At 37.1% G+C, this 123468-nt stretch overlaps 2 protein-coding genes across 5 annotated transcripts; one reads left to right on the forward strand and one right to left on the reverse strand.

Annotated features, from left to right (window-relative positions):
• The first annotated feature begins 44440 nt into the window (after positions 1 to 44440).
• Positions 44441 to 103795, forward strand: nedd9 (neural precursor cell expressed, developmentally down-regulated 9). 4 transcript variants are annotated; one of them, XM_015357720.2, is made up of 8 exons: positions 44441 to 44607; positions 62133 to 62237; positions 86203 to 86646; positions 96805 to 96903; positions 97510 to 97614; positions 98936 to 100084; positions 101031 to 101120; positions 101850 to 103795. In XM_015357720.2, exons 2-8 carry the CDS (start codon positions 62178 to 62180, stop codon positions 102357 to 102359), a joined length of 2457 nt encoding a protein of 818 aa, XP_015213206.2. In that variant the 5' UTR covers positions 44441 to 44607; positions 62133 to 62177; the 3' UTR covers positions 102360 to 103795. The 4 variants fall into 4 exon arrangements, with proteins under 4 accessions (XP_015213206.2, XP_006635919.3, XP_015213207.2 ...); XM_015357721.2 differs by lacking the exon at positions 44441 to 44607 and adding an exon at positions 60311 to 60392; XM_006635856.3 differs by lacking the exon at positions 62133 to 62237 and having other exon boundaries at positions 44442 to 44607.
• A 3629-nt stretch (positions 103796 to 107424) lies between these two features.
• smim13 (small integral membrane protein 13) lies at positions 107425 to 115715 on the reverse strand. The gene is made up of 2 exons (XM_006635855.3): positions 115267 to 115715; positions 107425 to 110959 (listed from the first exon to the last, which is right to left on the reverse strand). The coding sequence occupies exons 1-2, from the start codon at positions 115340 to 115342 to the stop codon at positions 110769 to 110771; spliced, it is 267 nt and encodes an 88-aa protein (XP_006635918.1). The 5' UTR covers positions 115343 to 115715; the 3' UTR covers positions 107425 to 110768.
• Positions 115716 to 123468: the final 7753 nt, after the last annotated feature.

The raw sequence follows: 123468 nt of genomic DNA on the forward strand, positions 1-123468 counted from the left end.
GAGATGTTTTAACCAAAAGGATTGTTTCTAAAGTTTTCAAGCTTTTGCAAGTCACTGTAGCATCTTGCTCCAATTTGCCTTTTACATACTCAGATCAGGTGTGGAAGTGATATTCAGCACGTTGACTCCTGGTAAGTGAAGGACTGCACTCTGGTGCTTAAATATTCTGTCTTTGCTTGTAGATGTTTTACTGTAAATGGCCCAGCGAAATACCTTTCTTTCTGAAGACTACGGTACTTATGGATGAATTTAAAGGTTGTTATACTGTATCTTATTTCCCTTTGCAGATTCATGGTAACATACTTGTCACTGACACCTTCCCTATCCCTTTTCAGACTCCCCTTTAAAAGACCTGGCCAATCAGGCACTAATTATTGAGAAGGCTGAACAGTTTGTTAAAACGGTTAATAGCATAAATACAGGGGAAAAAAAGTTCAAGTAAACTTGAGATACAGTACAAGTAAATTGCAGTTACGGGATTCTGGATCAGATCATGTTGTATATATACAGTAATTCCACTCAGAAGTCTAGAGTCAATAAAAAATCCAAACTTCTAAACACCAACCAATCAAAAGTTTACAATGAAATATTTGAGAGCAGCTTTCTACAATGCCAGTAAATTGGGAGACAGCTCTAAACAAACAAGAAGGATCCAGGGATTACTGATCTTGTCGTAATTTGCCATGGACACTGATGAATCAGCCTTCCAGGCCCTGGAGGCTTTGCCCCATTAAGAACAAAACTCCCTGAAAAGATTAATACATGTGGCAGGTCATAATTTAAAAAAAAATCCCTTTCTGTCATTCCGGTTCACCATGATAAAGTAATATGAATCAAAATTAGATTAACTCCGGTATTTTATTGTATATCTGTTCTTTTAGAAATGTTATACATTATAAAGTGTCTATATACAATATACATTATACTGTACTTTATATGACCTTTTGAAAAGAAGCGTATAACTGTACTCATTAGAAATTAAATTACTGATTGTGATAAACCTTTGTTTTGGATTTTTTCCCAATTACGCCTATGGTCAGAACTTCTGCATTACCCTAACATTGTAGATAATCTAAACCCTAAACCTTTTTTTCTGAGATGTTTAGTCCTTGTCCCTTGAATGTGAAAAACAATAAAGAATGTATTTTCCTAAATGTTCAAATGAAATACAGGTACATCCTGGATTCTGCTGTTGTCCTTATGGAGGTACTAGTGCATCAAAGACTGAGTTTTCATTCCACTCTGGTTCCTTTTCTGAACTTTGGTCTTCAGTGAATTTCTAGATTGCCAGGAACCCTTGACTTCACACCTCTTGTTTCTCTTCTTGGTACTTAACTTGTTATAACATTTTTTCAACTTTCAGTCAAGCCCTCACTGTGCTGATTCTGATATGTGCTCATCCAGTGGTCAAATATGTCCTTTGAAAATACAATAATCTGTACAATAGTTAAATTATACTGTAGGATTCTAAGCAATATTCTAAAAGGTCTTATAGTAAAGCAGTACTTTATAAGATCATACTGTATATTAAAGCTGTATTCTACAGAGTTTTGGAATCTTTGTAGAGTCATGCTAGAGACACAGAATCCAGTCAAATTAGAATAAAGAATGTAGCAACACTATTGTGTCATATGCAGTGTACTGTGCAGGACAAAATATTTGAAGGTTAGGGTTAGAGAGCTAAGCAATACAATTCTTGCAACTACGATTAACATAGATTATAAACACAAATCTAAAATATTTAACAACATGCTCAGAAGCAATTCTTACTGCTAAGACCCACCCTTCGCAATTGGTAGGAATACTACTACTAATAATTGTTACTATAAAAATCATAATCATAATTTATTATGATGATGTTATATTTGGCAAAAGTTCTTAATAGTTTTATTTTAAGAACTACTTTATCTTTCTACTTTTCAGATTGGAATTAGCCTCCACATATTCCTAGATTTAATTTGCTAATGACCTTTGAGAAATAATAGACTTTTCTGGGAGGAAATCACTGTAAGACTGTTGTGAAATGTGCCACATCACCAACAGGGGGCTCACATGGACTCGAAGTAGTTGGAGTTCACATTGCAGCACAAACAGCAGAAAAGTATATTTTAAGTGATTTAAATACTAAAAGAAACAAGATTATTTTTTAAAATTTAAAGGTTCGTTACAGGATATTTCAAGAAAAAAAAATACAGGTACAGGTATTGATGGTTAGTCGTCAATAACCTTATCTAAAGAACCTAGAGAATTTGTAAAAAAGAAGCTTGCATGACTTTTTGCTTGACAAAGTGTGTGCTATCAAGCTAGTGCAGAAATGGGAAAGGCTTCAGTGCACCACAATTGTATGTTAGGTTTCGGCTGACAGCTGTAAATCAAACAGGAAGTGAATGAAAATTATACTTATACTTGTATTTGGAGAGGTAAAAAAAAGAATGACAATGGTATTGAAAATAATTGTGGAAACACAAGGAAACTGGGTACTGTATATACAGTAATGTAAGTTGCACTTTATAAATGAATAGCCTTTGAATAATGAAGTATTACCTTAAAGGGTATAAGACTGACATGTTATAATGTTACAAGCTGTCATGAAACCCATCATAAAATGCCATATCACAGTAGAGTTAATACAAGTGTAGACAGTACTAATCATTATAGAATTTTCAATAAGAGGTGAATGAAATCATCTGTGATAAAAGCATAGAATTCAAATGTTTAACTACCGAGGGCTACCTGTTTCAACAGATTGAAGATTGCAGCCCCAGCTTCACTTTTGGCCCAGTACTAGATCACAGGACTTTGAGATGTTTGTAAAATTGGTACAGTTGGCATCAAAGAGAGTCAATAAAAAAACAAACTATTCAAAAGTGATGCTAAGGACCTTAGTGTAAATTCTCTGCTTAATAGATGACAATCCAGTAGAGGTCTTATAATTCAAGGTCAGTCTTGCTGCAACTATAGGAGTTATCACTTCTTCAAGATTTGCAAAATATATACTATTGTGCTAAAATGTTGGTTAATATATTAAATCAAGTTTCCCATAGTTCAATAGATTAATAACATTTTAATACTTAATATTACACAGATGACTATGATTGCTGTATAATTCTTCTAAGGTTGTCTGCAGTTAGGCTTCTAAGTGATCTCTTGTGTGGCAAACCCAGGCGATGGGGAAATACCACAGCACTATCAACAATAGTAGAACAATTACTTATTCGTCCAAAGTTTAGAAACAGATTTTCAAACATACTATATGGTGAGCCTGAAGCTTTAAAAGCAATTTGTCTCTTTTTCCACCTGGGGGTGCTACGTCATTATCTGCTGTAGACAACCCTCACAACAAGTGTAATCAAATAGCTGATGATATTATTTAATAGGCTGATCCTGAAAAATCAAACCATACCTTATCTAATGTACTGTAATTTCAGTTTTTAAGATGTTTTTTCTCCCCCATGGGGAGGAATAAAGTATTTTAAATTTGAATTTGAATTAGTTAAACTGTGCATAGTTTTGAATGCAAGCTGCTTTGGATAAATGCATCAGTTGAAAAAATAAGAAGAATCGGCCTATTTTCAATAACCACTTAGACCAGTACAGGGTCACCACTGAAAGCCAGAGTCTAGATCCGAGGCTGGACAGACTCTGGACAGGATGCCAGGCCATCACAGGATAGATACACAGGCGACAATTCAGAGGAAGCTGGAGCCCTGGAGTGCAGACTCTGCACAGAAGACATCCCAGTCTGGAATCAAACTCAGGACCCCAGTCAGCGTAGCAACACTGTTCTAGACAGCACTACTCAACTACTGAAACTACCACCTGTGCTGCTGCTACTGCTATTACTATTAATGCTTCTGCTGCTACTGCTATTAATAATACTTACTACTACTATTAATACTACTGCTACTGCTATTAATAACAATACTATTGCTACCACAACTACTTTTACTACTACCTGTGCTGCTACTGCTTCTATTACTTTTAATTCTACTACTATTAATACTGTTACTACTTATATTACTACTATTAATAATACTACTACTGTTGCTATTCCTACTACTGCCCCTGTTAGTATTACTGATGCTTCTACTTTTATTACTAATGCAAAACAAGTTTCAAAATAATAATTGTAGATGAACATAGAAGACAAATCACTAAGGAAACAGGGAGGTAATGATATTGTAGGATGAAGGGATGTTCTAAGATAGCTTTCTAGCTTTTAGACATCTTTTGTCTTTCAAATCTAAAAATAGACTCACAGAAAAGTAAGAGTGTGAAAGCATAAAAACGGATTTTACAGGAGCTGCAGAGAATCCAGTTCTCACTCTGTATCACTTTCAGGTTTTCATTAAGATGTGAGAAAGTCTCTCCCACCAGCTTTAAAATGTGATCTGGCCCTACTCTTCTTGTCATTGCATTTTGAAAACCTTTCTATGAGCCAGTCAAGCAGAGTATTTACCAAGGTCAGTTTGTGCAACTCATATCAAAGCTACTGAAATATAGCCAACAGCAGGAGTGTAAGTAATACAATTGTCAACAGAATCAGTATCCAGCAAAGTGAGAAGTTTTCATTGTAGCTTTGCCAGACAGTTGCTATTATAGGTGCCTCCTCTTAGAAACCCTCTTTCATTTTTAGCGCTGTGGTTTGCCTTTAGGGTCACCTGGAAAGATAAAAGCTTACTTTTTTCCCACAGCATCTGGGACCACAGAGGGCCTTTGATATACTTTAACAACACCCTGTAAACTAGATAATATAGACATCTCAGCTAAGGAAATTCATGGAACATACAGTATGCATCATATTGGCTGCCTGTTATAAAGCAGCTTTTTAACAGTTATAAAGAATATATCGTTATTAAACACAAAACTATGATCCACTTTTTAAAATACCTGTCTCTCTGGTTTTATAAATAATGGAAGCACTGATATCATGTTAATTCAACCATCAGCTTCAAACTGGAAACCCTACACAGTTTTGATACAACAGGTTCCACCATTAAGGGGTGAAATACAGAGGAGGTGATTTTGCAAGAAATAAATATGATGTTGCCATTAAACCAGCTCAAAGGAAATGCAGACTGGAAGTGAATACTGTATATATCTTAACTGCATTGTGTAATTTGCACACTGTCTAATGAATGTTTAAGGGCAAAGTCAATGAGAAATTTAATTATCAGGTACAGAACGTGTAAAGACAGGCAACATTCTTTTTATGTGAAGCTGTTTGGTAATAAAGCAGTAATGAAAACCATAATTACCACAGACATCATTCTGCAGCAAATAGTTCAACAGAAACCATATGCAGCATGCTGTGGAGTTTACAATGTTGAGTGTCATTGAAATCACTATGAAACTGCAGAAGCAGAAGTGAACTGAGAAAATAGTGATGTCGGGTTATAGCCAAAAAATAGATTGCTGCTATCAGAAGAATTTTTTTTATTGTGCTCTGATTGGGTTTAGAGCTTGTATATGTTTGAATGGATGCCTCACCGTAAAAAACTGTGAACTTTAATCAGCTTTAATCGAAAAATCAATAAATCATTTATTTCTGAGAGATACAGTAACAGTAAGGGTTAGGGATTAGGTTTAGTAGGAGTGGATACAATGCAACAAGGATTATCCCACATAATAAATTCACAGTTTAAACGTCCAAATTCCTATTTGTCTGGTAAACACAGTTTACAAAAAATAAAAAATACAAGGAGTCTAACTTCGGAGATACCCTCAGCTCCCTTAGTTATGTTCTTTTTCTTTTGCTGTCGTGACTAAGCCCTCTGATCCCTTAAACAAAAGACTCCAAAAGAGAGGAGGCCATTTAACCCATCTAGCCTATTTGGTAGTTACAGTAGTAACTAATTGGTCCAAGGATCTTATCCTGCTGTTTCCTGAAAATAGGCAGGGTCCTGGCTTTAACGGAATGGTTGGCAGCTCAACCATCAAATGTAGAAAGATTCTTGTGTTTTGAGAGATGATACCAATCGGCTGAGACATATATGCAGTTGTGATCATTCTATAGTGGAGGTATTTCATGAGAAAGTCCCACAGTCAAAGTGCAATACATCACTTCCACTGCTGCAAAGTGTTTTTTTTTCCAAGACATTTATTCTTGTCCATAATTTTCACCCAGTATCCATGTGCAGCCATGAGAATACAAAGATGACAAACTTAACTCTAACAGCAGAAACTAAGTACATTTCCTCACCATTTAACATAGTGTCCCCTCCCCCTCTCTGTTAAAACGGCACTCAAACAGCGGTTCTTGTCCTTCGCCATGGGCTCTGTTCGTCTGTGTATCGCGTGTCTTGTTTGTCTTCACTCAACCGGTTCCCAATCCCTGGGGTGTCTGGGTGGGGACTGGCCTTCTATGTGGGTCCCACACTCTCCCATTTCACTGGCTCATTTGATGTTGCAGAAGGTTATTTCAACAGACATGAGTAAAATGGAACCTGATCCCAATTTGTAAGTGATCTTCTCTGGTCGGAGAGAGGGATGGGCAGGCGAGGGGGGCGGGTCTGATGGTTAAATCCCATGGTTCATCGAAATCTGCCATTGAAGTCAGTTTTTGAACATAAAAAATAAGATCTTTGGTGTGTCACCATTCATTTCTGAGATGAAGTTAGCTGACAGGTCAAAAGGTGTTATTGATCAGCTTCATTTTTTAAAACTTTATTCAATAGTATAGTCATCCGGACTCACTAGCAACATAAACTCTTTAAATGAAATATACAGTATAAGTCATAGAATTTAGCCATAACCATTTAAATGATTAAGTTCATAAATGGTTACATATACAGTATAACTATTTACACATAATTTTACCTTGCATGTCATTAGTAAGATTCAGGGTCTGTACTACACAACCCATCATGTTGAAAATGAACTACAAATTATCAGTTCAATAAAGGAAGACATCAGAGGCGAATTATAGAATGTTGGTGCTATGTTAATAGATGCATTTGAGAGAGATTTAATGAAGATTACTTTATAATGAGGAGCTATTATTATAGATCTACTGTACATACTGTAGATCACCTCATCTCCGCTTTTCCGTAGCAGAACTAATCACTTTAACAGTTTGAGTACCTTAATAACCTTTGATGTTTTGCTTGCATTCCTCGTGAAATACAAGTGCACAGTTTAATAAATGCAAGAATAAGATTAATAAGATAAGCGTGTGACAGGGAGGAAACAAATATTCAGCATTGAATCTGACAGCTCTGTGGCTGCTTGCACTTTTTGTAGTAGATTGCAATTAAGGAGGAAATATTCTTGGGATCAAAATTCTAATAATTTATATTTTACTGATTTAATTTTTTTTTTATTAATTAAATATAGATTTTATGAGGCCGAAGTATCAGTTATTTAAAAAATCAGAATGTACATGACTTATTGGACTTCACCATTTTAGTCTCAGAATGAAATGACATTATTAGAAATGCTTGGTATGGCCCTGCACAATTGCAAAAAGACTCATTTTTAAAAATGTTATTTTTTCCTTAAAATATGTATCAATTTCAGTTGTTTTAATGAATCATATTTTTGGATAGATTTGTACTACAATATACTACAGAGTAATATTTCGAAATGATTACCATTTACCACTATGAACTCTGAAACAGTAATTTTTGCTTCTGCCTTACCCATAGTTTACAGAATAGCAGGTTGGTCTCCCCCCAGTTATGATTACAGCAGTTTATGAAGTGATTGGGTATTTTTTTACCACCCACTACCTGTAAGGCTGCGCTTGAGGATGACTCAAATGGTGCATCAGCCAAGTATTCTGTTACCTATTGTAATGAACCAGACACACGCTACTGTAATTTATTTTGTGAGGTTCAGCATTCTTTCCCATTAGCTCACTAAAAGTTTGATTTTCTTCAACTTTACAGTGCTTCGGAATCACGTGTTGAGTCATCTCTAATGTTTTGGTAGGGATATGTATAATCAGCAGTGTTTAATTGTGCTGTAATACAGTAATCCCCCAACTTCCTCTAAACTATAACTTGAATAAATGAAGCAACTGTTTAGACCTTTGAATCTTGAGCATCATTCATACTGTAACTCAAACAGCCAGAGAGGCTCCCAGTCTTCTTATAGACTGAACCAGGTTCACGATATACTGTATTATCTCTGGTCTATTTTTGAGCAGCCAACATACAGAATTTAAACATATATCACCACAGACCTTTAATGCTAGATGTGTCGTACCTTGTTATCATGTTTCAGCTGAGTTTACCCAATTGATTTAACTTCTCACTCACAGAAGGGGAATTTATGCTAATTTTGATTTTGTTACAGATAGATCAAACACCTTAAAATAAATTTCACCTTGAGTGCCCCTTAAGTTTAGGAGTGTAGATCAAAACAACTTAGCACATTGACGTCAATGCTTTAGTTGAGAAAAAACTACTTCATATTTATGTAAGGTTATGTGGGGTTGTTTCTACAATTTTTTTAACAGTTCTCAGCAATTATGAGTTAAAATCTGACTTTAGAGACAAAACTGTAGTTTCTGTTTTTGTGGTCTTGCATTAAATTTTAAGTATGTTAGTGGTGGATTGATACTGATTGATACTCATGTGGAGAGCATATACAAGAATACAGTATACAACATAAACACAGAAGGCAAGTGTTGCACTGTACTGGCATAGAGTACACTTTGATGTCTTCAGAGCGCTCCAAATAAAGATTTAGTTTGACACTCAAACACCAACAATCCTGAACTTTAATTTAAGGAGGAGAAAGAGCAAACATCTTCTCTGAAGCTATGTTTGATCACGTCAGGATTCGTATCAGATACTGTAATTAAAACAGCAAACAGGACTGTTGTTAGCAACAAACATGATAGGATCTTTTCAGTTTGTTTACTGGTACACTTTGTAAACCCCTGAGACTAGTAAGATGTTATGTTATCCATCCTTGTATGAAACCATATCTTCTTACTTTTTACAATACAGTACAAAAATGCAACACTTTAGGTTACTGTAGAGTACCACCATATAATATAAATTATACTCATAAAACAGTGTAAAATTCAATAAATCTCAAAGAGTAGAGATGTAAGACTAATAATAGTGTTGTTTTCTCATTGACCAGAAGAGGGACTCTTTATCTAGTTACAAAGAGAAGAAAATGTTTCAAACTCTCTGTCTAATCTCCAGTGTAAAGCACCAAGACAAGACCAAGCATAGCATTACTTACTGTATCTTATTATAACTATTGTAGTATGAAACTATAATGTAGGGCATTATATTGTTTTAATATGAATTCTCATTAATTGTTTAGAAATCCATGGCATTGTCTGTATCTATACAGTATACAGTACTGTATTTTTGTATATGCACTGACCTCCTTTCATAAAGTAATTTGTACATTGATTTATAATTTTGCATTATATACATTCAAAATGAAACTATGATATTAGCATAAGTTTTATCTAGATGAAATACATTGGTAACTTCTTTTTAGCTTTAGCATTGCTGAAGCCAATTTCACTGAATATTATCATATGAGTTTAAGTTTAGTGCTACTTCCCTAAGGCATTCATGGAGAAACTGTTAAGTTGGTTTATTTGTCTATGAGAAAGTCTGACCTCATTCATCTCTGGGAAGATGTTTACAAGGTGAACATGTCAAGCTGGCATGTTATCTTGGCTTTCAGGCTGTTTGGTTGTTGTTACCTTCCACACATACACTGTTAGCCAGTGACTCACCACCCTACTCTATCACCAAAGCTTATACTGCTCTTGTTTCACTGAGTCATAAAGCAATGAAAGACCTTTATTAGATTTGACAAGTCACCAAATATTTGAATCGAGCAAACATTGTATTTGAGGCTCAGTTATTTTTGTGGCAGCATTGCGTCAACTCTGTGTCATTTCAAATGGAGTGCTGTTACAGCAGGGTCTCACTGACCTTGTAACTTGTGATTAACCAGTGGTAAGTGTCAACAGGGAATGAAGTAGATTCCTCCTACCCACACACTTTCAAGCAAATCATCTTTTGACCTATCACAGGCCACCTGCAGTAAGCTCACTGTTGATTGCAAGAGACAATTGTCCATTAACAACAGCAGTGCTGTTGACCATATTTTCCATTGAGACTGTTTCTTCAACAGTCAATGTTCACAAACAAGCTTGAAAGACATACTGTACACGTAAGTGATCTACGGTCAGAAGTGACATTCGTGATGGTGGCATATACTGTACAAAGTCAATCAGCGACAGTGTTTGCACAACAGATCTTACAAGGATGTTTCGTCTGTTTTTCTGAGAAACATGATGAACGTGTTCTCAATAAGAAGAATTTGGGATTTCTAAGTCCTTCCTTTTCAATTCCACAGACTGGCTTTTTCTTCCAACTCCACCATTGAAGTCACAAAATTGAATAGTTCTGTACACCTTCAGGATTTCTCAAAAAATCTGATTGTGTTTTGGATATAAATTTTCCTTAGATTTGTTGTTTGAATCTATACTAGGGAAATATCCTGGTATCATATGGGCATATTGGTTCCCTGCTAATTTGAGATGAAGATAGTTTTAACAAGGAACTCCTAAAGGTGGTTAATAATTTCATTCTTGATGGCAAATGCAACTTGTGTGTTCTGATGTTCTTCTTATTTTTCCTTCTTTTCCATTTTCCTTGAGATGTCTATATCCAGCTTACAACGTCTGTGGCATTCTCAGGCCACAAAAGCAGTGCAGTATTCTGGCCAGTCATTGTCTGGAGAGGGTCCTGATCTGTAGAGTGGTTCCTAAGCAGAGCTTCTCAGTTGTAGTTATAGGCACCAAATGCATTTATGCCTCACTATTAGGTGGTCAGTAGAAGGTATCTGAGAATTTGCTGGGAATAGAAGATGTTTGTGTGTGACATCTTCTACTCTGCATGGTAGCTTCCACACCGCATGTGATCTAACCAAGATGACTGGAGACGTTTTAGTAGAAGAACTCTAATTTGTACTATAGCTACAGTATTAACTGTAACATTAGAAACAATAAAATGGTGGCTAGTGTACAGTACATTTTACTTATCCTGCCTCCTCTAGTCTCCATTAAATTAATCCAATGAAACAATAGAAAAGGGAGTGAGTGAAGGGTTTGATTCACACTTGTATTAATGATACAATCAGATTGTATTATATCTTTTAATTAGGGAACACTACACAGTTGAGAAAACATCCAGTTAAATCCTGTTTCCATTTGGAGATCTACCTAGAGGTCTTGCTTTTCCAGCAAAACAAAGCAGATACAGAAAGAAATGTGGATGATTTCCCTGTCAGGGAAAATTTAGGACTTTGGATCCTAATAATCTTTCCAGTCTCTCTGTTTTACAGGGTTTGTATATCTCAAGTGAACTTTGATTTTATCCACACACTGGATAGCCACACTTCATGTACAGTATGAGTGTGGACACAGGTGTAACATACTTGATTTTCAGCAGAGAATTGGACCTACAGAGGCACTTTAGTCTCATTTTAGTGTATCTTGCAAGACAGCTGTGAAGTGTGTAGGTTTTCAACCCAATTTTTTTCTGATCTCCTGTTTAGAGCCTTTGTCCTGTAAGGGAATATTGCACATCAAAGGCCCTGTGCTACAATGCCTTCTTTTTATTTTTTCATTGAAATGAAAATAGGTGAGTCAGAAACCTGCTTGTGTATAGCTATGGGAATGACATCCCATTCAGCTCCTGTAAAAACGTGATAAACTGAAGCACTGTTAGGTCTTTGTTCATTATTTGTCTCTTTCTCATCCAAGCCTAAGGGAATAAGGTTACTGGCTGAATAAAATATAAAAGGTTTTCAGAGACCAAAACCCCAAAATCTGGGTTCTATTCTCAGATACTTGCATACTGGGTTAAAAATAAGAAGGCAAATGTTTTTAAAAATGTTTTGAAAACAAAATCTCAATAACTTCCAGCTCATTTCCTTTAATCTTAATCAAAATGTTGTTTCTGGGGTGTGGCACAACATATCCCTTTTTCTTCTGACTTGTTAAAAATACTTGTTTCTTACCACATCTGCCTGTTTTGACAACCATTTTCTTTTCCAGATGTTATGTCTGGTCTTTTCTGGCACAGCTGTCAAAATTAGAATAGCAGTAGCCTAAGGGATTCAGTTTAGTTAGCAAATTTCTTTTTATCCTGGAGGACTGTGGGTCACTTGACAATTAATTGACTTATTTTGACACAAAATAAGAACTTCTTCAAAAATATTTCCTTACCTGCTATCATTACTACTATCAGCACTCCTTAAACTTGTAGCACAATTTGTGACTTATTTTGTCTGACTTTTTAAAATTACAGACAGAATGGAAAATATTAATACCACCCATTCCTGCTGTCTAATACACCAGCAGACAGATGCCATTTCGACGTTCAAAGATAATACACAATCTGTGCTGTGGAAACCATTACCTTTTGCCACTGAAACCTGAAATCCGTTTGTCCATTATCCGAAAGATGCTCTCTTCCGCTAAGGATCGCGACAACTCAGAACCCATCCCTGACATGTAACCATTTGGGTTTTGGAAAATCTTTTAAAGACTCAAATCACAAAGCACCTCACAAACTCAAATAATTCAGGGAGCTCTCAGGAAAAGTGTTCCATTGCTAAAAAAATAATTTTTAGAAAAAGATTTTTAAATGCTTTTTATACCCTTAGTGCCCTGATGAATTTTACTTATTATTATGAATTATATTAGATCTTTCTTTCTTTTAAATCATTTCTGATGTGTCTTGGTCATTGTGAGTGCCATATACTGCTTGCTTCAGAAAAAAAAATGTATAACCATAAGGCAATTTTCTTTAAACGTGTTGCTTAAAACAATTATTAAAAAAATATATTTTTCTTATAACAACATCCAGTTATATAAATTGGTAATAATTCATGAATAAATCCTTTTTCTTTTTCATCCATTCTTCACAGCAACAAAAGATCAGGAACATGTTTTCTGTAAATAAAAAGTCAGCCAGGACACATCAAACACAAACTTCATCCAACTTCAAACTTCAAAGAAAATGAGCCCTGTAATGAATCTAGAAGAGAGACCAAAAACCAAAAGTACTTTACAGTTCAATCAGAGGTTGCTTTATTATTGTTCTTCATAATTTGTTATTTTCTACATATGGAGTGACCACAAATACACTCAGAGGCTTTAACTTTCTGATTCCCTAAACCTTTTATAACACAGTCAGGCAGCTTTAAACAGGTGTCCTTGTGCTCCAGATTAAGAGCCTGGCACAGCCTTTGATCATGTGTACACATTTGGCAATGACTCCACATCCACACACCACAGCTGGAGCATGAAATGGAGCTTGGTGTTTTGTGACCTCGTGCCAAAAGCGGTAAACAGGAGCCCTCACTCCTAAGAGTCCCAGCACCTGCCTTGTATAACTCACTCCAGTCACGTCAAAGCCTTTGAAACAGGCCGTGCAGGGTTACTGTAACAGGGAGATGCATTGCAGTAATTCCAAGCGAACCTGCCCAGAGCAGAGGGACTGTAAGCAGTGCCATGTTGTTCAGGCTGCCTGACACACAGGGACTGGAATCGGCACACATGCAGGTGCACCTGGTTTGAATGGGACAGCCAGCCTCCAGCAACATCCAATCAAATACACACCAAAAGTCACCACCATGGACTGTGAGAATGTGTGCCTTGTATGTCTTTAGGTGCAATTTACAGAATCAGACATCTAGCCTGCTATTATTTAACTGTTCCTAATAATACAACACAGTGTGCACTATTCACCAGCCTTACAAAGCGGAACTTTCATCAAGGTGATCAAGTGGATGAAAGATCATTCTTGCCTGTACTGGATGTGTGGCAAGTAAGTGTAGTAATCAGTAACCAGTAACCCAGGAGAGTAGAGGAGAGAACATATCTGAAGGATTTCGACACTGAAATTTAAGTACATTTAAATTTAAGTACATGAAAATTCAATTACTTAGTAGCCAGGGCAGTTCTTGTACTTATATAAAGGAAAGGTTTTTAAGTTAGTTCAAATATGAGTGAACACAGAATGAAAAAAAAGGATACATTTTTCAACTTATCACAAAAGTGTTTTCGCATTCAGAGACCTAGTAAAAGACATACTTTTTGAGAATTATATCATTTAAGCAAATTCCTCAGATTTGGGAAGGCTTCTGGACTGACAATTTAGTTTAAGCTTACTTTAAAAACAGTAAATTAAAAATGTTTATCATTCTGATGGCTATATAGCTACACAGTGTACTGGGCTCCATTTTATTGATCATAACTACAAAGACTACCTTCAGTAATACAATATGAATCACTTTGCCCCCGATCAGTATTGGACTGACCCTTGTTCTGTTGTCACACTGGGACATTTACACAATGCTTGTTGAGCCAATAAATCCCAGAGAGAAAGATGTTTTTAGGAGAAAACCTTGTGAAGACTCATTGTTCCCAGGGTCTTCTAGTCCTGCATAATATGATTGGAGCTGAACATCTTCTTCTCTGATGTATTTTTCCCCACATGTGTGGAGTACATGGATCTGAACATTTTTTGCCACTCTCCACAGTCGAGTGCCACCCCCCTCTTTGAACCATGGGCTTCACCGTTCTGGATTACTGCATTGCCCCATTTCTAACTTTGCCTTTCCCCTTTCCCCACGCATATGTGTTTTCTAGGTGTTACTTAAATAATCCAAAAATAAACAAGCGAGAAGCCAATTTGACTTCTTTTCCAATCTTTTTAATCTTTTGCTTCTCTAAAAAGATAAAGGCAGAAAAACTATTTTCAATACACAACATGGAGATTTAATTTATTGAATGGAAAAAAAAAACATGGGGTAACTCATACCCACCTCCAATTCCCTACAGCTTGCAGAAAGGAAAGACTTCTTGTCGATGAGCTGCATTAGAGAACCTGCATCCAGTCCTACAAAGGATGAGATTGCAGCAGCTGCTGTGCCATACATACTGCGGCTTCTTCTATCAAGATTGGCTTGACTGCATTGGATGATCAGGGTCGTAAATTGAATACAAAAATGCAGATTGCAGTTAAAGCCCTTGTCTGCCAAGTGTACCAACAAGCTTCAGGAGACCAGTTTAAAATAATTCCTGCTATCTCTGGCCAATGTGTACTTACAATAATAACACAAAAACGCTTCAGTAAACTATAAAATCAATCATAAATGTTAAACATTGGTCTGTCAGTTGAACTGAACTATCATATTTCATCTAAGGTGTGCTAGTCATGCCTAGTAATGTCACAAAGTCCCATGTGCTACTTCTGCTGTGCAAGTCTTCATCACACTGTCATATACGGTATAATGGCACTGACTGTCATGACCCTTATCAAACATCCCTTACTGAGAGTTGTGAGCCTAATTGTGCAAGATAAAGGCTGTATGTATAACAACAAGGCCTGTGTTTTAATCTCATGCTATCCATCTTAAAAGAGATAATGGGCACTGCACTATTTTCATATAATAAATTAAACACCCTTTTTACAAAGAACTTTGGATCCTAATCTAATAATACAACCTCACCAAGTTCAACTTTAAGTAAAGTTACTACACAATGCAGTATATCAAAATCTGGTTTTCTTATAGATATTAACTACCTGTAGAGTATACAGTTTAGTCTTTTGCTCAAAAAAGGGCATATTTTCAGGCAGGGAGGTATTTTTTGCTTATACTACTGTTATTTAAGTTTACAAATCAATGCCATACCATTGATGTGTTTTAGTTAGAACTTATATTTTTTTCACTTTAGTTAAAGAAGTGCAAATAATTTCATGGTCTGCTGGCATGCTGATTTAGAGATTATGTTGAAAATCTCAAACTAATATATTTATGTTTTACAATTCAATTTACTAACACGTTGTAAAAAAGTTTTCAAATTGCATCATCACATTTTCATTTTGCTTTTCAATCACTTACAGGATCATCTATCCCTGTGAATGTTTGCACAGAGCAATTCACCTAACTGACAGCATAGACTTATTGGTCTACTATATTTACATCTGTGGGAGCAGATCATCAAGGCAGAGAAATGGTTATGATGTAAGGTACAGTACATACAGTAGCTACAAGAAAGACTGGTGTTGAACTCAAATAAAAGGTCAGAGTGTCATGAACTGCACCGTAAACTTGCTGTTCCTTATAGCTACGTTTGTGTCACTGACTTTTTTCATCATTCTGTTGCATCCTCTTTCACCACTGTTAAGTAATATCACGAAGTTCCTTGGTAATTTTCAAGAGCGTTTTTTAGCAACATGATATTAACCACCAAGCAAGCAAAACTAAAGGCAGCAGGACCATGACAATACAATTTTTAACAGTTTTAGCACTGTTAGGTATTTTGCAGTTTTGGCACTGCATGAATGTGTGTTCATGACAAGAGAACACTGAGACTATTTGAGTGAATTGAACACCTATTTCTGCTGTAAACCACAAAACACTATGAGAATGTATTTAATCCTCTACAAAACTTAGAATACAAATAACTAGAATTGATTCAAACATGCATAAAAACATTTGAGAACTTGAGAAGAACAAAGGACGTAAAATGGATCATTAAACTATATTGCCTCAAAGATGAGAACAATACTTTGATTAATATTTAAATTAATGAAAAAAGTGAGCTCTGGAAATAGCAAAATTAGATGTACTATACAAAATATCAGCTATATTTTTTACAAGGACGCAATTAATTACAATTTATGTGAAAGGGCTATAAACCAAGCTTTTTAATCATATATGCTTTTTGTTATATTAAATTTGGCTTGTTCAAATTTGGAAACTGATGTTCGTTTCACACTCAAAAACCATTTTTGTTTGCATAACGTACAAATGCACTGTGCTTATTCACTTGTGCATCATGACAGGCAACGAAACTCACTGCAAGAGGCTGTCTACACAATACAGTGTTATTAAACATATAGGGGAACACCAGCATGCTCCTATACATGTGCATATTTCCAGAAATACAGAAATAATCATACAGTAACAATCATTCTGGTATCAGAAAGTGTGGTTCAGGCAATATCCAGTAAGGTGCTCTCATAACAAGCTGAAATTTGAGCAAGAAAGTAGCAAGTGTCCGTCCATGATGAGAAAGCAACTCCTGGCAAGGGTCACAACTGCCCACAGCCTATCTGATAAAAGTAGAATAAAAGGCAGTACTGCAGCCACCATGTCTGGGACATCTGGTCCACCCTGGGGTATGTGTCTTATAAAGCAAGGAAACATCCGAAAATAGCCTTTTGCTGAACTTTACCACTCAGCCGAGTGTTTTTTTTGTCTTTTTTTCTAGGTCTTTGGTTTCCTACTGTAGGTCTATGGGGCCAAACCAATCTGTTAATTAAATTACAGTATGTCAGAGCATTTCAGCTTTTCTTTTGAATTTTCTCTTTTGTGCGCGCAAACCTTTCTTGACACATTCATGTGTGCATGGTAACCTTTACCGCATCATTTTAATTGCTACTTTACATTCAAGTCAGCTAGAAAAATTGAACATGTGATGATTTTTTTTTAAATTAAAAATGATTACTTTCTATCAGATATTCAAGATAGCAATGATTTATTTGGGAGATAATTGTGCAGAGCACTTTCACAAAAGATTACAATTAATCTAGATCACACTTAAAAAGAATCAACCTGACAACTGAAGTGTTATATTTTTCAATGTCACCAGACTCTGTGTAAACAACATACAATTCCTGTACAAATCTTTCATTTTAAACCTGAGATTAAGTAGCTAAAAGCTATTAATGAAAAATCTTGAACTTTCCCAAATTTAATACAGGAGCCATGATACCAATCGCTGAACTCCATGTAGTAGATAAACAAGGAAAGTCAATGACACATCACCCTGACAAAATCCAGAGAGTCCCAATGACTTCAACTCCAACAACTGTAGGCAGGTCTCCTCCGATTCCACTGACTAGACTGTAGCTCCCCACTCAGTAGTGCTGGAGACATGACAGGGGAAAGACCTAAATGGACTTGGCATGCACACAGCGATAACAATTAGCAATAATGAGGCCACAAATATTTCCCTTTGCAGTCTATTTACAAGGCAGCCGGGGGATTTGTCAGGAATGTTTGTTTCTTCCTGTTCTGCCACTGTGTACATGAATAACCCCTGGCAGATGCAGGCTCAGACTGTGCTTACAGCACTGCAAAAACTGTTTACAGGCAATCCCATAAATGTTTACAAGGCACTTTTTAGACATTGTTTATAGAACTGGAAGCTGTAGACTAATGAGCCTTACCTACAGTATGTTAAAAACACCAAAATTACCATATTTTAAGCAAAAGAATTGCTACTCAGTTTTTAAAATGTCACAGGTAGAGGATTCATTGGACATGAAAATGTCTCACTAATCCTCCTATTTTGCTGAAGAAAGCTCCATAGTCAAAATGTGTTTTTTCTTATGTACTGTACTTTTTTACTTATGAACCTCGGCTTGTTCCCCGACAGGATCCCTGCTCTGAACATTTCCCTGTGCCTGAAAGGCTCTGAGGAAAATCATCGCAAGATCACAAGAGAACAAGAATTTGGGGCTGTGCTTTTAGTAGAAACCAAACTATGGCCTCCAGCTCCCCATGGCACCACAAGCTTCCTTCTGAAGCTGAAGATGAGTTACATTATACCAGGCCCAGACTTCCGTTCAACCGGGCCAATCACCAGCCACAGATGGTCAGTCAGATGATCAGTGATAAAAACAGCCAGGACCTCAGCAGCCAAAGATGAACAGAAATATGATTTAAAATGAACAAGTAATAGATTTATTCCATGCTGAAAAGAGAAGAAAGGAAACACAGTGGTTCGGCTGTGGAGCCTTCTTTAGGTAAGAGAAAGATAGGGCAACCGGCAATGCCACCTGAAATAAGATTTCAGTTTTTCATATACTGTAACACATGTGGTTGGTTCATTTAGACTGACCTCAAATACTTTACAGAAGGAACTTGGTTTGTGTTAAGAGCACTGCAGCTGGCTTTTCTTAACTGTGCTTCTTAACTGGATCAATAACTGAAGCCAAATCCAAATCAGCCTTTTCTTAATTCCAAACAGTGCAAAGCACATTTTTGAGCAACTCTCTGCAAGTAACAAATCAGCTACCGAGTGAAATGTGCTTGTGTTGAATAAAGCTATTCACAAAAGAACTGCATGCCATTAATTGTCAAACAGTTCTAACTGTAAAGAAATTCAGTACTATGTACTATGTATTATGTGTAGATAATATGCGGATATTGTGATGACCCCATGGGGAGGGGCATTTTAGTGATTATTTTATAAGCAAGGGATTCAGGAACACAGACACAAATGTAGCTATAAGAAACAAAACAAGAGCTCTTTATTTACAGAGAAGGGAAACTCAGCCAATTCTCGTACACAACCAAAACAAAAGCCTAGCCTCTTCTTTGAGATCTAGCTAACTGAATTCTTCAGTCCCTCTTTAACATACTGGGCAGTAAAACAATCTCAAGAACTAATATCAGGCAGACATCACAGTTCCCCACAGGATCTTCAGTGCACCTGTATGGAGCTGTCATCTACTGCTTCTCTTCTCCTCTGTGTCCTCTCCTGGAAGCCTTAACCACCTGGTTTTTAAAGCATCACCGGACCAATTGTCTTGCAGTAAGTGGTCAGGTGACTGATGGTGGCAGGGCCCTCACGGCTTTCTGGCGAATGTAGTTCAGGCCAGACCTGCCACCTTGTCTGAACCTGCCATCCTCATAACAAAGAGCCATGTACACATTCGCAACAGTTAAAGTGGTTAGCCTAATTTGTTTGTTGTTGTTATTATTAGTTGGGATTACACAAACCATATTTCCAAATAAAAATTAAAAATGGCTCATATCACAAGGTAGCTCATGGACTCAAATCTTTTAATTTATCTTGAATCTTTTTTTAAACCAGATCAGACAACTGATAACAAATTCTCATTTACATTGCTTGCCTGGAGATACAGTCATATTGAAGGACATTTTTTTACAATTGGAATTGCACTGAATGACCTATTTTGTAGCTTATTTTTAAAAAGCTAGCTAAGGTGAAAACATCAGTTTTCAAGATTTTGTTTTACAAGTACTGAAGTTGGTCTGCAGTACTTTTTCATTCACACATTATTCAACTGTTTATTTTTCTTTAGGAAGACCACAATAGGTAGCTTAGTGTTCTGAGACAACCTGTCTTTAAAAAGCAATGACAACATAACCCACACTGGTGATGAGTTAATCACCCTTATGAATGACAGTGTCTCCCTTATTTTGGTAGACTTTTCAGGTGAGTGATTTTCTTTGCAAAAAGTAAATGTATGGAAATCTTAAGCATAATAGTGTGCTTCAAATCAGGTTACTAACTAGGCTTTGCTGGATTTACAGCTCAACACAGGTGATAATCTATTCATGGTATATATCAGCAGGTATATTTTTCTAAGCCTTCTTAAATCTTTTGAATTTCCTCATCAGACAAAGATTTAAACCATCTCATCTTTCTTTTGATTGGAAGCCAATCTGATCAAACCAGCTGTTAAGTATACACAACAACCAAATAATCATTTTTTTTTACATTTTTGCTTTGAAATTAAAACCAAATAATAACTGCCCTTTTTTCAAACTCTTTTTTGGAAAAAGTCCCAAGAAGACAGAGCACTAAATCCAAAACTCCAAACTGTATGCAAATTGTACTGTAATTTATGTTTGGCTCCTACAGTTAAAGCCTTCATCTTAGGTGGGATGATCTGAATTGTGCTCAGAATGTGACACAAAAACTTAATGTTTTAATTAGTAGTTTAAGTTGCATCTAGTAGTTTCATTGTTCAAGCTTGTCATCTTGTGCCATTAGCTCAAAATGTGTTCTATTTATGTAAGGTAGCTCTTAAAACATAAAACAATACAGGATCAAATATCAGGATGATAAACAGATACAATTAAAAATGCATTTGTATTGTCATACTGCATATTTTTTGGTACAATAACTAATAAAGTATAACTTTTTGCTATGCAAGGACTGTAGTTTGAACCTGCGAAAACTGATATTCCTGCAGGTGCATAGTGACCTTAAAATATCCAAGATCTCATGGACCTTTTATCTGTTGATTGACTTTTAATTACACAAGATCACATTACAAGATACTTAAAAAATATCATAAAACTCTGCAAGCAGGGTACTGTCCAAACACTGTGCCGTATTTTTAAGTCACTTGTGACTTTCCCTTACCACAAATACCTTGATATATAAATCCAAGAGTGTAAGTGTGAAATTAAACTCATGTATCATCTGTACTTGTTCTGCCTGTGGTGCACAAAGGGTTGGTTTTCAATGGGATGAAAAAATGTGCTGTGTGGTACAGTTATTGCAGCAGGTAATTAAACTTTATGAGTGGTTTGGATCAGTTTTCGAGACTATTTGTTTTTTCTGGCATCTTGCAAAATGGACAAAGTGGGTATTGAAATCCTCAAGCAAGTCAGGCCTTGATCAAAAGTATGACTTTTCCCTTCCTGGTTTCCATATGTCCATGTCAGGGATACAAAATGGAAAATTGCACTTATGCAGCTTTTGGAATACTAAGAATCGTCTCTGTTTTCTTTGGTGCAAGGGCCTAAGTCCTTCTCCACAGTCTCTGTCAAACTCAATAACTCTGTAATAGACTCTTTACATTAAAAAATGCCCATTTCACTTTCTCACAAAAAAAATCACAAAATATTTTTAAATGGATGGTAAGGATTAAAATTAATATTCACATCATTGGTTTACTAAAGCAAATAAATGATAAAAATATGATATAATATACAACATAATTATTAGATACGATTACATCATAAACGTATTATTGGCTCAGAATTAGAGTAGATTACAATCTGATGATTTGCAATTACCAATTAAATTTAAATATAGAAGTTAGATTTTACATGATCCAGCTGGCTGTAGAATAGACCTTGGAATTAATTAAGTTAAGATTTAAGACTCGTCATGAACCGCATACCTATGAGCAACTGTCATTGCCAACACCCACGCCCGAATTAATCAATTGTCATTCCTCACGCCCTTCCCTATTTATACCATCTAACTTCACTCAGTCTCCACTCACTGTTAAGAAGTTTTCTTTGGCTTTCTCTGGTGCGCGCTTCTACTCTCGACCTGACTTTTGGCTACCCGAAGGTGTAGCCTTCTTTTGTAGCCTTTTGTGGCCTTCTTTTGTAGCCTTCATGGTTCTTTTGTTTCAACTACAACTTTTGCCTTTTGCTTTTGGGATTTGGATGCCAATCGGTTGGAATCACCTTCAGTCTCAGCACCGCATAGGGTCTAACCTGGTGCTCCTAACGCCATCTATGACAAGACTGTATTATACAAGTACAGGCTTAATGTAGCTGAAGAGCCCTAATATAACTCAGGACATTTTTCATCCCCTCTACAATCTTACTCACAAACAATGTAAAATAACTCCCTTATCTTCAGTACACTGTTATACTGTATTATTTGTAGGTGATGTTGGTCTGTTTTGTTGTATTGTTGTGCTGTTGTGTTGAACCCTGCCGTAAAATAAATTTCCCCCAGGGGATAATAAAGCTTGAATTAAGTGTTGGCGTGTCTGACTCTGGCACCTAACTCAAGACAGCAGCAGACCTGGATCATGAGGCACAAGGGGTTTTACGCTGGCTGGTAGATAAAAAGTAACACAGGAAGTTTGAATCAGGCTGCAAGAAGCAACAAAACTGCTGCTCTTATCTCATGAAGTTTTACTTGCTGGGAGGCATTTTTTATATTTAGAACAGCAATGAGTGCAAGCACAGGCTGTGTTGCATCTTCTCTGGCCTTAGAGTTAGAGTCAGAACTGAAGGTCTGCTCCTCTGCCTTTGCAAAGATGCAGACTCTGAGGTAGCTGATTCAGGGACTGTCCTAATACTGAGGATAAGGCATACAGCCACATTCTAAAGCAGTTGATCTTCCTGACTTCAATATCAACAGAAAACAAAGTTTAGGAGCTCCCGGGTGGTCCAACCAATAAAGACACATTTTTGTCCTTATAGCGACAGGGGTAAGGCATGTTTCAGGTTGCCAGTAAGCTGGAGGTTTGTCAGTGTCATAGTGTGAAAAATGGCAGATGGCTTAATGATCCTTCTTTCAGAGAAGGGAAGGCCTTTAACAGCCAGTGCCTTAACAATTTCTTTATAATGGTTGTAAAATAAAGGAAACATTCTAAGGGTTCTAAAAAATAATCTGAGTTTTATCTGAGACCAGGGGGGATATGTGCATCTTCCAGTACAGTATATGCGCAGAACCAGCACATTCCAGATATGAGAATCTCTTATCATTATTGAGCAAATGTAAGCTTTCCTCATGACTGATCTACAGTACAGGACAAGAACCATCACTGATTCACAGATGTCACTGACAGGCTGGCCAGAAGGGGAAAATAGATATTCAGGGAAATGGTGACTAAAATGGCTGCAATAATGGCTAAGACAGTAATGGCATACATACTTCTGTTAAAAGGGCTGAGCACATCTGGCAATGCATTTTAAATATCTGGATAATTTTAATGGAACACTGTAAAAGAGTGCTCTAAATGGTGACAACAGGTCTATAGTCTGTTGCAGTCTGCTCAACATTGTCATTTGAGAAAAGAGACTAGCTCCGGACATAACGAGGAACATCTCATGGACAACACTGCACTTTAATTTACATCTGTTGATATTTTCTCTGATACAATCTTACCCGACAACTTAAAGATGTTGTTATCGGGCACTGATTACACTGAACATTCTCCTGTACTGTGTAGCTTAAATAATACATTAACAAATTAAATTAACAAAGGCATTTGGTTTACATGTTCGTTTTTATTAACATAAAACCCTTAGAAATAAATATTTCTTTCCTTGTTTGTTTACCATTTCCCTTTTTAGGTATTTAGTGCTTAAGGTGTTTGGTATTCTTTGTATTAGACAATACAAAGTATTGTCTTTTACTCCACGTTATATGTTTCTACCTAAATAATTCACATTTAAATGTTATTGTACCCAGATTTTGAAATCTCACTGTTTGGGGGGTTTCTGTGAGATTAGAACCCACAGAAATTATTGCACGACTTATTTAACTGTCTTCAAAAGCCTCATTTGCTGAAATAAACTGCCCTGATAGTGTTGCTTCATTTGGGAAAATCCATTCTTCTGCTCTATGTCATCTCCTGCTAAAGCCTGTGCTGACATACAACAGAAACCAACATCAGAAAAAACATTAAAAGTTCAAGGGTTCTTTAGTAGATACAGTAAGTGTTTTGGGTCTTGGTTTTAATTGGCAGTGCAAATAGAAGTCACTGCATTGAATCAGGTATCATTTTGGCAGGACAATCCTGACACTGAGTTGTTCTGGACTATCTCTTTGTCTTCTGTAGGAGCCGCTCTCTGAAAGCCGATATTAGGAGTCAGGTTACCTCTGTGGGACAGCGTTTGTCACGGGATGCAATGATCTCTGGCTTAAACTGCAATTCATGTATGGAAAACTAGTTATTAGGATAGGTGTTCATGTGAAGACTGCCTGAGGATGTAAAGCGATTCTTCTCAGGAAGAGTGATTTGATTTAAAAAAAGATAATTAAATTTATTCCAGAGCGTGTATGATGAAATTGACTTAGGAGAGAAAAATGCTTAAAAGAGTTCTATTCTGATATGCACATCTACATTAAGTAGATGCTTATTCATTTGCTGTTCTGATTCCCCTGGTGAATAACGTAAACAAATTTTATATATATGTCAGAGTTTTTTTACATCACATTAACATTTTCACTTTTATTAAAGAAAGGTTATTCAGCTTCACAAAACTAGGCAAGCTTCAGTCTTTTAGATAATCACTAGATTAATATCTTACTTTTACACAATAGACCACTACGCAATCTGTTTAAGTTGGTTGCTGAAGCGCTCTGGCACACTTTAACTCTGGAACAGTAGGTTCAGCTAGTTGGAACAGCAGGATTCGTCTTGTATAGTTAACCCAATGGGATTGAATGGGTTCGTAACCAGCTGGGATTGAATTGTATTGCTCTGCATTTTGATAGACGATGTGCTACAATGATTAATTCCAGAAAGCCATATAATTGCAGAAAGTCAAACAGAAAGGTTGCTGATAATGCCATCCACGGTCATATGGATGACAGGGGAAATCATGTCATATGCACTTGTAATTCTGTGATTTCTTTTTTTACTGTTTGTGCTTGATCTTCCATTCACTAGGCTAGCAACCAAATCATCTAATATTGTAATAGCTAAATGAAGATAAGTGTACAAGGAAGAAAATAAAGATCAGGGATGAGTTAATTATGCTCTAAAGACTATTGACCTCTAACTGGACCTTATACTTTACATTGCCCTGCATCTATACATCTCTGATGTATATAAATAATTTATATTACAATATAGTTAAACTACTTCAATTTGCATATGAAAAAATAGAGGAAGTGGAAAATAGAGAAAGTCTCTAAGAAGATGGCAAACGATATTCAACATTGTTAAGTGGAAACTATCCATTCCGGCAGTAGAAACATACACTATACATACTGCTAGGGCGATTCTGAAATACAGGAAGCAATGCCTGGAAAGGACTTGGGTGTTAATGTAGATTCTTATATGTTCTCATGAAGACAATGTGGGGAAATAGCAGATAGAAGAATGATTCATACTTACAAGGGGCTGTCATTTACAGACTGTTTAAACAATATTCAAACAATATCTCTTCTCGGTAGAACAAAGGAGATTGAGATGAGATTTCATACAGGTATAGACAATCCTAAGGAGTATACTGTAGATAGAATCAACCCATGGGACTACTTCAGATTACTTCATAGTAGCACTGCAAGTACAAAGAGTGACAATTAGAAATTAAAAGGGAATTAATTTTGAATGGGAAATAGGAAACACTTCTTTATTCAAAGAGCTATGAAGGGTGTGGAGCAGGTTTCCCAGCCAATTGGCTGAAGCCCAAACACTGTACTCCTCCAGGAAGTGGCAGGACTTAACTTTAGATCCTCTTAGCTACTAAACTGTGCGAGACTGCCTGGTTATCCTTAAAGATTCAAACAATCATTCCCATTCCGTCTTTTCTTTTATTTCCGTTTTCTTTTTCTTCTTCCTCTATTGTTTGTGGTTCTATAAAAGAATGGATAGCTGATGTTTTTAAAGTGAATATTTTTAAACAAAAGTTAAGGCTTAATGAAACGATTGCTTAAAACAAACACCTTAATGGGTAAAATAATGTATGTTGGGAGATACTGCTGTTACGCCAGGGCAAGCCGGAGCTCACAGCCCCCTTTGCCCATGGTAACCAGCTGTGTCTGCACACGAGAGGTCCTGTGAGAACGTGATCAGAGTGACTGTCCCTGCCACCTGCCCACACTTAATGGGTAATTACTGTACCTCATCAGCACTGAATACTTAAGCCTTGTCCTGTGCATAGTCAGATGCTCTGTCATTGAGCTTTCATCAATGTGTATGGAAGTGTACTTGCACAAACCAGTCTATCTGCTACTCATCCTGCACTACCTTTCAGAGCTGTCTGATTCTGAGTGTGACCCCCTGTGTTTCCTGTTTGTTACATGACCATGGATGGCATTATCAGCAACTTTTCTGTTTGGTCCAGCTTTGCAGCTTTCCTCTCTTCTACCAGTCAGTCCAGCTCATTCCCTGCTCTCTCCGTCTGTCTGTCTAATAGATTCTCACCTTGCCTGTGTGCTTGACTTCAACCGGATCTAGAGCTTGGATCTCTCAGCCTGTCTTACAGACACAGCATTCTCCAGGTCAGAGTCACATTGTAACAACTGCAAATTAAAATTAAAAACTAAATATTGAATAAAGAAGATGGCAAGATGGAAATTAAAGATCCCTGTCCTGGAGAAGAGATGTGGCAGATCAGGACCATGGCAGGAGGTCTGGGGAGAACTTCACTCAGAATCAGAAAAGTCTGATGTAGATGATGACAATGGTAACCGTGATCACGTTTTCATATACTGTATATGCCGAAAATTTAAAATTATTTAGCAGGCTACAGGGCATTTAAGCATAATTAATCAAGACAGCAAATATTGTTTCTTAATTTATGGTATAAAACATGACACCTTTCCAAATTAAGAACACTCTTTAAAATAATGGAACTGCCCTTTGCCTATACTGCCATGTGTTTAAAGGCCTTTAAATGGAGAACGTGAGCTGTAGAAACATCAGCACTGCAACTGAAATATAGAGATCATGCCTGGGAATGGTTCCTCCTTAATTGAGATTGTGAAGCCATTCTGAATTGTAGCAAGAGTGAGAGAAGCCTGTCAGGCATTGTCCTACTCGACAGGCAGTGACTAGGTAAATATGTAAAGACCCCTGTTAGGATGTTGCAAAAACAGCAGGTAGAAGTGAACATACAGTTTGGTGCTACACATGCTTGACTACCAAAGGCATGAAGCTAGGGTGAGCCTTTGCTGTCCACTGAATATGCAAGACAGCAATTTTCTTGCTGATCTACTGGTGGAGCTCCATCCTGTGGAGCTCTGGAGGAGACCAGTCTTCTTCAACGAAACCCAATTTCAGCCATTGAGGTCCAGCTGACAGGTCAGAGCTGATGAGAAAAGCAGACCATGAATTACAGCTATGCTATTTGCACCTCTAATATGGTGATGTCAGCTCTCATTCAGTGTAGAAGAGAAACTCATTTTCATTGATGGATATTTAAATGCTTTTGATCACATCACTATTCTACAGAACTGATTTCTACCATTCTTCCATTAAGGTGTTTTACAAGCCTCACACCAACACAGGAAGACTGTGCCACTCTCCACTCATTGAATGATAACAAAGTGGAAGAGGAAAAAGACATGAAACCTCAACCATTCGATTCAACAGAACCCCAATATGAATTTCATATGGGGGCTTCTAGGCAGGTAGATGAGGAAATACATCCACTGCTCAAAAATTCAAGCATTTGAACAATCTGCTCTCTATATGCTCTCTATATGTCTCTACCAGGATCAAGATGTTGTGATGGAAAAGATGTAAACCATCCCAAACTGCATCCAGACATTATTCAATCTAAATGGGAGTACAGAACTTCAAATATGTAGATTGTAAATCTAATGGTAATTTAATTCCAAAAGAAAATACATTCTACATGTGCTCATTTTAGTACTCTATGTTCTACATTCCACTCCAATTTGAGATAGGATCTAATAAACTCTTTAAAATAAAAGACTACAGTATACTACTGTATACTGTACAGTATATTCTTATATGCTGTATATAAAAATATTTGGGAATAACTTTCTTATATTTAAAATGCATTCAGACTCAGAACTCCACATTTTAAACCAGACTATTTTTCATTCTTTTATTTAGCATTACAGGTAATGTAGTACATCTTTCTTGTATGACTTCATCAGAATTGGTCAGCCTTTCTGAGAAATGAATTTGTGAGCTAGGTACTCTGTTTAAACTATTTGATATCTTCACCAGGCCTGTTACCTGATGCTGCCAGAATGCAGAGTGATTTCTTTCTCTCTAATGAGCTCACTGCAGAGGCATGTAGTTCGTATCCAGCAGTCAATAGGCCCCGTCGAGCCTAATCCCCAGAAGACATCCGGTGAATAATGTTTTGTCTTACATATCACTACCAAAGATAGTCCCTGTGTAGATTTAGAATTCCTGTCTGTTCTGACTGGTGAGTAAGCATGAGAAAAATTAAAACTGAATCTGGGCTAACCGCGTGTTTGAACCTTGAAAATCTGCAAAGACTTCAGAACAGATTTTATCACAAACCAGGCGAAGCAGAAGATCTGACCTAGAATGTCTTATCATTCGAAATGTGTTACTCAGCACTGTCTTGTCATATTAAAGTCTGCTAGTCTTTGCCAGTCAAAGAGCCACAATGTTACCAAAATGTAGACTTCCTAAGCTCTACCTGACATTTTGTGGATTTTTATACCATCTCCATTTCAATACTCCTTAAAAGGTTATTTTCTTTCATTATATGAGTGGAATACAAATATGGAAATACGTATTTGAAGTGTAATTCATGTACAGTATATAGATATTGTATGCATTGACACTGAGGGGCTCAGATGAGGAAAGCCACTCTACTGTACCTTGCAAAAATACCTACTATGTTTAGCAATCATGTAGATATATTACTTTCATTAGTCAATCCTTCTCACTCTAAACTTCAAGCTGCACACAAAAATAATCAAAAAGTCATACATAACATTACCACAACAAAACTAAAGCTAAAATATTCAGACCCTAGGAAACAGTATGCTTCTCCAGCCAGCAGCCAATCTGAGACAGTTGAGCCCTCTTAACACCAAGAATTACCAGTTAATCATCAAAGACATGCAGATAATTGGTATAGATAAAGAAGGAAAGTACCAGACACATTTAACAAATTGCCAAATTAGCTCAAACTTTTATATAAAATATAAAAGTTACTGCTACTCAAAACGAACAGTACCACATACACGAGAGCACCAGTAAAGACTGTTCCAAACATCCATTTTAAGGGCTGCTTGTCTGTGAGACGGTGCTGTTGTTGTGTTTGTGAGGACTTGGATTTCTGACATGACTGACAGAAACCAGAAACCACGGATAAACATTTCTCTGGCTGTACCAAACAATGTTTGCAAACAACCCCAGACTAAGCAAATCAAGTGGTAGGGCAAAAAGAAGCAACACCCCACACATATTATCGTGTGTGGGGTAGTGAAGAACACATTTCAGAAAGGATACGATGTTTACGAAATATGTTCATAAAAGGATCCCTTCTGAGTTCATCCCTCAAGCTTTGAAGTGGGTTGTGGTTTATTTTTTACAAGAAAATTCCCAAACACTATATTGTCTTATGCTGAATGGTATAAAATTATCAAAGCATAAGTCATTTCTGAAAGCGCTTCGGAGAGTGTTTCTGCTTTGTTTTAAAGTTTTGTTTCTGTAAAAACCATAGAAAACTACCAGTCACAGAAAAGTGTGTTAATTTTTCACCAGTGATAATACAAGTTTTAATGCATTAAACAGTGTCCTGTCTAACAGTAGTAAGTACCCTGAATGACCTTAATAAAGAATAACCAAACTCATCTAGTGATATATGTGGTACTGTACCAAACTACCCAAATTTACAGTCAGCATCCAGCAAGCAGTTGAGTCCTTTATTATTACAGTAGTAATAATAGTACTTAAGATATAAAAAATACAATTCTGACTAGTTTCACACATCTTGTTTTCAGTGTAGTGTGGAAGATTTTAAATGACAATACATTCCAAACAACAGCATTCCTACTACACCTGTAGGCATACGAAAAGAATTGGAGAAAATATTTCACAGATCTTTTATAACATCAATCGCATCAACCAAGTCCTCTTTTAAAAAGGACTAGGCTGAGGAAATACAAAGAATCAAACTGCAGTGGCTTTCACACCCCATTCAGAGTTCAAAAAGTGTGAAAGAAGTAAAGTATTTACTCAGCCCAGCCTTTGTTAAAGCAAAAAGTTAATCTGATATTTCTTGAGAGCTCTTACATAACCCTTAATGATATTACAAGAATCAAGCCTGAATTTACCATGCTTAAAAAAACATTAACTGAGTATAACTATTTTCCACTTAATGTTATAACAGTAGTAGCCCAATGATATAATAATCATGATAACCATGATAAATATCAGGACTGGAGCAAGAGTAAATCAATAGGTTTTATGTAAAACTGTGTAATAAAGGAAGACCAGTCATTACGACAGTGAACAATATGAGATATAACTGCCTAAACAGTGATTTTTTCCCAATCTATAACTTTTCACCAGCTGACAGATAAAAATGGCAAATTAAAGGCAGCGATTAAGTCCTGTAGCAGCTACATTAAAGTCACTGTTGTATACAAGTCCCATTTATAAAAATATTACCAGTATTATGAAACAACCTAAAACATAGCAATGGGTTCCTAAAACAAATTAGAATTGTATTTTTAGCACAAAACTTTATGCTTCATGTTTCAAGAAAGTTGTAAATTCTTGAGTCTGAAGTGTCATGTGTAATACATACTGTATACACTTAGATTCTTTAAAATGACTTTTCTCTTTCATTTGGAGGAAGACATTTAAACTGACTTGAAGACAGCAGAGACAAGATTGCTTGCTCAAGTCAACCCTTTTCTAAGACATCTTTGTACAACTGATTTAGTTGAGTTGTTCAGGGATACGCTTGTAATTAAAATATTTTCTTCAATGAAAGCATAGATAGCAATTATAAGTACAGTAATACTGTACAGTATATATCATAGTTACTTGTCTGTTTTTGGAACTGTGTGCAAATCTTTAACAATGAGTGGTGTCCCAGTGCAAAGTTATGTAATGTCCTATCTTCCGATCATTAGCATTATAATGCTGGGATTCACCAATATTCACCAATATTTTTCCATAAGATAAAACCAGCTACATAAATAAGATCCCGACAGTGACAAACTGCAGGAGATATCACAAGTAGTGTTCCCTAGCTCTTTCTGGAGGTCCAGATGGAGTTGCTCCTGTAATCAGATTAGGATTTGCCAACTTCAATCAGGTAACACAGATACAGGCCACATGTCTGAGGGCAACTTCCTTTCTCCTGATGTTTTGACCAAAGCTAATCAGATTTGTGACCCCAGGTTGCAGGCTTTTGGGGTTCGCCTGCTGCGACAAACAGAGTGCTAGCAAAGAAGAGCAATGGTTCATTTCCGAGTGGTGATGGGAACTGTCGCTGCTGCACTCCGTACACGCGTTGCCACAGATGGTCAAACAGGTGTCTCCTTTAATGGCATTATGAGATTGCTTCAGGTTCTCCACCCTATTCCAACTAAATGCAGATATCAGCAGACCTTGGGATCGACACCATTAAGTGATATACAAAGGATCTGAAATACTTTTTAAATTTTTGTACTGATATAAAAAATCAGGACATCTTGCATCTATTACTACAAGGTTACACAAAGATAGAGATCTGACAATGTACATGATGCAAGCTGTTCTGAAGCTTTGGAAATAAAACAAATATTAAGCTCACTAAGCTCAGCCACTAAAGTGAATAAATTGCTTTTATCCAATTACTTATTGGTGCTGCAATGACCTCCTATCAACCATCTAAGATTGCTAAAAAGGTTAATAACATGTTCAATGACTAATGACACTGATCTAGCAATAGCACTTACAGTACCAGTGCTTTTATGGACTAAAACGCATGGTTTTCACTGATGAATGATGTTTAGCCCAACCAATGAAAACAGACTAACCCACAGACAACAGTGGGGAAATGCATGTTGTTCTTGTTGCTGTAGCTAGAAAGCAGCAGGTCTGTATTAGTCTTTGTAAGACTCCCAGTTCAGGTGACTAATGCGTCCCCTCAGTCCATATGAAGATGCACCTCTGACATAAGCTAAATTGGAGTTATTAGGATTACTATATTGAACAGTTCAGGTAAAATAAAACCTCAGAAAGTGTGGGGTTCATTCCTACCTGAAATTTGGGGTTCACAAAGCCTTTCTAGGCATCCCCTACTTAAGCTTGGACATGACAAAATGAAATCTATTAATAACAATCTTACCTCTCTTATTAATTAACTTTGAGTACCATGCTGATCAGTTTTGACTATTCAACGGTTCTAGTAATATTCATTATAATTCGTAATATTATAATTAAGTCATTCTTAAACCTTTTATTTTGTTAAGCAGTAGATACTAGCTGAGGCTGGAGGGAGGATAATGGTGAACACGTTAAAGCTGCCCTGTGAAATGGAGGCCTTCTGTCAGAAGAGTTTTATAAATCTCATCATTACAGAATTAGAATTGCAATTTATTAAGATGCAATAAAAGAAGACATTATACAGTAGATATTATGATCCACAGTCAATACAAAGAGACTGGAAGGTCCATTTCAGTTTAGTCTGTCTTCTCTTAAAGTTTGTATGTCCTGTAATCTTTTCTGTAGTGTTGCATAAGAAATCCCGTTCATTCTCTCAAGAAACTTTTCATTTTCATTTTGTTAAAGTGCTTGCAGCTGGAAAATGAAGCAACAACAATTCTCAACAACTTCTAATCAATAGCCAGAGAAATGTTTAAAAAAGTACATTGCTTTTTACTTGATTCTAGAGTGAGGAAGGACCCTGGAGTCAGTGTTTTCCTTGTTAGAATAAACAACTTGGTATTTGGCTGTTTTCAGTCACCCAGGAGATAGTTATCTCATCTGAGAAGCCCTTAAGCCACCACAAGAATACTGCCGAGAGATTAAAGGATGCATTGTTTTATGGGTAATAACACAACAGACAGTGGTACACACATGCAAACAGATGTATTTATAGATCCTTAGCGTTTTCTGGGCAATGAAATCTCTTTGTCTTGTTTTGGCTATTTATTTTAAGTTCTGTTCAAGGAAGGGAGAAAAAATCTGAGTATCACATTTGCAGCTGGTACTTTAGGGTGTTCTCCTGCTAGTTTGAGGTGATGTAATCTGGTAATTTTGCATTTGCAGACAATGAGTGACATGACAAAGACACAGGAGGAAATTAGGACAACAAGATGGAATCTAAATCTTTTAAATACTGTACCACCCAGTAATTCCTTTGACAATGTTAACCTTAGCTAATTCACAGTATTTGCATTGGGGCTACATAAAAAATAAAAACATTTTAGGTGTTTATAGTTACTGATCAGAAAAGCTCATATTTCTTAGAAAGAACATTACTGAAATTATTTTGTTCATTGTTAATATACTTAAAATTGAACATTTTAAACCATCATCACTTTTTGGATGGAGACAGAAGAGAAAAACAGAATTTAAAATACAGTCTTATTTTGTTCAGAACTTGAAGTTAGAGCAATTCTGGACATTTGCAATAATTAAACTAAAAATATATTGTATAAATACTGCCAAAATATCAGTTTACAACTGATACTGCTTATAGAAGAGTGTGATTTTCACCTACTAGCTATTTCATGTTTTCACCTTTAAATTAACAAAAAAAGACCAAAAAAAGAAATTGAATTTATATATAAAGGCACATCTTCTATATAAATGTACCAATTGTATATACAGTATGTGTTCATACAAATACAGTACTGTATGTTGCTTTACTATCTGTAAGAATGTGATCTACAGTATGTACAGTATGAATTATGGTGTTATCATGATTCTGACTAGCATCTAAATTTATTATAGATTTTTAAGAGCTTTTGATTTTGAGGTTATAATATCTTTGGAAGCATTTCCATTTTAAACCTTAGTTCAATTTTGGGTTTCCTCATTAGAGGCAGGGAATCATTTAGTTCACCCTGGGTGTCAAACTAAAACACACATTCTGTCTCCTAAGTTAAATTAAATGTTTATTCAGAGTAGCTCCTTGCTAGGTGTACTGTAATTACTATTGCTTAAATAAAGCAAACATTTGCCCTGCAATTCAATGTGGAAGGTTTGTTGTTGACTTAGAGGTGTGAAAGTGTGTGAACATGTTAAGGCTCATGTTCATCAGCTCAATGTGGTCTCAGAATATCACACAAGGTGATGAAGAAGAACCTCTAAGAACAATTCCAACACGTACAGTACAGAATAGCAAATACTGAAGTGATCTGAGGGAAAATTAATATTTTATATAGAACACTGTATAAGCAGGAATTGTGAGAATCTGTCTGTGATTTCCAGAAGTATTATTAAGTTCAGTTCAGATTGTTTGTCATATGCAATGAAATACTCATTTGCATGTGTACTCCAATACAAAAACATTAAAAGAATCACCAAAAAACATAAACACAGAAGAGCAGCAACAACTTAAATAACATACAAAAAAAAACCCATCAGTGTGAGTCAGTGGTAGAGGTAGAGTTCAGTAATCAGCTTGTGGGAAGAAACTGTCTCTGAATCTGGAAGATTGTGCCTTTATGCTCCTATAATGCTTACCAGAGGGAGAATGTATCATCTATCATCTAGAATCTATCATCAGTAACAACAGTATCAACAGTAACTATCTATTAGTCTCACAGCTATACAATATCGAACTACTGTATAACAAACAAAGCAGGCAATCTGCTCAATGAGTTTACAAAATACTATCAAATTTCTCAAAAAAAATGTGACACCTCTTATCATACCTTTCTCAGCTCTTGTAGACCTATTTGTGTGTTTATCAATTACAAATCATTGTAAAGAATTTCCAAGAATTCAAATAGATACCAAGAAACCACATTTTGCTGAAATTGTACTGCAAACTTTGATCAAAATGTTAATTTTCCTATAAGAATAGATTCATTTCTAGATTTGCATAACAAACGTACGTTGGCTATAAAAGTCTAGCCTTGGTGCTGGACCACTAGTCTCGGTGTTGCATGGTACTGTATATAATGAGTGAAGTCTTGAAAACATTAAGTGCAAATTTAAGCAAATGATTGATTCCAAAACCCCAGGACATACAGTAAGTTTATCTCCACTAATTAACTGGTCAGAGGGACAATTCAAAAGTCAGCTCATCAACTTATGACAGGAGGATATTCTGTGTCATACAATTTTCAGAATTCTTACCTAAGGAGCATATCATGTTTCTTGAAAATGTCTCCTACTTTTTGGGGAAAGGTAAAATTTTTGATTGTGTCTTTTTGTCCATTTATTGTCTAACTGCTTTATCCAGTACAGGATTGTGGGATAGCCTATCCTGGCAAGCAATGGGTACAAGGTGGGGTACACTAGAACATCCATAGGAAACCTACTATACAAACTACTGTACATGCAAATAACACAACAGGTCCAGAATTGAACCTAGGCCCCCAGTGCTGTTAGACTACAATATGCTACTGTGCCTCCCCAATGTGTCTTTAAAATATACAGATATTATGAATCTAAACAGTCATTGTTATCTTAAATAAAGGACACCATTTCCATTGTTCTTGTTGAAACTTTACAAACACGTTAAATTAGTTTGTATGTTGTAAGAGACAGGAGAAGATAATTATCTTTGGTTTCAAAAGTCTAAGAACACCAGGACACTGTTTATTTCTCAGCCTGAAGCTACATTTTTAAACATTGTGAAATTTATGCATGCAATTAAGCCCACCAAGAATTTCTGAGATGTTGAAATGGCTAAACTCTTCAGCTGATTAAACACTTCCCATTTAAAACCTAGAATCCTTTGACACCCGTGATTAGAATTGCACAAAACAGCATTGAAAGTGACACTACAAATCATCAAGGACATCTTGTCAGATGGATTGACATTGATCCCAAGAAAAAAAACACAAGCAGTATATTTTAATTATAGCTAGCATTTAAATTCAAATGGAGGTGAGGCAGTGAGCACAGTTTCATGGCGTTCCTTAAATCATTAAATCTTTTTAGAGAACTTTGCCTTCTTCTGTCTTCTGCTGGATTAACTGCTGCCAATGATGAACTAGTGATACCCTAGTGTTGGTTTTATTTGTATTACACCATAGTTCATTGGTATATTCACAGACTCTCTTACACACCTTCCTCTGTGTCACTGAGAGGATTCAGACACAGTAGGTAGTCTGAGAAATCACTTTAAGTAAAACAGTCTCTTCTAGCCAGGCATACAGGCAGACCCTGAAGGACGTTTTATCTCCTACTGTGCTACAATTTGTTACTCATGGCCAATATCCTCTTTAAACAATCTCCCCAGAAGCTGAGTGAATAAAGTACCTAGGTGGGCTCTTCTGACTGTTTTGATGGATTAACTGTTAGCTCAGACAACTTCTGTTTCTTGTTATATGAGCTTCCTTTCCTTACTGTTACTGCCGTGGGTCACTATAGAGGGATGTGTATTTTGTACAGTTCTTGCACTGACAATAAAGTAGATACTGCAAAAGATGCAGTCACTTTTAATTTGTAGAAGTAATTTGCGATATTGCCAAATGCACCTTAATAAGAGCACGTTACTTCTCAAATTGCTTTTTGTTTTAGAATAGAAGGACCATTGATATAAAAAAATCAGGAAGCAAAAACAAAACCATTGGGCTTAAACATGCTGACTCAGTGATCTATGAAGAAACGATTCTCATTAGTTCAAGAAAAGCAAAAGATGCAACTCTGACCTGTTTAAGTAATTTATATCTGGTATTTTATACTAGTGTGATAGACGTAGGTCTGGCATTTAATGATCTGGGGTATAGAATTGTTTTGCAACAGAAGTTGGCGGACTATTCAAGAGTAACAAGGGAACTATCTCTGTGAGGGACAGGTCATGTCTTAGAAGACCAAGAGCCAATATACCAGTCCAGAAGTGTCACATACATCTGAAGCATCTGTGTAATCATTTCCAGTCAGCAGTGGCAACAACAACAGAAAGCCCAGGAAGAAATAACTAGTGCATCAGCAGAATAGCTCCAGCATGCGTCATAGAAATCATCTCCATATTCTGAGGACTCTCTCTCATGTGACAGCTGAGAAACAATATCATCATCTTCCGTTGGCCAGAGAACTTGTGGCAGCAGAGATAAAGGTGTAATTTTTCACAGATGAAGGTCACTGTGCCATGACAGACCTGATGGAAGACAACGAGTGTAGAGACATCATGGTGAGAGCTTTATTGACAGGTTCGTAGTTTAAGCTAACCCTTGGGGCTGGGATGAAAGTGTACTGTAATGTTGTGTGTAGGAATCTCATTAAGTCACTCTAAAAATGTTTTGGGTACTTTTGCTACAGATTGAAAGATTGAAAGAAATCTTACTGATTAGTAGTAAGTCCTAAACCAACAGCTTTTGCTGTCAAGCCATTCCAGAAATGTTGATTTTTCAGCATGACAATGCAAGACCACACAGTGGTAGGATTACAGTGGCATGACTTGAAGAAAAAATGTTTAGGTTTTACCATAGCCAGCTTTTTTCTCCTGACGTGAATCCAATAGAACATCTGTGGGACTACTGTAGCTCCCTAATGCTGTCTACATGACACAAGAGTGACCAGACAAGATTCACCAGCTGGAGCTCAGAGAGATGATACCTCATTATAGCTTTGTAATGTTTTCATAGTATGCCATGTTTCATACTGAAAACCTAACTTATAATTTTTTTGTTTTGCATTTTTGTATTTGTATGTGTATTTTTTATCTACAGTACCTCTGCTGAAAATATTTGATTGAATCCATTCAATTTGATTGTTATACAGTGTTTTTTGGGGGTATACTGTATCTATTCTGAAGGAGAATATTTTTTGCGAGATGGACTTCAGGTTGCAATATCTAATACATTCTTTACACACATACAGTAGCTTTTAAATAAAAATGTTTTTTTTTCTTTCCTTTCACAGAACATTTCAGAAGCATTGATGGTCACATGAGAGTTATTGTATTGAATTCCACGGGTTTCATTACAGAAGATTTAAATTATGAGTAATGAGTAATTAGTGCTCTTATGAGTAAGTAAAAGTTGTGATTGGGAAAGAAATGGGCTTACAAATGGAGACCCCACTCCTTGTAAGGATCTCAGATAAGGGATGCAACTTCTTAAGCTAACTGCTACTACGCAATCAGTAACTTGACAAAAGATTACATTTGTTTTCTTTCAAATGGATTGAATTAGAAATTCCCAGTTATACTTCATGGTTATCTGAAACTTCCAACTGGGCAAAGATGTGGTGGGAAACCTATTGCAGAGCCTGAAACTCTCACAACCAAACCCTTTCCAAAAGGTTTTTGTTTGAAAGGAACTTCTAATTCAGCAACAGGATTTCCTTTTACCCAGCCCTTGTGTAGAACTGTTAGTCTTTGTAAAACACTTGTGAAATCAAGAATGGACCAACAAATCTCTCCAAGCAAAATAAGTCCCAAATATCAATAAATCAATTAAAAATAATGTCAGCTACATGCTATGTTAAATGTTCTAACATACATACAGTTATTAGCAATATCACCAATGCCTCAATGTTTAAAAGAAACACATCTGAGCATTTGATTTGCTATTACCATATTGTTACTATCAATTTATATAAAGACATCATGTGATATTAATACGCTATGTCTGCATACCAACATTTTTGCATGCATTTGTCATTTCCTGTCAATATGAATTAAAAAGGAGCATGTTCCCAATTAAGTATTGTGGCAGTTGGTGCTAGTGTCACAACTCTTGGGTCCTATATTAAATTCTGGACTGGAGATTAGACACATTCTCACTGAGTCTGCATAAGTTTTCTCTGGTTACTTCAGTTCTCTCCCACTTCCCAAAGACATAATTTTGGGGTTAATTAGTATTTCTATATTGTGTGTGTCAGCCACTGTGGTGACTTTGTCAATGCCTCTCTAGTTTCATAATACTTGAATCAGATCACCTCAAAGTCTTCTCTGTTCAGGGATTAAAAAGTTCATCAGTGTAGGACATTCCCACGTCAGAATGTACAGAATCTTTTCTCTAGATTGATTCCAGAGCAGCTACATTCAGCAATGTCCATAGAAGAAAATCATCTTTGAGTACAAAAGACAGATAGTATTGTAATCCACACTATCAGCGATGAAGTACAGGTATATAAAGAAAGCAAAAAAAAACGTTTTAACTGAATTTAAAGTTTTTAAATAGTCAAGTCAATATCTATAGATAAGTAAAGTTTTTTTTTGGCATTTTAGCATTTATGATGTAAAACCTTTTTTAAATCACTGTTGATGATTTTTGTTAGAAAACCTTCAAGTTTACAAATGAGTATTTATATCTGTGCATTAACATATTTCTAAAAGAGCTGCAAAGAGAGCACTCTCACAATAAAGGAAAACAGGTTACATGATGCAGACATTGAGGACTAAGTGCTGGCAATGGGAACACCACCAAATGAAGCTATACTAAGCAATAAATTACTGGTAAAGTACATGGGAGTGACAGGATGAGTATAACTGGTAAGCAGGTCCCAAGGGCTTGAGTGGGAAATTAAGTGGAGCTGAAATAGTTGTTTGCTCAGATTGTTCAAAGGCTGCATTCTACAGTGAGGTGTAAATTTCACAGAACGTTTTCAGTTACATGTCTAAGCTCAGATTTCGAAGGAGTGGGAAGATGTCCAGTTCGAAGCTACTGTACACAGACACACATTTTTTAAACCGTCAGCTAACGTCTGTCAATCCTAAATTGTTGTTTTTTGTATTGCACAGCTATGCACAAAGTTAGTAAACATAAAATATTAATTTAAAAACAAATGTTACCAGTATTTCCTTACATTCTTAGACACTCGTGCAGTCAGTTTTTTTTAGTTGGTTTAACATATAAGATTATTTAGCCATTTCATTCCATATCCAAATGCTAAAATGCATAAAAACAAGGCATTTATTAAAAATGGCATTCATGCTACTTTAAAAAATGGTTTTGTCCATATCTTCATTTATACAGACTGAAATCTAAATCTGGAAATTCATACTCATTAAAGTACACAATCACAGCATCACTTCCGTATTGTGTTTAGGATTTGAGAATGAAGAGTCATTTCTTGAGGAACTTTGTGGATAGGATTTGACCTCTTGCGATTTCCACTGCTGAAAACTAAATGTTTGCCACGCTAGATGGATTCCATTGTTAAAAAGGGCTGAACTGGGATCACAACTTCCAGTTTTTCGGATCTGGTGTAAATCCACAACAACGAGCTTGGTTTTGTTGCTTAATAATAGTTCCTTTAAGAAAACATCTACATTAGAATTTATTATTTGGGTTATTCAATCCATACATTTGACCATGTTAGAATATACTGTACCCTATGCTTATCTCAGAGATTTGAGTGATTTTAAGTACTTGGAAACTTTAAATAAATTTCATATTATAAACATTTTTTAATTTAGTTGCGTATCCCTTTCCGGAAATAAATGCATGAAGTCCATTGCACTCACCAAACTCGTTATGCAACCTTTTGGGATGCTTTGCTGCAGTCAAGAGTTGCGTACTCTTTGAGTGTTCCAATTTTAACTTGTGCATGTAATATGTATCCACTTTTGGATTGAAATCTGGCAATTGACGTGACAGTCTAAAGCTTTCGATGTTTTTTCCTGATGAAAACCTTTATAATACTAAAGAAGTATTATACTCTTAGTTTGTAGTAGTTCAGGTGGGTAGCTGCATCAGCATGCGTAGGCTGCAAAGGAACAAGTACTGTAATACAGTAGGTTTATTCCATGCTGAAAAAAAGAAGAAAGAGAACACAACGTTTCGGCCGTGGAGCCTTTTTCAGGTGTGAGGCTTCAGGTGTGAGGCTTTATAATACTTCTTTAGTATTATAAAGGTTTTCATCAGGGAAAAACATCGAAAACTTTAGACTGTCACGTCAATTGCCAGATTTCAATCCAAAAGTGGATACATATTACAGTACATGCACAAGTTAAAATTGGAACACTCTTAGTTTGCATGTCTTTATACACGTATTGGCATGAAGAATTTTTCTACTAGGATTTTCACATTTAGATATGCTGTGAAAGCCATGGAAATCAAAATGTAAATGTTAACATAGTTCTGAGCATTATTGTTAAATGTTTTAGCATTGTGATGGTTTGTAAAGGTTAAAGTCTGGCTAACAATTTGACTAAACTCAGTAAATGGTATTTTTCATGCAGTAATACTTTAAACTGTTAATTACAGTGACAGCAAATAGTGCAGGTATTAACAGCTTTCACCTGAGCCTTGGATGAATGGTCTTAACGTTGATGCAGCTGTGATCAATTTCAACTGATAAATCCTTTTTTACTAGGATACCATGTCTTGCATCTGACTTTTTGTTTTCATATGTATTAAGAAGATATTCAGCACCATTTAGACAACTGAACTTTTCATGGCCTTGGGTTGTATGAATAGTAATTAGACCATACATCATTAAACAGTAAAAAAAAACATTTTGAGTGAAACAATTTTGTATCAGGAGCTGCTTTTACAGGGAACAGAAGGCTTTCAAGCATACCTGTCACAAAATGAAATTGATATCTTTGTTTTCTTTTTTTCTCTGTCTCTGTTCTCGGCAATGACAGTGGCTTTGAAAGTTGAGGTAGCTTGTATTGTGTGTAAGTAACCATTATGTTTTGATCTGACTCATGAAGTACACTCAACTCTTTTGAAATCTATGTCAGACTATGTCAGACTTGGTTCACTCTATGGGAAACTGTGTCACTTAAAAGGACACAGGACAGGGGGTGCAGCATTTTTAAAATTCCCTAAAATAACTCCCACCGTGAGTCAAAAACATTAAATTAACTGAAATTCATTTTGAAAAGGTCATTCATTCAAAGCTTTCATTATCATTATGTATTTAAGAGTCCACAGAACCAATTGGGAGAAGAGATCTACCAGACAACCACATAGTTATCATTCTACCAGAAAGTTTTGAAGTTTTTATAGAATTCTGTAAACATCATAAATGTTAGTTGAGAAAGTGAAAGTCCTGCTGTGTGTCTGATGAAAGTTTTCAGAACAAAACCTTTTCTTGTATAGTTTTGTTAAATGTAATTGCCAAATGAGCACACCCATGATGAGTAAACACATATTAATACAATGCTTATTAAATTCATCAATTATCTGACTCAATTTGAAACCTGAACCTATCCTTTCATCTTGTCATACTGACACCTTGGGAAACTGCAGCTCTAATGTGGAACTGTGGGGAAATGACCTCCAGCACATTGAGAAAGTATTGAGAAGAATGTCTCTTTTCACAGCTGGGAATTGAAGAAAGCATTGAAATAAGACTGAGGTACTGTATTGTTATCAAACTGTATGAGTTGATGAATGTGACTCAGTACATCTAGCTACGTACCATCACTTGCTGTTACTGACAACTCAGTTGGGATATACAATACGGGCAGTTTACCAGGTTGCCACAAGACCTAGCCTATAGTTTCCTGTTCCATCATTAGTTTCCTAATTAGCTCCTTTCTGAAGCTCAGCCTGTAATTGCATGGTATCCTGCATCGTAATCCCACCTATTCATCTGTAGGTGCTCTATAGTGTTTCTCAGGCTGGGTAACACAGCTGTGTAGAGTACAATGAGGAACAAATGCTCCACCACACCACCGCCGCAGAAAAGCCTTGAATAAACATACAGAATAATAAGCACCTGGTTAAGTGCACATTGTAAGCTTTGTGAGCCAACAGGAAAGTCCTTGGCTGTCGACAAAAGCACCATTTGTTAACCAGAAAGCCACGCAAGTCTGAAGTACCCATTGTATTCTACAACACGTACTGTAGGTTGGGTTCCTGGTATTTTAACATTCATTGTCTGTAAAAGGCTCTACCCATGGCAAATTACAAGGAGATTCAGAAACCCCAGTCTCTATTCTCTTCCCTCTCAACAAAGTGATGTCTTTACTTCAAAATCCTAAAAACATTTCCCCCACAAAATAATTCAATTTTCAAACTTTGCTCTTTAAAGCTTATGCCTAAACAATAAGCACTCACTATTGGGTACAGAAGTGTTAAAAATAAGCATAAAAATGGAATTAACAAGAAGTCAGTTGATAATTGTCTTCTAAAGCAAACAGTCACATGTATTTTGTGTTTTCTGTCTTGCTGAACATCTTTTCATTGTTCTTCTGTGCAGTGTACTGTATACAGCCTTTAACCTGTCACAGACAGAAAACTGAACTTAAATCGTAGTGTTAAAGCCATCTAAGATAATAAAGGAACCAGATGAATATGTCATATGCCAGCATATGTCTAACCCAGTCTTATTTTGTAAACAAATTGATATTCACATCTTTTTTAAATTGGTATCTGCTGGTAATAAACAAATATAACCAAAGTAAAAGCCACTGTATAACCCAGGCTTGTCAAATTGTCCTTGTAGCTAAAATAAATCATCCTTACACTTATATAGTGCTTTTCTGGACACTCCACTCAAAGTTCTTTACAGCAAAAGGGAACTCCCCTCCATAACCACCAATGTGCAGCACCCAATGGGATGATGTAACAGCAGCCAAAGTGCGTCAGTACGCTCACTATAATGAAGTAATGAAGCCAATTTAAATATGAGAATTAAGAGGTCATGACTGGTAAATCTGGCCAGAAAACCAGGGTTACACCCCAAGTCCTAGCCCTGGCTATTTGTGTATGATATATATGTGCATCATGGCAAAATTAATAGTTTGATACATCATCTCCTAACAGTTTGAAATGATCACATTGATATGTTTGGATATTTTCTGGTTATATTTTTTTAAGTGAGCCCCATATCACATGTCTTCAACTCAATATTGCTAATACGTGTACATGTGAATGCATTAAATGCTTATAGCCTGGCCGTCTTTTTCCTACTTTTTAACCTCATTTCTGTAGGTTTGTTACTCAGCATAAATAGGAGACATGTTCTAACAAAAAACAGGAAAAAATATCTAGAGCTTCAACAACAAACACCCCTCTTGCCAGAATGTTCAGAAAGTGTCTGTTATCAGATTATTTCCTGTTTTGCGGTCTTTCTGGGTGAGCAGTTTGCTTTCTTTTTGTAGTGACAGTTAAGGAGTAGCAGAAATGGACACAACATTGAACTACTTGTTCCAACTCTTTGCTGGTCTCTGCTAGCTCACAGGTATACAGCAACTAGTCAGAACTGCAAAGGCCACATGAAATATCTTTAATGGTTAATTGGGATCTGTGGAGAAAAACAATCTTCAAGGATGTGAGGGTATGGAATGCTAAAAGAGAAGGAAGTAAGTGCTTGTTAATGCTTGTTAATGCTTGTTAATGAGGATTCATTTGTCACAAGTACAAAAGAATAAATATAAAGCCAGCCAGTCTGTTCTGTATTGCTGTCCCACAGAACCAAACAGGACCGCTCTAGTATCAAATGAACTTGTCAAGGACTCTCAGTAGATCAACAGGGCATTTGATTATGCTATAAACATGAAGAACCATTAGGGATTTGCTATTATTGGGTAAACTGTAAGCAGGTAAAATCACATTTCTTTAACATAGCAGCATTCCCTGTCTGGAGAAACCCACTTGAGAGTCAGTCTAACATTTAGATGTTAGAATTCATACTGTAGGCGTGTGCAATGGTTTCATATTTACATTTTCACACTGAGTCTTACAGGCCTATGCTTCCTGACAATTCAGATTTTAAAAAGAGCAAACAATATTCATGGCATGGCTAAAGCAAGCTTTATCATGATTAAAAAAAAACTTTGTTTAATAATGTTTTCCTATTCTTTCCAGGATAGAAACTTTAAAAACCTCCTACTAAGTATGCAGTTCTTTAAATGTAACCCCAGTTACCTTAATGTGTGTTTCTCTTTTAGACAAAATCACATCTTAAAAAGCTGAGTAGGCATTGCATACAGCAAACTACAGTACAAAATATCTTACTACACATGGACCGCTACACACTGGAACATTCGTTCAGAACACATACAATTTCATCTCCATGGCCTTGGGGATCCATCACAAATTATAAATGCTACATGAAGGGTTTATAGAATATAGGTGAGGACTTTGTGTTTTGGTCTTAAGTTAATTTGCAGACACTTTTGTTATACGTGTACTGTACAGTATGTCCTCAACAGTTCACTCAGAAAAAATAGGGATTTCTTTTATTTCACAGGAAAAAAACTCTAACCTGAAGACAAACTGGAGATCCAGGAAAAATAAATGAGAGGAATAGGAAGATATAGATCTGACATTGTTAAAAAAGAGTGTGATAAACATAATAGTCACAACAACATACCTTTCTGTAGCCTTTTGGTGGATAATGCAAACAATTACTGAAATATTTCTTTCAAATCACAGTACAATGCCAGCTATTTCCAGCAAAGAGAAAGCCGAGACTCAGCAGACATTCTTGAAAGAAGCTCTGCCAAATGAAACAGATTCACAAAAGTAGCCTTTAAAACTTAATTATTGCATAGTCCATATGTTAAGAGGAAATATACAGAAGCCTTTGACAAGACATGTCTTAACACATTTTATTCGATTTGTCTGATCACTGAGGGGATTATGGAGAAATACAAAAGAAGTACAATAAGAACAGAACTTTAAGGCATGTAGGAAAGTATCAAATTGATATTAATCCTAAGGAGCCAATGATGAATCAATGAACTTTGATTGTGACATTCTGGATGAGCTTCTACAGCACTTTATACTGCCTACACGTGTATAAGTTACCATGAGTTGCTATGATTATGTTTCTGGACAATGAGAGTTCGAAATTGTTAAATGAGAAGCTTTGTTTCTTCTCACCTAAACTGTAAACGGTGTATTCCTAAGACTCAAAGTTGTTCTAATAGTAGAAAATATGACTGGGTGCGTTGATGAATTTTTGATTGTGTTTACACACTACCTTTGCACAGTGCTCTATACTGTACATTTACATAATAGTGTGTTTGCGGCAGTGTATACTGAAAAGGCAGAAATTAATTCCAGAGGTAATAAAAACTGTAGGTGAGAGGTAAAAGGAAAAGAAAAAATATTTACTGGGCATGGGTATTAGATTTCATTGTCCTTATTCACTGCTGGAAAGAACAGCCAGCAGTCTGAAGGGGGCCTCTGAGGCAATATTGTCTCACTAGATAAAGCTTTCCTCTAGGGGACAGGGATCACTGCGAGAGAAGCTGAAGACACTGCAGGATAAAACAGAAACAAAGAAATGGTTTATTAGTCAGTGGTTAAGCCCAATTAAACAATGTCATCTGACCCTTTTAAAACAAGCAGTGCAAGACTTGATGCACTTTTTAACAGCATTACATGTGCCAAGATAACCAGAAGAGGTTTTCTTTGGGACGAAAAGAAGGATGAGTTCAATACGATAGGTGCTTTGAAAATGAACCTCCCTTTAATCAAATTGCATTTGTCAACTTTGGCGTATTCTGGCAGGGTTCCATGACTGCAATACATGGAAGAAATCTAAGTGCTGGACTGTGTTGTGCACCATGACACTTTTCCCACCCAAAAATAAGTTGTAAGGTAGACAGCATTGCTAAAATGAAAATAAATATTTTTCAAACATGCAAAATATTGGGGCAGTTTTAGATACAGTAGGAATGAGTGCTATAAACATAAATACTCAAATACACAAGGCTATCAAAATGTACAATAATGACCTACTATGACAAATCTGGATTTAAACATCTTTTTTGAAAATCTGGTGATCCCGTCACTGCTAGGGTGCCTGATAATCGCTTGATCTACTGATAAGCACACAGATAGTAACACAAATAGAGAATGGTGCTTGCAGGAGCAATAGATTTACATAAAAGACAGTCAAGCAGTCAAGGATTTGCATATATTTAAACATGTTTTACATGTGATATTAAATAAAACCTTGCATTTGAACTTTGCATGTGCCAAAATCTTGTTTTTCTTTACACTTGGAATTGCCATTTATTATTTTAATTTCTATACTTGTCTCCTCCACGATAAAATCAGTTAGACAGGAGGAGTGATGCAGCTGTGTTTGGTCACTGTTGTACAGCAAATCAAGAAAAACCTACAGTATATACTGTAGTTGAAGCCTAGCCAGTGAAACTTGGGCCTCTAGAGTGCCATGTGTGGTTTCCACCCTTCTTCCCATTTGATTATTATTTTATATTTTGTCTATATTTTCTATCCAGACACCATCCTATGGTGTCCCTTTTCCTGAAATTGCAAAATGGTCCATACATAGGTTTTTAATTAGGATTTAGTATGAATCATATGATTTAAAACTTTAATGCTCCATCTATACTTCTAAGTATAAGATAAATTACATTAAGTGTCAGCAAGTAATAATAATAATATGTTGATTACATACTGTAAGTATTCAGACCCATGAACTCAATATTTGGGAGCAAAAAAATTACAGCCATCTTTTTTTGCTGGTTTTCTACCTTGGTGCAAATTTTGCCCATTTGCTTCGGCACATTTTTCAAGCTGTCTCACACTGTTTGGGAATTGCTTATGGACAGAGGTTTTCAAGTCTTTCTGCAAATTCAATAGAATTCAAGTCAGGGCATTGACTGGGTCACTCAAAAACATTCATTTTCTTATTGTTAAGATGATCCAGTATAATGCCTTGTTATAACGCCTATGCTTTAGGTCATTGTCCTGTTGAAAGTTGAATGTTTCATTGGGGTTCAGGTCTATGTCCACTAGGATTTGCAAGTACTGTAAGTTCCAATCAGCCTTGACAAGCTTTACGGTCTGTGGTGAGCAGAAACAGAATTATTCCATACAACTGCCACACCAGTACTGGACAGTAGACAAAGCATTCTGACCTCTGACGTATTTTAGCTACTGGCTGTTCTAGACTAGCACATAACAAAAACAGTAGTATTTGAATGACCGAAATACAATGTGTTAATTTAATGTATCCCATTTTGAGTTAGACATGTGTTGTTGGTGCTTATCCTTTGTTAAAAATGAACTTTTTTTTTTTACTTATATCAATTTTATTCTGCTCTTTAACTTCAACAAGACTTTAACATTAAGAATAAGGTACAGAAAAAAATCAACACAGCATCAAAAATAGTGATAATTATGCAATGGATGCCACTACAAAGCGTAACTCTGATATCTGAAATCTATTTGATCCACATTTTCAAAGAATGTGAATGTGTTTAAAGGCCATTAAACACTTCATTTGTGGATTTAAGAGTATGATCATGTAACCACAGAATCCACTGCCTGTCTTTGGAAAAGAAACCTTTTCTGGAGGGTCCAGACATAATTCTTTTTACCCTACAGTTATGCTTTAAAGGGATAATAAAGATGGGCGGAGGGAACAGGGAGCCCATGAGGTGAAAGACAAACTGAGCTGTTCGCCCTAGGCGATAATGAAACAGACGAAGAAGAGAAATTAAATCCCGAAGGAGGCTGGGGTTTAAAGAGAGATTTTATCAGATCAAGACAACACTGACATTTAAAGAGGAGTGAATTAGTCTTAGCTCAAGTCTTTCATTTCATCTGTACCACTACTTGTTTAATACCCACATAATTGTACAGCACCTATTTATCCTCTTTATCAAGTAGTTGAGATTTCTCAGTTTTTCAGCAAAGGGGAGATGTTTTTATAAGTAGAAGAAGACATAAATGCTTTTCAGTTAGATATCTTCTGCTTGTGAACCATTTTTAAAACTGTGAACTGATACATGCAATTATTGTATGAGATTTATCCGAACACTTTGCGTCACCCTAATTTTTATGCCAGAGTGGAAATTTCTCTCCCGCACAGAAGAAATACTGCTACCCTTTCCAAATAGCCATGAAAGCACTGTAGACTGTTCTCCCATATTAAAGTGCAGTTTAAAATTGACAACATGAGAGCATTTTAAGAGTGTTCAAAAGCACACCTGCTGACATATAGTAAATCTTCCACATACCACCAGGGCAGATAGGCATACCCCAGTCTAATGTTAGGTTCTCTAGTGCTTTTAAGATCAATTCAGACTTGCCCTTTCAATTCAAACTCTTCAGAGCATATATCTCCATTTCAGTGGATCTGGTTCTCTTGATGAAATGCGAACAAATGAAAGAACAAATTGCAGTGATTTTGACTGCAACTAAGAAACAAACAACTGTGTCTGACAGTGTTCAGTATATGCTGTATTTTGCAATATGCTGAGGAATACATTTAAATAAGGTAATACAAAGATAAAAAGTCTTAATTCAATAATTAATAGGGATTAATTTGGATTAATACCTACTTCCCAGTAATTTTAGACATGACATGACCATTTTGAAGGACCTTAAATATAACTTGGATAAAAAGATAGCAATAGCATAAAGTAGGTATGCATGCTTGTGTGTACAAGGGTATAAATATGTCCAAATTTACCAAAAAGGCTTTAATAAGCAAAAAGGAAATTCACAAGAGCACTGAAAAATAAAATACACTATATACAGTACACAAATGTCACGTCTGGTAATTGAAAGGAAGTGCCCTGTTTGACAATATATATCTTTTCATAACTTTTATTCTGGACACCAGGATTTTTCTGCAGTCGGACATAAACTCTGGCTTTTATTCTCCTGCTAATGACTTTGTCTTAAGTTGTAACTATTAAAGGCTTCGCGAATGTGGTAATGTTCTTAACACTCTGTGAGGCAGCCACAGCTGGAAAAGCAACTAGGCTCTCAATTTTATTTTACTTCTTTTGCAAATTTAGAGCAAATATATGCATATAGAGCCCATGTAAGGCTGGACTCAAAACTAAAGCGTATTTATAGAGATTCCTTGTTAATTTACAGTTGGACTCAATGTGAAAGTGTATGTATAACATTCTTCTCTAGTACTACTGTACTGTATGTTTATAGTCTAAATACAAGCTGTGTACTGTGAGCTATTTTGCTTTTTCCATCAGCTCTCTGAAGAAAGGTCTGAAACTGTTTTTGCAATGCCTGCATTCCACATTTGCTTTATGTGTGGTGAAAAACTCTAATGATAAGTTATGATACTTTTCCGTCTTTTTTCATCACCGGATTGTACTAATGCTTTTCACATTTTTCCTTTCAACCATTTTCAGCTTGTACTTTACTAATGCTGTACAGCTTGCCGGACTGGTTAAGATGAAAGGAGATACTGTATCTGGTCAAGAAAAAAACAGTACCTTGACCAGAGCTCCCATTGTCAGCAGGACAGAGGAGTGGAAGAGTTCTCACTGTTTGTATATTAAATGGACATATAACTGAAACAGGCGGATTTTCCTCTTTCACTTTTTCTCAAACTGCTACTGTATTGCTGTTTATTTCTTGGGTTCCTAATAGTTGTTTTCTATGGAGGTGCATATAACACTGTTGTGTACTGAAAGCTTAGTACTGAGCCTGATGTCTGAGAGGAAGAAGGGTCTGGAACAAGCTGTCCATGTTTCAAATAAAGGCTGGATGGGTTTCTTGGGTCATTTAGTAGATTCTAGCTCCCCCTGTGACCCTAAATTAGAAGAATGCGGTTAGAAAATGTAAGGGTGGAATAGCAGAACATTAAGAAATGGTATTAAAATCCGTAACTGTTAACTGTTTTTGAAACAGAAGTGTGATGGCTATGGGGATGATTATCCTTCATTTGTGACTGTCTAAACACAGAACAGTGACGGATGTTTGCAAAGACTGAAATGAGACCACAAATGGGAGGTTAATGCAGGAGCTTTGCATTCCTATAAGATACTGGGGCCTCTTCTAGGAAAATTACAGCATGCTGCCAACCAGCCTATGAAAACAGCATGAGGCATAGTAGACAGTATTGGGTCTAGAGTCTCATTAACATGTCATGCTGGCTTTTTTAACATAAAATTAATAACAACAAGCATCAGATAGTTAGCTTTTGAGAATGATATATGATATTTTCATGGGGTGAAGGCAGGAAGCCTGAGGTGTCTGCTATATTTTTCCTTTGCGTTTCTTGCTGGTGTCTGAAAAGTGGGGTGGGGAGCTACGTGACGTCAGTAACTTGTACAAGTGGGTGTATCCTGCAGAATGGAAAACTTGAGGTCACCTGCTTTTTCTAGGACACAATCATGCTAATGAAAAGTTTCTACAGTATACTGTTTATTAATGCCCATAGAGCATATTTACACAGGCCTCAACACTATTTAGCGAATCTCTGAAAGAAAGAAAGCAGTATATTACACAACAGGTGACTTTGTTTTTATTCTTCTATTCCATTCTTTTGTTTAATCCTTTGTTTTCATGGCATGCAAACTTGTAAGTAGATGTGTTTCAATACTTCACTATCTCTTTCTATTTTCTTTCAAAGAAAAATACATTTCCAGGGAATAAAACATTCCCGATTTACTTCACTTAACAAAAAATATTTACCCTATAGTATTCTGTCTACAGGGAAACACATGTTTTCTTTAGTACAACATCTTTTTAAAAAAAAAGTAAAATCCCCTTTAAATGTTAGCATGACCCCTTTCAATTGGGATTGGAATTGAGACAAAATAAAATATAATAGATTAACATGAACAGTTGTATTTTTATTTTAGCTTATTGTACAACAGACATCTTTTGTTACAAGCAATTTGTTTGAAAATATAAGAAAGCTTTGAAACTTGACTGCCCAGTTCTTGGGTTTCTTTGTGTCATTATCAGCAATAGGTACAGCACCAATATAGACAGTGAACCCTTACTTCACCATGTCCGTTAAATGTCCATTGAATTGTCTTAAAGCCAAATTGCGCTGTAATACGTCTGCAGTTAGTGAGATAAGGAACAACAAAGCTTTAGCTTTAAGTGGAAAAATTTCTTTGACATCTGTGAAGTACAGGACTTTGTACTTCAGAGCACAGAGAGATGTTTCAAATGTCAGGTTAAGGGAATGGAAGAGGAAACAGAGAAAGCTGCTAAACAGTCAAACCAGAATGACCAAGCTAAATCAGACAAAACAAGTTACACTTGTCTTTGCCCCAAACAGGCATACAGTAATTTGAACAATGATGCATAAATGAGACACATTTGGGCCCTAACACAAACCAATTTGAACAATACTGTACTGCATGTGCAAATAACTAAAGCAATATAATATGTAAGACATTTCTTTGTGATGTAATAAAAATAATACCGGCAGATAAGGATTTGTGTGATAGTTTAGGGTTAAGGCAGCCTTTAGGTGCTAGTTACAAATTATGGTTAATATGCTTTATATTCTATTTCACTTTGTTGCAACACAACATCCTGTGTAAATCATTGCAACGTTTCTTTTTCTGCACTTCCATCCGATTGCAGCTAAGCCCATTCACTTTTATAATACCTTAGCCAAGGTGTTTCTAGTCCTGCTCCTGGTGTGCTACAATACCATATGTTTTATAATTCTGAGATAGTTTTAAAATGCTATTCATGGACCACAGTTGTGTTCATCAGACAAATGACTTGATTACTTGATCAATAACTTGCTTGTTCCTAATCTTTAGAAGTAAGGGGCCTGTAACCCTTGCCTTATCCTCTCACTATGCACACAGGCAATAAGGTCACTTACAGGCAGGGATTCCCAGTCCCTACTGGTTTCTCTTCCAGCTCTTGGTTACACATCTGAAATGAATTAATAATAGAATTAATGAGAATTGTCTGACTGTTTTCAACTCTTACATTTGTTTGACATAACTTTTCAACGATTGAATTTCAAAAGGAAAATCAAATCCCAATTGCCCTATCAGGCCGCTCATTAGTTCAATTAAGGCTTTGATTAGGTATTTAAAGCTGAGCTGGAATGAAAACCAGCAGGTGTGTGGTCCTCTAGGACCAGGATTGGGAACCCCATGTCTTCAAGAAAGCTGCACCTGGGGGACAGACAGAGGGAAGTTTCTCAATTTCTCAGTCACAGTGGGATATAAGATAGATACACTTAGGAAACATTGAGGACTGTTTTCAGAGATTTCTGAAATCAGTACTAAAAGCATAATAACATAAAACAATCAGACATAATCTAATAATGTTTTTTATTAGCATTCTGGTTTAAAGAATGAATGGGCACTGTTTCAAAAGGAATTTCAGAAGGAATTTTTGAATAATCCCAAATTTCATTATGTAAAACATCAAGCCATAATACAGTATTGTTTATTACAAAACTAGGAGCTGTAGGCTGTCCACAAATGGTCATTGAATGATAAATGTGGAATTACTGACATTGGCCCCAAAATCTCCCTTTCGTTTTGAGAAATAAGAAGATGATGTATTTTTAAATCTTAAACAACTGAAGATTATTCAATTATTCAAATATAAATCAATTTCTGATGTTCCACAGCACATAAAACCTGTTTTGTTCATTTGTTAATGTTATGTTTTATAATATATACAGTTTAATGTATAAATCTGCCTAATGTTCTTTTGTTGTAAGTGTCACCTGCTAAAATCCTTTTATCGGTAACTGGCATGCAGCCTTTTCATATGTGTCTTTCAGAGAGGTTCATACTGTATGTTCTAAATCCCTTTTATCACTGGAAACACTGTTTCTGAAGTCTTGCACTGGAGGCTGAAACAATAGTATGTTATCAAGCTTGCCTAATTCCTGTTTTTTTAAGGTTTAGAAGGGTACAGTACATAAAAGAAGGGATCTATGCAAAAGTGTATGTTCTTTAAAATGTTTTTAAGGAATTGAACACAATAGCTAGTTTAACAAAAATATCTTGTTATCTTATTTTCTATGGGAATCATAGTTTCTACACTATGGTGTCCAGTCCTGGACCTGGAGAGCTTGTATGTCTGTAAGTTTTTGTAGGTCTCCTCAAAGAACCAGCACTTGAAGAGTTGGAAGAAGCTGTTAAATTGGTTCCATTAAAAGCCATTAATAAGCAAATCACATCTGTTAAGCTATCAGCAGTGACATACAAATTATTGTGAAAATAAGAAGACTTTGTGGCTATTAAACATTAAACGTGGAGAAAAATATTTGCAGTTTTTTGCCATGTTCAGATAAAGTTTACAGCAAATTATAGTGACTAATATCCTGATCCCTGCAAAATGATACTACAGATAAACAGAATGAAAGTAGATCAAAATCTCTTGTGCTTCAAACTTTCGTAAAAAGGTCTATTGCACAATTCTGTGATGATGAAAAATTGGCCGTACAGTTATTGTGCACAAGGAACATACACTCTTTACCTGCGACCAGACTAGCAGGTAACAACTAATAAAATCTCGAAATCTTTGTTTTCATTTTTGGTATAATAATAGTATATGGAAAAATTAAAGAGGAAAATTCACTTTTGAGCTTAAATTTTATAGCTACGAGTGCTGCTCCATTTACTGTACGTACTTTAGCTTTTCAATAAACAAGAGGCTTTCTGCCTAAGACAGCAAAAGCAATTCACTGGGCTAAATTACGTCTGCATGACAATAAACCCAGTCTAAACACAGCTTTCGCATGCCATGAATAACGAAGCAGTCAAGCATTATATTAGCCACAAATAAGCTGAACCAGGTCTTTTGACAAGGGGTATATACTAAAACCTTGCTCTCCAGTTTCCTTTTTCATTTCACACAATAGGCTGAATTAGAGGAGATTAAAGACAGCAAAGATTCCCATTTCTACGCAGATTTTAACTGCATACAGCCTGAGCTGTAGGTCATGTTCTAGATTTCTATACTTTAGCCCCACTTTGAAAATGAAACTGGCTGAACATTGGCAAAGGTCTGTCCAACTGGCAGAGGCCTAAGTTGGTAGAAACCTCTAATGGGGCAGGAAAAATCTGTTTTTTACAAGCTGGAAAAAAAAGTACAAATGAGTATGTGCTTTCAAATCCCCAGATTTCCAAAGCATTTTCTGCTCTGGTTATATCCTGTACTGTGTGTTTCTCTTTTTCTTTCCTCTGCCTCCTGCTCACCAGATACCAGAGCTTCTGTTGTAGCTGATCAGCATAGGATCCAGCTTCAATTCATGAGAGTCCAGAAGGTCTCTGCATGCAAACCAGCACTTAGACACACGGAGTAGGGAAAAAAACTTCTGTACAGAAATATCTTCTAGTATGATATCATTTTGCAGGACAAATTTCTGACTTCCTCATGAAAAAGCTAGTACACGTCTTACATAGCACTGTATATATCCGTTACAGTACATTTATCAGTTTCCTTTTCACTTCTAAGAGTCCATATCTTTGCCTCAAAATTGCTAAAGAGATAATTCTTCCTTATAAAGTGCTTTGAACAATTCTATTGCACAAAACTGATCTTATATTTGGATTTTGCCAAAAAATGTGATTTACAAAAGGTTTACTTTGCACCAGCACAAGGTTGGCTAGACAAGAAGTGCCACTGTTTGAGAAAGATCTGTTGAAGAATGGGCTTTGTAATGATTAATCTCAATAGTGCAAAACATATAGGTGCTCACACAAAGATAAAAAATTCTAATACAAAATCTGGATTACATCTATGGGATTAAATGTTGATGTACTGGGAATAACTACATTTTGACATGTACTGTATGAGAATATTTACTTTAAAAGCTTTAAGGAGGCAGTTGTACTCAGCTAATAGCAGAAAGCTACTTATTCCTGGTAAGTGTCATAGAAACCTGGAGCTCACTGGGACTTCATAGGGCACAAGTTGAGACCACATCCTGCATGGAATGAAAGGGCACTCAACCCACACAATTGAAAAACATGCTGTGTGTGCACACAAAAGGCAGCCCAGTCTGGAACCCAGGACCAAAGAGCTGTGTTGACTAGCCATGCCTTCGTGCCAGTCACAACTGACAGTAGCACAAACTGAATGTTTTCCCAAAAGAGGAGTAGGAGGTAGCCATATAAATGGCTACTAAAATTATCAATTTAAAAAGGAGCTCACACAGCTAACCTAACATTTTTGTTAGTTTTTTGCTTGTAACACAAAAGGAATTTGGGTTTCGACACACCCCAACCCTGTATTTGATTCTACTCTTCTATCTATAGTGGAAACAACATGAAAAAAGGAAGGGGTGGGTCTCGTTACCACCAGTTTCTAAAGACGGGAAAGGAAACCGCGAACTCACTTCATTTTAATTTCTGTCCGTTTTTCTGTATTCTTGAGAAATACCTTCTGTGTTGTTTTATTTAGCTATGCAGTACCACTCGGTGAATCTCAGAAAGCATGGGATGGAGAAAAATAATCCAGACTTCTTACAATTCTTTAAACCAGTTAAAAGGAAAAAAATCAACTTTGTGTGAGAAGACATCTGCAGATAGTTTATAAAACATATTCAAGACATAAGGGACGGTTTGGTGAGAACTGTAGAAAATGTTATTTACTGTAATTCTTGCCAATAAAATAATAAGATATTTCATGTTTTATTTAGATTTATTTACTGAAAAATATAAAGTACGCCAATTTCAAAAGAAGCTTCTAGAAATACAAAACTCTTATGGCATCACAAAATTAATTCAGCTAATAACCACAAACATTTCTGTTGTCATTTATTCATATACAGTAAATGGTCTCTAGTCATAATAAGCAAAATTATTATTTTATGGTGGTTATCCACTTTATCAATCAGTTATAACATGGTACATCCCATTGGTCTGTGCAATGAGATAGATTAGGAAAAGTTCACTTTAGGGATTCAGACTTTCTATATCTCTCACTAGAAAGTGACCATGATTACATTCTGAAACCACCATTAATATTTTGCATGCAACATTTTCCTTCCTTAAACAAACTTGGAATCACCAGCTACAGTATTTACACACAGTTTAGACCTGCCATTTGTTCTTCAGTATGACTCACCACAGCACTCCTGGTCCCACACTAAGAGAGTTAGCACAGTGTGCACGCCTCTCAAACACATTCTCCTCTGAGAGCTCCACTGTGGCTGGAAGGGGAGTAAGCTCTGATTGAGGGAGCACTGGCATTAACGCACATGTGCAGGTTTCTGGGCATGACGCTTTCCCTGTAAGTCAAACCAGCCAATGTCAGACTCCCACTTCGTCAGGTGTGGGCTAAAACATAGGCAATGCACAGAACTGACTGAAAATGTTCACTCTGCTAAGAGAAGATTTGTAGTTTCACTCTGACCTTCTCTCCAGTTTAAACATAGTCTTGCTCTGTCAGTATGGCCAGATCATTATGAATTTATTCCATGTTTGGTGAAATGACAGATTGTCTGCTGCGGCCAATAGGGACACAGTTTGCTTGAAAAAAGACAGGGAAGGAAGATAATGAAAGACAGGCATTCCTGGGTTGCAAGAATGAGGAGCCTGTCCTGGATACATGGTTACAGGATGGGATCCCAGGATATTGCAGGGCATGTATACAAACCAGTGCAATTACGGTACACACATTAAACTAGCATGCATGTGTTTGGAAAGCAGTAGAAAACTGTTGAACCTGAAGAAGACCCATGCAAACAACATGTGAACTCCACACAGAAGACACAGAAGCACGGAATCAAACTCAAGTCACAAGCAACATTGTGAGTCAGCAGCATTAAGCCCCACTGTGCTGTACACGGAGAAGTTACAAATGAGGCACAAACGCAGTATTTCCCTAGCTATTACTAATTAATTGAAGTAATGGTTACCTTCATTATTTTGATTATGAATCTAACATTTTGGCTGATGTTTTTTTTGTTCAAAATAGTTTACAGAGAAATCCTGAAACACTGCTCCACACTGCTCAGCCTGAAAAATGAATCATTGTTTTCTTTCTACTTGCATATTCTTTACAGTATGTGCTTTCACATCCTGCTTTGTCTGTTTTACCTGCATTATCATGATTCAGCGTTTTTCTTTCTGCAATTTAGAAGTCTGTAAATGTGTCTAAGGACCAGAGTGAGGAGACTAATTGCATCTCTGAAGCAAATTCAATGCAAAGCACTGGGGCTCAGTTTGTGTCTTGATCAGATTGTTTCCCAAGTTGTTTTAAGTTTAGTATTTGTTTTACTAGCATTGTACAGACAAGGACATTGTGACCTATTTCTCTCACTTCTCTGACCTGACCACAAATGAAAATTAATGAGGGTATTTAACTACTTCTGGTTGCAACGAGCACATGTTGGTTGCTTGTTGGATCTGTAAAAAAATGGCTTTGAAAGATGTAAGAGCGGAAATAACACATGATGAAAGAAAGTGCTCTTTGGTTTCCTGGTCAGTTTAGTGCAGGTAAATAAGTTTGCTAAAGCTTGTTTCCTAGTATTACTAACGGCCACATTGTCTTTTTAAGTTGAATGAGTGGGAAAGAAAAAACATTGCAAGGGTTGGCAAAATGAAAGTGCACAAGGGCAAATTTGGTGATCATAGAGCGAGACCAAGAGATGCTAATCTAATACAATCTACTCAGTCCTTACATTCAACTCTACAACAGATCATACTCATACTCACTTCATATACAGTACATACATGTGATGAGCATCTGTACATTCATTATCAATTAAAATATTTTGGAGGGCAACCACCTTGGCATATGACTAAGCATGAGATCATTGTAACTTACTAAATATCTGGACTTAAATTACCCAACAGTTTTGATGACAAGGATTTGTATGCCATGAATATTGCTTTGATGTCTCTGTCAATGTCATGATAAAGGTACTGTAAGAGCACTCATGGTTTCCATTGGAAAAAACTCAAGTAATGCAGTTGCTGTTTGCTGTAGGCTTTGTTAAATGCCACACAGCAGGCCATGTGACAAAATGATCCATTTCCTGCAAGTGGTGCGTGAGCACAGAGGGGTGGTTTGCATTTCTAAAACCCCATGTTTCTGTTCATCAGTGGAAAATATCTGCCCATGCACACATATGTACAGAGTGAAAGAGATATTCAGAAGACAAGAAACTGTGTCTCTTTACACACAGAACAAGCAAAAGTTAATTCACTGTCTGCTCGTGGAGACAATGATAGCTCTTACACCTGAGTAATGACTGACAGTCTATCAGATGAAGCATGCGTTTGTACTTTGTCTCAGTACTTAAAGAGATTATACTTACAATATTTGGGCTGAGGTTAAAACAAGTACTTAAGTACCTAATAATTTTCTTGAACTCTTCCTACAGCCTCTTTTGATAAATACAGTATTAATATATATATATATCCATCCATTCTCAGTTACAACTCAGTTCAATACAGGGTCATAGTGCACCAGAGCCTGACCCATTGGAAAGTAGGCACAGGCTGGGATACAGTCTGTATAGGATGGCAGCCTATCACATGGTACACAGCCTCTCATCTGGAGGACAATTTAGAGATGCAATATAGACAGCATGTCTATGGACTTTGGAAGGAAACCAGATAACACAGAACATCGATGGCACTACAAGAATAGCATGCAAACTCCACACAGAAGTCTCTCAAGCCAGAAACAAACCCAGAAGCAGAAATAATGTGGGGCAGGAGCTATGATCGCCACACTACCCCAACATATACAGTACATAAATTAAACCATACACTTTTGTATATATTTATACTATATAACATTTATATTTAAAAATGGTGCAGTACTTTTTGATGATTTAATATGATAGGGTTATGAGAATTATTTAAAAACTGGGTAGGTTCAATTGGAAAAACTGAGCTGTAACAAGCCTTTTGTGAAAACAAGTCACTACAAAAACAGGCCTACTGTACAAAGCAATATTCCACAACAGGACATTGTTAAAATATTGCCTGCCTGCAACAACAAATATATCTCTGGTTAAAAGGGGTAACATCCCTGTGAAGTGTATTTGGATGGGGAGCACGTAGTTTTCTCTAAAATAAGAAACTACCTTTTCAATATATGTTAGATTTCTTACTTACAATTAATTAAATACAACAAAACATGTCAAGAAATGTTGAAAGGAGGCCAAATAACATGAATGAAATTTTGAAATATTTATTACTCATAACAAAAAGTCACAAATTAATGTGATTCTGTACATACAACACGAAAGGAGTGTCATGAATTCAAAGTAGAACTTACAACGAACATCAGCAGAGTATAAATAGCATTTGTTGGTTAGCATATACTGTATGTGGATATATATTCTCAGTACAGGAAGCCTGTCTTATAAGCTTTCATTTCTCAAAGTAAGACGATGAGTCTGACTTTGGACTGGATATTTCATCTGATATCTTTGTTCACGTTAAGGGTAAGTTACCACTTTACTTTAAATTAATAAGTTATTTTTAAAACACTAGTGGGTTAAATATTTTAATCATACTAGGGGACTTTTTCTCATGTTTCTGCATAATTTATTTTGAGGCAGTATTTATTTCAAGCAGGTATCGTGCTTTGCCTCTTTGTTGAGCCACAAAAAACTTGGTTAAGCAAGTTTTTTTTTCCCATTTCTCATTTGTTCTTGCCCCTCAAAACTCAAGTATGGTTGAATTACCATAATATGTGCTTTTCAGCTGAAGGAAATAGACAACACTAAATTAAAGGTTTAAAGATATACCATTTTGAATACAAAGTCTATACATTTTTTATTAGTTCTTCCTTCACAAAAGAAGAAAAAATGGGCACATTCATTTGAGAAAAGCACATATTGCCTTCATTTTATCTTATGGAGATTAAGTGCTTTCTAGAATGATATTTACTGTACCTTTAAAAATTCTAATTAATATAGCTACTATAATTTTTCAATGTCTTTTTCCATAAAACTTTAATAGTAAAAAAATGGTTTCTAAATCATTTTTTATAACAGTTATAAGCTATAACAAATATTGTTAGAAACATTTGCTTTCTTCTTTGAAGCAAATTTCAAAAGTAATCCTTGAATCTAATAATCAAACCAAAATTGAAAGATGTCAAGGGATTGCAAAGCCTTTGAAAATTCAATTGAAATTGAGGTAGCTTTGCCTTATTTTTTGTGATGAATGTAGTCATGTTTTTCTTAAGAAAAAACATGTATTCTCACTGGATCACAACAGTCCCTGCTGTTAAATAGTATAACACTATGGGGTTGATGTGGTCACCCTCGCTGCTTCCGCATCAGGTCGGCCCCCCACCGTCGGGGACTCGAAAGCGTCACTCAACAGGAACCCAGCCTCTTGAGCCTAAGGGAAATCTCCCCTCAGCCCGACGGCTGCGGTCCCTGCTATTCACAGGGAAGGGCGGTGACGTCACCGCGCTGGTAAACCGGCTCTTGCAACCAATGGTATGCGTTACAGTAGCATTCCCTAAAAGGGCTAATGATCTTGTGTCTAGAAAAAGGACGTGGGTGATGTTTTTTTGGATCACTTGTCATTTCATTCCCTAAATGACATTTGTAGTCCACATTCTAAATATGGCAGTGACTTCATCTTTCTCTGCTTGGGATAACAAAGAATGACCAATGGATTTGTAAATTAATGTTTGCTGTATTACCCAACTTCTTAACTGCCAACTAGTACAGTATGAAAGACTGCTGGTCAATAAGTAACATTTAGCATTACAGCACATTTTATCCTGACATTAGACAGTCATAGTGTCTCCCCCTTATGGTGCTATTCAAAGGTGGGGGCTTATAATAGCAGAAAACAGCACATCCAGCACATTCTTGCTTTATGATGCTTTCTTTCTAAATTTGCACTAATTTCTTCAAGGCACTTTCCCATTTACAATTTACTACCAATCCTCAGGCACAATATCTTTGAGTGGTGGGTTAAATTGCAGCTAAACACTTCAATTATGAGGCTGGGTGGAGACAGAGATGCCCCCTGAAACACTAGTTATATTCATTTACCTAAATATGTGTACAAAAAAAACACAAATCTAGGTTTGCTAGTGGAAGAACTGTAAAAGCTTTGAAAGATGTCTTCCTTTACTTGACAGCCTTTTTTGTGTGAGCTTCTACTCTTATGTCTGTTGCTTTTGTAAAAAAATAAAGCTACAAAAACATATTTTCTAGGTGCGAACAAAATCTGACACGATAGGAAGAAGTGGAAAGGAATGAATGGCAGAAATTGGGAATCATCTATCTGTTCCAAACATCCAATGTTCAAATGAGGACCAGGTAATGGCTGAATAGTTTCAGACTACTTTTTTGTGGAATGGTGCAGAGAATGAGCAAATTCAGATTTGGCTTTAACTTGCTTAGTGGAGGGAACAATACAGGTACAGTAGCTTAGCTATGTTATTCAGACTGTCAGACTTCCTTAAAACAAAATTCTTCACCCAAGGTCAATGAGGAAGGTATGGGCAAGGGTTTGTCCCTTAGTCTGTGCCTTGTAGCTCAACAGACGTACATTCAGTAACAGGTTATTAACTACTGCCAGTATGTTAATATACTGCGAAATAGCTGGAGGCTTTTGACAATGCTGAAGAGATGGTTGATCAATTTCTGTCCCTATTATGTCCCTATATTAATTTACTATTAAAGATGGTTTACACAAGGTCAGCATGCCAAAAGAATAGAGAACATTGCAGCTTGGTTTGTATGGGGTTTGTCTTATCTTTGTTTTCATTATCTACTCTTGCATGCAAACAGTGATCAATAAAGGTACAGTCTTGAAGGAAATTCTTTTTAATTGTAGAAGACAGATAGTTCTTCAATCGACACCTTTCAGGGCCTCTTTAGTCATTTACATTCTTGAGGAGTTTTCTGAGTATTTTCTCAGTGGGTCCAAATTATGAAAAATGCTCTCTGATATTAATATTTATTTCAAACGCCACTGGGTTGGATTTTTTCAAACCTCTTCTTGTAAAGTGCTCTAAAGAGAGATATTGTTTTGTTTAATGGCACTTCCTGTTGCTGTTGGGGATTAATAAGAGTTTTTTTTTAATCCCGTTTGATCAATTTTCATCAAATAAACTCTATCAAGTTTTTATTTGATTGAGTACTATTAAATTCCTTCTTTTTTAAAACATCGTGAAAACTGGCAGGGGATTTTCGCAAGTATGACTTTCAAGAGTTGCTTGGAAATTTCCTGTACATTGCAATTCTTTTAAAAACCCTAATAACTTACTCAAAGTAAATAGGCTATCAAATGTTAATGTTGCCTGCATGTTGCCAAATAGCTTTGTGCAGTATGTGCATTATTTCAATTAGCAATATTGTCTGCTACTTTAAAAAGACAAAAACAAACAAGTTGCAGCAGTTACAAAAAAAAAGTTAATAGCAGAAATGGGATGCAATAGTGTTGCTGCTAAATATATTACAACATCTTTCATCACCTTTGCACAAGTCTGTCCTCTGGTTCTGAATGATGAAACTTATTTTGACCCTGGCAAGAAGCATCTCAATTTGAAATGCAACTTTATCACACTCTTAATCTGTTACTTTTCTGGACCTGTAGGTGGCACTGTTCTGTATTAAAAACAAATTTCCAAACCAGTGCCCAGTAATACAGTACACTATGATGATGGAGGTGCCATCTTTTAGATGAGACTTAAAACCAAGGTATTGACAACTTAGTCATTAAAGTTCCCATAGCACTATTCTTAAGAACAGGGAGTTACCTCTGATGACGTACTGTAGATAAAACCCACTCTGGGCTTGAACAATCTGGCCTTCCTAAATCTCCCCATTCATTAACATTTCAAAGTAATTTCTCACTTCTCCATTTGATCTGCTGTGTGGAGAGTGTCCAAGGAGGGTTTACTTTAACAATGAGCTGTTTCAGATCAACATTTCTGCTCTCTCTTTTTGAGAAATTAAAATTCAAGAAACGGTTTTATTGTTGCCAAATATGATAAACGACTCTTCAGTTCGCTGATCTTTTTTTCTTGCTCAGCTGTTCTTTTGCATGGAAAATGCTCTTTCTTAATTATTTGTTTTTACAACATTTTACAAATTAATATATTAGAGACAGCATAGAGGCTGAGGACATTGCTGCCCAATAAAAACACTGGCAAAAAAGTAGAATTTAACTACAGCTGAGGTATATATAACTTTAACCAATACTGTCAGAGAAACATTTTACACCCACACTTTGCAATTCCTGTTTTTTAGTGCAATTAAATCTCAATTCTTACTTATTTTCAATGTATCTGAGCTCTCAGTTACATTATCACACCCTTAAATAAAATAATTGGTTGATTAATTAAATCTCTCTGTTTTTAATACAGTGACATCCAAAAATTGCAACAATTCCATAATTCTTATTATTCAAACGATAAGTTCATAAAGGGATTTGAATACATTAAATAAAAACATTAAATAGATACCAAGATTAAATAAAAAAGATCATCTGCATTACCAAGGCCAGGATTGGAGTGCAGTGTTTTACAGGAAGTATTAAGTTTGTCTTCTGTACATTAAAGGTTTAAGGTTTTTCCACAAACAAAAACTTGAAGCACAATTCAACATTTAGACAACTTGTGGTGATAAGTCTGATTTAGTTTGAGTATGTAGCCATGTCAGCATGCACATGCTGCAGATGAACAGGTAAAGGTTTATTGAATGCTGATAGGAAAATAAAAGAGTCATAACGTTTTCTCTGGAGCCTTCTTCAGGTATGAGGGAGAGAGGGAAACCAGCAGATAAGTAACACATGGCAGAACAAAGACAGGGTCGTTAAGAAGGGGCAGGGAGCAGGGAAAAGAGTATCGACACTCAGTCTGATTTAGCCAAACATACTGTACAGTCCATTGTAGTCACTGCAGTGTTATTCCAGTCTTTCTTCAAATTTGGCTGGAGTCACTGCTGTGACTGTAGATTGTTGGTTACCTTTGATAACCCAAAGTTATCCAATTTGTTAAACATATGCTCTGGTCTTTGCTGGAAGCCCTGTAGTTTCCATCTTTGCATGATACATTTTTGAGCCTGATCCTATGAACAGTCACAGTGGTGTATAGACATTAAAAACTGCCTTCAGGACTCATAGTGAAATAGTTATGGAAGGGAAAGTTTAAACAGCAAGAGAATGACTCATTTATTCTCATGATCATTTTTTGTTTCTGGGTAGAGACAATATTTCTGAATTTTGCCTAAGACGTTTTTAAGACACCGCTTGTGGAAGAAGTCTTTGAGTCAAGAAGATACTTTTTTTAAAACAATGCTTAAACCCAGACCTTTACACCCCAAAACAGGTGATTTTCCACTGTGTATCGTCATTGTTCTGCTATGTTTAATGTCTGACACAGCAACACACTGTGAGAAGTGAGAAGATTTCCAGAGGCAGCAATTCATGGTCAAGCCATAACATGCCTCCTCCAGGCTTCAGGATTTGCTCAGGAGTACAAATATTGAGTACAAAGATAGGCCAGGAGAGTTTTGGAATGAGGTTTTGTAGACAGATACACCTTTACCAAAGTGATAGAGAGGTTAAGGTGTGGAGAAAGAATTTGCAGATGAATTGCAGGATCTCCAAAGACCACCACATCACCTACTGTATGAAGCGTGGTGGAGGTAATGTTAGGCAGGCTGCCTCTGGAACTGGCTCACTCGTCTTTATTGATGGCATGTTGTACAGAAATGAATTATGACAGGAGCAGAAAGAATATCTGATATTAAAAAAACATTTTTTTACTGCTTAAGTAGAAGAATGTGTTTCCATAATTTTTGATTGCCATGTCTCAATGTGGCATAACAAAGTACTCAAAAATATGGCCAGTACAAAGGAGTTCATCAGGAGAAAAACTTTTCGACTGGGCAAGTTAATCTTCCAGATTTAAATTGAATTTAGGATGGATTTTCCATACTGAAAAAAATGTGTCAGAACATCCCAAGAATACGGTAGAACTCAATATGGCTGCAGCACAGCATCTCAAATGATCACGAAAAGTCGGGTGAGCTCAACAGGCAGATGACTCAAAGTACACTTAACCAAAATCTTGTCTGCGTTTTGCAGCTGTAAAATGTACGGAAAGTGAATGTGTTCCAATACTTAGGATCGCTTGAAATTGCTAGGTTGCGCACAAAGTATGTTTGTTCTAATTTAATTAAAAGAATGTGTGCAATTACTCGAAAATAAAACGTGTTTTACAGTGTACGTTTCTTTCATACAATCTCATTATCACAAATAAAATGCACTATCGCAAACACAACACTTGTTGAGTGCACAGTTCGAAGGACTTCCTCTAACAGGGCGGAACAGCTGCCGCCGGCCAATAGCGGATGGATTATGTAAACGAGCTCAGCAATCATGCTGGACAAATGAATTCTCTTGGATCATATATACTAGAGAGAACCTGGTGGGAGTTTTGGGAATAAGGCTTTTTCCTGCGTTTTTAGAGAAAGCGAACTTAGATGGTTATTTAAAGTGAAAAGAACTCAGTTGCTGATGCTTTCGCTGTGATCACTAGAGCGGATATAAAACTGATCAAAGACAAGCCGTTCAGTATGAAGTACAAAGTAAGTACATGGGGTTGTATTTTCAAAATTATTATTTTAATATAGATGTTAGATTTTGAATTCGGAATATTTGCGGAGACTGGTGGAAAGAAATGTGTTTCCATTATGTACCCAATATTAATAATATCTGTGAAACAATCCTGTTTAGAGAAGTGAGGCTCTTACAGCAGCCTAGTTCTAAAGTAGTAGACATCTGTTTTTCTAACATAGTTGAACATTTGCTTAACTTTACATCCTTATTTTAGTAAGGATGTTACTTTAGTTCTGGATTTCATTCTTTATTGAATCATTTTCATTTTGCCTTTGTGTATTTCAATATTACTCTCAAAAGATGATGCTCTCGGTTTCCTTTTAAAGCTGTTTGAAGACAGGGCATCGTGTATAAAATGGATGTTTGTATCTTGAATTGTCAGATCACTCTCTGTAACCTTCTACTGACTAAAATGATTTAATGGAAACACACACCGTTTGAGTCTTCTTACTATTAAGAGCATTCTTCGTTAGGTGTCTTTTATATATAAATCATAAAATGAGTCGATTATTTTAAAAACGAAAAACAGTAGAAATTAATCAATGTATTAATTCTGAGCAGTTCATAAATTAAGTTTGTTATATGCAGTTCTGTGAAAGAAAAATTAGGCTGATGTCAAATACAGTACTTCACTGATGGTTTTACAGGTATATAGCCAGTTTCGATACGTTAGGAAGCAAATCTGTCTTTGGTTAGTAAAATCGTCTGGAATGACAAAGTCCTCGAACTATCCAAACATCCGGATGTTACTTCTTCCGCTAGCGGTAGCTAAGCATTTTAATAAAACCAAATTATTCATTCAAGCAAGCTTGCACTTTGTTTCAGCTTGAAAACATTTTTATCAAAGCTATTAAGTCTGAGTCCCCGTGACGTACAGTACAGTACAGGGTAACCTATTGTACTGTACACTCAGCAGAACGATTAGGTCTGTTGTGCTTTAGTGTTCAAGCTTCTTGAACGTAACTGTTACAGAGTAACTTTTTTTACTTGATGATAGTCCTTATTTTAAATATATTGTTACCTATATGTCTTTTCAGGTAATCATTGCTCTTGTGTAGCTGTCATCTTGCCATGTAAAACGACTAATTTATGAGGGGCCGATTTTCCCCCAAAAGGATTACAAATATTTTGTAAACTACTGTATTGATTTAGCAGTGGTTTTGGTTTACATTAATGTTTCTTTATTATGTTTATGTTTCAGTTGTTTTTATAATAAAATAAATTACGTCAGGTTCCATACTGTACCCTATATATTTTTGTCAGCATTGATATTGTGGTTTAATGAGTCTTTATTCTTGCGTGACCTTGTGGCCTATTGGTCAGACAAACAAAAGTATTTAGCAACATCCAGTTGCATCTATTATGGAAAACATCACAAGCAAGTCTGAAAAAAAAACGTTATTGCTGTTATTTGGCTTTGAAACATTGTTGTTTTGAAGACTTATTCTAGCCCGTGTCTTTCTGTGTTTAATAGGTAGTTTTTCCGTTGAATTGTTAAAGTTGGAAAATGTGAAGTGCTGTTCTTCACTTGTCTTCTGTACACTGTATTTTACATAACCATTGGCATTAACTTTATTAACGTCTGGTATACTCTATACGTACTGTATAGTCTAACGTGTACAGAACAACCTCTTTTGTTGGTTTTGCTTGCTAAGAACTAGCAAGGGTAATAATCTTATGGAGCTGTCTTTTCGCTGTCTCCTCAACCCAGTCAGATGAGCATACTGTAATAATTAACACTGGGGGAAAAGCGCGGTTATCCACCACTGTTCGTGAAATTTAACTTTTTTTGTTTATATTTCCGAATCTTGTCCAGATCTCGCATTGTTAAAATACCATAAAAGGAATGCAAAGCCTCCAGATTCTAGCCCATGGCGTTATATTTATCGGGTGATTTCACCCCGCCACACTCTTACGTCAGGACTAAGCGCTAATGTTATGAGTCTGGTCCAGAGGTCTGAGTTTTAAGCTCTTTCCCCTACGCACAGTCTGGGCTCAGGTTTCTTCAAAGGGTGAAACCCGCCACATTAAAATATTTACGTACTATATGCTGCCGAAGTTAAATCGAGACTCGAAGTTAAATCGAAGTTAACGGCAGCCTCATTCCACCTCAGTGTACTACCGTGCAGAGATTTATTCAGTGCAAGAATTCGGAAGGCAATTAGACATGCCGAATTCACAATGTAAGAGGACAACTAAAATACTTCTGGAATATGAACTCCCTTGGCTTCCTTTGTCCGAATAACAAATACTCGTGCAAAAGCCCATGTGTACTTTGGAATACTGTATCTTTTTTACATAAGCTCAACCTTTTATACTGGTACACTCTGTGCATGTAGTGTCCTTCTGGCCTATTGGCCAACTTTTATCTGGGCATTAGCATACTACCACTGGCGATTCTTCTTAAGAAACAACTATATTCTATTTTTTTGTATGATATAATTCATCCATACAATTCTAACTATCCAGGTTGTGGCTAACAAATACAGTACCTCTTGTGTTCTTGGCTGGAGACTGTGAACCAAAAAACAGCTGTATAAAACAAAATTGTGTTCAAAGTCTGTGATATCACCTCCTCACTGATGTGATGCTGATAAGGCTGATTAATCTTAGCAGGTTGCTGTAGGTCAGGACAGAGAATATGTACATTTCCAGAGGCAGTGCTTTTAGCAAGAAAGTGCTGTGCATTTCAGGACAAATTCAAGGAAAAAAATAAGGCTACATATTAAGGATATCTGTACAAGGATATACATATGTCATGGTGACCATTGTCTTATACTTATTTGTAGCACAGCATTTTCAAAGGGTTTGTCATTCTTGCCGTGGGACATGAGTATCATACCTGAAATGCTTTTAGTTTTTCTCCACTAATGTAACTGTGGTTAAAACATCCTTTACAGAGTTTACATTCTGCTTCTAGGCAGAGTTCCAAATAGAATAGCAAAAGAAAAGCAGCCAGGCTTTCTAAGTTTGGGAAGTGGAATCAAGTGGGGAAGAGATAGGGATGATCCCAAAGGAGTTGTGCTGCCAGTATGGAAAAGGAATGTGTCAAAGCCATGTCTCTTAGCAGTCCTGAGTTAAATCTGCTCACAGGGTGGCATGGGTGAGGACACTTTGGATGGGCGGGGGGGCAATGTGAGAACAGTAGAGATTCAGAGATGCGTGAAATTCCCAGCTGGCCTGAAATCAAGCATTTTATGGTGCAAATCATGGAAAGACTCAAGGACTGCATTCAGGATGCATATTTCTCTGGGTGCTGTTCAGACTTGCTTACCCTCTTTGTATCACGCATGTTTTACTGGCTATATTACAAAAAACAATTCCACCTCTTAATACTGTATGATTTAATGGTTGCTTAGAAGTAGGGTATTCAGCACTTTTCCTTTAAAAATATTGTCAGTATTAAGGAGCTTTTTGAAATTTCTTCCTTCTGGTACAAGGATAATACAAAGTAACCCCGTGATCAGTCAGGATGTTTGTTTGTTTTTGCTTTCTTGTGTCTGTAGAAGACTGCAAAATGTACAGTTTCATTTCTTAAAGAAAAGAGAGTGAACAGTGTGTTATTCACTGAGCTCAAAATCAGGTTTTTAAAGCAAAAATTAAGAAAGGCTCACAGGTTGTAAGCATATTTATTGGCTAATGATGTGTGTGGCTGTTGAAAAAGTTGGCCATTCAGCCCATCTGAACTTTTTTACTAGGAGCTTAATGTTTTAACTTTTCTATCTGTTCATTTCTTAAGGGTTTCCATTCAACCAGCTCCAACCACAAGATGTGGGAGATGGCTTCAGACTACCACATTCCTCCGTATAAAGAATTTTCTCCTGATTTGTGTCTTGAATAGCCCTAGATTTAATTTCCACTTGTGTGCCTGCTTCACTGCATTGCTGCTTGATGTGAAGAAGTCCTCAGATTTGCCATATCCACCGTGTAAGACTAGAATATTCCATTCCTGCACTTGGCACTACTGTGTGAGTACTCTGGTCTTGAGCTCACATGGCATGACAAATGGATCTGGTTGGCTGGCTTCACTGTGGCTCAAGAGATATTTGCTTTACTGGGAACCTTCTTTGTAGGGGAAGGGATGGGTTTTTCTTGCATTCTGTTTCTACTCTGCACTGTCCTTCCTGAATGCATTACCTTAGACTTATCCACGTTAAATTTTGAGGTGACCTTAAATTTTGACAGGAGTAAGTTTATTAGGTATACCAGAGTTTAACCCTGATCCCGGTAGGCCCCAAATGCAGTTCTTCCTATAGGTCAGCCTAAATGACCCATTATTTAAAGATTAGGACAACATGTCTTAGCGAGTGATCAATTAAGGAAGTAATGTTTCAATAAATGGAACAATGGTTCTTGAGACCTGAAGGATATTCTCATTTTTGTTCCAAAAAAGCTTTAATTTTCTAAATTTAATACAATTCCTGTTTAATTGTTTGCAGTTCAATTGTTCCAGGCCTTTAGAAATCAATGTTTCAAAGATGACCTAGAGTAAATAAAATTTGATGGAAAAGGGTTTGCCAGGCCTAGGGTTCAAGACTAATATACTGGGTAACTAATGTAAAGGAGTGTCTCACCTAAAAGTAAAATGTCCCTGATGATTCGAGTCTTTGGTGGTTAGTTGGTGGTTTTTGAGATATGGTTTACAGTCAGGAGAAGTGTGTATTAAATCAGAAACCCCGTCATAATTAATCAAAGGCAATTATTTATTGCTGTCTTGTTACGTGTTGAGGAAGGATTTGCTTTTCAGAATGTGGAAAAATAACCATCCCCTGGCACACAAGGAAGGGAGATGAACATAAATCCTTCAGTGATTCTGTTTGCCCAGTACTGACAGGCTTGAACTTTTGTCACCTCCAGGAAGAGACATAAAAGTTGCCCTTGGGGCTCCGTAAAACCAGGCTACGGTTTGCTCTCCTGGATTACAGAGATGGAAAAAAATCTCCTGACAGTTACTGTAGATATCATGAACAGAACTCACTTGCATGGTTTCATTTTCTGGATGAGTGATATTTACTCTTGGTCCTGCGGGTTCACAGTTCACCATTTTTATAGTTAACTTATGATCCTCAGTTAGTGACGACTTACAAATAGTGGTAAAATAGAGTAATAGATGCAAATCCCATCACTAAGAGGCTAAGGAGGAATGGAAACTAAAAGACCCAGTTCCCTATAGGACCAGGATTGAATAGCAATGTCCAAGATTGTGCATGATGTTGTACTTGAAAATCTTTAGTCACCTTTGCAAGTGATTGTCTTATTTTTAATACCCTAATCATTAATAATTTTAATATAGTAATCAAGTTTTAATACTTCATCAATAATACTGTATTACTGTGTTATTTATACCTTCATTGTTCAAAGGCAAAGTTGAAAATATGCGAAACATGCTTTAGTCTGTGAAGATAATTAGTCATCATTCAGACTTACTGTATGTGCAGCTTGAACTGTATATCCATAACTGACTGGAACACTTGTCAAAAAAAGGAACTTGTGGCAGCTGGGCATAAGAAACCCTTTGCAAATTTGTGTGGTGCTACATAATCAAGATTTTGTTTCTGTGTGTGAAGGAGCTACTGACAGAACATACTCTGCTTTAAAGGGTCACATGTCATGTTGTCCTGCTGTGGTCTCACTGTTTTGAAAGGCATTTTTAGTTTTAAAATAAAGTTACAGTTAATGTACCTTTAAAAATGCCATATTGGACACCTGAGATAATGTGCAAAGTCAAATAAAATATTAATTCAGAGGATATTTGCTGTGTAAGTGAATTACAAATATAGCTTGAAAGCAAAGGTATGGACTCATTCTGTGACAAAGCAGCTCTTTCCTTTGTAAAACCTTACTTTTCACTTATTTATTAAATAGTATGGAATTTCTGTGGGATTCTGTATTCCCTTGGGACCGATGTTCTTTGCTTACATTATTGTTGTACAGTTACATTGCTCAAATCACCGATGTACTGAAATCTTGGTCGGCACATTTTTCCCTCAACCCTTTTTTAACCCTTTTGGTTTAATGGTTAGAATGGTTGGACTGGGGGAGGGGGTATAATATTTGACTGCAAACATTTTTATAGAAAATGTAATTCCTTTTTTCCCAGACTTTTTAAGGTAATTCCCTCTTTGTAAACAAGAAAAGATGCCATATCTTTCAGTCTAAGAAAAAAAGACACAATTCACTTTTCTTCTGGTGAATGTAATCAAATCAATTTGTATAACACCAGCAGCTGGTTTGTGCCTATGATTTTGATTTTCACGAAGGTGTATCTCTGCTTAGTAGCAGATAGTATCCTGTAAATAAGTAAACCCAAAAGGGTTCATTTCTTGTCCTCTCTTGGAACTCTTGCAGGTCACCTCCCCCAGAGTCTTTCAGAAGGCTTTTTGTGGAGAAGCTAATAACTCAGTGACGAATGCAGGAAATGGGTGGAGGAGACGAACATTAGGGTGGATGAGGTCACACACAAACACACACATCACAGAGGCCTGTGTGACATTCACACGCAAGGGACTGACACTGCATACTGTCCTATCCTCCAGGGGCTGGAGCCAGACCTGACTCTGCTTTTTAACAAGTGATATCTTTCAAGATGACCAGGACTTGAAGGTTAGCCTGGACAGGAAGCAATGAAAGCTCATGGTGAGCTGAATGTGAATGGGAGGCCTGTTGTGTGAGGCTCTCTATTCTTGCTCATTCACACCAAGGGGGTGGGATTAAGTAGGCGGCCAGCCTCTGATTCATTACATCACAATGAGGCCTTGTCAGTACCTCTGTCTCCTGAGAATAGTCAAGTCGTCACGGACATAAAGGACAAAATGAACTCCAGGCAAACAAGGGAGTTTATGGTGGGTGGGAGGTAGGTTAAAAGATTTAGATTTATTGTTTTATCTGATAATACACCCAAGCTTTAGTTTTATTTCTGGAGTTTGATGATAATCTGCTTGTAAATCTTTAAACGTCCAACATCCACACTACAAGGAAGGATAGTTTGTTTTCCACAGCTGATGTTCAGACACCACTTACACCCTTGAGGAGTTTACATTCTAATTTAAGGAATGAACATGCAAACATTTAGTCAAATTATTAAAGGTAACTTCACAAATTCCATTAAAAAAAAGCAATATTACAGTTATTGGTATTATTTGCAGGACACTTAACTCAACAAAAAGCACACCTTCATAAATTGGAGAAAAAAACAAGACAAAGTTTTACCTATGAAAAATTGGAGCACCATCCGTACTGTGGGTGATCAACAACTGGAAGGTTTAGGGTTCAAAACTAAGGTGAAATCCTGCTGTCGTGCTTTGGGCAAGGTACCTGGGTTAGGTTGATCCAGTGAATTACTCTATACATACCTGTAAGGTATATGTGACATTGGATAAAGCAGGAATTCATAACATTATCCTCACTGGAAGTTCTGTAGTGTTTACAGATATGTGGTGTTGAAAGCAGTCTAAGGTCATGGAGGACCAAAATAGCCATGAATCTACTATCCAAGATCATGCTGCCTATTTTGGAGCTGTGCAGCATGCTGGGCTCCCTGGAAATCAGCCAAATGATTAGCCTAATTGTAAATGTGCTGCTCATTCTATGAATTGTGCAGAAATGTTACTGATCTAAATTTACCAGGAGTATCTGGATCGCGTAATTTGCGGTTTTCTGTCTACACATCTGGTTGTACTTTGGAGAACATTTTGTGAAGGAAAGTCAGATCCTTCAGGTCTAGTGATGATTCATCACTGGTGGCCTTGTAAGATCTTTTCAGTTCCCTTGGTGGATATGTTTTATAAAATGAAAAGCATCATGGAGAAAACATTGCACTGCTGGGGGCATGGCCATCTAGCTTTACACATTACAGTATAGTAAGTAACAAAGGAACAAGTAATATGTTTATTCCATGCTTTCTTTTGGAGGGATTCCATTTTACATTTTTTTTAGGTTGACAGTATTTTGGTACAAACATCACAAAGATGGGTGGGGTTTGCTGTTTATAGCAGTTTTGTATTGGTCATATACACAGTAGGGATCAGTAAAATGTATCTTAGCTACAGAAATGTCATAAGATTTTAGGTTTTTAGCGGTGAATACAAACTGTTCATTGATCTATAAATATTAAGTTACCATAGGTAGGTTATGAATTATTGGAAGACAGGAATGTTTTGACATTACAGTACTTGTTGGGTTATGACATGAACTAAAAACAATCATAACAGAATGTATGCTCACCATATTTACATATGCAAATATACAGGAATGTGACCCCAAGTTTTGCCAGGTTTTGACAGGACAAGAGGACACATTAAGTTCTGTTAAAATTTTAGAATATGCCAGAATTGCATCATCTTGTAAGTGAGATGTCTGTAGAAACAGGGAAAAAAGTTATATGTAAAAAACCCACAGAATGTACAGCATGATCTGTTAAGTTTCAGACATCACATTCACTGACCTCAGCACAATACAATTGTTAAAGTAGGATCAGCCATTGGTGCAAAGAAAACCTCTGCTTTCAATGTACTTGTTCACCTGATAAAAAATGTTTTCATTCTGAAACTATGGCTTGATGAGTCTGAATGATAGTTTCCAGAGTGACTAGGGGTTGAAAATAGGGATATAAATGACAAGGAAAACATTTGAATTATTTTGGTACGGTGTACCTCCTCTCAGATATTGTATTAGCTCTGTTCTGGTCTGGACCTGCTTCAGGTCCTTCGGGACAAGAAAACTTAGCATGATTGAAGGAAACTACTTCTGACTGAAATTATATATAGTGGTTGCAGACTTGTTGGACAGAGCTTCACATTACAGTTTGGCAAAGAACCAGAGGACTGAGCCAAGCCAAAAATAAAACAGAATTTCATCAGAGTAAAAGGCCCATAATTCTGGGCTGGACTTCACTTTCACTGACCTCAGCACAATACAAGTGTTATAGAAGGACCTGCCATTGGTGCCAAGAAAACTTCTGCTTTCAACGAAACTTGTTCCTGCTTAATGTGCAGTATGAGGACATTTCAAAATTTTGTCTACCTGGTCACCAGAACATACTGCGTAGCCTCAAGGTCTAGGTATGTGTACTCTCTTATAGCACGGTACAGTTTTAACTATGTAATTAACCCTATGGTTCCTGCAAAATAAATTTCATATGACAGTGACATAAAAATTAAGGTTTTAGCTAATGGCTAAAAGCCCATTAGTAAAGCCTAATGACAGACTGCACCTCAGTTTCATATTTCACCCAGTGCTGTAATGTAAAACACAACCAAATTATGACCAGTCTAAAATATTCCAACGTTGTTGAGTTAGAATCAACCTCAAGCATTTCTTAAAGTCTTACACTAAAGTTGGTAACCTTATGAGTAATCAGAATACTGGAATATCATGGTCTGCTCATAACCTCAGTTGTTGTAACATAGCTGTGCCGGAATTATTGAAATGTATTTTTGGATGTTATTTCGAAACTTTAATGATTCTGAGCTTATTTTTACCAAACATGATTTTGTAGAGTGTATAATACTTACGGATCACTGTAGTTTCCTCTTCGGGAGTTACAGTAGTTACTGTGTTCAAGGAATTTGAGTTTATTTTTGAAATGGTGAAAGCAGGAAAAACACCAGGTGTTTCCCGGGTTTCCGGGGGCAATTTCATGTTGGCATGTTAGTTTCCATGGCGGGTCATTTTCCCAGCCCTCTGGCTATGTGTTTGTTGTGAGCTGTCCTTAACCACATCATTTACAAGAATCTAGCACACAGTTTCTCGCCTGGGGCTACGTTCTCTGGCTGCTTTCCAGTAAGTTCTCCATTGCGGCTTCACCTCTTGTCTCAGGTGAAGAGTATTGCAGCACAATACTGTAGATTGGAGACAATGAGTTGCTGTTGTACTATTAGGTAAATGGACTTCTTTGGGTTGTGTGTTTTATCTTGAAAGGTACACTATTTCTAATATTGTAGTTATTATATTTATTTTGATGTGTGGCTCACAATCTTAGTCACACAATACATGAAGAAACCAAATAGGCATATTTTTAATCGTTTTTTGAAACTCTGCGTTATTAATGGGTACATGTTCGTATCTAAGAGCATACGGTATATGTTTTTTACAGCAGCAATTTTTACAGTTATGCTTCAATGTTTAACAGAGAAGGGACAACAGAGCACATTTATTTTAAAAAGGAACAAGTCATAGGTTTATTCCATGCTGAAAAGAGAAGAAAGAAAACACAACGTTTCGGCCGTGGAGCCTTCTTCAGGTTATTTATTTTAAAAAAGCACATATAGGATAAAACACACTTGGACCCACCTTAAAATTCATAGAAACATGTATAGTAAAAACATGAATTGACTCATCATCATGAAGATAGTAATGCTTAAATGGTCTTCACAAACAGAAAATATTCAATTTTGTTTCTTTTATGTGTTGCATAATAAAACAGGGCTTCAGTACTGCAGTGGAAAGTTCTGCTGAACTGAAGCTGAACTTCTGAATTAGTATATAACCTCAATATTTCCTTTGACATCTGAAGAACTGGTTAATACCTGTGGTGTGCGGTCAAGACTTTTCAGATTGAAAATTAGGGTCTGGATATTTTCATTTATTTACAAATCAACCTTAATTGGTTGAAAAGGTAGATTTTGATATAGTTCATACTGATGTTAGTTAACAGAAGTTAGGGAGGAGGTCAAATTCTAATCTTGCACTTCCTTTCAATGGCTGCACAAAACTCTGCATGCATCTCTCCACTCCAACTGCACCTTTGTAGCTGCCTCCCTGGTTCATTCCTCAGAAGTGAGGTGGGCTGTGACAGTGCAGGTCTTCAGCTAGATCTTAGGTCTTTCATTTCCTGAGTAAGATGAGATAATGCCACAGTATTAAGTGCACTGCCCCTCAATATTTGTCAGCTTGTTTCAAGGTTATTAGAATTTAATACTGAAATTCAGTTGCAGACTGTTACAAAGATTTGGTCCATCTGTCTTTGTTTTAATGGTGAGTTATTTTCACGAGTTTAACAGTGGTATTATGTTATGTGGGGATAAAATGAACTACAGAAATTGTGTGAAACAGAGACAGTCAGACATGACAACACTAGAGCACAGAGCTGGTTTATTGATTGCCCCTTACTGCAGATGAAATAATGTCTGAACGTTGTTTCCCTATTTACAGAGATATAATTTGAAAAGCATTTAACTAGAATAAAGTAAACAGTTTTCTAATTGCCACCAGTAGATGAAAATATTGGAGCATACACAGTAGAAGGGTCGGCTGATGTAAGAAATGTTTTTGTTTTTTTATTTGAGCTTTACCACAGTTTAGCATTAAATTCCATTTTTTTTCATTTTAATTTTATGTATTTAGACTCTACACAGGTACTAGATGAAAATTTGAAATAAGTGACTACAGTCCGGATAGATTATTCCAACTGTTGAGCCCTAGTGAACCAGTGGAATTTTTGCTGCAAATTGAATTGTTCCATGGTTGTGTTTGACATAGGGCTGAGTGGAAAAGGAAATAATATTTTGTTTTTTGTTAAATTCTCCACTGGGTATGCAGAATCGCTGGAATTCCAGTTGGAACATAAACAGAAACTTATGAGGTTGGCCTAGTCACAGATATTAAGAGATGTACAGTAAGTGTTAGGCATTACAGATCGAAAGAAATCAGATATGCTTTGTAGTGAAATGGATGTTAGGATTGTGATGTTTGCTTATGGTTAGACACACCTAATGCAATGAGAGAAGAAAACAGCAAAATCATTCCATTGTTGGAAAATAATGTTATAGTGTACTTTACAGTAACACACAAATCAGTATAAAATGTGAATGAAAGTGCTCATTCTGTAGGTTAAGCTTCAATCATACATTTTATCCTTAAAAATGAGACTGCTAATATGATCACGGAGTAGTAATATGTTTGGTATATACGTAGATAACATTTTTTTGCTGTGAAGAAAACCTACAGTGCCTCAATGCCCTAAGACATGACAGAAATCTTTCTGAATATTATATTAGAAGCCCTAACAGGCATTTTGAAAGAGTGGGTTTTTTTTCTTTTCCAGGAAAGAGGCACCTATCAGCCTTGTGATTATACCTTAGGGACATGGCCTGACATATTTTCAGGTGTTTCTTTGGCATTTTGCTTTAGTGTGGGTGGTTGTTGCATGTGCAGTTTTTCTTGTTAAGTACTTGTAAAGTAATTTTTTCCAGTTCTTCTGGCATTTTTCTACTGCTAAAAAAAGCAAAAAACATGCATTCACAAGTTTATATTGGAGGTTATGTTTTAAACATTAAAAAACAGCCCTGAGTGACGAAGGCCTCCTTTGATATTTGTATGTCTTTTAGAAACATTGTATGTGTCATGGGGTGAGTTGAGTAAGTCAATTTATAAATAGTGTTTCTATGATTCAGTGGCTCTTTCAGCTGTTTGTACACACCATGCAGTTGCAAACCAAGATCTCCACTCCTCACAACTGGCAGTGTTGTGAGTTAGAGTCTTAGGCCTCCTGCAGACAGAATTCCCTTCACTGGAAAATGTTCAGACTTTGTTCTGAAACTACTATTGTGGTGAACATTAGTGTGCAAATAGACAAGCAGAGAGTGAATGTGTTCAAATGCCAGGAAAGACCATGAGTTAAGGGTGTTATATGACGCGAATTAGAATGGAAATGACTCTTTCCACAGCCCTTACACAACATTTTACAACACTTTATAATGGGAGACTCCTGTAAGACATATGCATTGAGTTATATATACATAATATACAGTACTAGTAATTAGCATATGCTGGGCAACTGTGTGCAAAGACTTCCTGAATACTTTTCAGACATTGTAAAAAAACTACTACATACTCTTCTCATATCACCAATTAGGCATGTACTACTAAAAATAGTTCCCTGTTTGTATTAGCTTAAGTTCTGTACTGCCAAGCATCATAAGAGAACTGCTAGAAAAAAGCTGAACTGCTGTGGTTAATGTACGCCTCTGTGCACTATGTTTCAGCAGTATTTTCTCTCCCCTCTCCACATTGAAGTTAATGCAAGACAGGAAAAGCAATATTCAGAGGTGTAGGATAGCTATAGGATAGGATACAATTTGCTGTGTCTTTGATTTTACCCATTATTTCTCTGAAGAAAGCAGGGGGCAGAGGGATGAGTATTTATCACTAATTGTATTTTCCAAAACTTTCTGCACTATTAGAAACATTATATTATAGTGAGCACTGTACATGGTAGCACAGCTTTGTTTTAACCATTTTGTTAAATGATAATTGATTTTAGCTTACATCATAAATAAAAAAAAAACACTGACACATTGTTTACCTTTACAGTATATAAGTAGAACACAGAGCTGTCAAAAGTCAAAGATGTGTATGTTATCCTCATTTTTATTGATTTTGAGGATCACACTTGCAGACGCATAGCTCACTTCATAAGAGAAACTACTCTATGAGTGACTGAGGCCTGTCTTAACCATAAGGTGGTTGGATGCAACCTTGCAGAACTAAGAACTGTCACTGCTGGGGAGTGGAAATGTGAGGAGGCCAAGATAGGAAGCACAGCTTGCTAATAGCACTGAGAGTATCAGACAGCACTGCTAGAAGCCTATCAAAGAAGGAAACGGAACCACTGAGAAAAGCTACTTGTTACTTTTATTTTTTAAAATGCCCGCTAATTCTATCTGTATTCCGCCTGAGGTTGTTGTATGATACTTTATGATGTGCATGCCTTGAAGAAAATAATACTTAATGGTTTAGGTAAATTCAGAAAAAAGTATTAGATTTGCAATAACTATACTAGTCAAGTGCCCAGACAAGGCGTCCTGAGGGTTTTTCAACTTGTTTAACCTTTTTTGAATGGCTGCAGAGGTGATTTAAATGGAGCTTTTCTTGTTTTCGTAGTCAGATTTACTGTACTTACAAAGAAGCTCTGTGAAAGTCCGACCCTTATGCCTGTGTTGTGGTGTACGTTGAAGTTTGGGTTGGATAGGTCTGTGTGCATTTTATTTTAGTGGTAATTGATAGAACTTTACATATCCAGTAAGGCAATGACACAAAGACTGGAGTTCAAGAAAGGTTCTGTGAGCTTGTCTTAAGACCATGAATCTTCACTTTTTGCATTCTGAGCTAGTAGCTTGGTGAGGACAGGCTTGGCAGCTGAGCATTTAATAATGAAATCTAATTTGAGACATTGCAATAGTGGAATCATGGCTGGCACGGTCTGGTGTGGTTTGGGGTTTTTAAGATTATAGAATGCTGCTGCGCTCAGTAATTTGTATTTACAAAACAAAAATGACTTGTCAGCTACTATTCAACCAGGCTACCTCCTTAAAAAGTAAAAACAACTAAGAACAACTTTAATAAAAATGTTCTGTTTAGTGTCAGTAGAGGAAGATCTCATTAGAGCCTTTGATTAATATGATTCGGCTGTCTGGAAGAAAACCCTGATACGGCAAAGGTTAGTATAGCACAGGATAAACAACACATTAAATATCATTATTGTGCCTTAGGACATACATGTACAGTGTGAACAGTAGTGTTTGTTGATCTAGTTTATTATTAAGTGTTTAAAAGCAGTATTTTGATGAGACCAAAGGCCAGAAAAAATGAAAGATTTTTCAGATTGTGGGTTGAGAGAATCTACAACAAAGTCCCTGGTTGGGAGTTCTATTTCTGGTTAAAGATAAACTGTATTGTTAAGTGTTTTACTTTGGTGCAGCCAGAATTAACAGCTGATGTAATCGTCTAGGCTAGCAGGTTTGTTACAGTAGCAACAAGCTTAATAAATTCTGCTGGACAGGCCAAATCTGTTTCTGCATTTTTTAGAAATTGTGTGGTGCAAATTAAACAAGCCATATGCACATCTATTTTCTTTACTCTGCCTCTTACAGTATATAATCAGTGTTTCCTTTCTGGTAATAGTAATGAATTACGAAACCTTAGGCACTGCAGTGTTTGAATTATTTCTAGGATTGCATTTTCTGCTTTGCCAACATACTGTATGGGCATGCAGATCTCATAAATGAAGGAAGTCTGAAAATCAGTATTCCATGTTTGTTTTATGAGATTATGTCTTTTTAAAAAATTTCTGCCTTTTCCCATTTCAGTATTCTCTGTCAGGCTGTTTGGTTGCCTGTTTTTGGTGCTTAAAATGCTGTGAATATTGAAAAGCAGTCAAACGGTGTGTGAGGACATGCTCCCAGGCACAAGTAAGATGTTGTACAGTTGTAAGAAAATAAACAGAAAGAAACAAAACTTTAAATTTCTTCTCAAAGTAAGATTAAAGTTATAAGAAGTGCAACATTTATTTATAGGCATTTACTGTATTTTTCTTCTAAGTACAGCTTTTTTATGTGGCTATACAGCACATCATTAAACATACTGTAGGTGTGTCAGACTGGTATTTTTAGAGTATAAATCATTGCTGGTTTTTAAGTATTAAATTCTTTAAACCACACAGGTTCCACCAGTAACAAGATTTAAGACTCATTTCTAAAGCTAAAGAAAAAAATAATGAAACAAATTAAATTTTAAATTTTATGCATCATTTATCGTTTTCTTATTTGAAAAAGAGACATTAAAAAGGGGATTTGTTTCTCTGAGTAACTGGGAGAGTGCATAATGAAAAGACTGTATAGACAGTGTGTTGTTCTCTCTTCGTAATGGCAAAACAGAACCCTAGTGTTCCCTATATTATCTTTATGCCTGCAAATTCCTTTTTGAATGAAGGCCACTTTTGACATGACTTTGGTTTGTACCAAGGAAGGCATCCTGAAAATTGCTGAAAGAATGTCGTGTAGGCCTGCTTGCATTGCTGCATTTAGAACAAAAGTATGGTTGCAAGTGTTTTAGGAAGTGTCCTGTGATCATTTGCACAATAACACTTAAGTACATTTCCCCATTAAGTGTTTGCTTAAGAGTTGAAGGGTGTTTAGCAGAGCAGCTGAGCACATGTATTCAATATCCTTGTTAAGGGAAAGTGTACCTATGCTCGATACTAAAAGTATTTAAAGGGTTTTATACAACTGGCGCCTGGCTTTTTGTTGTTGTGGGTTTTGTTGTGTTTGCCTTTTATTTTCTCTGAATTAATTCCACATGGCTCCAAATGCACAGCTTGATGCTACATTGGGCATCAGTGACAAGGCTGGGGTCCTGCCGTGAGCTTGTTGTGTATAGGGAAAATCACACTAGAGGGCTGTAGTAATGCAGATGCCCCAGATGTCAGGGAGGTCACTGGATGAGAGATAACAGCAAGGTTTTAAAAATTCACATGGGAACCTTTAATCAGCCTAGAGAGAAACAGAGGGTAATGCTTTGACATTTCATAGGAAAGTACAACAGAGCTTTCTTGCAGCTCACGTAGAAGGTGAGAGTCAAATGGAAAGAGAATGCACTGGCATCTGGAATCAGATGAAAGGCTAAACTCCTTAACTCATGATGTGCTGAAGGATGTGTGTTCTGTTTCTGCATGACCATAAGCTCAGTTCAGTTGAGTTGTCATATGCACAAGTGCAATGAAATGCTCAAACAAGAAACAAAGAAGCCTGTTCGCATGATGTTTCATATTCTGTCATGTTTTGCAAACTATAAAATGCTTCAGATGACAAAGAGACGTAAAAATCCCTAAAAGGAAAACTTTCAAATACAATGTACAATAATACAATAGATTTCCGATTCATAGAGTAAAAAGCAGTGTGCCTTCCCAGTCCAAAAGGTGAGGTATGGAGATATTCCAGACCCAATTTCTAAATCTTTAAGCTTAAGCTAAAAAAAGAATTGTATGTTGCAACATTCACTTACAAAAAATACCTCCATAAATCACAGGATTGCACATCACAAAACAGGAAATAGTCTTCAGCCCAATCACGGTATTCCTCAGGCACCCATGCTGAGCTTTTGTGATGTGCAATTCTGTGACTTGTGTCTATATCCAAAAATAGTGTGACTTTTCTCTTCATTTCAGTTCTAACACATTGGTGAGAGTGTGGTGGTATGGAGACTCTCTTAAAGTAAAACCTCAAAGACTTAATTTAATTTTATGACTAACTGGGGTGATGAAATTCCTATATCTGGAGGTCATGTTGGTTTATTTACAAGAAATTAGTATGTTGCAATTTCTTAATTTGAGCATAATTGTATACATGTTGATAGACATAGAATAATCATTGGTACTAGAAAAGAAATATTTGTTTTTTTTTCTAAATGATATTGTAAGATCTAGGGGATTTTTTGGCATTTACACAATCATATGAAGTCAAGTGCAAAAATATTTGTCTTGCTTTGTAAAAATAAACAGAAATTAGGTCTTGTTCTTATAACATAAGTAAAGGTAATTCAATCATTACTTTTTTTGAAGTTTTATTTTTTGTGTTAATACATCTACTGCTTTTTCCATTTTTATTTCAGGTCATATTTGTAGAATCATGTTTTAAATTCTGGAACAGAACTTTATTTTAAGAATTATTTGTGAACTTGGGGTCTATTTTTCCAACGTGAGCAAAAAATTCACTAATCAGTAATAGTATACCTAAATACTGAATTCAGTGATTATGAAACTATTTACTAAAGAAAACTGAAGAAATGCAGTGGATTGACCTGTTGCATAGGGCATATGATATCATATCTGATTCCCATCACATGACCATTTCAGAGCCATGTCTGGTTGTAGTGTCTCATATTAAACAGTCATAAACGTACTTCTGATAGTATGGCACATCTAGTTCTCAAAGGACCAGCTGTTTAACTTCATATGATGTCTGTAGGACTTCATTGAACTAATAATTAAAAATACAGGGTGTTGCTAACATCTGAAATTGGTCCCTTGTAAACATAGCAGTTTACTGTAGCTGTCTCTACATCACCCTCTGACATTTTATATAAAATATTCCTACTTTTTCATTGTGTTCCCCTTTTATGTGCAGAAGAGTGCATTTTAAAGTGTTAGATGTAGTTCTGAATCAATAATTTGTTAAATACCAATTCACCTAAAAAAGCTATGAAGAGTGAAAGAAAAACTATATTTTGTGTAATCCAAAAAAACTTTATTGATACTGTATATTTTCAGAGCCCTGATACTAAGTCTTAATTGTTTCAGCCAATAAGGGTAGTGGTCTTGGAGAAGAGATTGAAACAGTTCAGGTATGGACAGAATTCACAATTTTTGGGGTAGTTAAAACAATCCCAATTTCATTTTCTCAAAAACCTGTACTTTTTACAACTAAAATAATTCCTGGGACAGACATCTGCAAAACTACATTGGTTTGGTTTGTCTGCATAGCCGTGAATGCCACACAGTGTGGAAAAAAAAAATTCACTAATCAGTAATAGTATACCTAAATACTGAATTCAGTGATTATGAAACTATTTACTAAGATCATGAAAATCAGAAATGACTGAAAATCACTAATATGCTTAAATGTACTGTAGAAATTCTCATACAGTTTAAAAACATTAAGTGTGAAATCTTGTAAAACGTCCAATAAATGCTTCAACCTGTTGTTGACTGTGTTACCAACTTTGGAAGATCTGGCCCAATCCTAACTGGAGCCACACTATAGCATAAATACAAGTACATCAGGAATATGGTTAATTGTCAGCTATTATGACAAATCAGATTCCTTCTTCAGCACCTTCTGTCATCTATACTCTGTTCCAGACCATTTGCTTGTCATCAAATTGAAAAGGTCTCTTCTTTCTTATTTCATGAGGCATTTCTGATCAGTCATGTAGGTTAATCTCAATCCCTGCTGAAGAATTCGTACGTGTTTTGAGTACGCATGTCTGTGCATTCTTTAGGCTAATGTACTGCTACCCACGAGTTTCAAGAGTAATTTCTAAAATGATTTTTAAGTCTTAAAATACTCTGTAGTTAACAAAATAATTCAAATTTCCTTGAAGTACAAAAAGATTATTTTACTAGGTGCCGGATGAAATATGAGATTTCCAGCTCAAGATCAGATTTTACACTTGAAAGCACCTGTTTTTTTTTCTCAGAGATGTTTATAAGATGGCAAACTGCAATAACTACAAAAACAGTAGGCTCCATAAATTGTGGTAATTCAGGGTGTCCAGTAAATTCAGTGACAGTGATTTTATATATTAGTTGATTAGTGGTAAGCCATAGTTGTAGCTTTTTTTTTCAGGATTTACATTACTGTCTAGCAGATGTCTGTGAGGTTTCTTAAATCCCCTTTTTGTAGCTCATGACTGAATTTATACAGTATGTTATCATACACTGCACTCCAATTATATAAAAATCATGTCTTTGGGCTTATTTGTGAGATATTTTTTAAAGTTTTCAAAAGTGGCCAAGGGCCTAATTTTCAAACCTTATTTTCTGTTCAAGAACAATAAAAGGAAACACCTGCAACAGAATAAGTTGCAGAGCAATAATGCTGAAACTAGAAGAGCAAGTGTTGTGCGAACATTGGTGAAACTTCACACGAATGAAACATTTTTTATAACCATTCAAGGCTTTGATGCATACAGTAAATAGCAGTTCTGTTACTAGATTTTAAGACGTTCTTAATAAATAACTCTTCAGATGAATAGAAACTTGCTTTCAGTGTCTAAGCTAATTCATTCTGCATTGTTTGTCTTAACCTGGGCGAGAATAAGAAAAATCAGTAATACAGTAGGCCTTTCGCTAACACTGTCTGCTTTTCTTTCTGACAGAACCTGATGGCGAAAGCCTTGTATGACAACATACCGGAGTCCCCAGAGGAGCTGGAATTCCGCAAGGGGGACGTCCTGACAGTCATCGAGCAGAACACTGGAGGGCTGGAGGGATGGTGGCTGTGCTCACTCTACGGACGACAAGGCATCGCGCCAGGCAACCGCTTGAAGCTTCTCATCGGACCCCTGTTTGATGGCCAGTCCCCCAGCCAGCAGCCCCAGATCCAGACCCCCATGTCCCAGGCATACCAGCAGCCTGGCTACTCAACGACGCCCAGTCAAAGTCCTGCCTTAATGGATTCTCTGTACCAAGTGCCCCCCTCTCATCAGAACCAACAGGGCATCTACCAGGTGCCCCCCAGCTATGCTGCCCAGCCTCAAGATGTGTACCAAGTGCCTCCCTCAGTACAGAGAGGCCTGAGGGCTGCAGAGGGGCCCTGTAAGGTCAGTGGGCCTTAGTTTCATTTCCATGTTTGCAGCCTAGTGAGAGTCAAGTCACCAGGCCAAGCAGTGAACTCCTGCAGTGGCTTGTGAGGGTGTGTTGATGCAAAGCTTTTGATTACTTGTAAATGAAAGGCCACTGCTGGCCTTTCATATTCCCACATTTGTCAGTCAGGCCTTGCTCTGTAACACAACCTTTACCTTTTTAGCTACTTAATGATGACAAAGTGTAGCTCTATAACACAAAAAGGAAGCTGGAATCGAAATACAGTATGCACCATTTTTGTTCCGCCCTTTAAAATGTAAACTGAATGGTTTATTACATTGGCTTTCTCAGTAAACTGTTAGTGATGAACTGCTGGAGAATCAATAAGTGAAACACAATTCTGTATGAATTAACATTTGGCCTGGAGCCATGAGGTCTGTTGGGATCTTTTTATTTTAACTTTTGGGTAGCACGAAATTGCAATTAGGAAGATCTTAATTATGCTTTGAGTAAAAAAAATTTGAGTAAAACATTATGCTTTGAGTAAAATGGGAATTGGTAATAAAACAATGGAACTTGAAAGAATTGATAATGGTACTAACTTGAAGGAATTCGTTAGATGCCACCACATTTTACAGGAATGACAAGCAAACTAGCAATTAATGAGCATACTGAACATTGCTTGCATGAATTTTCCTGAATGAGCGGAACTAATTATTGTTTTTGGAGATATCGCTCTGAGACATAGGAGTGCTTTCAACGGGAAGTAAACTTTGCAAAAAAATCACTTAATTATCTGTGCATGTTTTTATAGTAAATAAGAATTAGTCCTACAGTGCACCAGAGCTTTTGGATTGGTGTGATTACACCATGCACAGCATCATGAAAAAGCTTTATTAAAAGTAAAACATACAAATGCATTGAATCAGAATGACATTTTGGCTTATGCTTTATATTTGACTGAAGAAATGCAGTGGATTGACCTGTTGCATAGGGCATATGATATCATATCTGATTCCCATCACATGACCATTTCAGAGCCATGTCTGGTTGTAGTGTCTCATATTAAACAGTCATAAACGTACTTCTGATAGTATGGCACATCTAGTTCTCAAAGGACCAGCTGTTTAACTTCATATGATGTCTGTAGGACTTCATTGAACTAATAATTAAAAATACAGGGTGTTGCTAACATCTGAAATTGGTCCCTTGTAAACATAGCAGTTTACTGTAGCTGTCTCTACATCACCCTCTGACATTTTATATAAAATATTCCTACTTTTTCATTGTGTTCCCCTTTTATGTGCAGAAGAGTGCATTTTAAAGTGTTAGATGTAGTTCTGAATCAATAATTTGTTAAATACCAATTCACCTAAAAAAGCTATGAAGAGTGAAAGAAAAACTATATTTTGTGTAATCCAAAAAAACTTTATTGATACTGTATATTTTCAGAGCCCTGATACTAAGTCTTAATTGTTTCAGCCAATAAGGGTAGTGGTCTTGGAGAAGAGATTGAAACAGTTCAGGTATGGACAGAATTCACAATTTTTGGGGTAGTTAAAACAATCCCAATTTCATTTTCTCAAAAACCTGTACTTTTTACAACTAAAATAATTCCTGGGACAGACATCTGCAAAACTACATTGGTTTGGTTTGTCTGCATAGCCGTGAATGCCACACAGTGTGGAAAAAATAAATGCTCCAGATCTACTCCAGTTTTCTCTTTACATGTTATCCCCACTAGTTTACTGGAGGTTATTTTCTACTGGGGAAGTTTATCTTTTCCCCAGTTAATCATCTATATTACCTGTAACCAAAAACACATAAGCAAGTATAAACTAAAATATTATCATGATTAAGCATGCCTTACTTTTCCTTGGAAGTCATTAGTAATTGCTGAGTAAAAGGTTTGTGACTCACAGTTAATCACTATAATCTAGCAATGGCACACCGTAATCATTTTATTAAAAAACAATTTCATTGGAGAATAGCTAGACTGTGTTTTGTGTATAGAGTAACTCAGTGTTTTAGGACAGCTGACTTCTGAAAGCTGCAGGTAAAACTGTATCTCCTTCTGAAGCAAATGCTCATGAATTGGGTTTTTCAGACTGTCTCCTCCATGCAAGAGAATGTTAAATGCTCTGAATAATATAAAAACACATTTGTGCTACACTGTCTACATGCCCAGTTAGCTTTCTGTTGGGATTTATAAGCTTCCAGGGACCAGGAATAGGACAGAACAGGAAATGCTTGGCTGAAAGGTACAGCAACTGAAATTTTCCATTCAATTTTTGTTGGCAAAAAGGTCAGACGGTTTCTGTTTCAGAAACTCCACCTTTTTCCCTTTTACGGTAAGGTTTTATGATCTGAGGATTTCTTTGCGTTTGATAACAATAAAACAAGAACCTAAGAAAAAAGTTTGAGTTGCATAAGGTCCTGAAAAGGGAGTAGAATGAGAAAAAAACTCAGCAATATGCCAGTGAGCTTTGCTCCAGAAATCCACTGGTTGTCTAGCTTGCTCTGTGACTGTAAATCAAAGATCCAAGGTTTCACTAAAATCCTGGCACGTATTCTCTACCTTTCAGACAGGGGCGGATTGTGATGGACTGTCTACTGAAATGCTTCATGAAAGTTTATGTTAGTAGAGGAGTGTGGTAAATACAAGGCCATTTTTTAGATCTCCAGAAGTGTCTGCAGATTTTGTTTTGTCTATTCTGCAATAGACAGAACTTCTGTTTTCTCTTCATTACATAAATTTCATTCATTCGTTTCATCAGACCAATTGAAATCAAGCCTTAATGCAAAATTAATAATTACTTTTACTGAAATGATTTAGTCTAATATAAGGATATTTAAGTAGTAGGATTTAAAACCCCATGTTAATCACAGAAACATTTAAAAGTGCTTGATTGACTTTCCTTTATTAACTTAGATACAAGTAAAGGTTTGGTCTTGATGTTTTATAGGTTCTGGCAGTCTGTCCCTTCCTGACTTACTGGAAGGTCCTCCTTATAGTCCCTCATTATGAAGTCTCTCATTTGAAAATAAAAGTAAAAACATATGTAAACCATGAAAGCCATGAATCTTAAAAAAACTAAACAATAACCCTTGTCTTATTTCATTTCATCATTGTTCTAGGCATGGGATGGCTACAGTACAGTATATCCGCCACATAAGGGATTTGAGATTACCAGAACATGTTTCTTTATCTTCTGATGGCCGGCAGGTTTTAAAAAGTTTGGCATCCTGGTTTACAAATACACAAGGCAAATGACTGGAAGCAGCTGTCAACCAGTGCAGGCCAGATGCTGAAATACTTTATTAGTTACGAATGGGAGTTGCGTTGTTAAAGATAATCAGAGTGCTTATCTAGTAGGAAGTGACTTCACTGTGTCAACCTTCAGTAGTACTGCTGTGTGAATGCTGCCAGACCATGGAGGGGACATGAGTAAAGGTTCTAGAGAGGTGAGGCATAGTTACAGAAAAAATGGGATATAGACTAGGCTGAGTGATAATGTTTCCTAGAATCACTCAGCCTAATTACTAGAACCTATTCCTGTTCTAGTAATTAGATGCTTAAGGCCTGGGGAGATCAATCAATTTGGTCAATGTATTCAAATAGTGAGTGTGACTCCTCAATAATCAGCTCCAGTGCAACAAATCATAGAGAACCAGTATGAGGATTTATTATTATTATAAAGTTAATGTGTCTTGCTTTTCTGGTTTTGTTTCTTTGCTAATGTGCCCCATTACTAGTGGGGAAAAATACCTGGATATTAAAGGGGACAGTTATAGATTTGTGCAAACAGAAAATAAGATGTTCATGCTCGTCAGAGATGAGGAGCACTTACAACAACGAGCCAGTAGAGTAAACTGCTTGGACGAATGGCTAATTTTTAGGTGTGAGACTCCAGTCAATACCTTAAAAACACCCAACATGAGTAAGCGTGTGAGGAAACGAACTAATGAATATCCAAGTCAATATTACAGTTTTGAATCAGCATCCAAATATAAACAAAAATGTGTTATTTGCAACACAGCTAATGGAAATACTGTAGCTGTCATGTCTTTTTTCCTTGCCCTGGGAACATGCACTGTTAAAAGTCTGACTAATAAAGAGGATGAAAGCACAAAAATAATTAACACTTAATCTTTTAAATTTAATCTTAAATCTGTTGTAATGCTGATTTAAGATTAGTTTCGACTGCAGGTAAACTAGGCAATACGTTTGGTTGGGGACCGCAAACCCTATCGCTGTTGAGACTTGTAGCGTGTCTGTTTTTCAGACAGAGGGCACTTTTATTATCCTGCATTAAGGCGGGTAAATAAATGATCTCACCTCCCCACCCACAGCCAAACTGAGTTTGTAGAGCAACCGCTGTTTTATAGGTGAAAAGTTTAATTCCACCACTGTGGCAGCAATCCAAACACAGAGATCCTATGCTTTCAGTCCCTGGCAGGCAATAAGTCAAGGGCCTGTGAAGAAGGGGAATTTTGAAAGGACTTTTTTAAGGGGGCTTTACAGTAAATGAATCAGGGTGAAAAACTGTGACTTTCAATGTAGAACGTACTTTTCTATTTGAATATGTATATATAAAACATAAAACCTGTGGCCTACTTCACTATGAAACACTTTTATCAAATTCAGCTGTGCCATAAATGTGTTACTGCGCTCAGTGCAGGACTTCTATTAAAGAATTTCAGATGTTTGTGGAGCTGTCTTATCTTATACACATTCAATACATTATTTATTACATATATATATATTAAGATGTTGTCTTTGTGAACACGTTTTTCATTTATTCCACAGTTCCTTGATCCATGGTCTTGTTTTTTGCTTTCAAAAAGATACTAAGGTCCAGGCTGGATAAATTATTCAGGGTTGAAAGTTCATACTCCAAATTATCTTTCTTCTCCTCAACACTTTAAGAGTTCAAATCTTCTACTTACTTATGACAGGGTAAATGCCCTGTAGTAACAAAAAGATGAATTCGATCGCAGGGTATTTTTAACTTTTATTTGGCGAATTTCCAAACAGGTGCAGTCTCAGTTTTCACTTTTGCATTGCAGTGTTTTGAGGCTTGTTTGTTAACCTAGGGTAGATAATTATTTTGTATCAAGAACTTTATTATTTGATGGTGCTCTAGGTCAGTCTCTAGAGCTCAGCACCTTATGATCATCCTTAGGCACAATTATACATTATAGTCCAGTAAACAATAATAACACTTTATATATTTTAAACTTCAGTAAAAAATCTGATTTTATTTTTTGTCTTTTTTCCCCTCTGGGAAAACAACTCCATAATAAATGAATTGGAAGGTTATATCTAAAGTTCAAAACTGCTGTTTTAAAGTGTGTTAAGTGTTAGCTAAAACCAGAAGGACATTGATAGCACCCTCATATTGTGGTGATTGATGTGTGAGTGTGTCCATATTTATCACAGAGTGGACACACAGGTATTCAGGTGTTTTGTGAAGCTCTGGGTGGCAGGAAAAGGTTGGAGGAGTGCTGCAGTGATTGGCGGGGGGCTACCAACAGCAAGGGCAGTCCTCCCTTTGAAGAAGGGGACAGACACCTGCTCCTGTCCGTACGCTGCTGTGTGAGGCTGGGAAGAGAGCAAGAGGTCATGACCTCTGTGGGAAGAAGCACCTCCTGCATGGCCCCCTGTCTACTTGCCTCTTCGATGTTCATAGCAAGAGGCAAAAGGCAGAAAAAAACAATTGGTCATGCTAAACACCTTGTGTTTGCATCATCCTGCTCTCGGTTTCTTTTCTCCTAAGCCATCTGAGTAACTGGCCTCAACTCAAGAGTCATCTTAAACTGCAGCATTTGACCAGTTTCTGTGCTTGAGAAACTGACACCGAAATATCATACTCCAGCTTGATATTACTGTATTTATTAATAAATGTGAACCATCTCAGTCTAGCAAAAGTTATAGACTCTCAGGTCTCTCCCCTGTTTAATGCTGGACACGATTCACACTCTGGCTTTCTACAGTTCTTCTAGCAACAGGATAAAATAAATCAGACTTCTGCTTCGTGTTGTGAAACCTGACACTCTCTCAAACTCTTAACTTTCTGCAAGAAGCTAACAAGCAGCTGTGCACTACAGAAATCCTGTCCCAACAAGCATTTCCTCCAACATGTCTCTTTGAAAGTAATTATAATAACGATGATGTTGCTAATGATTAATTTTTTTGTAGATGTAAGCACCACCTGCAAGTTGAGCAGTTAGGAATCTGTTAGGCAACAACGCATTTAAAGGTTTTAGGGCATTTCTCTAGTGTTGAGCATTGAAAATACTGACCTTTGTTAACTAAGAAATAGAAGGAGATTTATTACCTTTTCATGCATATACAGTGTATTGAAAAAAATTTAATCTTTTCCCCTCTCTCTTACTGGAAAACTGAAGGAGGCGAATGCCTACAATTTCTACAAGGTCGGAAGTACATCTGGGACGGGGATTGGAGCACGTGTATAGAGCACAGGAATGTCACGGTACATATTTCCAGGAATGCCAGCCATCTCTGTGAGGACATAAACAAATTGGGCCTTGGAGTTTGGAATGCAGAGTTTGGCTTTTAAAAACCAGATGGTTCACGGATGGTCCTTCAGACTATGAATGGCTGTTAGTTCAATGGCATTCTTCAGGAAATGTATTTCCAAACACTGCCCTGATAAAGCAAAGCTGCGTTCGTTTACCATTCAGTCCCAGTCAAGAGGTCGTTAGCACTAAGCTGTCCTATGTTCTTCCGTTTTAAAAAGTGAAGTTCTGGCCACACTCATTCAAACCGCATTAGGTTTGGGTGTCATATGGCAAGGACAAAGTGACCCAGGAATTTTCTTTCCTTTTCTTTTGTACTTAGATGAGCTGTTTCAGTTTAGGTAAGCTATTTCATCTTTAGATAGAAAGCACAAAAAAGAAACATCACACATGGCAATCCATTAAAATCCAATTCTCTTTCAGTTAAAAAATTCCCTGTGCGGAGCTTGTAGTTCTTATACTTAAAGTGTATTTAGGGGTCACTGAATAAAAAGGGCTGTCTGAGACTTGAGTTCTGAAATTGCTTCCTCCCATCAGCAGACATCTGTTAGAGGGGATATGCGGATGCTTCTTTGTCACGTTTAACAGGAAACCGTATGGTTCTTATTTTGCAGCCCTGTTACTGAACCCTGCTAAGTGTTTCCTATTACTGTGAACTCTTATGGGGACTTGGCCTGGTTCCATGGCTTCTTGACTGTGAATTCCATGCATACTTGTGTCTGTCGGAGTGGCGCGGTCAACAATCTTGAGGCAGAAGAGGCTTGACAGCAGCCCATGCGCACCCTGCTTGTGTTTTTCATTGGTTCACCTTAACAAAGTGAAGAGGTCCTTGTTGGAAACTGAGTTAACCCCTAGCTTGTTGGGGCTGGGGGCAGCTCCCGTTTTTCTGTCTTCGACTTAGGGGATAGAGCCAGACCACAGACATCACGACTCGTTTAGCTGAGCACTGAATCGGATACGGGATTTTCAAAGAGGGCAAAAACCTTCGACAATATGGTTTTTACTTAACCGTGAACTGACATAACCGTGCACAACATTCATATATTGCTCTATTTATCAGATGTATTTACTCTGGTCACTTGGTGATTTCAGTTGGAACACAAAATGGATAAAGGTCACAGCATTCAGCAGGTTTGACATGATCCGATGAACTGTGTGCCAATTACTGTAATTAGTTTCATGTTGTTGGTTCCAATTTCTGAACTATTTTTCTTTATCTAATTATCATTATTATAAAATAGTACCCAAACTGTTAACAAGCTTGAGATCTAGCCTTGCCAGACTATTCTGCACCAAACCCAGTATGTTTAAAGTACTGCAACCCATCTTGTCCACAATGAATTATGTTTTTAACCTTTATGCTATTGATTCGGAGTGGTGTGGGCAACAGTCTTGAGGCAGAACAGGCTTGACACCAGTCCATGCGAACCCTGCTTGTGTTTTTCGTTTGTTCACCTAACAACAAAGTGGGCCTTGTTGGAAACTGAGTTAATCCCTCACCTGTTAGGGGGCAGCTCCTGTTTTTTTAGCTACGACTTAGGGGACAGAGCCGGACCACAGACATCACGACTCTTTTAGCTGAACACTGAATTTCACACAGGATTTTCAAAGAGGCAAAAGCTCAGCAGTTCAGAATTAATTATGGTTTTAACCTTTATTCAATTTAATAAGAATTGAAAGGATTTTCACATTTCTCTCTTAAAGTAAATCATTATGCATAATAGCAGAAATGAGGGAGGTACAGTAAGTAATAAATTTAATTAATTTGAAGCGTAATCATTTTCAGTTGTGCAGCTTCAGAAGCTATTGATCCTTGCAAATATTCCTGAGAAATTAGTGTAAAATGATATACGTTTGTAATGTTCCTATATACACATTAGAAGAATAACAGCACTGAACTGCATCCCCATACTGTCTTTATTACTCAGGTATGATCATGACACCCCTGTAGATACTGAAAACGTATTTTCCTCTGAGGTTTCCTTAGTCTTGGAGTGTTTTTTTCTAATAGTAAAAACTGCTCAATGTAAGAAGCTGATTAACCAGACATTTGTACAAGAAAGGCATGGACAAACATTATCACGCTCATCAGAAGTTCCTAATCGCTTGCCTACGTGACAGATTTACAGCAGAAAAAGTTGTTTTTCATGCAAAATAATAATTTCAATGGGAAATCCTGTTATCTCAAAAGTTTCCGTTTTTTTGAAAAGCCGTGAAGTTTTCTGCTTCCCATCTGCATGTCTGCTTGTGGCTGGAAGTGTTACTCACGTGAGAGCTTTTCTTACCAAATACAGAATGTTCATTTACAGTACGTATGTCAGCTTCAAAGGCATATCCAAAACTAACCTTATTACACAGATGCCATAGCTTCACTTGCTGTGTGTACTCATTGTTCTGTTTGGTGGAATGGGCACAGTTGGCTAGTTTGTGCTTGATTAGTACAAAAGGATTGTTGTTTTTAAGAAAACTCTACTTCCAAAAAAAGAGGAAAAAGACATAACATTTTTCTTTTGTTTTACCCATCACCCTCAACCACCCCCCCTTCCCCTCCCAGCTCCCACACATAAAACATTTGGCGGAAGAGAAAGAGAATAGCGTCTTGAACTGTTTAATTAGAAGGTATGGCAGTGTGGGTAAGCCAGAAAAACAATTAAACGGGCCATTAAATAGAAGGCAGTTGTTTTTTTTTGTTGTTTGACCAACATGCGTCAGCAAGTGTGGAGGCCTGCCTGGCCTTGAAGTTGCTGGAGGAATGGTTTCTGGACGTTCACCAGATCTACTGAATCTCTGTGGCGCAAAAGGAAGGAGATTGCATGTCTTTGTTGCCAGAATCTCTTGGATCCATTTAACTCACTACGCTGATTTCTCTCTTTACTCTGTAAACTGGTAAAAGCATGACGGTGAATTAGGCAACAAACGCATAATAAATTGTTTCTGTACTGCATTAAAGTAGTAGGAAAACAGAAACATTGTGTCATAGCAGTCAAAGACACAATGTGCAAGGCACTGCCACCATGCTTTCAGTACCTGAACTAACTTCAGCTTTCCTTAATGTCATAGTCGTACGCATAGAGCTCACTGATGTTTTTTTTTTTAATTTTAATAAAGCATTAAACAATTTTCATAATTTAAATTAACATTTCTGAGACAGGGTTTTTGAGGAGGCATTCGGGAATAATTGCGTGAAAGGAAATTATAATGTGTGCAGCGAATCTATCAGTGACGTTTGTGGTTGATTCATTCCCAGTTATGCAGGAGAGAGAATGGTAGAAGGTTTTTGAAGGACCTTTGATTAATCCCCAATTCTATTCTACCCTTTTCCTGTGTGATAACATTTATGTTGGCATGTAAAAGTCATTACTTATGTACCAACCAACAGAGCTGTGTATCGAGGAAACAGTACACCACAAGTCCTATCCCAAAGCTTTTAAATACATTTTAACTACCACAAAAAATGTAAATGTTAAAAGTGCATGTGTATCTTGCTTTCTAAAACCAACATCCATTTTTAAGCCCAGTAATGAAATGTTTTGTGTGTCATGTAGATAATTCTGTGTGTTTTGGTATATAAGAGACGATAACATACTGCCAATTTTGTGCTTCATTAAAACACACATTTTCTGTATTAACAGGTAGTGACTCCAACTCGTGTGGGGAATACTTATGCCTACGAGACTCCCTCACAGTACCAGAAGGACGTCTATGATGTTCCCCCAATACGACCACAAGGGGTAGGCTTTTTCAAGGAACCATCAATAAATGGTCCGCCTCTTAAAAGTATTTGACTGTAAATTGTACCATCCTGATAGTAGAGAATTATACACAAAGCTGTAGTTGCATATGTGTTTAATTATAGAAAATAAATCCAAATGGTGATTACAGACGCTTCATTCTTTGCTAAATTCCTCTCATTCCTTTCTCATTCCGTAAAGAACAAAATACCTTGGGATGTTAAATCTTAATATAGTCATGCATGGGGTATGAAACAACGATACAAAAGTACTTAGTTCATTGTGAGGACTAGTAGATTTGATCAATAGACTTCATCTTGCAGTCTTAGAGGAGACAGAATTAGAGTTTCTTAATGATAAATGTAAGGCTCCTGGTTATATCTCAACTCAAGTAATAATTACAAATTCCAGACAAACACTAGCACTTTTTTTGGTGAAGACATTTCACTGGGCAGGCAGAGAAGAAGCCTTTAACAGACCCATAGTTGCAATCAGGTGTTAAAAGTTTGAGTGAGGGTATCCAGCCCTACTGTAAATGTGTACTTAGAAATGTGCAGCATTTTCCAGACTGTGTTCTCATTACTCCTTGCTGTTTCAATTGTACAGGTGTATGACATCCCCCCAGGAAAGCAGATGGGACCCATGTTTCCAGGACGCATGGGCGAACCTCGGACTCAAGGCGTGTACGATATCCCACCAGCCGTTCAAGGGGTACGCATTTTTAAAAATCTCATAACTTTGAACAACCACCCGGAGCTTTTAGTGCTAGAGTTTTCATTTTAGCACTCTAGCCAGTTTCCATTCAGGATCAAAATTATTTTTGCGAACAAATCTTAAAAAAAAAAAGAGTAAATCAATCTCTCATTCCTTTCTCCTTTATCCCCCAAATCCCCCCCCAACAAGGGATAACCCCCCCTCATCCAAACCCTATTACCTGATTAGGTGGCAACAACGCTCCTCTCACCACCTCAGCTGAACGCAACAATCTTCATTGTATTGCAGACAATACTGATTGATAAAAGACAATTTTTTTCCAAGCAGAGCAGGATGGTTATTGATGTTGCCTTCTGGGGTTTTCAGAGGTATTGTAGCAGATGAAATTTGAGCTTTAAAGGCCACCCTGTTTTAAATACAATATATACATTCTTTACACATGTATTCACTTTATTCCACCTGGACCTTATTCATGGCAAATACAGTTCTGTAACAACGTAATGGAAAAATAAAAGGTCTACAGAACAGTTAAGATCTGAAGTCTCTCAAGGCAGAATAAAATGTATTTTTCATTTTTTATTAAAGTATGGTAGTTCCTCCTGTCTGTTTTCTGAATTTCTACATTTCTTTGAAATGGTATATCCTGTCTTTACGTTCCTATAAAAAAATCTAAAAGTATCTGGATGTTCTGCATGGCATTTTATACCGAAGTGGTAATCTCAGAATTTTCACCCACCCATGAGAGGATCTTTCACTTCTTATGAACTCTGTTGTTGACAAAGCGAAAGACAAGATAATTATTAACTTTTCAAGCAGACTAACTTTTCTCTTTCCAAACTACAGATCCAAGTACAGTTTACATCATTGCCGTCATTTTATTTGTAATAATGTGAAATACGAGTGAACCTGTTATTTGCAGCACCCCTAATTATGGTCTTGGAAAGTCTGTCTTACAGTTGGGAGCAGCTTCAACCTCAGAATCCATAGCTGACTGAAATTACTTGCAGCTGAAGCTTTTTTTTGTGTGTATGTGTGCAGTGCATATTATATATTATGCCTAAAAAATATGTTGAATTTTTAAGGAGTTGCATAGTGTTCCCACATACAGACAAACAAGGTATTTCAGTTAAACTACTAGACTTAAGAGCAGAGTGGTTAAGTGCCACAAAAATGAGCTTAAGGGATGACCTCAGAATAAAAATAGACGCTTGTTAGTCACTCTTTCCAGTAGTTCCAATGCTTGGAATCCAGTTTTTACTCTGAGCAGTAGTGAGTGTATTCATAGAGAATGCACCTCTCATGAATGTTTTTTTTGCAGGTGTACTCCATTCCCCCATCAGCTCTGAAAGAAAAAGAAGGAAACTACGATTTTCCCCCACCAATGAAGCTGAAAGCTGAAGGAGTCTATGATATCCCTCCTCCTGCCCTTAGTAAATCTTCTGGACAGTCCAATTATGATTTCCCTCCCAATTCCGACCTGCTGTCTCACAGCAGTAATGGGATTTATGATATTCCACCTGCTCAGATGCTGGGGAGTCAGCTGGGCTCCCAGAGAGATGTATATGATATTCCACGTGGGATGCAGCCCCCTGGAAAACAGAGGGGCACTATGGACAGGATGGCTGGAGATAGGGGCAAAGGTGTATATGACATCCCCCCTCAGGTCTCCCAAGAATCCAAAACTTTGCACGACATGACTGATGGAATCAATCGGTTATCCATCTCCAGCACTGGCAGCACAAGGAGCAACATGTCCACTTCCTCCACCACCTCCAAGGAGTCCTCAATCTCCAACTCCCCAGTGCCAGAGAATAAGCTTCTCTTGGACTTGGACACGGCCATTCAAAGGAATGCTTGGCTCCAGCGGTCTGTCGAGGTCTCCATCTTGGGTCTCATGGGCTACACTTCCCCAAACTGGAGATCGTATGACTACATGGAGAAGCACATGAATGAGATCCGTGCTGCCATTGACAAGGTGAAGCAGAGCCTCGCTGACTTTCTGAACTTTAGCAAAGGAGCAGTGGCAAACGCTTCCGGACTTTCTGATCTCACTTTACACAACAAGCTGAAAAAACAACTCCAGAGACTGGAGGACTCCAGCCAGATCCTGTCACAGACCAGCCGAGCCTTAGACGCCTGCAGCTGGTCTTTAAACATGCTTGTCACCAACAAGGCCCAAAGCAAGAGCGACGATCTAGACCGCTTCCTCATGGTATCAAGGACAGTCCCAGATGATGTCAAACAACTGTCATCTTCTATAAGCACGAATGCTGAGCACCTGTTTAAGAGAGCTCCCAATGGGTCTTTTTCTAATGCCAGCAGAGAGGAAAGCAGCCCAACAGACTATATATACAATAGCCCACAACCACAGAAGGGCCTGCCAAACATCGATGAGACACCTAACAGCAATGGAAGTGAGCAGTGTGTCAAGAGCTGGATGGAGGATTATGACTATGTTCACTTGCAGGTAGGTGAAAGCCATGCTTGTCCACTTGCTGGTCTTGGAGTGAGGCAGAGAGGAGACACCCAGCATGTTCTTTCTAAGGAGAATCAATCCAATATTTCTTGTAGAGTAGATTGCAACATACTGTGTAACAAAATAAGACCTTGAATTAAAACTTAGAATTGCAAGCCACAGTCCCAAAAATTTGTTGCAGAACATACTTTATCAAGAAGTGTTTGTCAAAAAAAGTTCCTGTTTCACTTTCTTTTTCTTTATCTTGTGCTTCATACCAATCATCATTAATTTCAGATTATCACAGTTGTATATGTACAGCTCATAAATATTATTACAGTGAGTTTGTTAATCATGAGAGATTAGCCCACTGCTCCAGTTTCAGCAAACCAGACATGTTCACGAAACTCCACTGTTACCATATGGATGTTAAATATATTTTATTCAGCACAGGAAAACAAAGCATATTACTTATGCTGTGAAAGTCTGAGAGACCTGAATATCATTCTGAGATTACAGGTCATGGGGATGTCACTATGACAAGCATCTACTGAACATATTTTCTACAGATGACAGCTGTACCAGTAGCTTTGAAGTTCATAACCAGGGCGGTCACAATTTAACTTTTGTGGTCAATTTTGTCTGTAAACAAAGTTTGCATTTGAAGTGTGTCTTTGTATCTGAGGGTGTCATTCTCATCTGCCTATTTCTCGGTTCTGCGGGTGAGGTTTTACCTTACAGTTTCCTGGGGTAGTTGGAGACTCTGAAAATGATACCCAAAAGCATTTGTATAGTAAATGAATATGGGTACCATGTTTGACTTTACACCATATTATTTTGTGAAAATGTGTTACATAACCTGAACCCCTTACTAGTGTAAGACTGAAGTACCTGATTTGAAACATTTTTGTGTACAAGCATGCATTCATCAATGGAGATACATCTGTTGTATTTGCAGGGCAAAGAGGAATTTGAAAGGCAGCAGAAAGAGCTTTTAGAAAAAGAAAACATCATAAAGCAGAACAAGATACAGCTGGAACAGGAGCAGGTGAGAAGTGATACTGCATCCTCATGTTGATATTTCACATAATTTTTTTAAAATATATAATCTTGCCATGAGTTTCTTTGTGCCAGATATAAAATCTGCCCATTTTTGTCAGACACATGAGGAAATAAACATTAAAAGCAAATTATTAAGACCTGCTGCACTAGTGTGACAGTCTTTTCAAACGTTGGAATAATTAACTTGTGATCTCAATCAGTTTTTAGTTTGCCTTAACCATTTCCAAAAATCAAGCAACTATAAATGAAATGTAACAGCAGATTTGCTGCAGCGTATAACAATCCCCATCTGTTTAAAGTAAAGAAATCTCGATAGACAGATACAGAATGCATTTTCTAAAACATGGTGCTTGAGATTTGTGGACAGCATGAACCTTTCAATCAAGTGAGATGTTTCCATGGCAGCAAAAATCACAGAACACAAATGTGTTTTGTTGTGTGTAATGTATACATTTCTACTTCTAGTGTTCACTTTTCAGACAATTTCTGTATTTGACATAATTGGACTTAAAATAAAACAGCAAGCTTCTCTTACTTTCCTATCTCTGTACGAAATGTGGGTGAATTAAAATATCAGAAGCAGGAGACAAATATTTCTGATTCCTTTTTTTTTTGGCTCGTCAAATATTTGAAAGTTCATCCCTGACATACTGTATATCTTCTGTGTCCTTGGTTTTGTTTGCTTTTCAAATCTGAGCCTTTTTTCATCCTCCAGCTGAATCAGTTTAAACAACTGGAGAAGGAGGTCATCAAGCCTGTGGAAAATGACATCTCCACGTGGAGCGCGCCTCAGAGCCTCCTTTACACGAATGGCGGGCTCTGCACAAAGGACAAGCAGCTGCTTTTCTTCTACTCTGAGCAGTGTGAGACACACTTTGTCACCCTGCTGAACGCCATCGATGCTTTCTTCAGCTGCATCAGTGCCGGGCAGCCCCCTCGGATTTTTGTGGCTCACAGCAAGTTTGTCATTCTGAGCGCCCACAAACTGGTCTTCATTGGAGACACGCTGTCAAGGCAAGCAGCCACCCTGGAAATCAGGAACAAGGTGATGGACTGCAGCAATCTCCTGTGCGAAAACCTCAAGACCGTTGTGGCAGCCACCAAAATGGCCGCCCTTCACTATCCCAGTACTGCGGCCGTACAGGAAATGGTGGACCAGGTTACAGGACTTTCCCATCAGGCTCAGCAGTTTAAAGTACAGCTGGTGCAGATGGCTTCGTTGTAAGAAGGAGTCAGATCAAAGAAGTTGAACATTTTGTTTAAGGGAAGCAACAAGAAGGCTCCCCATTTCTTTTGTACATCTGAGCTTGTATTTTTGTGTAGGTTGTTTTTTACATTAAGGACTTTCTGATCTAGGAAGCAAAGATGTCTTGTAACATTTTCAGTACACTTTCTTTCATTTTAAGCACCTTATTTGTCTTCCATTTTATTTGTAGGTTAATGTGTTTATCTATATGTGCCATTATGTTACTGGAAATATACTCTTTTATGTAAATAACGTTTGTCTCACTCTTTTTATAAGTAAAGACCTGAACATAGAAAAATAGGATTTATTTTAAGATTAAGCTTCCTGTGTTTCCGATACATTTAGTAATAGCTGAGATTTTAGGTTCTCCCAGTTACCTTCATAGATTCATTATGGATTCTTATTGGCAGAACATTCTGTGTTAGAATTACTCTTAGTTTCCTTCAGTAACTTGATGTTATGAAAGCAGACTTTTCACAGTGTGGTGGAACCTCTTGCACCTCTCTGAAGCTGAAGCATTGTAACCTACCCCTGTGTAAATAATATGTAACATCTTACTGTGAATGTTTGATGAAGGGTGCAGGTACTTTGTGATTTCATGTAAACAGAATAGGGTTTGAGTATAGAGCTCATTTGCTATGCCATGGACAAAAAATAAAATCTCAATTAATCTTAGTCTTAACTTTGAGGTAACTCTAGGGTTTGGAGAACAGAAGAACTAACCAGAAAAAGGAAGAGTTAACAGCTGAACAAACAAGTCAAACAAGTGTCACTGGATTTTCAGAAAAAAACTGTCATTTATAATAAGTTCCTTTTAGAAATAGTCTATTTTTTATTATACTTTAGATTATGCTTTTTCTATTACAATAAATCAGAGCTGTAAATGACTGCATTTATCATTTTATACTCTGAGAAGGAATATTTATTTGTTTTTAAAAATGCATAAATTAAACTCATTCTACATAATTATGTATATTTTGGAAAATACTAAATATTTAACGAGGTACATTTAAGAAAGATATTTTTCTTCAAAGACATTTCTTTAGGACTGTGGGAATCTGGAATAAGTTGATACTAATACCTTTCAAGAAACAGCCGGCTGAGAACTACAGAAAACAAGCCCGAATGGCTTCCTCTCATTTTGAACTGTTCTTATGTTCCATATCATATGGTACCTGATGTGTAAAAAACATTTGTTTTCAGATGGTGCAAGACGACTGAAGACCAAATTATATTTTATAAACATAGTATTGTCAAACTTATCTCCTACATTTTAAACGTGCTTTTTGAAATTAATCTCAAAAACAGATTCATACATACTGTGTATAATGTTTTTCATATGTGTCTCATAACTGTAATTTTTAAGTGCTGTAATAAAACAAGCAGCAATATTACAAACATAAAATTTGTTATGTGTTAGTACTGACTGAAAACAAAGGTTTGCACAAAATTGGAGAATATTACAGTATAAATATATATTATAGTTATATTATATATATATATTATAGTATTGGAGAATTAAAACAATTAAAATAACTTGATGAAGCAGTTTCATAAATAATGTACAGAAAAATCACATTTCAATTCAATTTCTTCCAACAATACAGGAATGTAAATCTTTCCATTGTACGTTTACATATATATTCTCATTTCCATCCAGAATATAAATGGAGCAGTGTACTGTATATTATCTAGTGTATTTTGTAGCCCAATGTCAACAGCAGTAAAATATACTGAACCCAAGGAAACACTAGCATGCAATAGATGGTGATAACCTACAGCATGTCATGTATATTTCTGTAGGGTAAAATAATTGATTAAACTCTCAAAGGTTATTAAATGGTCTATGCACAACATTAATTCACTACTTTAAAAATATAAAGTTTTCTGTAGTTTTTGGAAGGTGAGGCAGGGTTTTTTACATTGATATACTTTCCATCTGTCTATTCAGCTTTTTCTTTTTAACCTCATTTTATGCTAAGAGTGATTTCCTTAGCTCCCACAACAGTAACCGATGAACAGACAATGCTAAGCCAACAACTGGGAAGCAAGCAAGCAAGCTTCTATTCCTAGATGTTTGAGGTTTTCTGTCTCACAGGAAAGAGCAATTGTTCCAACCTTGGATGCTGAGCCCAGTCAACAGTACCAGGAGGGATCTGAGGACCATCCGCACCAATAAGTGGCATTTTGGTGCCAAATTTGTAAGCAGTGTCCAGGCATGGTGGCAGGGAACACTGCTATAGCAGGTGCAGCTCTTTCAAAAGAGATCAAAACCAAGCTACTGTTCACAAATGCTGAACCAAACAGAAACCCTGGCTAAACTCTTGTTCGTACTTTTGCAATCTAGCCTGCCAAAATTTCCACTTCTATCTGACTGGAATGTAAAAGGATAGAAAAAGTATTAGGTATTGTTATTACTGCATAATCAGCAGAATGTCCAGTGTGGGGCTGCGGTACCATTGCTGTCTGTGCTCTCTTGCTGGAGACCACTGTGAAAGTGAACTTTCATTTTTTTGTAGTGTAGATAGAAACAAATATGAAAGGCCAGGAAGTGTATTTTCCCATGTTTTCTAATAACCCCAGAAGACTTTTAAAATCACTTCAGTTTTTCTGTTTCCAACATTTTGGAGTGATCAGTGAGCATGTCACAGCCAAATTAAAGAATATTTTTCCAAAACACACTTTTATCATAGATAACAACGAGGTTAAAAACAAACACTAATTCAAACATTACAGTAAAAGTGAAGTAGCTTTTCTCAGACATAAATCTTAATTTAGAAGAAAGCTTTCATAGCCTAGCACTGACTTTCTAGGGAGACAATTGCTTTTGTAAGACCTTTAATCTATATTTAATATTGTAAAGTAGACATATCAGAAAGCCCACAACCAGACTCCTTCTGTAAATTACAGACCGGCTCTAGAGTAGTGGCACATGTTTCTCAGCTGGGCCATTTTCAAGAGTATTCATCAACAAATTAACCGTGATGCAGCTTTAACAGTAAATTTTTCAGAGAGTGCACTACCACATTCCAAAACACCTTTTTGTTTTTTTTTAATCTTTTTTATCTGCTGGTATTTGTCAAATTATGACAAATGTGAAATGAATCTGTTAATCTCAGTCAGCATATCTGTATCAGTAAAGGATTTGGGAAAACCATTCCCAAAAGGCTGCTGCAATTCCAACTTCAGATACCACAGAAACAGCAAATTGGTGCACTTCGGAGACATACAGTACAGTACTGTACAATGCCAATAATCTGATAACTGACATTCAGGGTGTCAATAGATCCAGCACAATTAGATGGATCGAGGTCAGCTGTCTCCATAATCCCATCAGACAGTGGCTGCAACAGCCTGACCACTGTTTAGCAACTGAAGAATCAATTTAGCAACTGATGCAAGGAATTCATCCAGCCATCTCTCCTAAAATACGCATACACGTACTTCTTTATCACCTGAAAGACACGGCGATGATACAAGAAAACAAGTGTAAATTAGGTTTTGGTCTTTCCAAAGAGGATTATGAGGCAGCTCCTAAACCATTTTGTTTGAGGTTAATTCTGCAGGATCATTTATGAATCGACTTTTTCAAGATGGGGTTGAAAAGCCTCCATCCAGGACCATGTGCTTTCAACCTCTACTTCATTCATCAAGTTATTGCGTTTTCTGACCTTTGTTTTTCGTTCTCATTTAGAGATCTGGACACTGTGAACTGAAGCCTTGAGTGAATCTGAGTTCAACACACCCAGCAACTGAAGATTTCAAGGCCTGGTTCTGATCGAGGATTTCCAGGAGGTGGACTCAACCTCTAGGAAAAATAAATCCATCTCATTTTAAACTTAACGAGTGGCTAGGGTAAAGTGTTGGACTTTTTCTGGGCCTAGGTTAGGTGTTTTTTTAATAAAATTCTCAAGTTGCTCAACAAGCTCACACAGTCACACAAACCACAACAATACTCCCTCCTAGGGAGAAAAAAACATTTTTTAAACATTATTCATAACCAAGGCTCAAAATCTGAGGGGTAAAGCACAGTTGTGTTGTAGTATTTATAGTAGGTGATTTATGTGTGTTAATAAAGTCATTCTGGATTCTCCTTGGGACCTTTTGCAAAGTGTGCCGGAACAATGATAAAGCAATAAAGCAATAGAACTGAAGTTCTGTATCTGTAGCTTCACCAGACTGAGACTGTAGTTAAATCCGAAGAGTAATATCTCATATCTTTAATAGGTAATCAAGCAATCACTATGCAGCCTATCGTTGAACATTAGAGTGTGAAGTCCCACCCACATGACTGATTCTACTTACCCCAGAGATTGCCCTTTTGTGGATTCACACTGTGTGATGTTTTTCCTCTTCAGCACTGACCTGTATTCCTGTTGTCTGCTCTTTTGTCGAGGGCAGTAATGGACCGGTAATATTAAATTGCTTTTTATACAAAGGTAATGGAAATCAGGAACAAGCTAGCTGGGCACGTTGCTAGAGCTGATGCCTTGGTTTTTTTTTAAAGAAATGGCAAGATAACATCCTTGGATAAATTAACTACTAACTTGGGCTAATATAGTCCATGTAGTCCAAATGGGCTATATTGGCTGAATGAAATCCTCTTGTTCATAACTTTTCTTATGAATTGGACTTTGAGCAATATATTCATAAAACTGTTCTAAATTTCGCAAGTACGTAAGGAGAAAGTGTTTTATTTTGGTTGTGGTTTCGAAAAATACAGCAGGCCTACATTGGAATAAAAGAAATTCTCAGATACTTTAACGGATGTGTGAATTGATAACATGCGGTGATAAAACGGAAAGATCATTTACTTTGCATGTTGTGTGCCTTTGTCAGTCATGTCAATGACCTAACCAGTCATCAATTCCTACAGGTACAGCAAAGAAAATTATTTGAATATAGAGTAGTTTAATATTGGAACATCTCCATCCAAAAACAATAGGATACAAAAGTAATAAAACACTAGATGGCATCTTATTGTACCTCAGTGCTTTTATTTCCTCCTTGTGTTACAACAAATAAAAGCACTGGAACAGTGAAGGCTAGCGAATGACTTTAATTTTTAAAACATGAGCTTTAAGATGTAGCAGCACTGAAATACAATCTGGTTAATTCTGCTGTAGCATTATGATAAGTTAGGGTTTAACAAGCTGATCATTTCCGTAGCATTTCCGTTTTTTGTCTTCGAAGGTGATGCGGCCCTAACTCCATGCTACATCACCACAAATCGCCATCCATGTTTATGACAGACCATTATACAGTATGTGAACTTCTCTGTTCTGGTTTCCAGGCTTGCTATAGCAGTGTACGCCCCGTCATGAGGACAGTAAAATGGGCATGGTTCTATTTATAGACTGAGGAAAGTAGCAAGGAAAAGTCTCATTTCCTTGGCTTACCACAGTCATTTCCTGACCGTCATCTGTAGGCTCTAGTTTTCCAACATGTATACTCCAAATGTTTTTAAACATGTATCTTCAAAAGCTCCCTAAAACTTTTTTTTTTACAATCACACAATTCATGTGAACTGCAAAGTCACTAATCAGTATCGTTGAAAGTACTTCTTGGTTCTACACCTTTTCAAATCTTATAAAATGCTTTATTTTTTAAAGCACAGTGTGTATTAGGAAACAAATGTAATAGTAATCAACAATGTCTACAGTTGTAGCTAAGCATTAACAATAAAAAGTGAATATGCATTGAATTTACAGATGTGGTATCAGTTCAGTGCAAATCAGTTTCAAAACTAATACAAGTTACTACTGCCACATACATAGCAATAGACCTTATGTACATTTAAATGGCATGCATGCACTTGAAGCACAAAAAGATCTTCATCATTTAAAGTTAATCCTCCTAAATGTCTGTGAAAAGTAGTTCAGTTTACAATTTTGCAATGTGAAATGCAAAACTGCCATCTTGTGTTCAGTCTCCATATTGCACTTTAAGTATAGTTACAAGGCATGACTGCAACACGCAAACTCCCCTTGCACCCATCTGCAGGCAACATAACAGAAGAAAATAATTCTGAAACTAGAGACAAAAGACAAAGTTGGTCAATGGCAGAAACAGTTACATAAAAATATAACAATCTAACCAACTTTGAGGTAAGTCAAGGATGTCAGAAGAGTTCTGAAAAGGTCCTTAAACTGAATGAAATGAGCACAAGCCAGGTCATAAAGCTAACACTGATATAATTGGAGACACAGCTCAATGTCAGTTATTCTGAAAATAACTAAATACACTTTTTATTCTTACAAAATACTCAAATGATAATAAATCCTCCTAGTTTTCACTCTTCATTATTTAAGTAGTAATGTTCACTACTCACGCTACCAATCAGACCAAATGTTCTGCAAAACCTAGGATGAAATATTGACCAAATGGACATACAAATTCTATTACAGATAATTTACAAATACAAAAGCAATTGCATTTTACTATTGCAATATCTTAACGTCAGTTACAATAGGAATATTACCATTTGTTTAATGTTAAAATGAATGCGGTCATTAAGTTCAATTCAATTCTAAAACCAAGATTCTATCATATATGTGTCTTTACTATAGTACATTTCCAACCCAAGGATGAAATAATGCTTTCTAAGCAGAAACTGCCCTACCGGTTCAATGCAACTCCATCTAAAAGTGTTTGCAATAAAAGCTTTTAATTTCCCACAGGTTACATGCTTTTTCCCCAGAGAGGAACTGCACAAAATGCCCGATCCATCTAGGCTTATGTGGCTATAGGCACTGTTTTACTGTAACATTATAGCCCATAATGCAAGAACCTTCAAATAATTTCAGTCCATTGTCCAGCTTGTCCATTGTAGCAGACCGTTCTCTCAAAGCATGGACATTTTTCCTTCCTTGAAAAACTCTGACAACCCCCATGATCAAACGTGTACTGTACTGTATGTGTGTGGTTTAGGCGCATACTCCTATCCTCAACGGCATCGGTTTAACATTTCTCTCAACACCCCCTCCACAAGCCATCGGAAAAGTGTTACTATGGTCCACCTCCGTCAACAAAAAAGCTAATTTTACGTCACATTAAAGCTCAGCTGGAATGAACACCAGAAGAACCTGTGACCAAGAGGACCGGATGCACCTCAGTACCATTAATGAGTTTCCCTCTTTTTGGACATGGCTCACTGTCCAGGAGCTCAGCACAGCTTTCCTTCAACATTCCTCATCTGACATGCTGCCAGCTCTGAAGCACCTTCCAGGAAAGTCAGTGCCATCTGGAGGAGTGATGCTTCTATTACTCAATGCACTGCCAAACTCCAAGGTTTCTGGAAAGTTCAAGTCTGACCAACTCAGGTGGAGTGATGTTCATAGGACGGAGTGGCCCTTGAGGCCTGAAGCTGAGGAACACCACTGTAACTCGATGGAATGGCTGACAGCACTAAGGGGAACATGTTAACTTTATAGGGCTGTGATTACATCTATACCCTAATTTGTATTTCAGGAGACTTTGAGAAAATTCTGTTTTTTTCAGTCAGTAAGATGAGTATTCTGTTTAACAAAGAATGACTCTTTTAAGGAATATATTAAGGGTGATTCCAGCTACAGTAAAAACAACACAACATGTAAACAGTTTACAGTATTCGCTATTGTCAGAGACCATGTTCAGAAAAAAACATCATATGTAAAAGTAGCTGAAAAGGGTGCTTCTTAATACATATAGAACATAGAAAAAACAACAATGTGAATGTGCAAGACAACTTGATACACAAGAAAAAATCTTTCTACAGTCATTCAGTTGCTTTTATATTTCTGAGTCAAGCAGCACTCCATGCAGAAGTAGAGTTAAATGACCAGAGGTCCACTGTGGTTCTAGTGTTGTCATAACATTCAGTTTTCAGAAGGCCTCCAAGCAAGGAGTCAAGAACTCTAATGTTCCCCTGATTAATGTTAAACCGTTATGCACTATTTCACCAACCGCTTTCACACATTTCTTTCATTGCACATTTGAGTAACCTTTGGAGTACAGTTTCGAAACTCACTTGTGGAAAAAAAACTGAAATAGGAAAACCTGGGGGTGGAGAGTCAGTCAGTTACAATAGTTTTTCCCCAATTAATAGTAAAGAAATGCTAACAGGTTGCTACAGCCAGTGTTATCTGGTGTTTGGCAAGCACTGCCTTCATCTGTAAACACAGCCGGTGTGATGTAATGGACAGTCATACGTCTCGCAGACATCAGCACACTGGAGCAAGTCAGTAGCCTTAGGGAGACATGGAAATCAAAGGTTACTGAACATGCTCTGCACTCAGCAGTACTAGTGGAGGCGTCACTAAAATTTTAACATAAAGATGTTACTAGCTCCTAGAACACAGGTATGTTCAGAGGCCTGGTCAGAGGGATGATGCAGGACACCGAGTCTCCCTATGTAGCTTCTTCAGGAGGGGCTTTCCTCTGCCGGGCCATCCTGGGTCTGTGCCGGGGGGTCGGGGGCGAGTCTCGCTCTGCCTCCGAGTCGGACGGCTCGTCGTCTCCCTGTTGGGATCCCGTGTCACCCACCAGCTCCCGCAGGAATTTGAACTTAGAGAGGAACAGCTGCCATACAACATACCAGCCTGCAGGCAAACAGCAGAAAAACGCTGATATAATGACAATATCAATGTTTCACATCATGTCTTCTGAACAGATGTTAAAAAGAAAAAGGGAGTACTACACAGACTTGCTGTACTGTAAAGCATGGTTATCCATAAGGAAAGATTCTGACTACAAGAGAACATGTAACCAGCTGTGACAGCATGATGTTTATTTTTCAGTTTGCTAATGTCTCCTCGACAACGCAGCTGATGGTACACAGGTTAAGCATCCTTACAATGGTTCTACACATCGACAGACATGAAGCTGCACTACAATTAAGGGGGACCAGGACAAAATGCAAAGAAATGAACATGCAAATTGTTCCCAAACACCTGATTTTAAATTAAATGTTTTAATTTAGTTGCATAATGTGATATTACAGTATTTTCCTAACAATTTCAACTGACATTAAACGCTATGCTAATATGAATAAACAGAAAATGTTTCTAGTTTTCATTTTTTTCTGCAAATAGCAGTGATTATTTTTTGTTAATTAATAATTAAATTCCACATTCTCCCAATCACACTAATTTTGCTAGCCCTGATGAGAGGAGTTAGCTGTTTGCTGCAACAGTAATTAAGAAATGACTAGCAAAAGGTAGAATGACTAATTTAATATTTTCACCTAAAAGGCAATTTCAAGCTCCCTTCTTGTATCCTAGGGACTACAGAGATGCACTATCTCCCTTGATATCACAAAGGTCAACGTGAACATCTGAAAATGGACGCCAAACTTATTTTGAGGCATATCTCTGTCAAAGTCTTCGCCCCAAATCCCTGCCAATAATCACACAAATTTCATCTTGTTTAGTCCACAGAAACTAGAAAATGGGATGTAGACTTTGGCCAAGAGCGAGCTAGTTCATACAGGTCAGGGTAAACCCCTTTTATTAATCATTCAACTCAGGCAATTTTTCCACACTATCAGTTTCATGCTGAAACTAAAAAAAAAAGATAAAAACACTCAGCTGTAAATCACAAGTAGACTGCCAGATGACCTCAAATTACACGATCTAGCCAAAGAAACAAATCTCTCCATCATTACTTTCCCATTCTGCTGAAATCTAAATCGCACTCAAGGCATTCTCAGGGCTTCTGGCACACCTAAATTTGATCTGATTGTTTTTGCGTGTGGTTGTGTTGAAGATTAGACAGATGCTGGGCATGAGATCGTTACCCGGGACGTTATTTGGAAACATTAAGTCGTCACTTCTTTAGCTTAGCTATCCCACATCTGACAAAGACAAAAGGCCACTTTGAAATGTGACGCTGCTCACAGAGTACAGCCCACAATGAACTGCAAATTACATGCTACTGGATCTGAAGTCTTTCCAGTATTTACGTCACAGCAGACCAAGGCTGCTTTTTATTCAGCCCACTGTACACACAACCCACATCCTGATCTATGGGAAATCTGTGCAATGGGTGCTTTTTTTACTTACCTCACCCCGAACCTGTAATCTTGTAACTACATGTTCAACAGTTCTCAAGCGCTAACACTTAAGTTAGTTATTTTAATGATGGTAGCCTTGTTTGCATATCCCATTACACATGTCATGTCATTTGCCAAACCACTCTATACCATAAGGTGTTGTGGGAAGCCAGAGCCTACCTGGCAGGCAGCGAGCGCAAGGCAGGTCACACCCTAGAAAGGGCGCCAGTCCATCGCAGGGCAAGTGCAAGCCAATCACACATGGGGTCAATTTGGAGGCCATGGTAAAGGCTGAGGGGGGAAATCTGGCCCAGACACTGGGATAACTCCCTACTCTTCACAAGGGGATCTTGAATGACCTCTGAGAGTCAGGACCTTGATTCAACGTCTCATCCGAAAGACAGCCATTACACGTGTATTACATACAAATATACTCTATGTCAAATTTCAGAACTAGAAAAGCAAAAGTGAAATACTGTATACAAAGTCAAATCACACATTGGCACTTTCCTCTTTCAAAAGGTTTTAAAAAGGTTACTGTACAAACAAAGAAGAATGGGATAAAATCAGGGAATATAAGTTAAATCAAAATTGTACCAAGCACTCAATAATGTAATACAATATTTTTAAAGTCAACTCACACATTGGTTGACCCTTTCAATTAGCTGAAAAACATTATGTTCTTAGAAAGCAACTACACCAGATGACTGACAATAGTACCATTCTACAAATGGTACCTTCTACCTAATTTCTTGAAAAGAGCCAGAGTATTGTCTTTGACAACACTGCTGTGTAGCTTGTTCCATATCTCGCAAAACTTGGCTGGGCAGTTTGTTCCCGACATGTAACACATTTTATGTTTGAAGTATCCAAAACCTCATGCATGCTTACAGACTTAAGAGGCGGTGTAAATTGCAGGGCTGTTTTCAAATCAACAGATAATAAAATGCAAAAATGAAAAGCCTAAAGTCCGTTAAAATTATGCTGAACACAGTACCAGAAACATCTGAGGACACTCTGAAGTAGGGCTGAACTAAATGAATGAGTCAAGAAACACACAAAAAGGAAAGAGAAACTTAAGCAGCCTTTTTGCACAGAAAGCTTAACAGGAAGTGGTCCAGCTATAACACAATTCTGGAGGTGACACTTTTTTTGTCTTGCAATGTTGGCCCCACTGGAGAGGAAGTCAGCATGGGTGCAGCATGCCTGTTTCTTAACTACAATGAGCACATGGTTAGCAGAACTATTTAAAAGGCTACAGAACAATTTAACAAAATGGCTGACTTTGGTGGTATAAATGAAACGGTGTCAGAGAGGTTCTCTCTGAACAGCAGTGGAAAAATAGTAAGGCAAACAGTACCTCACCTGTTCCATATCTCAAATCTAACAGTTTTATAAGACTTCAGTATACACTAGCAAACTATAGCAAATACTTCATGCAATAAGACCTGTCCTGTTGAACAAGCATCTTCTATGAAAAAAAGTAACAGAAGTGGTTTCACTGGTTTCGCAGGTCCCAGCGACCCTGGATTGAATAAAGTGGTTAGAAAATGGATGGATGGACAGGTGATTTCACAAGCAAGGAATACAATTATTTTTTTTCAGTTTTCTACAGGCATGAACAAGATGAATGTTCACACTAAGATAAATAAATCACACTCAAAAGCATGAACGATGTTATTAGCCCCTGGTAACCAGAATTCCCAGAAATACCGGAAAAGGTGGGGCTTGAGTAGGTCAGTGTTCCTAAGATTTTTGGTCCTTGTTAGCCGCAATATTGGTGACAGATGCACTGATCATCTCATCCCCTCAGGGCTACTTGTCCTATGGAAATGCTGACAACACCAGAAGTTGAATGGCAGGTGTATATGAACCCATCGCTCTCCCCAGGCAGCACAGGGACAGAAGCCAAAAAGTCATGCCGATAAACAAGTGGCTGTTCTCAAACAGGTGGGTTAAATTAATCTGGGAATGTCGTGCCTTCCTCGCTGAGTGACTCATCTCTAAGTGATGGCTAGCTCTGGGGATGAAAGTATGCCAGTATATAAATATTTATAAAGCTTGTAACCCTGAAAATGGAAACCTTGTAATATACATTTATGATATGGCCCCAAAAGAAACTTTGAACTCCAGGTGTTACAAATTCAGTTTAAGACCTCAAATAGACCTTATTTCTATATGGCATATTTTTGTTACAGGAGACTGGCAGTACCACAGGCAATAGATAGTACTGGGTGTAAGTGTTTGATAAACAATAAAGCTCTGCTCTATAAGCTCACTTTACTTTTTCCATCCAGTCACCAATGTGCTGCAAAGCATAAAAGAAACGTCTCCACCAGTAGTCCTGGAAAGCTGTAATTAAACAAGTCTTGTAAGTCGTCCTACAGGCATCTCCCGTGTTGCAGATAGAACCTTGTACAAGCAGTGAAACACTTTGAATAAACATAACATTTTACATTTTCTAAAGCACTATTAGATTTCTCCTATTTTCATTGTGAGTTGTGCCACTTACAAAGGCACAAGAGAGGAAATAATCTAAATCCGGGAATTCGTTCTTCAAGATTTGTTTAGAAACGTGACCTTCCTGTCAGAGCTAAAATTGTTATTTTGACAGAAGGGAGTGTATAATCGCAAACAGTAGCTGCATTTTCTTTTCAAATGCAACGACCCCTCCAGTACACTTAGTAACTACCCACCCACCCATTCGCTTCATTATTACAACGAAGCTAATCACAGATGAAAAGATATTTAAAAGCAATTCATTTTAATATAGTTTCGACTGCAATGCCGTCGCCCCCTTAATACAGAGAAACAAACTGTGCTAATGGTATGACACATCTCCACAGGGCTACTTACCAAACAGCATGAACAGCAAGACGCATACAAGGGTGGCGACAATAACCAGCACAGTCAGACCGACGCTTTGCCACATGTTCCCCCCAGCACAAATACAGTATATATCCCTTTCGTCTGTTTCTTTACGTTTTAAGCTGCAAGCCCATTTATTATTTTGGGCTGTGTGTGTGTCCCATAGATGGCAAACTACTGATCATTTTGCCGAGACGCAGGACCGTATAATAAAGCAGCGGCAACCGACTTTTACCGCTGCCACACTCGGCAAGCGCAAGTAGCTGTTTCTGCACAGCCCGCAGGACGGAATATAGATAGACCTATCATTAGAAATAAATACATAAAAACATCTAGACAATTAAAACATGTAAATGCATACTAGACTACAGTACGCGAGAAAACACACCACACACAACCCTGAGTCCAGTAGCGCTTGCGTGCTTGACGCCTGTGGAGTTGTGGGTATTGTCGTTCACAGAAAAGGGACTTCGGACAATGCAGCAAAGTGCGGAGACTACTTTTCCCAGAAGTCTTTAGTAAACTATCTTTAACATGACGTTCAGTGATGCGATAGGTCAATAAAAAGACCTTTCCTTAAGACTTTGTATTAGTAGGTGCTAAGGTTTTTCGTTGTAGGATTTTTGGGGATATTAACAGAAACCAAAATCTGCACATCTGTTAAAAACTTTCAGAACATCATTTTTCGAAATGCAACAAATCTATAACTAAGAATTACTGGTTGTTAAATATCTCCCTTGTAATCAGACTACAGCGGTCTCTGTCAAGTCATAGGTAGACTTTAGACCTAGTAGGCTCATGTTCTCCTCCCATTTACCTTATAATGCTGTACACCATAGACATATACTGCATTACTAGAGCCTCACAAATCCTTTTTTCCCTGATGTTAATAGCTCCTGTACTGCTACAAGGTGTTAAGTAGGTTCACCACATTTATAACTAGGGTAGTGGTATTTGTGATCTTGTCTTAATTGAAGTTAAATACCACTCTGTCTTTTTCTGCATTCATCAAAACATGTGAGAACAGATCAAATGGAACATTTCTCTTGTAAATAAAGATAAACGCTATTCAGAATTACATGAAATTATATATCCATTGAACATACAATTACAGTAGTGTTACCAATTTGTAGCACGATCTTAGTTGAGCTCTGAAGCTTAGAGAGGCCTGGCCTGGTTAGCCCTGGGATGGGAGACGCTAAAGGAGAACCAAGCAGGTACTGTAAGAGGTGTTGTTGGGTCAATAGATGGTGCCTTTTGCCCTGAACAAGGATTTTCAAACCAGTTCCCCATTATGGTGACCAGCATGCTGTGCTGTAGGAGAAACCTTCTTTCAGATGAGTTAAACTATTAAATTGAGATCCTGTGTACATTAAAGATCCCCTTGCAATGATTGTAGGAGTACTATAGGGGTGTCAACCCTGGTGTCCTGGCTAAATTTGACTTGAGTCTTGTACAATTTGGCCTTCCTAAAATTAACACCTTTATGCAACTGGTTAAGCAATGTCTTGTTTCTCTGCCTGATCTGCTCTGTGAGTGTGGCATAATGGCTGCTGCATGTCACCCAGATGGGTGGTACATTTTAAAGGTGGGTGGATTGTGTCCACTCATGTACAATATGTTAATTATTTGGGGTTTCTGTCAATAGTGATTGAAACAGACTGTACAATCAATAACTTAAATACAATTACCTACAGTAAATTTTTTGAACATTTTTTCTCTTTCAAAAATAAGTGGGTAACTAAGGCTATTCCTGTGCCTCAGCCTTTTATTTACAGTAGCAGTTTTGAATAACTGTAAAACTATCAACTATACATTACATATAGGAAGGAGAATAAGGATATAACAAGCATATACTCCTTTTGGAAGTTCATTTCAAACAGAGCAGGAGGTACTTCTTCACACAGATGGTTGTGGATGTTTGGAACAAGCTACCCAGCCATGTTGTTGAAGCAACCATAAACAATGTACATTTTTCTGTTAACTTCCTTAGTAAAAATACTCTCCACATGAAATCCTCAGATTTGACTGATTTGGGAAGGAAGACCACTGCTAGTTTCCAATAGACTTAAGAGAATAACTTATATGCTTGAGATGAAAATCAAAGCAAACCTGGCAAGATGTTTTCCTTTAACAAATTAAGTAGAACCAGTTTTAATTAAAATATCCAAGAATTATCTTGACTCCAAAGCTCTAGTATTTAGTTTTTAAGTACTATCACAGGGCTTGCCAGTGGAAGATGTTGAGAATATGGTTCCATTCCAGTTCATTTGCTTCACAGCACACAATCGAAGAGCTATTAACTTTGCCAGTTAACCTTTTCTTCCATTAAAAGGAAGGTACTTTTAATAGAAAGACAATTTGGGAAAAAATGCATTTGATCAGAACCTGAGTATATACATTTTATTAGTTTGCTTAGTCAGGTATACACCACATCTTGAGTAGTCCTGGTCACAGCCAGCTAGTGTCAAATCAAACAAGCTCACTCCTCACTCATTAATCAGGTCCCCCTTTTTTTAAGTTCCTAAATTGGAGAAATGCTCTCCTTATTTCAGTTGATCCCATTTGTCACTGAACATTTGGCTTCACCAGTTTTCCCCAACAAAAGGCTCTTACATCTTACTTTCCAATGTCTTTGTTGCATGACTGAATCCAATAACACTTCTTGGTTTTCCCTTTTATCTTTGCAACTAGCTCCATCCTAAATAACTCACAATGACTATACTAGCCAATACAACTAGAACACAAACCCTACCCAATCACCTTGAGGCCTTTTATATACTGAATTCCTTTAATCACATCCATTTGAGAATGTGTCCTCTAAACCCTTCATCCATTATCTAATAAATTAATCAATCATCACCCAGTGTGTCTATTAAGTGTGAATCACCCTAGCCTACCACAGTCTCCTAGTATTTGTTATTTTTTGCGAGGACATCTTCTTATGGTGATAACAAATAACTCTTACTGTTTAATACATTAAGGTTATTTAAATATATTAAAGATACATATTGCAGGTGTAGAGTATATGAGCATGCTGTAACTATAAAGTATGAAAATAATTGTCTACATTTTTAATGTCTTCAAATACAAATGTAATTGTTCTTGTTTTAAAAAAAAAAATGGCAATGTATTCACCTGTTTATAGGATAGGTCACTTTTCCTAGGTTGTTTTGTATTTGCCTGGTGGTTTGCCAGAGTCGGGAAATGTCAGTAAGCCAAAAAGATGGAATTCTTTTGTGTATTATCAAGAATGGTTATTTAAAGGTACAATTTGACTACTGAAAGCCAGGACATATTTACCCTAGCACATTATGTCACTCCTGTTCTCTTGTATGTTGCTTATTTTTATTATAAAGGGCTGATTTGAGTGTTGTTAACATAACTTTATAGTACTTTTATGACCTATGAAAATAAATAATGTTCCAGAAAAGCTATCTGTTTGATTAAATTAACTAGAGGTATAACACAGGTCATTATAATTGAAAATCTTAATGAATGAGGATTAAAATGAAAGTTATCTTTAACAATAATATTGTAACGCTTATGGCCGACAGGCACTGTGTAAGAGCCGGCGTACCAGAGCAGGTGACGTCACCGCCCTTCCCTGTGATAGCAGGACTACAGCTACTGGGCTGTAGGAGCAATCTCTCTTTAGCTCACGGGGCTGGGTCGCTGCAGAGAGACGCGGGAGTCCCGGGTTCGAGCCTCAGTCGGGATGGGGCCGACCTAATGCGGCAAGGGCGCCCGCCTGAGCCCCCGTTGCTTTACAATATAATAACACTCAAACTGAAAAACACTTTGTATATATTACAAGCACCCTGTAGATCCTGTGGTGGTCTTTACTACTACAAGTAGTTTACATGTTTAGAAATGAAATGTGGCCAACTGGCACATTCAGTAGATCTTTGGATCAATGAACTGCTAAGTACCAAATTAATCTGAAGGCTGGAAAGACCTCCTCTCAGGATTCTAAGACAGAAATGTTGCCATTTTTACATCCTTTCTACATGAGACACTTCACTTCCCAGTGAATCTTCTTTTCTGCTTACAGTGAATATGCAGTGTTTTTCACAATCATTGTGTGATGGGGAAATGAACTATGACTACTTAACAGTTCTTGTGAAAGTGGAGAGTCACTTCTTGACCTGGGTGATGAGGAGGAGCTGTCCAGGGTGCTGCAGAAATGCTGCTGCAGTTTCAGAGCATTAATTAAGTTTTAAAGATCTGTTTTAACAATGAAAAACATTTTTGACATAACCATTAGGTTTGGCCATAAACAGATCACTTCCAAGAATACAGGTGTTTTATTCATAATTAAAGAATGCTGCGACCAAAACTTCATTTAAATATCAGAGTCATTTTATGTTAAAGTATCAGAACAATGACAGAAAAACATGCTAAATTAGTTAAATCTTTGGAAATTTAAAGTAAAGTAAAATACCTGTGTTAAAAGGTGATTTTTTGTATGCATAACCTCCAGTAAGCAACGGTGTTATACATGTCTGAAGTGGGCGTTGCCAAGATACTTTTTTCATTTTCATTTCATTGATCGTCCACCAGGTGGAGCCCTTCGGATTTGTAACACTAAATTCGGACATGGATATCTAGGTCTGCTAGATGTTCCGCTAGTCGCCATTATTACATTTCTATCGCTTGAGCTGCCATTTTGCTACGGTAATGGAACTTAGTTTCTAGCTTTGTGTAACCATGCACAAGATCGACTGATTTAAAGTCACTTATAACATTTATATAGTAAAATATAATAATTTTAAAACACTAATCGGAAAGAAAATGGTTTGCCACACACGAACCTTAGAAAACTGTGTTGCAAAATAAAATACAGGAATTACTGGTGTGCGAGCAACACTGATTTCCACAAACATTGCGGAGCACATAACCTGCTATGATACCACAATTACTGCACAACTACGGTCCAAATTAAACAGTGTTTTAATATATACTAATGTAACGCAACTGGGGCTCAGGCGGGCGCCCTTGCCGCATTAGGTCGGCCCCTGCACCGTCCGGGGCTCGAACCCGGGACTTCCGCGTCTCTCTGCAGCGACCTAGCCCCGTGAGCCAAAGAGAGATCTCTCCACAGCCCAGTAGCTGTGGTCCTGCTATCACAGGGAAGGGCGGTGACGTCACCCGCTCTGGTACGCCGGCTCTTACACACACTGCTTGTCGGCCGTAAGCGTTACACTCTCCCCCGCTTAAATCGCCGTCCCCGGCGAAGGGCTATCCCGCCCCGCTTCTGACACCAATGTAACGCAACTGGGGCTCAGGCGGGCGCCCTTGCCGCATTAGGTCGGCCCCATCCCGACTGGAGGCTCGCACCCGGGACTTCCGCGTCTCTCTGCAGCGACCTAGCCCCGTGAGCCAAAGAGAGATCTCTCCACAGCCCAGTAGCTGTGGTCCTGCTATCACAGGGAAGGGCGGTGACGTCACCCGCTCTGGTACGCCGGCTCTTACACACACTGCTTGTCGGCCGTAAGCGTTACACTAAGAAACATTTTGCTTTTAGTTAACAACGAAGCTACACATTACCAGCAACATATAGATTTTAAAAGGATTGTACCTCCTTAAAACTTTTTATCTATTTGTAATATTATTTGAACTATGTAAATCCGTGTTGTGAAAACTGGTAGCATATCACAAATATGAATCTCTACATTTTGCAAGTTTGAGATTTCAGTAAATTTAAAATTTATAACACGTTTTTTATAAATCTCTAGGTTTCTGATAAAGTATTACCTATAAACTCCTGAAGCACAGAAACCATAACTACATATATGCAGATAAAATGCTAAATTTAGCTCTACTTGCGTAAAGTGCCACTAGATGTCACTCTTGGCTTTGATAGTAACAACTCCACAGTTCTCCAGCCGGTTTGATATAATTTAGCACACGTTGCTGTAGTTTTACTGCCTAATTCATTGTTAGATAAACAAGTATGTAAAATGTCCCTCCACAGCAAATATACTGCTCATGTTTTTCTTTATATTCTTAATTACACATTAGTGTTTAAGAAGCAAATGTTAATTTGTCTGCAAAACCCTTAACACCTTTCAGATTTTGCTACAGTCACCCCCTGTAAACCTCTTACTCCTCCACGTGGAAGTCTTTGTTTCTGTATGTTGTCAAATTACACAATTACATTATTTTTAGTGGAGAAAGTGGCACTGTATTATCTTTTGCACATGTGTTACTCCTGTGACCTAAAATGACCCCTCACCTAGCAGGACTAGACAGGGGTCTGGGAATCCACCTAGGGTTCTTATTTGCTTCTTTGGTTCATCATACAAAACAAATGCTCATTCATCATCTCCACATGTCTATCCCTGAGGAAAGGGCGGAAAAATAATCATCAACGTAGGCAGCACCCCTCAGGGTGTCTAGACCAGCTCTGGAGCTCTGACGTAGCCTTAGAAGATGTATTTTGCCAAGCTAATCGGTGACTAAGCAACCAGTTGATCACCTTACAGTGTGCCATGAAGCTTAGTCATGGCTCAATGCACCACAGCAAATCTAAGAGCATATGTAGTTTTTCATTTTCAGTTACTCTGTGTTGCTATATGATGCCTTTTGTGTCATGCACAACACTAATTATCTGATGTTGAAGATAAACAAGTTCAAAATCAATGCAAGTTCTGATCAAGCAGAAATGGAAAATTGCAGTTAAGGTGATGCAAGTTTTAAATACATGCATATTTATGGTTTTTAGGAAGCATGTTAATGTCTTAATCAGTATAGTGTCACGCATTCTGTGGAATAGTGCTACAAAAGACACTTTCATCCATCCAAAATATTTATTAGTCCACTGTGTTTATCTTATATACTTTCAATTGTAATTAGGGAGTTGCCTTGGCAGTCTTACTGTAATACAACTATGAAGGGAAGACTCTGAAGACTACAAAGAGAAATGACTGGCTTCACTTCTTCAGAAAAAGTGTTCAGGTTAAAAACAATTCGAGCATTTTCTTTTGATGTGCAGACATGTTCGCTTTGATTTTCCTTCTGATTTTTACAATCTAACTTTGACCAGCTCTGGGCTGATAGGAGGTGTTTCTTGCCAGTGGGAGTACTACCACTACTACCAAGTCTAGTGATAGTGGGGAGATGTGTCAGAGTGCCCTGGTTATATCACGTTGCAATGATCTGCAATTATTTGCAAAATCAATAATTATATATGAAAAATGTTACCTTCATATTTATATATAATATACCCACACTGTATTGCCAAAGAATCAGGGCAAGCATATGCTTCATGGAGGTAGTCTGTAGAAGTCAAAATCTAAATCTGAGACTCATTGATACAATCAGTTCCTTCCTGTATGACATTTTTCTGTGTGGAATAGACGTCAGATTCCATATATTTCACATAAGACAGTCCATATGGTTTGCTGTGGCTGTGCAGTTCCAGAGGACTGCTGAGGGAAATACTGCATGGAAGCCTACACAGTATATGCAAAAGCGAAAAGCAGTCCAGAAAGACTGAATGTGTTGAATGCACACTGGAGATCAGTTTAAAAATCAACAAGTGCAGAGATGTGTCTACTTTCTGACTAAACCACATGCATAAGAAGGGAAGGTAAAACATAGCAGCCTCCACACGCACCAGTCAGATGAACACGTGGGCATACTCACATGAATATGAGTGCACACAGATGATTACAGTGCTACCAAGATCATGGAATGTGTGATATACTGTAGCAGGGAACACACCCTTACCAGGAAGAATTCTCCATTTAATGCAAAACAGCCTGCTGTAAATGGGAATGGCACCAGTATGGAGAAGACTACTGTATATGCAGCTGCATGTCTTTTGTTCTCAGTGCAGTGTGATATAGTCCAGCTGTGTTTCTTGGGTCAGCTGGATTTCACTAGTTCGTCTTGTGACATACGGAACATGTCACACTTACCTACCAAAGAATAATGTAGGTTGTCACAAAGTATGGAAAGTAATGCTGTAGTTCATAGAAGAATCACATTGAAATATTTAATTTATCCAAGTCCACAGGTCAACCAGACAGAGCACTTCTTGTATGGCTTGGAACAGCCAATCAGGAAGAGACTACGGAGGCCAATTTGTCTCACTAGAAACATTGCTGAAGGAGGAATGGCACAGTATTCTGGCAGATATCTGCAGCGGTGGTTTAGGCCAAGGATGGGCCTGAACCACTTGAG

Source organism: Lepisosteus oculatus, chromosome 10 (genome assembly GCF_040954835.1).
Source record: "Lepisosteus oculatus isolate fLepOcu1 chromosome 10, fLepOcu1.hap2, whole genome shotgun sequence".
Classification (NCBI taxonomy): Eukaryota; Metazoa; Chordata; class Actinopteri; order Semionotiformes; family Lepisosteidae; genus Lepisosteus; species Lepisosteus oculatus.

What these genes read in the sequence shown, in the direction of transcription:
- nedd9 (XM_015357720.2), top strand. Translation starts at nt 62,178, where the DNA reads ATGGCAGAAATTGGGAATCATCTATCTGTTCCAAACATCCAATGTTCA. An exon ending in TCCCACCAGCCGTTCAAGGG is followed by an intron (nt 97,615 to 98,935) that starts GTACGCATTTTT and finishes TTTTTTTTGCAG; the next exon opens with GTGTACTCCATTCCCCCATC. An exon ending in TACAGCTGGAACAGGAGCAG is followed by an intron (nt 101,121 to 101,849) that starts GTGAGAAGTGAT and finishes TTCATCCTCCAG; the next exon opens with CTGAATCAGTTTAAACAACT.
- smim13 (XM_006635855.3), bottom strand. Translation starts at nt 115,342, where the DNA reads ATGTGGCAAAGCGTCGGTCTGACTGTGCTGGTTATTGTCGCCACCCTT. An exon ending in CTTGCTGTTCATGCTGTTTG is followed by an intron (nt 110,960 to 115,266) that starts GTAAGTAGCCCT and finishes GTTTGCCTGCAG; the next exon opens with GCTGGTATGTTGTATGGCAG.